Raw genomic sequence first — 144,179 nt, forward strand, 5'->3', positions numbered from 1 at the left:
TCAGACTCAGTTGTTTGGGCTTTAAAAAAAATCTCAGTCTTCCCTTGTGGCTCAGGTGGTAAAGAATCCACCTGCAAAGCAGGAGATCTGGGTTCGATCCCTGAGTTGGGAGGATCCCCTGGAGGAGGGAAAGACTACCCACTCTAGTATTCTGGCCTGGGGAATTCTGTGGATTTCATAGTCCATGGGGTCGCAAAGAGTGGACATGACTGAGTCACTTTCACTGGGCACTGAAAATATCTGTGCCCCAAAGGAAATTTATGGGTCCCCGAGTTATATTTTGGCTTTTCCTTCTATTAAATTAACTAAACAGGGAGGACATTAGACCGGGATGGGGTTAAGACCTTAGCAGTCTTTGTAAGCAAAGCAAAACTTAGACCTACAAATGCCTCAAGGTTAGGAAATAAAAACCTGAGGACAATCCATTAATAAACAGTCAACTAGGCTTCCCCAAACAAGGCAGATGCTTAAGCTATAGCCATTCAAACAATTTCCTTGCTTTTCTTCAGCCTTTTCTCTGTAAGTCTTTCCCCTTAGCTGCTGTCGGCGGAGCATGCCTCACTACTTCCAGAGGGGAGCTGCCCCAGTGGAATCGATTTTGCTTAAATAAACTCTTAAAATTTTTAATATGCCTCAGTTCATCTTCTAGCAGTTCTTGATTTGAATCTATGTATTTTGCAGGTGGAAGAATTTGTGCATTCATTCATTAAACAAATATCTATTAAATGCTGCCATATGCCAGGCTCTGTGCCAAATACTGAATATATTAATATAGCGATGATCAAAAAAATAAATTTCCTGCTCTCACACACCATTGTTGGGTGGGGAAGGCCAACATTACAAAACAGATAAACAAATCCATTATGGTTACAAATTGTGGTAAGATATAAGGTAAGGAACAGGATGCTTTGAGAGAGACAATACAAGGTACCTCTTTGAAACTGAAAAAAGTCTTTGAGAAGCTGAATATATAGGAACATCGTGTACTGGTGGTTTGCACAACTTCAAAGATATGAAAAATGCCCATTGGAACTGGGCAACGTGACAAAATCACGTTAAAACCTGAAGGAAAGGAGCCAGCCTTGGGAGAATCCAGTGGGAAAAAATTCTATGTAGAGGGAGGAACATGATAGCCCTAAATGGGAACAAATTTGGAGTCCTGAAAATATGAAAGAAGGCCAGTGAGTGTGGTAGGGGACAGAGGATGTCAGTGGGAAGGGAGCGAAGGCCTGACCTTTCTGGGCCTTGTAGATCATGGTAAAGTTCTGATTTTATTTCAAATATAAGGGGAAATGATGGGAGAGTTTTGTTGTTGCTTTAAAGAGTGATAAGGTCTTAGATTTTTAAAAGCCCTCTCAGTTGTAGTGGGGATGACAGTTAGACAGTAGAGGTTTATGGACCTAGCCTACACAAAAGATGATGAAGCACTGGACTTACGTGGTGAGTTAAAGAAATATTTTTGTTAGAAGAATTGGAGAATTTACTTACAGGTTATATACTATGGGTAAGGGAGATTAAAGTGTCATGATATAACTTAGCTATTAACATTTTAAATGTAAATGTTAATAAACCAAAGTTTTGATAACTAGCATTCCAAATAATTTTACATTCAGCTCAGTTCAGTCGCTCAGTCGTGTCCAACTCTTTGCGACCCCATGGACTGCAGCACGCCAGGCCTCCTTGTCCATCACCAACTCGCGGAGCTTGCTCAAACTCACGTCCAAAATTTGGCGCTTAGTCTTGGATGAAAGGGCAAAATTATTTTCAAAGTTACACTGTGCATGATATGGGCTAGTCCTCAGTAAGGGCTCAGGGTTTAAATGATTAAAATGATTCAATAAAATAGGTAGTGTTTCTACTATTCTAATAATTTATAAAAATAAATTAACAAATGTTTTAAAATGCTTCCTCAATTCTCAAATAGTAACAGAATGATAAAAATTATAATTGCAAAGATTTACATGAAATGCCTAGGCAAGTCAGTCACTGTCGAATCCGGGGCATTTGTTGCTATTGGAATAGAGGAACATTTCCCACTAGGCTGGGCTGCTGCTGGTCATCTCTGCCATGACATGGGGAAGACAGATAATTTTTAATGAAATCTGTGAAGCCCCAGATCCAGTTCCATGAACTCTGCAAATTCCCAAAGACATGAGGTGGTTTCCTTCTCATAATTTTATGAACTTTGATAGGACTTCTGTCATTTTTTCACAGGACATATTTGGAACAAACAGGAATCTTAACCTGGAGGCGGTAACTTAAAGAGAAAATTAAAAACTTGTCTATCACCTCTAAGAAAGTAGAATATCTATATCTATCTATCTATCTAAGACGGAAGACACAGAACACTTGAGGCCTAGTTTTGACTCCTAATCTTAGCTCTTCTGACTACAGTTTCCCTACCTGGAAATCTAGTGCCCATTCTAGTTCTGAAATTCTACATACCCATTTTATGCCCATCTTTCAGTATCCAGCTTAAATTATCCATTTTATTTTATTTTTTTAGGCTAGATATAACAGATGTAGGCATGTTTCTTAGATGGCTATATTGAATAAGGAACGTTTAGCCTGATGTACTAAATTTGTCAGAGAAATCCAATTAAAAAAAAATTGTCAGAGCAAGATATGGCCATTAGACAGATTTACTGTAGAAAGTTAATGGACCATACACATATGTCAATTTGTTTTCAGAGCCATTGTGCTGATATGCAGCTTGAATTTGTGCTGTCAGACCTACCTTCAGAGGCTGTGGAGAACACCAAGTTCTCTGGAGCATACAAACCAAATTGTGCTGCATATTTCCTTCAGGTAAGTTATTTCTTGAAGTACACTATTCTCGGGGCTTCAATCCAGAGCTGATACTGAACGGTCATTTTCTCTGCAGACTGCAGATACCTGCTTCATTTTCACACAAGCATCCCTTTTCTCCTTGCTGTTGCTTTCCCATATTGTAAAACTGCTCCTGTCTTAAGTCAGCTGACGCTCTCCATGTGGTCAGTACGGGCTGGCAATGTGTCCAGCTGCTTTTGATTTACACATAGTTTCTCCACGGTCTTGCCTGAAAATGGTCCCATCAGTGCAGGATAGCACAGGCTACTTCCTAAATATAAGGATGTGTATTTTCTTCTAGAAAACACCGATTTAAATTTCCACCTACTCCTCCTAGATTTATAATTTTTACTAAAGGGGTTCTGCATCTGTCCTGCCCACTCTTCACTATTCCGCTTGACTTATTTTAGTTGGCTTTAAGCAACAAAGGATGACTTTTATATAAATTAAAGAAGACAGAAATGATTCATTTCTAGGTGCCATGAGAAAATGTGAGGGCACAATGTTCGTCTCTTACACTGAAGGTGCTGCCTTAATAGTAATTTTTCCCATTTGATCATTCCATCCTGAAAATAGGCTTCAGGAAATATCAGCTTGGCAGATGTATTTATGTTTTTAAGACAATTAAGAGCAGTTTTAGGCTTCCAACAAAACTGAGAGGGAGTCCCAGAGATTTTCCATGCCCCACGCATGCAGAGTCTCCCCCATCATCGACATCCCTCGGCAGAACAGCACATTTTTCATCAAGGATGAACCTACATTAACACATCATAATCTCTCCAAGTCCACGGTTTACCTTAGCGTTCACGCTTGGCGTTATATTGCATGGGTTTACACAGATGTATAATGACATATGTCCGTCGGCAGAATATTCCTAGAGAGTCACTGACCTAAAAACCCTCTGAGCTGGGCCTGTTCATCTCTCCCCCCACCACCCCTGGCAAACACCAATCTTTTTATTGCCTTCATAATTTTGCTTTTTCCAGAATGTCATATAGTTGGAATCATTCAGGATGTTGTCCCTTTATATTGGCTTATGTCACTTAATAATATGCATTTAAGATAGCCCATGGGGTCGCAAAGGGCTTCCCTTGTAGCTCAGTTGGTAAAGAATCTGCCTGCCATGCAGGAGACCTGGGGTTCAATTCCTGCGTTGGGAAGATCCCCTGGAGAAGGAAATGGCAACCTGCTCCAGTATTTCTGCCTGGAGAATCCCATGAATAGAGGAGCCTGGCGGGCTACAGTCCATGGGGTCACAAGAGTTGGACATGACTTAGTGACTAAACCACCACCATGGGGTCGCAGAGTTGGACTCGACCGAGCGACTTTCACTTTCACTTTTCAAGTTTCCTCCACGTCTTTTCATGGCTTAGAGTTGACTAACACTCCTTCTGGATGACCACTGTTTATCTGTTTACTACTGAAGGACATCTTGATTGCTTCCAAGTCTGGGCAGTTATGAATAAAGCCGCTACAAGCATCTGTGTATAGGTTTTTGTGTGGACATAAATTTCCAACTCCTTTGGCAAAATACTGAACGGGGAGGTGATTGTTGGTTAGTTTTGTAAGAAACCACTAAACTGTCTTCCAGAGTGGCCATACCATCTTGCATCCCCACTAGCAACGAATTTTGCTCCAATCCCACCCTGCCACCCCACCACCACCACCGCCGCCAGCATTTGGTATGTGAATCCTGGACTTTGGCCATTCTAATAGGTGTGTAGTAGTATCTTATTGTTGCTTTAATTTGCATTTCCCTAATGATCTATGATGTGGAGCATCTTCCCATAAGCTTATTTGCCATTTATGCATCTTCCTTGGTGAAATTCCTCTTTTTTTTTTGAAATTCCTCTTGAGGTCTTTTTTTTAACTCGGTTGTTTATTTTCTTAGTGTGGAGTTTTAAGAGTTCTTTGTACATTTGCATAACAGTGCTTTATCTGATATGTCTTTGCCAATATTTTATCCTAGTCTATAGTTTGCCTTGTTATTCTCTTGATACTGTTTTTTGTAGATTTAAGTGAATGTGTAGTGTCTATTATTCTTAGGGAAGGTGTCCATCATGTTCATCAGATTCTTTAAGGATTCAGTCAGTTCAGTCGCTCAGTCGTGTCTGACTCTTTGCGACCCCATGAATCACAGCACTCCAGGCCTCCCTGTCCATCACCAACTCCCGGAGTTCACTGAGACTCACGTCCATCGAGTCAGTGATGCCATCCAGCCATCTCATCCTCTGTCGTCCCCTTCTCCTCCTGCCCCCAATCCCTCCCAGCATCAGGGTCTTTTCCAATGAGTCAACTCTTTGCATGAGGTGGCCAAAGTACTGGAATTTCAGCTTTAGCATCATTCCTTCCAAAGAAATCCCAGGGCCGATCTCCTTCAGAATGGACTGGTTGGATCTCCTTGCAGTCCAAGGGACTCTCAAGAGTCTTCTCCAACACCACACTTCAAAAGCATCAATTCTTCAGTGCTCAGCTTTCTTCACAGTCCAACTCTCACACCCATACATGACCACTGGAAAAACCATAGCCTTGACTAGATGGACCTTTGTTGGCAAAGTAATGTCTCTGCTTTTGAATATGCTATCTAGGTTGGTTGTAACTTTCCTTCCAAGGATAAGCGTTTTTTAATTTCATGGCTGCAGTCACCATCTGCAGTGATTTTGGAGCCCAGAAAAATAAGTCTGATACTGTTTCCCCATCTATTTCCCATGAAGTGATGGGACCAGATGCCATGATCTTAGTTTTCTGAATGTTGAGCTTTAAGCCAACTTTTTCACTCTGCTCTTTCACTTTCATCAAGAGGCTCTTTAGTTCCTCTTCACTTTCTGCCATAACGGTGGTGTCATCTGCATATCTGAGGTTATTGATATTTCTCCCGGCAATCTTGATTCCAGCTTGTGCTTCTTCTAGCCCAGCGTTTCTTGTGATGTACTCTGCGTGTAAGTTAAATAAGCAGGGTGACAATAAACAGCCTTGACATACTCCTTTTCCTATTTGGAACCAGTCTGTTTTTCCATGTCCAGTTCTAACATATAATAATCTTAAAGGATTATTTTAATTCAAATGATTAGAGCATGGTTAATGACTCATGTTAAAGTTGGTGGCTCAGGTAATACTGGTATTTCACAGAATTACCTCCAGCACAGGGAACAGTTGAACTATGAACTGATAATTCCCTATGATATGGTTTATGTTTATTTATTTGCACGTGTGGTTCTTGCATAACTTTCTTCCAGTCTTTCTACTGAAAGCCTTTCGGGTTCTGAAAGATTTGTTCAATACAAACCTCTCATCACAGCACCAAGGTGAATCCTTGCACACAACCATGTGATCTGGACACCCAGAGCTAGAATTGATGGTCACCCAAGCTTCCATATTTCCACATATCTTAAGAAATAGATTGAGTTAAAATATATCTAATCATGATCACTAAGGGGCTTCCCTGATAGCTCAGACAGTAAAGAATCTGTCTACAATGTAGGAGACCTGGGTTCAACTTCTGGGTTGGGAAGATTCCCTGGAGAAGGGCATGGCAAAGCATGCCACTATTCTTGCCTGGAGAATCCCGTGGACAGAAGAGCCTGGTAGGCCACAGCCCATGGGGTGGCAAAGAGTCAGACATGACTGAGCAACTAACGGAACCACAGCAACCAACAATCACAATCACTAAAATCTTACCTATAGATTTCCTTTCAATTTTCACTTACATTTTGGAAAAAAAGAAGTCAGCCTCATAGAAACAGAGAGTAGAAAAGTGACTAACAGGGGCAGGGAGTGGTACAAATAGGGAGAAGTTGGTAGAAAGGTCCAAACCTTTGGTTATAAGATGAATACAGTCTTATTAATAGAATCGAGCGTGTTACTTGATGACTATAGTTGGTAACACTGTACTGCATATTTGAAATTTGCTAAAGAGTAGAACTTAAATATTCTCTCCCATACAAGAATAAAGGTGTTACCGTGATGGGAGGACTCCCTTCACAGTGTCTGTGCCCATGCCTATCAAATCATATTGTGCACTAAAGTATCTTACAATTTTGTCAATTATTCTTCAAAAACCTGAAAAAATGAAAATATGTTAATTTTAAAAATTCCTGATATTGCAGAAATGAACTGTAATATATTAGCATTTCACTCATTTTTTTAAAAAGCAGAAAATTAAAAATAAAACACTAAATCAAACCAAAAATTTAAAAACAGTGAACATCTTATCCAACAAAATATGTATCTCATCAGCATGAAGAGCTGAATACAGAATGAACTGCTTTAATTTTTCAAAACTTACAAAAGAAGAATCTGAAAATGTTTAGTTTAAAATCTAAAATTGCTGTTTGTTCAAAAAATGACAAAGATAATAATGACTATCACCTCTGAAGAGTGAGACTCAGGGTCAGCGAGGCTGGTGCTGCCAGACCTTACTGGAAAGCAAGATGCCACCCTATCCCCTGGAGTTGCTCGCTCCTATCTGGCCTTGGGCGTGACATTTCTGTCTTCAAACGGCACAGAAGTAGTCCCTCCGGGTCAGAGTCAAGACTCATTTGCAGGTGATATACGTAGAAAACCATACCTACCCCAACCACCTGCAAAGACGATTGGAGAGTGGATGGCTTCGGCAGGCCTAAGAAAGGACTTCAGAGTGGCCACAGACACTGTGGGACCTATCAGTGGATGACTGCTGAGTGCCACTGTTCCATTTGTACTACTGCAAAGAAGTACCCTCGATTTAGCGGTTCAAAGCAGCAACTCTTTATTAAGCTCAAGGATACTGCACGTCAGTAATTTAGGACAGGACTTGTCTAGGTAGCTCTCGCCTGGGATCTCTCATGCAGTTGTGGTCAGGTGTTGGGTTGAGCTTTAGTATCTGAAGACTAGCCTGGGCTAGACATGGCAGTCTAGACGTGATACTGTTGGTTGGGGCTCAACTGGGATTGTCATATTTGAATATACCTTGCTTCTCCATGTTGTCTGAGTGTCTAACCTTGGCTGCTGTATGTGGCTTGGCTTCCTCACAGTATGGGAGGCTCAGGGAAGCTGGACTACTTACATGGTAGCTCAGGACTTAAAATTCAGTAAGCAAAGGGAACTAAATAACCTTGGAAGGCATACAGCACTGCATTTCTGGATTTTGCTGGTTATGAGTAAGTCACTAAAGATAGCTTATGTACAAGGAGAAGGGACAAAGAGCCCCATTTCTAGGTGGAGGAGTTTTAAAGAATGTGAAGACATATGCAACCTTGCAGTAAAACCACTGCAACCAGTCTTAATGAGAGCCTGCTCTATTGATAGGGAGTCTGGTACTTGCTTCCTGAAATGGAGATCTAATAATTTCTTATGTATTTATCCATAAAACTTGCTTCCAACTTTGTCAAAAAGAGATCCACACTAAGTGGAATGTTGGAAACATTCTTACAGATATCAGAAGTCTGCATAGAGCTACCAATGTACTTTTATAGCTTGTCAATGATCCCAGTCTTTAAATGACATTTTGTGGATCTGAACAGAATGATAATTTTCTGGGGACAATTTCCAGTATATTGATTGACACTTGTTTCTATGTGCATCTTCTTCATGTATTCTCTTTCCTTTTCAAAGAGAACCCCAACTTGCCTTCCCTTGGAAAAGCAGCCAGCTGTTCTCATTGAGCAGTGCTCTGATCAATCATATTTCACTTAGTGATCAAGTTGGTTGTTGAAGCTGGAAATTGCAGCAGAAAGTGACTGAGGAGAAAGTGGGAAAGTGATTGATGGGAGGCCAGACAGAGTAATGAAGATGTAAAAGAGGAAAATGAGCATAGGAAATTGCTCAGGGCAGGTGGTTTGGCCCTTACGATAGTTTCTGCAGCCTATTCTCTTATTTATAAAGTTCCTACATTTTGTAACTATGCAGCCATCCAAACTAACATAAAAACTCCCAGTATCAGGTCTCGCCGCAATGCGGGAGACGTGGGTTGGATCCATGGGTTGGGAAGATCCCTTGTGTTCTTGCCTGGAGAATTCCATGGACAGCAGAGCCTGGTGGGCTACAGTCCATAGGATCGCAAAGAATCGGACATGACTGAATGACTAACACTTTCACTTTCATGTATATCTTCATCTTACCTGTGAGATCTGACATTACCAGCATGTTTCAAGTGGTAGGTTAAAAGTTATTACTGATGAAACCTCTCAAATCTGATAACCAAGTCTTTCTTCACTCTACAAAGTTTTATTTATCTTTCTTAATGTCTTATTAAGTTTCTGCCATGCTGCGGGGAAGGGTTAATTCAACTTGTCCAATATTCAGCAAGACAGCCTTAGGCGAAATTCACCCAGATTCAGAATGGTCCTTTTTATTTGCTGTCAGCATTCCAAAAGCATTGCAACAAATAAAAGGACTGCAATTTTTTTTCCTGCCTCAGATATTCTCCAAATTTCCTGAGAACTGCAATTGCTGATTTTGAATCCCCAAGCACCGCAAATTCTCCTGACTGAAAAACTTTCTTATAGATTTAACAGGTCCCTGCCCACAGACAGACTGATAAATGACTTTGGAACCTTCGAGAAGGGGGTGGGAATGAAGGGGTGGGAATGAAGGGGTGGGGGTGGCCGGAAGTCTGCCTGTGGCGCGGGCTGGACCGGGTGCAGACTGAGCAATTCTGGGTGTAGAATCCACTGGAGTACCGTGTGCCAAGACCAAAGTCAGCCGATTATAGAGGTGGAAATCTGAGACTGATGGAATACTGCTGGGAGGTGGGTGCTAAAGGGATAACAAAGAGCCTCAGCTTCCACCACTTAGGAAACGAAATGCATTTTTGCCTCGTGGTTTTTTGTGTTGCTTTCTGTACCTGATTTGCTGGCCTCGTTTCCAAAGGGTCCCTGAGGTAGGACAGAGAAATCGGATCCCAGCCACACTTAAAGGCTGTAACTTCGAAGCCAAGTTTTCCCAACAGCAGAGGGTGCACCCCGTCTCTAACAGGGCACAACCTGCAGCGTGCGCCGCATGAGGTGACAGGAAATTCCTTTCTCTTCTGTCCACACGATGGTTAGACTTGGTGGCTAGGGTGGGGTTGCGGGGGCTGGAGGCTTCATTACTCGCATGGAGGTGATGAGAGCGGTAACGGCAGCCTGCAGCCCTGGGGCACGTGAAGGGCCCACACGGGTCATGGAGAGGCGGGTGGGAAGGGCTTGGTCTGAGAAAGCACCACTTTCTCTAAGGGGCCGCTGTGCAACCAGCATCTTTGCCCTCGACCCTTACGGACGCCCAGTCTTACCAGTCTCCCCCGCTGCAGACTGCAGAAATGTAGTTTACGGGCATCTCCTGGCCTCCAGGCTTCGGAGGGGAAGACGGCAGCCGCAGGTAGGGGCAGGGGCGAGGCGGGGAGGATGCTTTCCACGGCAGAGGCTGCCCCTGGAGCAGCTCCTGGTTCTGGCTGCTGAATCCGCGCTGGAGCCTTTACAGCACGGTCTCCACGTGGGCACACGGCCCGGGCCCCTGCACAGCTGAGCAGCAAGGCACCTGCCTGCCTTCTGACTCTCTGAGCCACTGTTTTTCCTCCTGCTTAAAAAATTCCTATCACTGAAATTAGGAAATATTTTATAAGTTTAATTCCCAACCGCCCCCCCCCGCCCCCACCAAATGGATTTACTTCTTGGTCTTTGTACTTAATTCAGTATAGGTATACTCTGTATTCCTGGACTTCCCTGGTGGCTCAGACAGTAAAGCGTCTGCCTACAGTGCGGGAGACCGCGTTCGATCCCTGGGTGGGGAAGATCCAATCCCCTGGAGAAGGAAGTGGCAACCCACTCCAGGGCTCTTGCCTGGAAAATCCCATGGACGGAGGAGCCTGGTGGGCTACAGTCCAAGGGGTTGCAAAGAGTCGGGCACCACTGAGTGACTTCACTTTTCTATACTCTGTAAATACTCTTACTTGAAGAACTTTCAAATATAAATATATGTTTACCTTTTAAATATAGCAAAAAACCCAGATTTTTCTATTTAGGAATTTTTTATTACTTTTAAAGAAAGCACTGCAGCAGTGTTGATTTTTCTTTCTCTGGTAAACTGGAGTTTTATAGAGAATCCATATCCTATGAACCTATGATTTACGTTTCTTAATGAATAAAATATAACAACTTTTTCTTCTCAAAGTATTAATATGGAGAAACTGTAAGAAAGAGAGGTATACCTTTTGTTTAATGAAAGTTGTGAGAAAATAAGTCATAGTCGGCAGCCTTAATAAGAAGTTTAACACTCGTGCCCCTGTGGGACATGATTTGGAACTCTGGAGCTTTCCCAAGCCTACCAGATCAACGTGCATTAGAAGAAAGTACAGTCTTTTCCACCGTGTGTGTGCTCCTTGATGCCTATGTACTACTCTGGATTTTTGTGGACATGGATAAGGAATGGACAGTTAACGAGTAAAGGAGACACTCAGCTTGTGGAGAAACATGGAAAAGCAAAACACTTCTTAATAGATTTGATTTTATAAGAAGAAAATGAGAATAGGGAAAGCACCACAGGTTAATTAAAATTAATGTCTAAGGCCCAGTGAAGAATGAGACGTAACAAGATTTAAGGCTCCTGGCAAAAGATATGCTTTGTTTCAGGGTTGCTTTGCTGTGTTTCCAGTGGGTGTACAATTCATGAAGTGCAACGTCTCTTACTTTTGTGTGATCTAGATAGTACAACACAACTCTTTTATTTCCCTCATAACTTCCTCTTAATGTTTATGATTTTCTGCATTTGAGAGCCCCTCACTGGGTTATAAGATTGGAATGTAACTGTTAATTTTAGTTCGTTGTCTCTGTGAAATGCATTCGGCTATCCACACGATATTTCTCATTTCTTGTTCCTTCAGCTTGGTGTATGCATAAAACACACCATAGTGGAATTGCCTGTTAAATGCCAGCACGTTCATCTGTACCTGAGGAAGGGAAAAAAAAAAAAAATGGACCATCAACTTATATGGAACATACTACATTAATGAAATAATATGAAGCTACAGACCAGCTAGTGCTTGTTTAGTGCTTATATGTATTTAAATAGACAATTTCCAAATTGGGTCAAAGAAAGGGAAACAGCAGGAAATTCAGCAAGTCTGAAAGGAGAGTGTCACTTTGCAGAGAAAGGCAGACAACCTGCAGTTTACGAAGTAAGTTTGGAAAATTACAAGACAAGCTCCAAATCTCAGTAGCACTGTGAGCACTGATTCACCTTGGGAGGACTTCGTCTGTGTGTGTGTGTGTGTGTGTGTGTGTGTGTGTGTGAGTAACTTGGTAGAGATATTGATTTGGCTTCTCTCATTTAGATAAGATATTTTTCCTTGGTGCACAATGGTTTACAATTTTCAAGTCATTTTTAGGCTATTGGACTCCTTTTCAGGGCAATGTCATACAGGACTCTGGAATCTGGACCAGGTTACGCTATGAGTTTCCTTAGAAACTTGACATATAGTTAAACTGTTAAAAGAAAATTAAAAAAAAAATTTTTTTTAAACTAGGGTACAGTCTGAAATGGAACAATCCCTTTATTCTTTTCCATTTAGGAAAAAGAAGAGGTACCAAGTCCCTTACTCTGTTCTGAAAACCTCCAGCAAAGCTGTCAGGAAGGGGAAGCTCCCCGCTGTCAGGAGCAGGCAGGCATTTTTCCCGCCAAGGGGGGCCCTTTAACAGTGGTTTTTGCAGAAGCGCAAAGAGTGTGGGCTTTTAAAGCATCCCTAATATATGAAACAACTTGCATTGTGTTCACTTCCTTCTAGAGAGCTGTTAGAAAATGTCTAGAGTAGGGCTTACAGGAAGACTCTCATACTGCTTTCTGGAGCCAGTCTGACCCTAAAGTGTGGGTAAATTTCAGGCTTCTCTCTAAAACCAGTGGTTTTAGGGAAATGAATAAAACACATCATAAAATATTGTCCGGATGTGGGGGGCCCGCCATCGGGCTAGCTGCCCGAAGTCCTCTCGTTGCACATTTTAGTAGCCCATGAACTGGCTATAAGATTAAAGTACTCTTCTGCCTTTTCAGGAAAACAGAATAATCTAGACTGGATGGATTTCCACGCAAATAATTCCTAAGTGTTGTAACTGCACAGGAGTGATAAACCCTCCTTGAAGAAGGGATGGGTTAGAGGGTGTGCCCTTAACAGAGTGTGCTCCATGACGGCTGTCAACACGTGATCATGAGGGCATCCTAGCTTTGTTTCTCTGGGTAATTATGGACGAGGTACCTCACTTCCATATTCTTGCCTGGAGAATCCCCTGGAGAGAGGCGGCTGGTGGGCTACAGCCCACGGGGCCGCACAGAATCGGGCATGACTGAAGTGACTTAGGCACAGCGCAGCTGCCTCACTCCCGGAACTTCACTATGAGCACATCTGTCTGGATGGGACAATCCCACAAGAAGCCATCATTTGTGAACCTCAGGGCCTTGACGCTCCAAGGCAGAGATACTGACTAATACCTGTCCAAGCTACGGACGTGCCTAGTCAGTTGGCCTGGTCAACTGTAAAGAAAACCCAAGGTGTTAAAAAAATACAAAAACTAAAACCCAGAGTATGAGAAAAAGGGTGTAAATGCTAGGAGCATTTCCATTTCCACCATACCTCACGCTCATAAAACACATCCTCCAAAGTCTTTCCCCCACTGCTGTCACTTACGGCCTCAAACAAAGGCTTGTATACCTGAAAAACAAAGGCAAGACATTCTTTTTTAAACAAGTCTTCATGTTTTATAAGCATAAAAATCATATCTTTCCAGCAACATAAGAATTGTGCATCTGTTTTAGAAAATCTATCCAGAAGGCCTGAATGTTTTTTGTAGGCTCTTTGGTCTCTTGAGGAAATAACAAAAAAATCCAAACAAGGAGAGGAGGGATGGAATTCCGTTCTGTGGGCTTATTCAGGCCTACAAGGCGGGAGGCAAAAGCAGTTCCGCTCTCTGTGCATGTGGTATGAGCTAATTTCCACGTTTGTCTCTTAGGGCTGGTTAGACACATTATAGAGGCTAAATGAGTGCTCGTGGGTTACTCAGTGTGGCTTCACGGTTCTTTGAGATGACAACTGATAAAATCCGTATGGAATTTTAAGTGAGGAAGGGGTGAAAACCGGGGAGAAGCTCAAATTTTAAGATTGTGCTCAAGAGCCTCTTGCAGTGACGCAAGAGACGTTACAAAGATTCATGCATTGTTGGTTGGCTTATCTTTCCCTGGGGGCAAAAATCCACAGGCAAAGATGAGAAGGGTGTCATTCTAGTTCTGGAAAAGCTCCCTGGAGGGTGTGTGTTACTGTCTGCAAGTCAGAAGGGAGGGTGCCAGTGGATGAGGTTATACCCTTGAGCTGAGAAGCTTCAGGCTGTCCAAGAGCAGCCGGGTGCCGCAGTAAGAGAGGAGGCGGCAGCCCTCCTTCCCGAATGCTGGCCACCGAGCAAAGGGTGTGGTAAACAGTATGACCATCTCTCCCGTGTCCTTCTTGGAGACACTCTGTACCTAGCACTGTCTGTCCAGTGGGCACTTGAAAGGGCAGCTGGGGCAGGCTCTTACACATAACTCTGACATGAGCTCACATTTCCACTGCACCAGTCCCTTGGGGAATTTGCTCTATCAAGCACTTTATAAAAAAAAAAAAAAAGGTTCAAATGACCATCCCCTGGAGATTTAAACAAGTACTTGCTTGGCAGGAATCTTAAAAAACACACTAGCTTGGGTTAGAAACTCGATGTATTTCTTTGGGAGAAACATCATAGCAAGAAATACTGCCTTCTAGCCTATAAACATTATAACCACGTTAGATAAAGTGTAAATGTGATGTGTGGACTTCTAAAGCATGCGAGAGGAAATCATGCGAGACATTCCAGGATAAGCACGCACTCCATAACTGTCCGCTACCCTCTTCATCTGCTCGAAGTCCTCGGCCTGGGCCAGCAGGCGCAGCCCCTCGGGGTGGAGCTTGCCGCAGGTCGGGTAGAGGGTCTCCCGGTCCTCTTTGCTCAACTCGGTGCCAAAGGAGTTCAGAGTGATGATAAAAGCACGCCGGTCAGCCTCAAACTGAATTTGCAAGACATGAGAGTCAATGAAATTGAACCACCTACTAAATGCTCTAGACAAATTCATTTTCAAAATGATCTGCTTTCTTTCCAATCTACGGCTAATTATAATACAGACGTGTTATTAATATCCCCACAGTCTCTTCCTGTCACAGAGCAACTCTGCTGGCCAGAGAAGGAGCTCACAGCCCAGGAGGCCAGGGCATCCCACTGCAGTTCCCAGGCTCTCTGTTATCAGTTACTCAAGTGTTTCTCTCGTGTAGCCCCCTAGAGTCCCAAATGCCCCTTCCATAAATATCAGAATAAGACCAACTTGCTGGGATCGATTCAGAGATAGGATGAGATAATGTACATAGAAGGTCCTGGCAAAGTGTTTGGAACAAAAAAGTGCATGTCATACCAGTTAACATCCCTTTCTGAACGCTGAGATCAGTTCAGTTCAGTCACTCAGTCATGTCTGACTCTTTGCGACCCCATGGACTGCAGCATGCCAGGCCTCCCTGTCCATCACCAACTCCCAGAGTTTACCCAAACCCATGTCCACTCAGTCAGTGACGCCAACCAACCATTTCATCCTCTGTCGTCCCCTTCTCCTCCTGCCCTCAATCTTTCCCAGCATCAGGGTCTTTTCCAATGAGTCAGCTCTTCACATCAGGTGGCCAAAGTATTGGAGTTTCAGCTTCATCATCAGTCCTTCCAATGAACACCCAGGGCTGATTTCCTTTAGGATGGACTGGTTGGATCTCCTTGTAGTCCAGGGACTCTCAAGAGTCTTCTCCAATACCACAGTTCAAAAGCATCAATTCTTCTGCGCTCAGCTTTCTTTAGAGTTCAACTCTCACATCCATAAGTGACTACTGGAAAAACCATAGCCTTGACTAGCTGGACCTTTGTTGGCAAAGTAATGTCTCTGCTTTTTAATATGCTGTCTAGGTTGGTCATAACTTAAACTGGGCTACTTACCATTTGTTTGTGCTTTGCTGGTATTGGTTTTCTTCTTTCAAGTCCTAGGGTAGATATTGATAAATCTAAGCCTGTCTCTAAGGATCATGGGACTTGGGACAAGTGACTTTGCTCTCCGGACCTGTTTCCTTATTTGTAAATGGTGAGGTCTGATCACATGCTCTCTCAGGAGGGGTCAGTCTACTCCCCACCTGTCTCCTCTGTGCTGAGCCCTACTAGACACTGAGCTCCCAGCCCCACGTCCCACCTCTCTGTTTCATCTGACCAGCAAATCCTTCTTGAAATCGCCCTCTATTTCTTCACACTCCTGTTGGTTCTGCTTCTACCCACGCTGACCATTCCATCTCGGTCCGTCCCCCACAGGTACCTCCTCTGCCTGCCAGGGGAATCTGCCATGATGACCTTGGGCTAAGAAGACCGTCTCCACCTACCCAAAGCAACCTGTGCTTACCGCATTATTTTAAAATCTCTGCATGTTCCTTTTATCCCACTGCACTCTAAAATCTTTGAGGGGTCGTGTCTGTCTTATTTATTTTTTGAATATCTAGTGCCTGACACAGGAAGATCTTAAACGTTTACCAACTCCAACAGAATAGTCCACAGTTCTACCACTCTAAAATTCTCTAATATTCTCTACCATGTTGCTATCCAAGGTGTGTTTCAAGGATTTGTAGCTTTGACCTCACTGGGAAGCTTGTTAGAAGTTCAGAATCTTAGACTGTAGTCCAGACCTAGTGAATTAGAATCTGCATTTGAAATAAGATCCCAAGCTTGCTCATATGCACATCAGAACTGAAATGAATTGCTCTACAGTATTATTTTTTTTTTTAACTAATTAACCAATAGCAAATCCAGACTTACAACAGATCTTACTGGAACTGTTTTGTTAGAACAGGTGTTTCCTATCAGTAGAGCGAGAGTTGGTTTCTCTGATTCTTTTGATTGCTCTCATGGAAATTATGGGTGCGTCAGAGGCAAGGAGAAGCCTTATATGGAAGCAAAGGCAGCTGCCTCTGGCTACTGAATATAATCAAACTTGTCAGTAATCTTAGACCTTCCGGGATAAGAAAAGAAATGCAATAGGGAGATTTCATGGCAAAAAGAAACCCTGAAAATAACCAACAGGGCAGGCGGAGCAACAATGGAGTTCATCGCCCCAGATGCTCTTCAGCGTCCTTTCTAGCGCCAAAATGTTAGAATCTCAAGGAGAGAAACGGGGTGGGGTGGGGAGCACTGCAGGCACCAAGGCGGAGGAAGAAGTCGCGCGGGCAGAGCGTGACATCGTGGGGCAGTGCCCGAAGCTCCAAGTCCCGGGATGCAGCTGCAGAGGCGGCAGGGACAGGTAGCTGGGAGGGAACGGGAGAGGCTTCCCAAAGCCTCGCCAGAAGAGAGGACTTTGACGGACGCGGCTGCTTATCTGCACACGCCGCTCACTTTCCAACTTCTGGTCCTTCCCCTTTGCCTACAGAGCACACACACCATCCCATAACTCTACAGGTTGAAATTCTACCTGCCTTTGAGGATCTCCTGAAATACAATGTTTTTCATCTGAAGCCCTTCTCTCTTCTAATCGGATATGATTTCCTTTGGCGGAGCTGGTGATGGACAGGGAGGCCTGGCGTGGTGCGATTCATGGGGTCGCAAAGAGTCGGACACGACTGAGCGACTGATCTGATCTGATCTACTGCTTTCTTCTAGCCTAGAGGCTATGTGCGTGTTTGTGTGTGTATTCTCTTCATGAAAAGAGCTATAATTTTTGAATTGTAAAGAGGCCATCCTGTCTTTGACCGTCCCTAAGCAGACACTTTGCCATGACACCTGATTACAGAGGCGAGTAGCTGGGGTGGTACTGGTTTCCTGTAAGCCCTGTATCGCTTGCAGAAGGCAACCAGCCTGTGTAGCACAGTGTACCTTAAACATCCTGTCTTTCCTTTCCCTGCAGATACTCAGGCATTGTAAAACCATAACATTTTGTGTTGCTATTGCAAAAGATAGCTATGCATTTTGACAGATTCAAAACCCTTATCCGTTGCTTATGACAGAGTTGGGCTGATTAGTTTGAAAATTCTTGCCAGTTCCTTACAGGAGGAAGGGTCTCCCTGGTGGGAGCAGTGGATAGAGGGTTGACGGCAGAGGAAGAGCGTGAAGTGAACCAGCCCCTCCTTATCAGCATGTGTCCTGGCCCAGGGAGGTAAAACAAGCATACTCTGTGCTTATTATTTTCACGGCTTCATTAACCATGCAGATCATCGGAAAAGCAGGAAAGAGGCAAACAGTCCCCTGCAGCACATTTGCCTGGGACGTAAGTCAATTTCTTTTTTTAAATATGAAGCCACAATCTCGTAATTAGGTCACATTTTCACCTGAAAGCCTAGGTTTATTCCCTCTTCTACTATATTCAATCTTTTGAAGTCTCTTATCAAATAAGATCAAATGAGAATATATACGGAAGAACTTCGAAATTCTAAGTGCTCTATGGTTGTGCAAACAAAAGGGGAAGTAATTACATGACCTGGGACATTGACATAAAACTGACACACCTCTTCTGATCATATCATTAGACATGTAATAACTGCACACCATGTGTAACTGATATTTTTACTTAAGCATATAAAGATAGTTAAATGGATTTTTAACATTGCTTGAAAAAAAATCTAACAAGGTAGTATCTTGGGTATCGGGAAAGGACAAAGAGAACACAGGGCATATAGTATTTTGACCAAATCCTCCTGGCGACAAGTATTCTTCTAATACTGTGCTGTCCTTTTCACATTACCAAGGATGACAAAGACATAATTCTTATTTGCTCCTGGTTTTTAAAGCATGTGGAGTATGATCTTGCTTAAGAATTAGCACTTGGCGTCATACAGAAGAGCTGCAGGTGAATTTGACGTGGAGGTGACCTAGCACAGTAGATAAACACATAAGAACCAGAGCCAGATAACCCAAATCCTGACAGCTGTTTGACGTCAGGCAACTTGCTAGCCTTCTCTGTGCCTCAGTGTCCCCTCTGAAAAAGAGGTCCTAAGCTACACATCTCAATGTGCTATTTTGAAGTCCAAGTGAATTTATATATATAAAGCACCTAGGACAGTATCTGGTATACAATAAATGTTAGCTATTAATACTGCCGTTGTATACCTCTGTAGGGTTATTATCTTTTTTCTTTTTTATTAAATGAAAGATTATTCTATAGCACTTTACGATTTTCACATTTCATAAAATCCCATAATAACCCTTCCTTTCCCTCATCCTGCCCCTCCCCCTTCACTCTCTCCACTGGTAACCATTAATTTGTTCTCTTTATCCACCAGTCTACTTCTTTTTTGTTTTATTCACTGGTATTATTTTTTAGATTCCACATATAAGATAACATACAGTACTTTGTCTTATTTCACTTAACATGCTGCTGCTGCTGCTAAGTCGCTTCAGTCATGTCCGACTCTGTGTGACCCCATAGACGGCAGCCCACCAGGCTCCCCCGTCCCTGGGATTCTCCAGGCAAGAACACTGGAGTGGGTTGCCATTTCCTTCTCCATCACTTAACATAATGCCCTCCAAATCCATCCAAATTGCTGCAAATGGCGAGATTTCATCCTTTTTCATGGCTGAGTAGTATTCCGTTGTATATATGTACTACATCTTCTTTACCTTTTCATCTGTTGATGGACATTTAGGTTGCGTCCATTCCTTGGAAATTGTAAATAATGCTACTATGCACACTGGCGTGTATGTATCTTTCCAAATGAGTATCTTTGCTTTTTTTCAGATGTGTATCCAGGAGTGCAATTGCTGGGTCATGTGGTAGTTCTAGTTTCATTTTTTTTTTGAGAAACCCCACACCAGCTTCCACAGCGGCTGCACCAATTTATGTTCCTAACTACAGTGGCGACGATTTCCTTTTCTCCACATCCTTGCCAACATTTGTTGTTTATATTCGTTTGGTGATAGTCATTTTGACAGATGTGAAGGTTATTAATCGTAACATAACTCTTTCCCACATATTTGGTAGGTACAAAGTAGGTGAATCGTTGCTAAGCCACAGGAATTATGCCATGTAGAATCTATACTTTGAGCCATAGATAATGTGGCTTTTTGTAGAGTGGCTAGTAGTTAAATTCTTGCCTGGAGAATCCCAGGGACAGGGAGCCTGGTGGGCTGCCGTCTATGGGATCGCACAGAGTCGGACACGACTGAAGCAACTTAGCAGCAGCAGCAGCAGTAGTTAAATTTATGAAAAGAAAGTGAGGTGCTTCAGAGGGTCACTAGGCTGCTTGTATTATGTGCTCAGCATGTCTGGAACTCACTTTCTGACAACTGGCATGTCTTAAAAAAATATGTTTTGATGCCCACCACCTATGTAATACAGATAGAGATAAAAAATATTTTTGGAATCCTCCAAAGAGTTCTTACTTCAAGGACTGCTTTGACTTTAAATTTTCAACAGTATCTTTAACTGTAAAAGTTTAATAATTAGATATTTGAGGGGAATTACTTTTATCAGGGGGCTTCCCAGGTGGCTCTAGTGGTAAAGAACCTAGACTGCTAATACAGGAGATGTAAGAGATGTGGTTTGATTCCTCGGTCAGGAAGATCCCCTGGAGGAGGGCACGATAACCCACTCCAGTATCCTTGCCTGGAGAATCGCATGCACAGAGAAGCCTGGTGGGCTACTGTCCACGGGGTCGCAGAGTTGGACATGACTGAAGCAAGTCTGCATACACACACTTTTATCAAATGCAGTATCAGAACATTAAGTTAAAATATGTGCAGATGAAGCTATTTCAGCTTTTTCTCTTCTTCTTCAATGAGTAGTTCTTATCAGGCTTTTCTTGAAATTAGAAATCATTCAAATATGTAAATATTAATATCTACCCAGTCCTGAGTGTTCATTGGAAGGACTGATGCTGAAGCTGAAACTCCAATATTTTGGCCACCTGATGCGAAGAACTGACTTATTTGAAAAGACTCTGATGGTGGGAAAGGTTGAAGGCAGGAGGAGAAGGGGATGACAGAGGATGAGATGGTTGGATGGCATCACCAACTCAATGGACATGAGTTTGAGTAAACTCCGGGAGTTGGTGATGGACAGAGACGCCTGGCGTGCTGGTTACAAAGAGTCAGACACTACTGAGAGACTGAACTAAACCCATCAATGAAGCCAGTATAACTGATAATCTAATGATTAAGGATATTCTTTAGACAAAACTTCTTTCCATAGAGCAAAGCAAGAGCTTTCTAAGCCCAGTAAGTTTTTTTGTTTGTTTGTTTGTTTTTTGGCTGTGCCACGTGGCTTCAAGGATTCTTAGTTCCCCAATCAGGGACTGAACCTGTGCTCCTGGCAGTGAAAGCGAAGAGTCCTCGCACTGGACCACCGGGGAATGCTTTTTTTTTTAAGATCCAAGTGAAATAGTAAGTCAGCAAGAGAGATCCAGGTAAAACACTCAGAGCAAACTACTCCCAGAATTCCCCTCCGATCCCTTGATCTCTGGCCTGAGTCTCCCGTGCGTGTGCAGATTGACATTTGCAAGCAAGAGGGCCTCTGGGCACAGATGAAAGCTGTGATGATGAAGAGGAATTAAAGGGAGTATAACATCTGTTAGAGAGGTGGGTGCCGAAGGTGGCCTCTGCCACGCTGTGAGGAGTAAGCGGGCACGCCAACTGTGAATCACCACCCCTGGTCTTTCTGCAGTGGTGCTCAAGGGTTGCTCGTGGAGGCCTTTATTTTAGGACTTAATGAGAAGTGCCACCCGCAGTGGGTTGTGCTGACAAGTTGTGGGGGTTCCCAACAGGCCCGATGTTGGGAGGGAACTTGGTGATTGTTATGGGTACCTATAGTGCACCAGTTGTCCAAACCATAATAAATTTTTAACGAATTGTAATCTGCTTCCTTCATACTATATCCAAGTAAATCATGATCAAACTTCTATAAGCATTATTCTTTTTTAATTTCCAAATAGCTCTTCTCTGTAGAAAACTGGGAAAATACCACTCTTACTGAAGACATCAAATGATACACATGATAAAATATATTGCTATTTTATTTCCAGATAAAAGAACTTCTAAGAATAAAAAAATGGTAGGATTATATAAATAAAAAGCATGTGAGCCCATTATTTGGCATAAAAAAGTCGAGGTCTCTTTCTTACCTCCAGAATGGGACACATGACTTCCGCTGTGACGTCACCATGATTCTTACAGAATTTATAGAATGCCTCGATGTAGGACTTAAAAAAGAAGAAAGATCACAAAACAAGAAAATGAACATATTTTCCTTTTGAAAATTTCTACATCAGCTTTTCACAACTTATTAAACTCTTTAATGAAAATTGAATTACTTCTCCCATAGGGAGATATTTTATAATATATTTGATGCAAACTTTCACCTTGCAGCACATTGCACAGCCTAAAAAGCAGAACTCTGTAAAAGAACAAAATTGAACTTACCATAGCTTGAAATAACGTACCAAACACTTTTTTGCGTGGCTCTTGGATTATTTCATAGTTAATTCTCACTATTCTGACAAGACCATGAAACTGTCTTGTGAGCTCAGCAAATAGGTCCAGAATGGGTCCTATGAAAAGTGAAAGTCCTAGCGCTCAGGAGACACTTTTGGAATGGTGCTGAGCGTGGGCAGTACACGGGGAAGGCAGAGTCTAGGCTGTAGAGTCAGGTAGTCTGCGTGTGAGTCTCAGCTCTATTACCTACTAGCTTGCTGACTTCTACCAACTACATTTACCTCTCCATGTTTCAGTTTTCTCATCTGGGGAGCAGGGATGGCACGTAGTTTTGCTGAGTGGATTAAATGAACTAATGCCTAGAAATGCTTAAAACAGTGGCTTCTCTTAGCTGTATCTCAGGGATGCCTCCTCGAAGCCCATAAGTCTCTCTATAAAACGGAAACTGCTGCAATGCAGTGCCTTGGAGAGGTTTCATATGTTTCAGCATAAGAAGCTAGATAGAGGGCATATCCATTCAGTTGCTCTGTGAGCGTGTCTAAAGATGCTGCGGTTGCATGGGTGGAAATGGACAGCCCCTTTGACTCAGCCCCTATCACACAGGGCATCTCAGAGGGCGGCAGCACGGCCCAGAGAGATGGCCACACTGCACAAGGTGGTGCCTGTGGTGTGGTGTCCACAGGCTGGCCAACCTGGAATGCTGCACACTGTCAGTCCATTAAAACTGTGTGGGCAGGTTCACAGGGCTGAGGACATGGAAACTACGTAACACAGGGGTCGCTGTGCGTGCCGCTGCTTTGGAAATGGATTGGCGTTGTTCACCCCACTCATCTATCGACCTATCCATCCATCCAGTTGACACCTTTTATGTGCCAGGTGTCATGTAAGAGCTAAGGATACAGAGAAGAATGGGATCATCTCAAGAATCTTGCTGGATGGGAGAACTTGCTGCTGCTGCTGTTGCTGCTGCTAAGTCTCGTCAGTCGTGTCTGACTCTGTGCAACCCCATAGACGGCAGCCCACCAGGCCCCCTCGTCCCTGGGATTCTCCAGGCAAGAATACTGCAGTGGGTTGCCATTTCCTTCTCCAATGCATGAAAGTGAAAAGTGAAAGTGAAGTTGCTCAGTCGTGTCCGACTCTTAGCGACCCCATGGTCTGCAGCCTACCAGGCTCCTCCATCCATGGGATTTTCATGAACTTGACATACGTGTATTTAACTAGAAGACAGGTCAGGACTAAAAAGAGATTTGTTTCCATTATGTCTAACCTCATAATTCAGAAGTTGGCTAGCGAGAGCTAGTGCTGGTGCTAAGTTGCTTTCAGTCGTGTCTGACTCTGTGCGACCCAATAGACTGCAGCCCGCCAGGCTCCTCTGTTCATGGGATTCTCCAGGCAAGAGCACCAGAGTGGGGTGCCATTGCCCTCTCCAGGGGATCTTCTCGACCCAGGGACTGAACCCACGTCTCTTATGTCTACTGCATCGGCAGGCGGGTTAGCACCACCTTGGAAGCCCAGTACCACACAGCTGAGCCGATCATTGGTCAATAGAGTGAAAGTATTGGTCATCCGGTCATGTCCTACTCTTTGCAACCCAGCAAGAATAATGGAGTGGGTTGCCAGTTACTTCTCCACGGGATCTTCCCGACCTAGGGAGGCGAATTCTCTACCAGCTGAGCTGCTAGCGAGTAAGTAATATCTAATGAAGAACTCTGGTTACAATGTATTATGTAACAAAGAAGAACATCATATTTGGGAAGACAGTTACCTTGTATAGTTTATTCCGCAGGATTTCAATATTCAGTTCATCTAGAGCATTTTCAGAAGTACAGTCTTGAAAGAACGGAGCTGAAAGCAGAAATTATCATACAAAATAAATCAAAATAGGATTTTACATTGTAGAAAATGTTCTGTGAATGTGCCACCCTCTGCTCACCCCTGACTAGGACACTGTAGAGTGAGGGCGATTGACAGCCTCATTGAAGCTGACAATGACGGTGACGGGGAGTGATTACCGAGGAAGCATTTGCTCCGTGCGAGCCGCCAGTAAACACTGGATACACTTGAACATATTCAGTCCTCACAACCTTGAACTACTCACTTTATGGTTTCCGTTTTTGAAGTCCCTCCCCACATCAGCCATATTCACCATTTGCGACCTTACTATGTGACAAGTATGGAGCTGTATTAAAACTGTCCTAGTGTTTAAAACTCTTTGATAGGGAGAGAGTATTGTTTTCAGAATGAGGAAACTGGGGTGAAATGAATTGTCCCAAGTCCCTTGGTTGGGGGCGACAGGGCCTGGTTTCATGCCTGTGGACCTGGGTTTTCAGACTCACCGTCTTTCTGCCGTGCTATGCTCCTGGAGCAACCGACACTTAATAATGATGTGATTACTTTTCTTTTTAAAGTTTGTTTTAAATGGCAACTATTATGATGAATGATCAACAGTGAACTGCTGTTATCTAGGTTTCCTGACAATGGAGATATAAAATGATTCCTTCAGCATTTTAAATGCTGCAACTCTTGTCAGTGCCAAACTATGATGACATTAACATTTATTTTATCACGGCTTCAGGTTGTTTGACGGACACTCCTGAGCATCTCAGAAAAAAAATGGCATTCCCAAACTTCTTAAAACAAAGTGTTTCCCAGACACAGCCTTATACAGACAGAAATTTAAAATGAAAAGGTAAGGATTAATCAAAAAAGGAAAATTTTTTGAAAAATTACAAGTTTTATTATTTATTTGCTGTGATCAGGAGTGAAGCCCATGGGTTTGGAGGTTGGAAGATGAGGCCTGGCCTGTCTCGGCTACCAGTGGTCTGTGTGGGATCTGGGGTGGTATCACATCACTTGTCTTGATCTGAAAAAGGAGGGAGCTGGACCAGAGGATTCTGCATGTCCCCTCCCCTTCGAGGAATCTGTACAGTGTGACACTGTGTTCATGGAGACAACTGCGACGTGCAACTGCATTTTCTAATAGTGTGGTAACACACGCAAGCAGCTGCACAATTACTTATGCACTCGTACCTAGGGGTGTCTCGACCAGAATGGCATTGAAGAGGTCAGAAGGTGTCTCTGCAATGTTGACTGCCTCCATCTCCGTGAAGTGGCCCAGGGGGTGGCACTTCACCAGAACGTCCTTCACAGGCTTGTTCTGCAGCGCGCCGTTCATCAGGAGAATCACATTGTCGATCATGTAACTGCAGCTGGTGTGGAAGGAGCACTCGATCGTTAGGACTCAATCATTAGGAAAATGACTGCATGAGGATAAGGAGCATCCCTCGGGTTAAATGAAAGCCACACACACACCGTTCAGGCACATACCCGTTCACAAAGGAAATTACATCTCCTTTTATTTTAAGCTCCAGTGTATGAGAGATGTGGCTGCGGTAAAATACTTGACTCTCAGAGGGAACTATAGTTTGAAAAACCATATTCATAATAACTGACCGGCGGAACCACGTAGAAGATGACCCTACACACTAATTGTCGTATGTGGGGCATGGGGCTGGGGGCAGAGAGCCGCAAGGGTGTAAAATGGTTTGATTTCTCATGATGGACTATGGACTGACAAAGTTGAGAAACAGAACTGAAGGTTTCTTTCTACTTTAAAAACTGACTTTTGAAATCTGTGACGAAGCCCCATCACTGAGGATTCAAAGTTTTAAGTATTTAAAATATGACCCAGCAATCCCACTGCTGGGCATACACACTGAGGAAACCGGAAGGGAAAGAGACACGTGTACCCCAATGTTCATCACAGCACTGTTTATAATAGCCAGGACATGGAAGCAACCTAGATGCCCATCAGCAGATGAATGGATGAGAAAGCTGTGGTACATATACACAATGGAGTATTACTCGGCCATTAAAAAGAATACATTTGAATCAGTTCTAATGAGGTGGATGAAACTGGAGCCTATTATACAGAGTGAAGTAAGCCAGAAAGGAAAACACCAATACAGTATACTAACGCATATATATGGAATTTAGAAAGATGGTAATGATAACCCTGTATACGAGACAGCAAAAGAGACACTGATGTATAGAACAGTCTTTTGGACTCTGTGGGAAAGGGAGAGGGTGGGATGATTTGGGAGAATGGCATTGAAACATGTATAATATCATATATGAAATAGATGACCAGTCCAGGTTCGATGCATGATACTGGATGCTTGGGGCTGGTGCACTGGGACGACCCAGAGGGATGGTACAGGGAGGGAGGAGGGAGGAGGGTTCAGGATGGGGAACACGTGTATACCTGTGGTGGATTCATGTTGATATATGGCTAAACCGATACAATATTGTAAAGTTAAAAATTAAAATAAAATAAAATAAAAAGGAATAAAATTAAAATATTCATTTTAAAATTAAAATGCTTTATTTATTAAAAATTAGACTGTTCTGGTCTTTTTCTCTTATGAGAGAGTGAGCTTTCTAGCCTCATCCCCCTCCCAGAACCCCAAGCGTCCGTAGATTCATACTTTATGTGATTTCTTCCTTCAATACAAAGCCCTATATTCCAAGGATGTTCCAAACAATGAGGTGGAGAAGTAAGAGAGACACAGTCGCCTCCTTTGTCAAAACATAGCTAAGGGAAGTACTGGACAAGGATCCACTGGGGTGCCCTGCAGTGCAGCACACAGGCTGCGTAGATTGCGGGGTGGTGCGCGGCTTCAGAGCCGGGAGTTTAAACCTGTCTGGGATCACGCTGATGAGATGGCTGGATGGGATCACTGACTCCATGGACATGAGTTTGGGTAGACTCCGGGAGTTGGTGATGGACAGGGAGGCCTGGCGTGCTGCAGTCCATGGGGTTGCAGAGTCGGACACGACTGAGCGACTTGAACTGAACTGAACTGAACTGGGATCAGACTTCCTAGGGAGTGACTTCAGGCTGCAACTTGCAGAATGAGTAAGAGCTGTCTAAGCAAAAGAGGCTGGGAATGGGGCGAAAGAATGCTTCCAGGCAGAAGGGAGAACACATGGAAAGCCCCAGAGGCAGAGAGCCAGGAACAAGGACATCCTTTTGCCTGAGGCTGAGTGCTGGAGGTGGGGCCCAGACTGAACAGGCGGGGTCCTGAAGGACAAGATGAGGAAATTAGATCGAAGGCCCTGGGAGACACTGAGTGCCTTTTAAGGACAGGGGAGAATTATGATCTACATAGACAAAATAGGCATTAAAACAGAAGAGGGAAGCACACTTTAGTAAAATGCTTTTCAAAAGTTATACTGCATTTTTATTTAATTATGATAATCACACTGTGATGATAATAGGTACTATTATTAATGAAATTTTACAGACGAGCATCTAGAGGCCCAGACAGGTAAAAAATCTCAGCCATGATGACACAGCTAACAGATGAGAGAGCCGTGTGTCAAACTCGGTCTGATCCTGGAAGCTTTCTCTGAACGCTCAGGTTATGTTGTATTTAGTTGTCAAGGATGACACATCGGTTTCTGGTTTTAACAGTTAGAAGCTGGAGCCATTTGTTGAGATGCGAGTGTTGGAGGAAGAGCAGGTTATAATAGGAGCAGGTTTTGGGCAGAGTGAGCTCAGATGCCCAGGAGGAGACCCCAGGCAGGCTCCAGACATCTGAGTCCTGAAGACAGTGGTGGGGCAGAGACGGTCAGGGGACCGGGTGCAGCATGGGGTGGGCGGGGGCGGTTTAAAGGTAGAAGCAGGTGTTTGGGAGTGCTTGAGGTCACACCTTCAAGTGCACCTCAAGAGTTCCGTCCTGAGAACTCTGGGGAACCCCAACATTCAAAGCCCTGGATGGAACCTTAGCAGGAATGACCAGACGGGAGGAAGAAAGCCACAGGAGGGAGTTCTAGGACGTTTCAGAAAGAAGTCAAAGGCCACAGGAAAATCAAGGTCAGGTGAAGTTGCTCAGTAGTGTCCGACTGTTTGCGACCCCATGGACTATAGCTCCTCAGGCTCCTCTGTCCATGGGATTTTCCAAGCAAGAGTACCAGAGTGGGTTGCCAGTTCCTTCTCCAGGAGATCTTCCCAACCCAAGGGTTGAACCCAGGTCTCCCACATTGTAGGCAGACGCTTTACCCTCTGAACCACCGGGGAAAATCAAGGGGGACGCTAAAGCCAAGTGTTTTCAGGATGCAGCCACTAAGAGGCCCTCTAACGCCAGAGTGAACACACGTTCAGGGGGATTTGCTTGTGGAAGAGAAAGGGCAGAAGGCAGAAACCTGGCCACTGTGTGTCTAAAACGAGTGGGAAGTAAAGGGGTTTTGTTCGTTTTGTTTGTTAAAAGAGTTCACACTACAGGGCAGCGGAAGGTAACTATATGGAGACCTAGGGGCTGAAGAAACTTTGGACTTCCAGTTTTGGTGTTTTTTTCCTAAAGATGGGAGCGAAGAGAATGTGATTAAGAGTGGAAGGGAAAGAGGCAGCGAGAGGCTGAGGTGGAAGAGACGGAAAGGGACAGCTAAGCGATGAGACACAGTCTCGGGTTTGACAGCGATGGGACTCAACCGCTGCACAGTTTAAGCTTGAAAACAGAACACCTTTCAGGACTTCCCCTGGTGGTCCAGTGGTTAGGAATCTGCCTTGCAATGCACAGGACGCGAGCTTCATCCCTGGTCAGAGAACCCGGATCCCACATGCGACAGGGCAACGAAGCTCCCGTGCCTCAACCAGAGTCCGTGTGCTGGAAACTAGAGTCCACGCACAGCGGGTCCCGCCACAGCCAGAGAGGCCCACGCACCTCAACAGAAGATCCCGCAGGCCGCGACTAAGACCAGACACAGCCAAAACGGGATAGATAAATGTGAAAAAAACCAAACCCACCTTTCACAGGATGAAAATAAACCTGTCCACTCAGAAGCACAGTCGCTGGAGTCTGGCTGCCTGGGTCACGGACTTCCTGGGCAAGAATGCATTTCCAGCAGGAAAATAGTCTCCTACATGGCACCTGAGCTTCTAAAAGTTATCCCAAGAAAAACTTTACCTAAAGAACTTTAGAAGGAGGCACGTATCCCTTCATGAAATTGTGTAACTATGAAGTTTCTTCACCCCTCCAAACAGCAGTGCCAAATTTAGACAGTATAGAATTGGAGAATCCTTTTTATCTCCTGAAAAGGATATTAAAATGGAAGTGCTTATTTAACTGTCCCTTTATGGCTCAGAAGCTATTACCTGAGAGGGGAATTGCCAGCACTTAATAATCTTAGCAGACTCCAGATATTTAATTGTTCCCCATGGCACACCTGTGATGCAGGGGAGCTGCCAACATTCCCGATTTGCGGAGGGCTATTAGACCGATGCTGACGGGGGCGTACAGTCAGTGAGAAGTCAGCCCACAGGTAACAAAACTCAAGCCCACGCCTGTACAGTGCATGTGGGCATGTGCACACGTGTGTGTGTGTGTGCACATGTGTGTATCGGGTGCTTTTTTTTTAAAGTTAACAGAAAGGCTAGGTCCTACATTGCAAAGAGAAAGGCATGCGGAGATTGAATTGCTTTATTTCAACTCATTTAAGTTGGCCTTGTTTTTAAGACAGGATAATAATGGCAGTTCTCATAGTTTTGTTCGGAAAACGAAGTGAGAACTCAAGATTGGACCACGGCAGGGGAGAGGTGTCTCCTTCCTCACCTCCAGCGCACAGGCACCGGCTGCATAATGAGTGGCGGTTTGGGGTGGACGGGGATGATATGCCCGGAAGACAGCTTGTTCTCTCCAGACTATGATCCTGATAACCTTCAGGGCCATGCCTCCAGCGGTTAGGAATGAAATCTCTAACGGGTCACTTGAGTCATGTTTGAGTTTAAAGTCACCTGGGTGCTCACCTAGTTCAAACTCCTCATGTTTCAAATACTTGTGCTTATAAGTAGTAACAGAGCCGAGACCCGTGTCCCCTCAGTTGGGTCAATGTTTCTCCCACTCATGGTCTAGACAAACTTTCTCACTGAGCCCCTTCCAAATGTTTTCTTCTATAACTCTGACATCGGTACCTGTGAAAATCATGAAGTGAAGTGAAGTAAAAGTCACTCAGTCGTGTCCGACTCTTTGCGACCCCGTGGACTATGCAGTCCATGGAATTCTCCAGGCCAGAATACTGGAGTGGGTAGCCTTTCCCTTCTCCAGGGGATCTTCCCAACCTAGGATCAAACCCAGGTCTCCTGCATTGCAGGCAGATTCTTTACCAGCTGAGCCACAAGGAAAGCACATGAATGAACCTAAAATTGTGGGAGTAAATGACACGATTTCAAAAAGTTTAGGTTTTAGAAAGACTAATTTTTAAGAATGCCAACCTTTCTTGAGGTTGTCAACATGTGTCAGGCATTACATCCAATACACACATGGTTCTACTCAAGACTCCCCACCAGTCAGTGCTTAAGGGCCACTCCACACAGAGCAATCAGGCTGTGGGGGTTCCACGCCTTGTCCAAGGTCACATTGCTGGAGAGGGGCAGGGCTGGGACCCCCCACCAGAGCCCGGCTCCATGCTGGATTCAGACAAAGCAGCTTCGCCCAGAAGATAGTTTAATATTTCCTTTTGGACTTAGTGCTGTTCTTTTTCCTTCTGCCCCCCAACTTACTTAAGGATCTCGAAGCTAACTAAATTAACTTTCCTGTGATATAACTATCAAATTCTGGGCTAATATAACAGTTGCTAAATGGTCAGACACTAGAGAGAGCCATAATTTGGTGTTAGTGGAACTGTTCTATGAATAAAAGTTTTAAGTACTTAAGTGTCATTAGCAGCAGCTGAGAAATGACCATCATTCCCTAAGCACTCTGGCGTGAGATAGGTAGAGAGAGAGAGCTCTTTTAAGAATATAGTTAGGAGAGGTTCAGAAGAAAGTGGTCACGTCCTTTCTGAAGACACATCTACTGACATGGCTGCTGCTGCTGCTAAGTCACTTCAGTCGTGTCCGACTCTGTGCGACCCCATAGACGGCAGCCCACCAGGCTCCCCCATCCCTGAGGTTCTCCGGGCACAGGGCAAAGCCAGAGGATTTGACAAACCCTTTAGGCTTCTCTGGTCGGATTTTGTCTGAGCACGTCATGCGCCACTTGACCCCCTGCCCGAAGCACATTAATATTCAAGGTGTATGAAAAGGAAAACACTCATCAATAGAGTGAAATGAGGGGAAAAGAGATTTCAATAAATTTCTAGAAGCTCTCAAACAAGTAGAATTTTATTGATGGCTTTAGAGCAACGGAAGTCCCTGATCAGAAGGCACATGTGATAGAGCAGCGGCAGAGTTGGGAAACTGCCATGAAAGGTGTCAGGCCTGAACTGGTTCAGCAACAGCGACAATTGGTTCAAGGCTGTAAGGCAAGGGGTCAGGGCAATTGACTACAATAATTTTCCAGGGGCGTGATCTCCCAGGTGGGGTAGGGCAGCAAGTCTTAAGAGTGTTGCCATGGAACCACATGAAACAATTGCTGAAAACGATGCACCAGCTCATTTACTTTAAGTTGATACGTAAAAACTTTTATTGCAAGCTTAAATACTGCAAAGATATTTCTGGTATATCACAGATGTCAGTATTTAAAATGAAACTGTTAAATCAGTCAAATTAAATTATTCAGTGAAGTGTCTGGATACTCACTTGCTATAGGCTGATTTTTGTCCTCCTAAAATTCATGTTGAATGAAATTCCAGCAGAACTATTCAAATCCTTAAAGGATGATGTCATCAAGGTTTTGCTTTCATTACGTCAGCAAATCTGGAAGACCCGGCAGTGGTCATGGACTGGAAAAGGTCAATCCTTATCCCAATTCCCAAGAAGGGTGGTACTAACCAATGTGCTGACCACCGGACAATTGCACTCATCTTCCAGGCTAGTAAGATCATGCTTAAAATCTTGCATGCTAGGCTTCGGCATTATTTGAACCAAGAACTTCCAAATATTCAGGCTGGGTTTAGAAAAGGAAGAGGAACTAGAGATCAAACTGCCAACATTCGCTGGATCACAGAAAAAGCAAGGGCATTTCAGAAAAACATATATCTCTGTATCATAGACTACACTAAAGCCTTTGACTGTGTGGATCATGACCAACTTGGAAAGCTCTCAACAAGATGAGAATACCTGTATGCGGGTCAAGAAGCAACAGTTAGAACCCTGTATGGAACAACCGATTGGTTCAAGACTGAGAAAGGAGTATGGCAGGGCTGTCTGCTGTCACCCTGTTTAACCTATACACTGAGCACATCATGAGAAATGCCAGGCTGGATGAGTCACAAGCTGGAATCAAGATAGGCGGGGGAAACATCAACCATCTCAGATATGCAGATGATACCACTCTAATGGCAGAAAGTGAAGAGGAACTAAAGAGCCTCTTGACGAGGGTGAAGGAGGAGAGTGGAAGAGCTGGCTTAAGACTAAATATTAAAAAAACTAACATCCTGGCATCTGACCCCATTTCGGCATGGCAAATAGAGGGGGAAAAGGTGGAAGTAGTGACTGATTTCCTCTCCTTGGGCTCCAAAATCACTATGCACAGTGACTGCAGCTGTGAAATCAGAAGATGACTGCTTCTTGGCAGAAAAGCAATGACAAGCCTAGACAGTATGTTGAAAAGCAGAGACATCACTCTGCCGGCAAAGGTCCATATAGTCAAGGCTATGGTCTTCCCAGGGGTCAGGTATGGTTGTGAGAGCTGGACTACAGCTAAAGAAGGCAGAGCACCAAAGAACTGATGCCTTTGAACTGTGGTGCTGGAGAAGACTCCTGAGAGTCCCTTGGACTGCAAGGAGATCCAACCAGTCAACCTCAAGGAAGGTCAACCCTGAATATTCACTGGCAAGATTGATGCTGAAGCTGAAGCTGAAGCTCCGGAAGTTTGGTCATCTGATGCAAACAGATTACTCATTGGAAAAGTCCTTGATGCTGGGAAAGATTGAGGGGAGAAGGAGAAGAGGGCATCAGAGGATGAGATGGCTGGACTACATCACTGATGCAATAAGCATGAACTTGGGCAAACTGGGAGATGGTGAGGGACAGGGAGGCCAGGTGTGCTGCAGTCCATGGGGTTGCAAAGAGTCAGACACGACTGGGTGACTAATCAACAAAAAATTCATGTTGAAGCCCCAGCCCCAGTGTGATGGTATGTGGACTTGGGGCCACTGAGGCTGTTAATTAGGTTCAAGTGAAGTCCCGACGGTGCAGCCTGCATGATTGGGTCAGTGCTCTTCTAAGGACAGCCACCCGGCATCTTGCTCTCTCTCCTGCTGTGTGAGGACACAGTGAGGAAGAGAGCCTTCACCAGGGGACCAGATTGGATGGCACCTTAATTGTGGACTTCCGTGCCTCCACAACTGTAAGAAATTAAAGTCCAATTATTCAAGTCACCAAGTCTGTGCCATTTTGTTATAGAAACTCAAGCTCACTAAGACACCACCACTACTCAATTACAAATACATAAACAGAAAGAAATTATGTTGTTCTTTTTTTTCCTGGAAATGTTATATCTACTTCAATTCGCTGATGAAATTTTTACACTAATATAGTGTTTATGTCTTTATGTTGAAAGTCTTTTATGTCTCTCTATAACTCTCTACACATATAATTAAACACTAATTTTTCATTTCCTGTGATCATAGGCTTCAGATGTTAGAAGAGATTTTATGAGTTATTATTACTGTTACTACCATGTGGATACAACAATATGGGATAAATTTTTAATTGAAATTTATTTATTTTAATTGGAGGTTAATTACAATATTGTATTGGTTTTGCCATACTTCTTAAAGCTTTTTATCTTGAAATAATTATAGATTCCCTAGGAAGTTGCAAAAATCGTACAGAGAGGTCCTACGTCCTCTTCACCCAGGTTCCACCAGGGGTTACATCTTCATGGCTGTAATGTTAGCATTAGACAATTGACATCGATCCTCTGCACGTGTGTAGTTCTGTTACTTTATCCCATGCGTAGATTGGTGCAGGCACCACCACAATCACGGTACAGAGCTCCCTCGTCATCTGAAGACCTCCAGCGCACCACCCCTTCATTGTCCACCCTTTTCCCGTCAACCATCTCCTCGCTGTAAAGTTTAGCCACTCAGTCATGACTCCTTGTGATCCCGTGGACTGTAGCCTGCCAGGCTCCTCTGTCCATGGGGATTCTCCAGGTCAATAAGACTGCAGTGGTTTGCCATGCCCTCCTCCAGGGGATCTTCCCAACCCAGGGTTTGAACCCAAGTCTCTTGCATTGCAGGTGGATTCCTTATCATCTGAGCTACCTGGGAAGCCCATCTCTGAACCTCTGGCAAGTACTAATTTGTTCTCTCTATAGCTTTGCCATTTTTGTGAATAATATTTAACAAGAATGATATATCATGTGACATTTTGAGATTGGATATTTTACTTCAGCTTAATTTCCTTGAGACACATGTAATACATACAAGCTGCTGCCTGTAAATAATGTAAATATGGACACTTGTGTGTCAGTGTTTATGTAGAAATAAATTTCAGTTTATCTGGAATAATGCTTAGAAGTGCAGTTTGAGTTATATGGTAGCATATGTTTAGTTCCTTTAGAAACTGCATAAATCTTCTCTCTTAAAACTTCTCCTTACCTTCCCTACTTATAATAGAACTGTCTTAACTATTTCCTCCATATACAGTAAAGACCACATCAGAAAAATATTAATTTTTGCTTCAACTGTCAACTATAATATAGAAAATCAAGAGGAGGAAGTCTGTTGTATTTACTCACGTTTTCCTCCTATTTTATTGTTCTTTTCCTGTTGTTTCCAGATTCCTTCTTTTATCATTTCCTTTCTGTTTCAATAATTTTGTTTAGCCATTCTTTAAGGTAGGTCAATGGACCACAAATTCTTAGTTTTCATTCTTCTGAGGCTGTTTTGAGTCACCCTTCATTCTTGAAAGATGCCTTCACTGTATACAGAATTCTGGGTTAAGATTTCTTTCCCTTTAGCATTAAACAATGTTACAACCCTTCCTTCTGAACACCATGGTTTATAATGAGAAACTTACCATTGTTCACATCACTTTTCCCCCACGAATATCACAGCTTTCAGGCATTTTTGTGTTTGTCTTTTGGAAGTTTGACTATGATGTATCTTGGCTTGGGTTTCATTGGGTTCCTCTTATTTGGGGTTTGTTTAGTTCTTGAATCAGTAGGTTTGTGTCTTTTGCCAAATTCTGAGGGTTTTCAGTCATTGTTTCCTGGAACAGTTTTTCACCCTTTCCTCTCTCCTCCTCTCCTTTGGGACTCACTGCTGCTTTGCCTTGAGTCCCTGGTGTGATGGACGGTGGAGCCGGGGGAGTCTTAAAGGGTGAGGAGGGAAAAGTTGGAAGCTTGAAATCCAGAAGCTTGGAGAAGGGCTCTGCCCCCACACCCCCCAGTCACCCCTGCAGACGAGTTCTGCACCTCCTCCTGCAAAGCAGAAGCCGGAGGAGCCACTTCCATCGCATTCTATCAACGGAGCCTCCTGGCAGCATAGTTCACGACCGCCTGTGCCAGCACGGGCACCCGGCTGAGGTGGTGTCTGCCAGACCCCTCCACCGAAAAGGCCCTGCCTCCTCTTTCCACACTGTCCTCTTTGGAAGTCAAGCATACGAGGTGGGAAATATGGCACCAGCCTTGAGGATGCAGCGTCTACACAAATCATTCTGCAAGGGAGACTTGTCTTTTCTCCTGCCGGGGTCCTGCCCCGGCTGATCCAGGGTATTCGAAGCGGGGACAGCGTCGGCGACCTATTTATTTAAATATTTTATCAAAGATATAAAGAGTAATAGGATGAGGATAGCTCAGTAGGAAAATCTAGTGGAGAAAAGAGGCCGAGTAGCTTGGTTTACGCGGGAGACCAATAAAACTTCAAGGCAAGAAGTGTGCACCACTTACGTAGGCCGCAGGCGTCCTTCCGTTCTCCCGAAGGAGAGGAGACACTGAGGCCTCCCCGGTCGGATCTTAGAAGCCCAGGCATAATTAGCAAGCATGGCGGGTTCCGTGCTCCAGATGGAGACTCAGCCAGAATTTGAGAGAGAGAGCGACATGGGGAGACCAAGTTTCAGTGAACAAGGCCCGCACTTTATTTTCCAAAGTAGTTTTTATACCTTAATTACGCATAGAGGATAATGGGGGAAGGGGTGGAGTCATGCAAGGACAGCAGTTCCTGGTTCTAATCGAAGCCAGGCTTTCAATCTTATCATATGCAAAAGTTCAGGTGAATTACATCATCTTCTGGCCAGGAGGCCTGTTAACATTTTAAGACACTTATTTTTCTCTAAAGGTGATTATTCTAAAGTCAGGCATCAGCCTCCAAAAAGCACTGGACAAAGCTGCATTCCTACAGGGCAAAGGTGAGGTGGGCTCAATCAAAAAAAGACTTAACTCAAGGATCCAAGTTTACAAACATTGAGGCTACTACTTACATTTCTATACACCCATTATATCAATCAATACACTGCCAAGGACACAGTAGGTAAGGAGTATGGAGACTTAGCAGGAAACATTGGCCCAATAAGTGAAAAACCCTTCACCAATACAATTTCTAATCAATCTTTTAACTACTCAAAGGAATCTGTGTTTAGACAGTTTAGAACATCTCCTGCCTCTCACAGTTGGGAGGCTCTGAACAATCACATGTGGCCGGAAAAACCTATTCAGGCAGGCTAGAGGATTTCCAAAGGAGTTTGTAGGTTGAAACACTGTCACACCCAGGAATTATTAACTGGAGCTGTAAGCTAACTCTTTTTTCAGAGAGAGGTAGTGGGGACAGCCCCCCGTAAAGTCAGAGGTGTAGGTGAAGGCACAAAGCAGAAAGTAGGCAGACTCTTTTTGGGGGTAGATGCTCGAGAATTTCCAGGGGAACTCCTGAGGCTCGATCCTGCCTTTGCGTATGCCAAGCCTCCTTCCTCATGACCTTTGCCACGGGCGGAGCTCACTCCCAGCATTCTCCCTCATTTATTAAGGTAGCCAATCATTTACTTAGACCAGGATGGTCTTAAAAAATATTTGTTTTATATTTTGGATGATAATTCAGTATAACTTCCCTTAATTCGCTGCTCGGATTGCTCCAGCTTTGGCCCCTGGAGCTCCTGCAGTCTGTTCCTGTGAGCTCCTTTAACACACCCCAAAGCACTTCGGGTTCTTTTGTTTCATTTTTCACATCCTCATATTCTGGTCTTACAAGATAGTTCAAGTTCATCTTGTATATTTCTCGCTCCAGTCCTAGAATAGCTGTTTCTGCAAGGAACGTCGGTTCCCTTTACGGGGGAATGGTTTTAGAAACCAAGATCTAACAAAAAAGCTGAAAATATACCCATTAGACTTAGCAACTAGAGTGGTTTTGAGGGCATGGTGGGGTCGGAACTAAGACTGAAGTGAGTTGAGAAAATAAGTGAGAAGATAGGAGTAGAGACCACCCTTTTTTAAGAAGCTTGGCATCAAGGGGTGGGAAAGGGCAGAATATCATTGTCTTCACATGATTGCTGTGCAAATTAAATCAAATCACACATATGAAAATAGTTTGTAAATAATCAATTATAACAGTAAAAGGAGGCCAAGCTTCGAAACAGATAAGCCTAATTCTAAGCCCAGTTCTGTTACTTAAAAACCATTTTAAAAAGAGCTCCATTTCCTCAGTCTCAAATGGAAATATTTATTCAACTTGAACTGCTGGCACCAGGATTAGTCATACATATGAAAACTCTCCTCCAGTAAAGGAGAGTCACATACCCTTAGAGGAAGCTAATTCTCTGTAAACTGGACCTTGGAGGAAGAGGAGGGAAAAATTAGAAGCTGTATATATAATATTTAGTGTAAAAATTTTGCATTGTTTATACTCTTTCATCAAGCCTGAGATTTCTATATCTCTATACTTTCACACTTGCTGCTGCTGCTGCTGCTGAGTCGCTTCAGTCATGTCTGACTCTGTGTGACCCCATAGACGGCAGCCACCAGGCTCCCCCATCCCTGGGATTCTCCAGGCAAGAACACTGGAGTGGGTTGCCATTGCCTTCTCCAATGCATGAAAGTGAAAAGTGAAAGTGAAGTCGCTCAGTCGTGTCCGACTCTTAGCAACCCCATGGACTGCAGCCTACCAGGCTCCTCCGTCCATGGGATTTTCCAGGCAAGAGTACTGGAGTGGGGTACCATTGCCTTCTCCGACTTTCACACTTAGTTCTAGTTAATAGAATCCTTTTAAAATTTACCTATTGCTCTTAGAAGACAAGGGATTAACCCCTGGTATGGCATGGAGATATGAGGCTGAAGGCCTCAGTCATCTGGGAGACAGACCATCCACAGGGCATAAACCACGACACCTGTTGGGATATTGGCCCTCAGGTCTGATTTACACCTTTTACAAAATCTGTCACCAACCTGTTCTGCATCTTATTAGAATTATGCTTGTGTGGTCATCGTTTCATATGAAGTCTCTGTTAAGATATCTAAACTTCAAAATGTTTAATGTTTTCTCTTTGGAAATGTAATCACTAATTTCAGAACATGCTGGTTAACTCATCATAAATGATAGCTGCTTTTATGTATAAAAAAGCCTGAACCCCTTAGTGTAGATGGAAGCTCTTCATGACTCAGACTGAACTCCCCCTCCAGGCGCGGCTGGATAGGAAATAACTTGGTGAACTTGGAGATGGGCAATAGATTCATCATCTCAAAGCACTGTGACTAAGGTCTGGCTTCATCACGGGAGGCACACCCTGATATCAAGACTGGTTCCTTCTGCCTAAGCGGCCGGGTCAGCATCCTTTCATCTGCAACACGTCACATGGTGCTCTCAGCGTCAACGTTCTGTTCTGGGTGAGGAGGAGTGTGATATGTTTCCGGGTCATGCTTGTACATATGGAAAACACAGGAAGAGGGACATAAAATGCACAATTCATGGAAGGTGTGGGGGGAGGACGTGTGAAATACATTCATTTCAGTTCAGTTCATTCGCTCAGTCATGTCCGACTCTTTGCAACCCCACGAATCACAGCATGCCAGGCCTCCCTGTCCATCACCAATTTTCGGAATTCACTGAGACTCACGTCCATCGAGTCAGTGATGCCATCCAGCCATCTCATCCTCTGTCGTCCCCTTCTCCTCCTGCCCCCAATCCCTCCCAGCATCAGAGTCTTTTCCAATGAGTCAACTCTTCGCATGAGGTGGCCAAAGGACTGGAGTTTCAGCTTTAGCATCATTCCTTCCAAAGAAATCCCAGGGCTGATCTCCTTCAGAATGGACTGGTTGGATCTCCTTGCAGTCCAAGGGACTCTCAAGAGTCTTCTCCAACACCACACTTCAAAAGCATCAATTCTTCGGCGCTCAGCCTTCTTCACAGTCCAACTCTCACATCCATACATGACCACAGGAAAAACCATAGCCTTGACTAGACAGACCTTTGTTGGCAAAGTAATGTCTCTGCTTTTGAATATGCTATCTATGTTGGTCATAACTTTCCTTCCAAGGAGTAAGCGTCTTTTAATTTCATGGCTGCAGTCACCATCTGCAGTGATTTTGGAGCCCCCCAAAAAAGTCTGACACTGTTTCCACTGCTTCCCCATCTATTTCCCATGAAGATCCGGATGCCATGATCTTCGTTTTCTGAATGTTGAGCTTTAAGCCAACTTTTTCACTCTCCACTTTCACTTTCATCAAGAGGCTTTTGAGTTCCTCTTCACTTTCTGCCATAAGGGTGGTGTCATCTGCATATCTGAGGTTATTGATATTTCTCCCAGCAATCTTGATTCCAGCTTGTGTTTCTTCCAGCCCAGCGTTTCTCATGATGTACTCTGCATAGAAGTTAAATAAGCAGGGTGACAATATACAGTGTTGACATACTCCCTTTCCTATTTGGAACTAGTCTGTTGTTCCATGCCCAGTTCTAACTGTTGCTTCCTGACCTGCATACAAATTTCTCAAGAGGCAGGTCAGGTGGTCTGGTATTCCCATCTCTTTCAGAATTTTCCACAGTTTATTGTGATCCACACAGTCAAAGGCTTTGGCATAGTCAATAAAGCAGAAATAGATGTTTTTCTGGAACTCTCTGCTTTTTCCATGATCTAGCAGATGTTGGCAATTTGATGTCTGGTTCCTCTGCCTTTTCTAAAAGCAGCTTGAATATCAGCAAGTTCACAGTTCACATATTGCTGAAGCCTGGCTTGGAGAATTTTGAGCATTACTTTACTAGCATGTGAGATGAGTGCAATTGTGTGGTAGTTTGAGCATTTTTGGCATTGCCTTTCTTTGGGATTGGAATGAAATTTGACCTTTTCCAGTCCTGTGGCCACTGCTGAGTTTTCCAAATTTGCTGGCATATTGAGTGCAGCACTTTCACAGCATCATCTTTCAGGATTTGAAATAGCTCAACCAGAATGCCATCACCTCCACTAGCTTTGTTCGTAGTGATGCTTTCTAAGGCCCACTTGACTTCACATTCCAGGATGTCTGGCTCTAGGTCAGTGATCACACCATTGTGATTATCTGGGTCGTGAAGATCTTTTTTGTACAGTTCTTCTGTGTATTCTTGCCACCTCTTCTTGATATCTTCTACTTCTGTTAGGTCCATACCATTTCTGTCCTTTATCAAGCCCATCTTTGCATGAAATGTTCCCTTGGTATCTCTAATTTTCTTGAAGAGATCTCTAGTCTTTCCCATTCTGTTGTTTTTCTCTCTTTCTTTGCATTGATCGCTGCACTTATTTCATTCCTCAGCAACAGCTGATCCGCCTTAACAAGGCTGCCAGTTCTTTGCTGTCACACAGACAATGGGGCTGGGCTTGTCAGGCGGAAGAATCTGGCTGCCAGTGGAGGAGACGTAAGAGATGCGAGTTGGATCCCCTGGAGGAGGGCATGGCGACCCACTCCACTATTCTTGCCTGGAGAATCCTGTGGTCAGGAGCCTGGCGGACTACAGTCCATGGGGTCACAAAGAGTCGTACACGACTGAAGTGACTGAGCACAAAAGCAGATGATAGGGCCACGTAGGAAGTATTTTCCAATGTGTCAATTTTCAAATGAAAGCTTTTCTTGACTGCACTGATAAACATTTCTGTGTTACCCCAGATGTACTCAGTCCAATGCTAATCCTATATATTCAGGTGGGGCAGCCCTGCGTTTAGTCTGATTTGCTGAACAGGCGGCTGAGATTTGGAATCTCCCCATTAATATTCTGTTCCTTCTTGAAACTGGACATTTGGGGTCACATTTCTTACTCCCCTGAAGTTTCCTACTTTTTAAAAAGAGGAAGTGAAAATTAAAGCCATTTTTAAAAGCAATTCATTTTGCTGTCACGTGCATTTTTTTTCCTCCTAGGAAAATAAAATATTGAAAAACTATTCTGAAGTCAGCATTGCTGGAACAGCACATTTCAAACAAGGACGCTGGTCACTATGCATTTCTCAAACCCGCGGGAGCTCTGGAATCTCTAGCACTCTTCCCTAGTACTTAAGATTCTCGCCAGTCTTGGCCTAACCCATTTGTGTGGATTAAAAATTCTTCAAACTCATTTGTCCTTTTCTATATCAGTGTCTTTGTTCCTACTCCTCTTTAGATGGAAAAAGCATCCGTCCCCCACCAGTTGCTAAATGCTGAAATCCTTCCCATCTTTTAAGGCCAATATTCAAATATTTATTTTAAGCTTTTAAAATATCTCTAGCTAGAAGTGATATCTTTCTTCTGTCTCTGAAGCTCTGTATTTATATTTATCTTGGTGCAAAATTAATTTTCAGTATACATTGGCAGTAGCCATGGCGAACATGGGGAGGAGTTAGCTCATTCATTCACAAATATTTATTATATATCTAAGGAGCTGAGACCTGGATTCAGCATTAATTCTGTCACTATTCAACTGTGTAATCTTGGGTAAGTGATTTCACATGTTCATTTCAAATGTAATTATTTACAGATAATTCCTACTTGTTTTTATTCCTTACAATACCCTTAGAGACTGTTCATTTTTTGTGGCCTCCAAGAGGCCTGAACCATACTTGCCCAGGACAAAAGCACAGTGATGATGTTTTTCAATTGATGAGTACATTTCCTGTAACCCTAACTCTGACAGTCCCTGGGTAAAAAGGATGAAGGAGATTCCTGGTACTTTTTCTAGGGATCGTAGCTGCTTATTCCTTGCTCTTTCTACACTTTTCTATTGAGAAGAATAACATTAGCAAGATGGCTTCAATGCTGCCTCTTCCATAGCAGTGTATGTAAATATTACAGAAATTGATAGGAATACTCCAATGGGGTGATGACTCTTCTTGTCCATTAGATAGTTAAACATGCTGTGAGTGTATATTACAGGGTGTTCTCCATCTGGTCAAGAATAGTGACTGGTGAATTTCATGTTTATTATATTCAAAACACCAGTCACAACAGGTTTTGGAGAATCTTATTTCTTTCAATGAGGAAAGAAGAAAAAGAAACAGCTGAGAAGATAGGGAAAGGAATAAAACATTTCTGCTGATAACTGTCAAAATCTAGAACCTGCACAGTTATGGACAAAGCAATTTCACTTCTGGAAATCCCTCATAAAGAAATGCCGGCAAGAGACAGCAAACATAAGAGGTACAATGATTTCCATTGTAGTATTACTCGAAATAGCAAAGAGATAAACTATATGGACAAACGAGGGAACAGTACACAACATATGCTTTAAAATAAGGTAGATCCATGTGCACTCATGGCTTTCCAGGTGGCTCAGGGGTAAGGAATCTGCCTGCAAAGCAGGAGACACGGGCTCGATCTCTGGGTCAAGAAGATCCCCTGGAGAAGGAAATGGCAACCCACTAAAGTATTCTTGACTGGTAAGTCCCACGGACAGAGAGCCTGGTGGGTTACAGTCCGTGGGGTCACAAAAGAGTCAGATATGACTTAGCCCCTAAACAACAACATTATGCACTTCTGTAGAAAATTCTTAATACCAATAGATTACACTAAAAAAAAAGACAAATTGTAAACAATACATCATATAACTTAACTGTTCTAAAAAAATTAAAACCAGCTATGTATATTTTACATGTTGGTTTAGATATAAATATATGCATACATATAAACTTTTTTCATGTTGAAAAAAATTTGAAAAGGCATACATAAAATTTATGAGTGCTTCCTTCTGGGCTTGGGAAATAGGTACTGAAGTAAAGACCTAACTTATGAAACCTGTTCTGTGTTTCTGAAAAGCCACCTCATAGGATTGTGGTGAGAATTAAATTTCATGCATGAATAGTGACTGTAGGGCTTCCCAGGGGTTCAGTGGTAAAGAATCCGCCTGCCAATGCAGGAAACTTGGGTTCGACTCTTGGGTGGGGAAGATGCCCTGGAGAAGGAAATGGCCAACACGCTCCAGTCTTCTTGCCGGAAAATCGCGTGGACAGGAGCCTGGCAGGCTATTCCATGGGCTTTCAGAGTCAGATGTGACTTAGCAACTAAACATCGACAAAGTGACTGTAAAACTGTTGGTCTGCAGAAAGCACTAAATACATTTTTTAATAAAAACTATTTAAAAAAAAAAGGTGCTTCATTTTAAATTTTAAAAATAAAACAAACAAGATAAAATACAACTAGGGCAGTGGTTATATGAATTAGTACCAGGGTTATGGGACAGTCTCAAATCTTACTAAACAATAGCTGCGAAAGGAGCAGAGATGTGGAGAAAGGGTTACGGGGATCAATCGCGCCCCCTGGTGGTTGACTGCCGCCTAGCCAGAATGTGGATAAAACAAAGAAAACGATGCATCTACCTTGATTTCTCACTCTGGGGAGAACTGTTGTAGCATCCTAAGGTCTTTTACGCCCATGACCTTAGCGTCCTTAATCTTCAGACGCTACTTTTGCTTTTATCAGTTAAGTGGCATGGGCAATCCAGCAGCAGTACTGGTTAAGCCTATGTTTCTGCTCTCTCCGCTAGATTTTTCCCTCCTGGGCGTGTACAAACAGGGTCCCCTCCTTCCAACCTCAGTCTCAGCATTACCTCCTTTATGCAATCTTTTCTCACTTTCACAGATGATAAGACCCTAATGAGAAAAATTAGCTGTATTGAGCAAATGTATGTAGATATACTGTGTGTGTGGATTTATTTACATATTATATTCGTGTATATTTTTCAGTAAGCTTCCCTGATGGTGCTAATGGTAAAGAATCCACCTGTTAATGCAGGAGACGCAAGAGGCACGGGTTCCATCCTTGGGTTGGGGAGATCCCCTGGAGGAGGCCACAGCAACCGACTCCAGTATTCTTGCCTGGAGAATCCCATGGACAGAGGAGCCTAGCAGGCTACAGTTCATGGGGTCGCAAGAGCTGGGCACAACTTAGCTACTAAACCATCACCATGCTTGGTTTAATTCTCTGCTGTTGGTCTCTTGAAATTACTGTTCTTTACCAAGGGCCATGTATTTTCATTTCACTGGGCCTCATGCAACATAGAACTTTCAATTAACACTTATGACTCTATATTGTATATGTGTTTTCAGGTAAACTTGCAATTCTATTGTATATAATTATTATTCTAGATGAGGAAAAGGCTTTGATTGACTAAGGAACTTTTTCAGGGCCCCACAGCTGGTGTACTGTAGACTCAGAGCCTGCCTACTGGTTGTAAGAATTTCTCATGTACATCAGGATCCCTGTAGGGCCTACTGAAAGTATAGATTCCTAAACTGCAGTCCAGGATTTACTAAAACCTGATTTTTAGAGGCATGGTCTTGGAATCTGCGCCTTAAGTAACTCTTCCACTGGCTTAGAGAAGAAAGTCTGTATTCAATTCATCTCCAGTCTTAGAACCTAGCATAGGCCTTCACTCACAGCAGTCACTTAATAAAGGTCATGCTGATTAATTAGGCTTCTGTTGTGACACAGCTGGTAAAGAATCCGCCTGCAATGCGGGAGACCTGGGTTCAGTCCCTGGGTTGGGAAGATCCCCTGGAGGAGGGAAAGGCTACCCACTCCAGGATTCTGGCCTGGAGGATTCTCAAAGAGTTGGACACCATGGAGTGACTTATTCACTCACTTATGCTGATTAAGTATCGTTCAGTTACAGAAAGACCAAGTATTGCTTTTGTAGAAGAGCACCAGTGTTTTCAATTCCAGAGCCTGGAGAATTTTACACAAAGAAGGTCTCATCAGCAGCTGGACTACGGACATTTTTGCTTCCCATTGAACATTCGCATAGAATCTCTGGATATAAAACCTTTAAGATGGTGCAATTTGTAAGGTTTCAGAAGATCTTTTCTGGCCAAAGAATCAAAATCACAAATACACAGTGTTGTCAACGGGATATTATTCAACCTGATATTTTGTATTGGGAATTTGATTCTTGAGCTCAGAATTTAACAAATTAAATACTTTGCAGACTTGGAAGTCAGGAAGAAACAAAACACATCTAGAATGTTCATGACCAGACAGAAGCCTATACAGTCATTTAAAAATACTAGAAAAAACTTTTAACATGAAAAAATCCTGATAATAGATATCAAAGATTAAATTATTTTACAGAGTGATCTTAATTCTTTTAAAATGTATGAGTATAAAAATATATCAAATCATGGTGCGACTAAGGATAATTTATTAATTTAATGTAACTTAAATAGGCTTCTTATTCTTTTTGATTAGAAATAAAACAAAACTCTTTATCTTATTTGCAAATGCTTTGCTCCCTTAGCTTAGGATTCCAGGAATCATTGATTGCTTTCTCTCACTCATTGCATCATAAGTCAAGATGCTAAATTCTGTCAGGTCTGCCTAGCAACTGCATCTAACCACTGTCTTCTTCTTCCTATCAATATTTTAAGTGTAAACGTTTAAAATAGCTTCCTCTATAGTTTCTCTGCTTCATGTCTCATTTCTTCAAGCATCTTTCACAATACCAGCAGAATCAACTTCCTAAAATATGTAGCAGATCATTCCCCCTCACTTTTCAAGACAATGAGAGCTGAAAAGTAAAAACAAACAAGAAAAAGCAGCATCTTTGAAACACTATTTGGAAAACCCAATGTCACATTGCAGAAGGAAATGGCAACTCTTGCCTGGAAAATCCCATGGAAGGAGGAGCCTGGTAGGCTACAATCCATGGGGTCGCAAAGAATCAGACATGACTGAGAGACTTCACTTTCTTTCTTTCTACAGTTCCTTTTGGAGAGGGAAATGGAAACCCAGTCCAGTGTTCTTGCCTGGAGAATCCCATGGAATGGGGGTGGTGGAGTGGTGGTGGTGCCTGGTGGGCTGCAGTCTATGGGGTTGCAAAGAGACGGATATGACTAAGCAACTAACACACACATACACAATGTCACATCTTAGGGTCTCTATTACTTACTAACAAAAAGGACGTGGGTGTTTGAAGCAGGGAGCGGTAGCACCCTTCCTGAAAAGCTTCCCTCAACTGGCTGTTGCTGATGGAGACAGGTGAAGCCTTGCGTCAGGCCTGCCTCTCATCTCATTCCCCAGTCACACGCCTGCTCTTGCCTGGGCTCCAGCCACGCCTGAGATGACCCATCACCCCCAGGTAGACAATCTTCTCGTGTCTCACTTACACAGTGTATTCTTTCAATCTGATGCCCACTTGAAATCCTGGTTCAAATTCTACCTTCTCTGCAAACTCTTTCAACATCAGGATTAGTCATCTCACCCTCCAGCTCCCTCCAGCTGAATGTTCACGTCCATTGCAGCTGTTGCGTAATTCTGTCAGCTTTTCACCCTTTGCGGATGCATCTACCTGCTCCACTGGAATGTGAGTTCTCACTGACTCAGAGGTATGCTATTTATGTTTTGCCTAACAAGTGATGGGGTGACCAAGTTTGTGATCCAGTTTGTGGAGGAGTCTGGTAAAGAATCTTCCTGCAATGCAGGAGACCCCAGTTCCATTCCTGGATCTGGAAGATCCACTGGAGAAGGGATAGGCTACCTACTCCAGTATTCTTGCCTGGAGTATTCCATGGACTGTATGGTTCATGGGGTCACAAAGAGTCAGACACGACTGAACAACTTTCACTTCCTCATTTTAGCACCAGAAGACCTGATTCAGAGAAACTTTTTAGGGCAAACCAAGCTGTACAACACAATGCAAAACCTGTAGAGGGTTATAAAGTGTCACTGAGATACTCAAGAACTTTTGACTAGCTTTTCTAAATGAATCTCTAAAGCTTTCTTCACTGTGTGGATCTTAGCCTATGATTCTTGGTTGATGTTACTGTGAAGTATTGAAGAGTATATTTCCTTGGTTATCCTACATTGAGAAAATTTATTTTTAAAGATTAATAAAACTTAAAGCTTAAAAAGTTAAATTAGTATTTTGAATATTAAAATATTTTAATCAGAGAGCTAATCTCAAAAGATAGAAGTTGAAATGCTGCTGGAAAGGGCTGAGTAGGAGGGAAGAAAAACAAAAGAATCCAAGCCTATATTATACAGTCTCTTCATTAAAATGCTATAGGATTCACTCCTTTGTTTCACAGCACTGTGTATAATTATAGTACACAAAACCTCCAGATCTTCCTGCGATTAGGCACTTAAAAATATCCATCCAGATTTTCAAAGCAAGTTTCACATATACGGTAATTATATCACACGAATGTACAGTTCTTGTACATTCATACTGTATCTATCATACCACTTTAAATATAGACCGTTTCTATTAGGGTTGGCTTAATCATTTTCATAATGATACCCTGGGAATTTCCTCATAGGGCGGGAAGTAAGCCTACCTGATGGCAGTTCAAGGTGCTAGATAGACACTTGACTTTGCAATATGTTTTAAAAGAGAAGTAAGAAAAACAGATTCAGAACTACTGGACACCTGTCCTACACACATACACCTTTGTTTTGGTAATGTATTTCCAGGCACTAAAAGAAATCAGTCCTGGGTGTTCATTGGAAGGGCTGATACTGAAGCTGAAACTCCAATATTTTGGCCACCTGATGCGAAGAGCTGACTCATTGGAAAAGACCCTAATGCTGAGAAAGATTGAGGGCAGGAGGAGAAGGGGACAACAGAGGATGAGATGGTTGGATGGCATCATAGACTCAGTGGACATGGGTTTGGGTGGACTCTGGGAGTTGGTGATGGACAGGGAGGACTGGTGGGCTGCAGTTCATGGGGTCGCAAAGAGTCAGACACGACTGAGCGACTGAACTGAACTCCAGGCACTGCTGGATGCTGGCACGTCACATGAATGGTGGGACAAACCATGGACTGAGATTCAGAAGACCTAGGCTTTGGTGTGATTCCTTTGGTCTCCAACAAGGGGATAACACATTTCATTGTAATTAACTGTGGCTAAAGACTCACGGGAATAATTGTGAAAGTGACTTCCAAGTCATAACGTTAGGGCACCATAATGGGACATTTTCAGTTAAGGGTGCCCATCTGAATAACCCGGGTGCTTTCCAAAATACAGGTGGGCCCCACTCCCAGGTCAATTAGGTCAGAATCTCCTGGGATAGGGATCAGGAATATACTTCTGTTCTAAAGGCCCACAGATACTTCTGATTTACTTGCCTTTTGACAAACTGTGGAGTGAGTGCAAGACCATCAGCTTTCTAGAATGATGGACCCACACCAAATGCTTTCCAAATCTCTTAATAATGCTCTCGCTTTGAAATACACATTGATTCATTGAGCCTCCGTTTCTCTAATTTGAAAACTGGAGATATAAATACTTCTTTGCATGGTTCTGGTGCAAAGATGTAGGTAAAACATCTAGGTCTGATGCCTGATAAGAAACCTACGCATCTGGGGTCTGATAAGTAAGTTAAATACATGCAGATCATAAGACAGAAGGGAGCATTGGAGACCGTAGCTAATTGGGGAATGCAAGCCTTAATGAAACATATTTTTTAATATTACTGTAAAGACTACCCTGGCCACATAAAACACATCTATAGGAATGACATCTGGTTTTTAGCCCTGACATACCGTTCAATAAATAACCAATCCTCAAGTACCACACATGAATTAAATATAAGACATAAAATCCTGAATTGTCTGAAAGTATGTTTCTATATGCAGGTGTAGGATGTATATATAATATATACAGGATTATATATTGATTCAACAAATATTCAGTGTTCATTATTTGCTAATGAGTCCAGATAGAGATACTTAAAAGAACTAGTTCAAAGAGTTTACCGTCAAGAGAGAGAGAGGAAGAAGATGAATTAAAACACGCCCATTACTAACAATGCGAATACTACCAAAACGAGGCTTCCGTGTCCATTTTTGCATTAACATTCTACCCAGGTATCTGTGACTATCTATACATACTTATACACAGTTTTTAAATATCACTAATGACTAGAAATATTTTAAATTTTAAGTATTTATTTTTAGAAACAGTATATTTTAACTAGATCAATATGATATGATATTTAACTAGATCAATATGATATAAAATATGATAGTTTGTTGTGAAATAAGAAGTCTTGCTGGATTAATCTAAGGTTCCTTCCAGGTTTAAGATTCTATAGTCAGAAAACAATCAATCATGGAATCATCACATAAGAGAAACCACTGACCAAATGCCTCAGCATCATTCTTAGAGTATTTCTTAACATATTGGGGAAAATTTCCATCATGTGAGATCGTCTCTCAACCTAAAAAGTACAAAACCTGGCAGCTTTTAGATTTAATTAAAATTGGACTTGCCCTCTGTCTTCACCACAGGTCAGCTTTTCTGCACTCACCTAAGTCTGAGCAAAATAATTCTGCACAGCCTACTGCTAACATTTATTTCAAATCACTTTTTAGTGGTTTGGGCAAGTTCTTGCTCTTAAGTTTTCATTTCCTCTTCCTTAAAACGGTGATGACCAGAACTGAGTAAGACTTGTCTCTGAAGACTCCATAATCTGACTGGAATTTTCTTCCGTAGCCTCCCTTCCCCATCCCGCTCCTCTTTCTGCACAGCCTGCTCCAGCCAAAACTGACCGGTTATTACTCACTCAGCGTCCTTCCCATCGGCATGCTTCAAACCCAGCCTTCTCCGGAATCTCCAACTTCTACTCCATTTCCAGCCTTGCCAACAATGTCGGCCCTTCTGGGAAACCTTTCCAGAATCTTTCTCAAAGAAAATGCTTGGGCTTTGGACTGAGTCAGACCCAGGTTCATATCTGATCTTCATTCAAACTAGTTGTTTATCGGTGGATTCTTTCAAAACGTCAGCATCTATATCTTGTCTATAAACAAAATCCCAGACTACAGCGCTGTTAGGAGGCTAGATTGCACAAACAGGGAACACAGGCGCTAACAACACGTCTCAGGTTCATCAGTGATTGCTTCCTGCCTTGAACTACGATCATTCCTTCTAAGTACTTACTGGATCGTTATTTGGGAAAGACAATTTGAGCTGGATCCCTACTCTCATTCTTTACACCAAAATACATTTTACATGAATCAAAATTTTAAATGTAAACAGCAACAAAAGAATGGAAGAAAAGACAGGTGAATTTACTGATGCTCTGGAGTGAAGGCCTTTCTAAGCAGGACACAATAATAAAAAGATTGTACAATAAAAAAACTGATGATAACTACATAAAAAATGTCAATATACCTACAGCAAAAAAATTAAAATAAAAGTTAAGTTATATCAAATGGATGAAGGGCTAACTTTCTTAATTTATAGAGTCCTTGTATATCAAGGAAAAATGCTGCATACTCTAATAGGAAAAATACACAAAGAATTTGGTCAGGTAGCAAATATACATGACTAGTAAGTGTGAAAAGATATTCCTTTTTGCTAATAAAGAAATATGGAAAGTGAAAGTCAGTAGTGTCCGACTCTTTGCCACCCCATGGACTGTAACCTGCCAGGCTCCTCTGTCCAAAGAATTCTCCAGGAAAGAATACTGGAGCGGGTAGCTGTTCCCTTCATTCCCCCTCTCCAGTGGATCTTCCCAAGCCAGGGATTGAACCCAGGTCTCCCACATTGCAGGTGGAGTCTTTAGCTCCTGAGCTACCAGGGAAACCCAAGAATACTGGAGTGGGTAGCCTATCCCTTCTCCACGGGATCTTCCTGACCCAGGAATTGAACCGGGGTCTCCTGCATTATAGGCAGATTTTTTTTACCAGCTAAGCTACCAGGGAAGCCCATAAAGAAATATAAATTAAAGCAAAGAGATAGTTTTTAACCTATTGTTAGGGTAAAAATTAAAAAGATAATATCTGATGTTGGTAATGGTGTAGGGGCACAGGCTTTCTCATGCACTGTTTTGGGGGTACAGATTGGTGCTACTTCCGTTGCGTTCAACTTAGCAAATTTTCTAAAATAAACAAAGGGACATTCCTTTGACTCACTCCTTGCACTGCTAGAAATTTAGCTTAGAAATAAATTCAAGACCTACACTATAATGAGTTAGAGCTAGTTGCAAACTTTTTGTAATAGAAAAAAAAAGTTATTTGTTAATCAGTTCAGTTCAGTCGCTCAGTCATGTCCGACTCTCTGCGACCCCATGGACGCCAGCACGCCAGGCCTCCCTATCCATCACCAACTCCCGGAGTCCACTCAGACTCATAATAATGCCTGATAAACTGAGTTATAATGTCTACCAAACATGGACCTCCACACAGTTATTAAAAATGCATGACGTGGATGAGGATATTTCTAACAAATATTAATGGAGGAAAACTGATGTCATCTGTATGAATTGAAATGTGGGAGTAGGGTGGGTTGAGTTTGTATCAATATACATACACACAGTGCAATTTTTTTTTAGAAAAATAATAAGTAACTGAGAAGTGCTTACTTTTAGGAAGAACTGTGTGGGGAGGAAGGGGATAGGTGGAATAGAGGGATATTTTTATTATAAGCCTTTCTCAACCAGTCTATGGCCTGGATGTAGTAATCATAGCTGTATATTAATCTAAATTATATGTACATGATAGACAGCTCATCCTTTGTGGGCATTCATTCTCAGCTTATCAGCTAAGACAACTGAAGGGGCCCAAAGTTTTGAGCACTGGATATAGTTTGTTAACTAGATTAAGAAATACAATTTACTATTGTGTAGAAATTTAAACACTTTTTAGAAAGAAGGGCCTTCACACCGAAAGACTGGAACCACTGGTGACAGAGAGGGATAAAAATAAGACACGTCTAACTATGATGGGAGCTCCTTATTCTGTTGAAGGGGTAGGTGTGACTTTAAGAAAGATCTGTGATATTTCAACCCCACCTTGACAAGCGATCTGAAAATGTGGCGTAGTACCTACCTTCAGTTCCAACATCTGGAAAGTTTCAAACATCAGCAGCACTTATCACTGCTTAGAATGAATGACCTAATCATGTTTATAAGTAAATGAAATAAATAAATGAAATCTATTTTCTAACAGTGAAAATGTGGCTCTATGCTCTTCCCTGGTCACTTAGACGGTAAAGAATCTGCCAGCAATATGGGAGACCCAGGTTTGATCCCTGGGTTGGGAAGATCCCCTGGAGAAGGGGATGGCCACCCACTCCAGTATTCTTACCTGGAGAATCCCATGGCGGAGGAGCCTGGTGGGCTACAGTCCAGGAGGTCGCAAAGAGTCTGGGGACAGAGTGACTAACACTAAGATAAGACACGCTCTTATCAGTTCTCAGATCTGAATGCATTCAAACTTACAAACAGAAGTGGTCTTGAACTTCAGGCCAGCCTAACCCCACCTGGAACTCTTAGGGGTCGCTCGCACAGTCACCCTGGGGAGGAGCAGGGCCCCTGCTGCCACTTACGTCATGTATGTGAAAAAGGTGCTTAGCGGCTCCAGGGAGTGATTCCGGAAATACTCAAACTCTCTGCAGAGCTTTTTCCTCATCTCCGTGTCAATAACAGAAACAGTAAGAGGAGTGGCTTGATTAGCCAAGAAGTTCCCATAATCCGTGGTCTGGAGATGAATTTTCAGATCTGAAATTAAACAAAGCACCAGATCACGTTAAATTTGGAACACGCATGAAAAAGCTTTACAACACTGACTGAATTTGCAGTAACTTTATGATAAATGCATATTTATTTACTGTTTATTATTTATTTGATTGCACTGGGTCTTTGTTGCTGCGGTGATGTTTCCTGCTGCAGAGCACAGGCTCTGGCACGTGGGCTTCAGTAGCTCCAGCCCCTGGGCTCAGTTGTGGCTCGCAGGGCCTGTGGCACTCAGGCTTCAGTAGCTCCAGCCCGCGGGCTCAGGAGGGGTGGCTCGCAGGGCCCGGGGCGCTCAGGCTTCGGTAGCTCCAGCCCGTGGGCTCAGGAGGGGTGGCTCGCAGGGCCCGGGGCGCTCAGGCTTCGGTAGCTCCAGCCCGCGGGCTCAGGAGGGGTGGCTCGCAGGGCCCGGGGCGCTCAGGCTTCGGTAGCTCCAGCCCGTGGGCTCAGGAGGGGTGGCTCGCAGGGCCCGGGGCACTCAGGCTTCAGTAGCTCCAGCCCGCGGGCTCAGGAGGGGTGGCTCGCAGGGCCCGGGGCGCTCAGGCTTCGGTAGCTCCAGCCCGCGGGCTCAGGAGGGGTGACTCGCAGGGCCCGGGGCGCTCAGGCTTCGGTAGTTGTGACTCAGGGGCTCAGCTGCTCTGCAGCGTGTGGAATCTTCCCGGATTAGGGATGGAACTCCGATTTCCTGCACTGGCAGGTAAATTCTTATCCACTCTTCCACCAGGGAAGTCTGATAAATGCATATTTAATTATTACTACTTTATTCAGTTCAGTTCAGTCACTCAGTCATGTCCGACTCTTTGCGACCCCATGAATCGCAGCACGCCAGGCCTCCTTGTCCGTCACCAACTCCCGGAGTTCACTCAGACTCATGTCCATCGAGTCAGTGATGCCATCCAGCCATCTCATCCTCTGTCATCCCCTTCTCCTCCTGCCCCCAATCCCTCCCAGCATCAGAGTCTTTTCCAATGAGTCAACTCTTCGCACGAGGTGGCCAAAGTACTGGAGTTTCAGCTTTAGCATCATTCCTTCCAAAGAACACCCAGGGCTGATCTCCTTTAGAATGGACTGGTTGGATCTCCTTGTAGTCCAAGGGACTCTCAAGAGTCTTCTCCAACACCACAGTTCCCTTAATATAAGGTCTACATAAGATTTAGACTTGCATGTTAATCTCTAAAGCAATAAAAGATTCAATGTTAATGCAGGTAATCAAAAACAACTTTTAATTACATATGAACTCTAGAATCATTGAGCACAGTTGAAAAGAACATTAGAAATCACCTAGTCCAGAGATTGCAAATTGGTTTTAACTGAGCCACTATTTGGAAATAGTGCTAGGAAAACTGTTTGAGGATACTAAGCCTCCATCCCTGCTTGATGGCAAAGAAAAGTTTATTACTAATATTTACCCTACAGGTGAAGACATTGAGTCTCAGTGGGTCTAAATGGGTTTTAACCTTTAAAAAACAAAGATCCGGTCCCATCACTTCATTAAGATCATGTTGTGAAATTGATTCAAAGCCAGTATCATACCTTTAAAAAAATCTGTATTTTATTACCAATCAATTAAATCAGATCATCAATTATTCTGTTACTTAATTCTGTCTGGTGGAATTATTTAACCTCACTCATCTGAATTTCAAAACACCTGGATAATGCTTCTGGCACATCTCCTGTTCCAGGATATCACAAAGTCTTAATATGTTAACTCCAAAGAGACAGTTCCAATTTCTTAATAATATCTTTTATCTTTTGGTTCCTGTGTGGTACCCAACACATAAGTGTCTCAAATATCTGAACATCAGAAATGTCTTTGGCACCATCTAGCACATGACTGGAGGCAATAGAGCATCCTAGACTTTATTGTAATTTTCACTGAAACATTTATTGACTATCTATTATGTGCTGTTACCACAGGAGACAAAACATATTCCTCATCTTCAAGGAAACTCATAATCTGGTGGAAGAAGAGGCACGAAAAAACAGATGATGCAACCAGCTGAGTTCAGGGATACAGATAAGAACCTTGATTTATGGGAACATAGAAAACGACTCAACAGATATAAGTTTGGGTAAACTCCAGGAGTTGGTGATGGACAGGGAGGCCTGGCGTGCTGCAGTCCATGGGGTCGCAAAGAGTCGGACACGACTGAGCCACAGAATGGAACTGAACTGAGAAAATGAGAGCAAGACTCAGAGGGATGAAAGCAAAACAAGCCTAGGAAAGTTTCCGGAAGAAGGTTAAGCCAGAGATGAGCCTTCAAGTGCTACGCAAGAGTGCAAGGAAGGCATTCCATGAATTTGTACAGGTGGGGAGGGGCAAGAAATTCAAAGCAGTTCAGTGCTGTTGAAGAGCTGAGTGGGAGAGAAGGAGGGGTAAGAAATGAAGCCAGGTAAATACGCAGGGGCTGTCCCCAGGAAGATTTGGTGTGACATTCTTGATCCTGAGGATAACAGGGAGCCCTGTGGGTGATGAGCTAATCACTCTGGTAGCTGATGCAGGAGGGGGCATTTGCAGTCAAGTGGTTCTTGAGTCTCAGCAGACAGGCATTCTTCAGGGTCTGGAGTAGATCATGCATCAGAAATGCTCTTCATCTGACTGACCGTAGAATTTATTTGCTCAATTATCTATTTAATTAGCTTAACTAAAAAAAAAAAAAAACACACTCTTTTGCCATGTCTTTTATTTTGACAGTTCAGATTTTTTACAATTTGACAGTGTGCAGTCTCAGCATGGAGAAATATTTGCCACCAGGAATGACACAAATGGTATTTCTTCCAAAACCATGATATATGGCTCACGGGACATATGTTTCTCTTTCAGCTGCCAGTGAGATGCTGAAATTAAATGTCTCAGGTATTTCAGACTCTGCTTAAGCAATCTTGTAAAACTGTGGTTGGTGGACAGTTAAGATGGGGACCCTGGAAATCAGAACCGAAGAAAATCTTAGCTTGACATATCTGCTCTGAGTTAATATCATTATCTTTCAATGATAACGATCATGCTGATAGTTTTGGGGTCACATGTTTTTCCTTGCATTTGCCCAAGTGCTTATGTAAACGTGTGTGCCTACATGCTCAGTCGTGTCCAGCTCTTTGCGATCCCACGGACTGCAGTCCAATAGGCTTCTCTGTCCATGGGACTTTCCCAGGCAAGAATTCTAGACTGGGTTGCCATTTCCTGCTCCAGGGGATCTTGCCAACCCAGGGGTAGAACTTGTGTCTCCTGCGTCACCTACATGGGCAGGGTGATTCTTGCTGAGCCACTGGGAAGCCATGCTTATCTTAGTAGGTATGTGATGAATAGAGCTTTGTGGTCAGATACATTTGGAATAAATAAGCTTTCTAACTGCAGGAACTGAAAGCCTTTAATACATTAATTTGAATGATTTCTTTGGAAAGAGTTTGGTACAGAACTTCCCAAGCCACTGGAAAACAATGCAGCCTCCCACAGAGCACACTTTGGAAAATTACTCTTTTTTTATCCAGAGTCGTGTTGCAAGTGACACTTTTTCTTTTTTATTCAAATGAGGAACTATGAGATCACTGCCAACTAAATCCATTTTATACGTCCGAACACAATAGCACAACGGGAACAGATTCAGCTATTATAGCAAATATCTGAGTATATCACACAGAGTATAATAGCATATATGTGTATGTGCCTGCATGTGTGTACAAAGAGTCATAATGTAAAAATGCTTCTTCTGTGGGTTGCAGTCACTGGGTTCAGGGAATTAGCTGAGATCTCTTGACTCGTGAGGCAAGAAAACTCTCTGGTTGCTATCTTTTCTCTGTTGGTTTGTTGGGTAGTTCATTTTTCTTTCCTGTGCAGCTTCCTGTTGGAACTCTTTAAAAATGAATGTCCAGACTGTTCACACTCCAGGTAGGTTTATGCCAAGGCAGCACCTGTACTTGTGAAGGATGCTATCTTTGAGCAGCCCCCTACCTCTTCCCCACATTCTGCTTGATGCTGAACTTATGGAAATTACCTGACCCTTCCAAACTCAATTTTCTCACCTTCAAAATGGGTTAGAATGTATGCTTTTTGGGTTACTGTGCAGTTTTAAAAAAGATAATGTAGATGAAGACCTTTTTTGCCCCCTTACTTATACCTATCTCCTTCCAAAATAATTTGATTCGATTGGCTGACTTTGATTTTTATTCCCTAAATCAGAATTTTCTTAAATAATATATTACCATCATACTTTACAGTTACTTAATTTGAATAAATCTATCACTATTTTTAAAGCCAGATGCTTCTTCCTCCATTTTTGCTACGGTACTGCCATTCTCATGGTGATGAAACTTTGAAGAGTTTTCTTCAAGTCCTCTTTGAAGATTTATTAACTCCAAATCCCCTGCATCGTTTCTGGATATCTTCCCAGATTTCCTCTCCTTATACCCCAATTTGGAATTACAATGTCATAAACCTAGATCACTGTGGCAATCTCTTAATAGATTCTTGTCATAAACCTAGATCACTGTGGCAATCTCTTAATAGATTCTCCCAAGTTTGTTTCCTTTCTGTACTCCATGCCTCAAACTTTCATCTTTCCTAAGAAACGCTTGGATCTTAGAATGACCCTCTAAGTAGCATGGAGCTACTGAAGTTTAGGCAGATTAAAAGCAACTTGCAAATTATTTGTATATTACCACTGACAGACGATTTTAACATACAATATAAGCCTTAACAATAATCCCCATTCCACAGATGAAGAAGCCGAGGCTCAGAGAAATAACCTGTACATCTTTCCATGCATACAGGTATTTGACTGAAGATTTGGACGTGACTCTCTCCTCACTCAATATTCTGAAGTTCCATAATCAGACCTTTGGTGGCCCTCGAAAATTTTCCCAGCACAAACTCCTGTGTTATTGGAATACTCTAGTACTGCAGGCAACTGCTTTACCCCTCACCAGTATGCCTTTATGTTTTTCTACTTATAGTCCATTAATTCTCCCCAAGAGCCTAGAACAGCTTATCAGCTCAACTCCCCTGGCCCCACCTCCAGTTCCCCATTTCACTGACATTTTCCCAACCCACTACCCTTCAAGATTCAGTTTACTTTCGAATATATCCTCTAGCTATAAACTCTTCTTAAATTTTAATAGTTTTTATTTATTTATAGAATGATTGTTTCCAAAACAAACCAGTGCTCTTTGAAGGAAAGCAGAATCAACAACATAAGAGTCATACACCAAACACTATTAACCACAACCAGGAAAAGGGAAGGATTATTTTAGGGATTTAAAAGTCTAGCAGAAGAGGGTAAATTGTGTTGTATATACACGGCAATTCAGGCTGTGTTCTTATGACTTCCAGGGAATTCTCATGATTTACAGTTTACAAAACATTTTCAGAAATGTCTGATTCCCTTAGAAACTGGGAGTTAGGCCAGGGAGATACCATCTATCAGAAAGGAAAGCACCATGGCTAAAAGTTAAGCAGCTGGCTTATACCCCAGGCCCAGGAAGCAGAGTCAGGACAGGCAGACATGTCTATTGCGTATTTTCAAATTTTTACCACGTGCAAAACACAGCCTTAGGCTAGGGAAGATAGGAGACGAAAAAGGATATGCTGTGGTTTCTATCCTTTAAAAAAGGTCTTTTTTTTTTTTTTAAAGTTCAGTTTTACTGGGGTATAACAAACAAATAAAATTCTAAGGCACTTAAAGTATACGTCGTGGTGATCTGATATACTCTAACACTGTGAAAGGATTCTCCCACCTCGTTAACTAACCCCTCTATAAGCAAACCTGTTTATAGTTTCTGCCCTTGAGAAGCTTACAATTTAGGAGGGGATAGATTCATTTATTTATTTAGGAGTTAAGCCCTTAACTGTGATATCTCAGGGGACTAGATAGATAAACGAGACAAACGTCCTGTCCCAGAATGACATACTTATGCAAATATCACAGATGCTGTACAGAATTAAGTTCATTACACGGCACAATAAAGCACAAAATTGAGACTTGTCAATTCTATCCGAATAGGAATGAGTACAAAAGGGTTTATAGAGAAAATGACTTCGAGTGGAGATTTTAAAGAGGAATGGGCATTCTCCAGGCAACAAGATGCAGAATGGAATTTGTGGCTGAAGGAATAACTGTAGAGAAAGGCAGAAGAGCTCTGAGGAAATGCTTACCAGGTAGAGATGGGATGGTAACTGGCCAGTCAGCTCAGCTGGTTAGCTGCTGCTGCTCAGCCGCTTCAGTCGTGTCCAACTATGTGCGACCCTATGGACTATAGCCCGCCAGACTCCTTTGTCCACGGGATTCTCCAGGCCAGAATACTGGAGTGGGTTGTCATGCTCTCCTCCAGGGGATCTTCCTGACCCAGGGATCAAACTCAGGTCTCCTGCATTGCAGGCAGATTCTTTACCATCTGAGCCACCAGGGAAGCCCCATTGGTTAGAGTGTGGTGCTAACATCACCAGGGTCACTGGTTTAATCCTCATAGGCCAAGCTGTCTAGCTTTTAAATTGAGTTAAATTTATCCTGCCTGATGGAAGTATTTTTGAACACTGACAATACTGTATATGCATTTTTTATACAAAGCAGAGAAAATAAGTACTATAATTAGGGCTTCCTGGGTAGCTCAAATAGTAAAGAATCTGCCTGCAATGCAGGAGACCTGGGTTACATCCCTGGGTCAGGACAATCCCTTGGAGGAGGGCATGGCAACCCACTCCAGTATCCTTGCCTGGAGAAAACATGGACAGAGGAGCCTGGTGGGCCCCAGTCCATGGGGTCCCAAAGAGTGGGACACGCCTGAGTGACTAACACTTTCATTTTCACATAATTAGAGGTACAAATAGTGTGTAAAGGAGAATGATGAAATTCCTTTGAAATAAGAGTCTTCCTTCTATAAGAGTTTTTTAAATTTTAGACTACCTTTTAATAGATAGTAGGTATTTTCCCTTCCATGCATTGGAGAAGGAAATGGCAACCCACTCCACTGTTCTTGCCTGGAGAATCCCAGGGACGGGGGAGGCTGGTGGGCTGCCGTCTATGGGGTCGCACAGAGTCAGACATGACTGAAGAGACTTAGCATAGCATAAGGTCTCCTACTTGTCAACTACGTATCCACACCACTGCCACTCATTACTAGTCCCAGTAACTACTATTTTTAATTCCACATGAATCCTTTCACAGTTTATTATGCCTTTTCTTTTTTTCTGTAGTTATAGGATATTACATTATATAACTGTTCCATAATTTATTTAACCAGCTCCCTTACAGTGGACATTTAATTTGTTTTTCATATTCTGCCAGTCCCAACAACGCTACATGAAGTCCCCGGCCAAGCGTGCATGCATTTAGAATTGTGAGGCCCAACCGCTCTCATTAAGGGGTTCTTACTCTTTCAATGTTTTTATTCTTTAGAGTGGGAGCCCTTTTAGGGCAGGGTATTATCTTTTTCATCTTTCCTTCCCTGGCCCTAACTAGAAAGTGCTGAGTACACGCATTAATTCCCACATGAAGGCACAGTTGGAAAGGAATGGAGGTCATGTCCCTTGAAAAGGAAGCATTAATGATTGTTCATAAGCTGTAATCAGCTCCTCTCATCCGCTTCCCAGAAACGACAGCAGAGATGACAAGGGAAAGGCTGGGTCCAGACCTCTCACCATACCCAAGAGCCGGGGTCACGTTCAGCACGTGTTTCAGAGAAAGCTTGCTGTTTGTTGTTCAGCTGCAGCCCCGGGGACTGCAGCCCACCACGCTCCTCCGTCCATGGAATTCCCCAGGCAGGAATACTGCAGTCTGCGGCCATTGCCTTCTCCAGGGGATCTTCACCATCCAGGGATCCAACCGTGTCTCCAGCATTGCAGGTGGATTCTTTACCTCTGAGCCACCAGGGAAGGCTATTTCTTACTAAATTTTTGAGCTCTGAACTGTTCATCTTACCACTTTGTCTTTTTTTGAACATGAAAGAATACTTACAACGGTCTGGTTTGTAATTTAAAAATCTAATGAAAATAGCAGTGTTGCCATGAAAAGACATGAAGGAGCCTCAAATGTGTGTTATTAAGTGAAAGAAACCCATCTGGAAAGGTTACATACTTAATGATCCCAACTGTGTGACATTCTGGAGAAGGCCAAACTAGGGAAACAGCACAATGACCAGTGGTTCCCGCAGGGGGTCACGGATATGGAGAATAGTCAGAGCACAGAATAATTTCAGGGCAGTGAAAATACTCTGTATAATGTAACAGTGGTGGATACGTGTTGTACATTTGTCCGTTCCCACAGAATATGAAAGAGGAGAGTGAAAAATCTGGCTTAAAACTCAATAGTCAAAAAACTAAGATCATGGTGTCTGTTCCATCACTTCATGGCAAATAGACGGGGAAACAATGGAAACAGTGACAGACTTTATTTTCTTGGGCTCCAAAATCACTGCAGATGGTGACTGTAGCCCTGAAATTAGAAGACACTTGCTCCTTAGGAGAAAAGCTATGATTAACCTAGACAGTATATAAAAAGCAGAGACATTACTTTCTCAACAAAAGTCCATATAATCAAAGCTATGGTATTACCGATAGTCATGTATGGATGTGAGAATTGGACCATAAAGAAGGCTGAGCACTGAAGAATTGATGCTTCTGAACTGTGGTGTTGGAGAAGACTCTTGAGAGTCCCTGGGACTATAAGGAGATCAAACCAGTCAATCCTAAAGAAAATCAGTCCTGAATATTCATTGGAAGGACGGATGCTGAAGCTGAAGCTCCAATATTTTGGCCACCTGATTTGCAGCGCTGACTCATTAGAAAAGACCCTGATGCTTGGAAAGATTGAAGGCGGGAGGAGAAGGGGACGACAGAGGGCAAGATGGTTGGATGGCATCACCGACTCAATGGACATGAATTTGAGTAAGCTCTGGGAGGTGGTGAAGGACAGGGAGGCCTGGCGTGCTGCAGTCCAAGGGGTCGAAAAGAGTTGGACGTGACTGAGTGAATGAACAACAATATAGAATGTATAAGTCCAATGTAAACTCTGGACTGGATTATGATGTATCGAGCATAGGCTCACAGATTACAAAATTGCACCTTTCTAGTGGAGGACACTGATAACGGGGAAGCTATGCATGTGTGGAAGCAGAGGTTATATAAAAAAATCTCTGTACTTTCTCCTAAATTTTGCTGTGAACCTATATTTGCTCTAAAAAAAAACATTAATTAAAAATTAGCAGTGTTAATTCTTCTGAAGACGATTTTATGGCCCTTTCACATTATTATTTTGGTTCAAGTTACTGTAAATAACTTTTTTAAAAAGTCACTTTTTAGGAATTTTCTGTGTGCAGTACCAGTGATACAGGCTATGTGAACTGGCTTCCTCTTCTATTCCCGGGAAGGACTGAGTCATGGAGCGGCCTAAAACAGAGGGTCCTAGTGACTGGTTCAGCTGACTGTTAGTCAGGGTGAGATCTTGGAGCAGGTGAGTATTTCTGACCACACTCACTTGCACAATCATAAATGCCAGGATTTTTCAAAGCTTTTTGGACAATCTTCATATTTGTCTCTTCCAAAATGACCTGAAACCTCCTGTGTTCCTGGTAAGTGCTTCCAAAACAATTCATTGGTGTCAGGATACTTTTCTTTTAAAGACTAGAAAAATTTAAAAGACTAAAGGTGAATTTAATCTTTGCCAAATTAGCTTTCCTTTACCGAAAGTGCCTGCTTCCACACGGTACTATCCCGACACTGCTTTCCCTGCCCTTCTTGACCTGTCATGTGTATGGTGTATATTACGCTCAAAAGTAACAGAAATCTAAAGTCCTTAACTTCTGTCCCGAGAGTGTCCATGATTTCTCTCCGCGTGTTTTAAACCAGCTGGGAAAGTGGCTGGGTTTCTCTCAGTAAACTCACAGATGCAACAGCTGAGCTGCTTTTCACAAGTGCCTTATTTCCCAACATCCTATAAGTGAGAGAGTCATTTCCTAGGCAGGTTGATAAGGAGTCTAGGGGTCCCCAAGGAGAGAGGGCTCTGGAATTCTCAAGGAGGAAGAAAAGACAAATTTTTTCCTTCTCTACATTCCTTAGGATTATGTAACAATAATGTATCCTGCCTAAGGACAGTCTTTGGATTAAACCTTCTGTTATCTTAAAATGTAAATTATGGGAGTAGGTCTGATGAGGTCTTTACAACCTCCAGACATTCTTTGGATTCATTGGAAAGTATGTAACTTCATTGTTAACACTAGCAAGCGTGTTCTTTCTGCCCCCTTCTGATGCCTATGTCAGAAGCTTTCTCTATCTCCTTTATACTTTAATAAAACTTTATTACACAAAAACTCTGAGCGATCAAGCCTCGTCTCTGGCCCCAGATTGAATTCTTCTCCTCCGGGGGCCAAGAATCCCGGTGTCTTCGCATGAATCAACAACAACCTTTCATAAGGTAAACAGGCAAGGCAGACTTTATTATTTTCTACATCAAAATGGAGCTGAGAGCAGCATCGACCTATTCATGGATCTTCCATTCATGCTCAGGAGGCAGACATTTTAGTGGAAAAAGTATAATAGCTGCAGACGTCTGCATACCTCACCCTTGGTGAGGTGGTTAGATTGGTCATAGCCACGCCAAGCCTCAGAGTCCTCAACTGAAGACATGAAACCTTTATTTAGATTGATTTTCTCAGCAGTCATTATAACCTGCAGTTTGAGGGCATATTTGATATTCACAAGAGTCTCCAAAAAGATTGGAAACAGATTCAAACACAGTTGTGAAATGAATGGCTGAAAAAGAAATATAACTGGGAGAAAGGAAAGGTAGAAACCATGAGATATCATGAAAATAAAGAACGGTGTACGTAGGAAGGTTTCTTATTCGGGGCTCAGGATGACTTCAGCTGGTCCATGACTCCTTGATATTACATGGAAAATTCCATATGTGTGCACCTGTGTGTATTTTTCTAAGAAATTCACTCTTCAGGGCTTCAAGAGTCTGAAACCTTTCCTTCTCCCCCAAATTGAAGCTGAGGGTGATTTCTCTCTGAATTCTTTAGTGAGCAGGCTTAAACCTTGCTTTGTATCATGAAGACATTTATGTATGGTTTGTGTTTAAATTTGCATTCCTCAACTCATTTAAAAGCCTGCTGCAAACTACTGAATTCATTCAAATGGTTTCTCTCGGAAGCATTCATTCTGCCTTGTGCTCATTAATTTTTTCTACCTCAATTTATGCTTATTTTCTATATGTGATTAACATTCTCCAGGCACCAAACTCCAAACTAGATATGCTGAAATGATTTAGGATTTGGAATTAAATTGCAATTATTTGTAGCCAACAGAATTAGTTATCATCTACAAGATTTGTCTAGCCATTTCCATCTCTAATGAAAAGAGAGGAGCTCCCTTAACTTAGGCAGTTCTGCCTTAATCCTGTTTGGCTTTACCCTCAGCCCTACCTGAGAAGCGTACAAAGTCACCTTGTTTTTTTGTCTTGTTTTCACTTTCTAATACTCTTCCTGGCAATTTATTACTTTCTTGTTTTTTCTAGAATGATCTGGACATTTTAAAGCACCCTATTATTAACATGATAATGATTTTATAAACATGTTTCAAAGTTATAAATGTAGCCGTATTTAATAATAAAGTGAAAGTGAAGTCGCTCAGTCGTGTCCGACTCTTTGAGACCCCATCCATGGACTATCGCCCATCAGGCTCCTCCATCCATGGAATTTTCCAGGCAAGAGCACTGGAGTGGGTTGCCATTTCCTTCTCCAGGGGATCTTCCTGACCCAGGGATTGAACCCGGGTCTCCAACATTGCAGGCAGACGCTCTACTGTCAGAGCCACCAGGGAAGCCCCTTTAATAATAAAAATACTATATTATAGATGTGAGATCTTTGGTAAGGCTTTGAAAACATTGTAGCTTAATTTCCAGAGAGGAAGGGGAAGTCGGGAGGTACTGGTCAAAGGGTATGCAGTGTTGATTACACAAGACAAATAAGTCCTAGAGATCTGCTGTAGAGCACAGAGCCATAGTCCTCACACACACATGCACACACAACAACAGAGGGCAGGAGAAGACTTTTAGAGGTGCCAGATGGGCTTATGGCACAGACTGTGGTGATTTCCCAGGTGTACACTTATCCCTAAACTCATCCAGTTGTATACATTAAATATGTACAGCTTTTGTATGTCAATCATATCTCAGTAAAATGGTTAAAAAAAAAAAAAAGATAATTGGTTTTGTAGAGTCCTAAAGGAAATCAACCTTGAATGCTCACTGGAAGGACTGATGCTGAAGCTGAAGCTCCGATACTTTGACCACTTCATGTGAAGAGCTGATTAACTGGAAGAAAAAGACCCTGATGCTGGGAAAGATTGAAGGCAGGAGAAGGGGATGACAGATGGCTGGATGGCATCACTGACTCAATGGACATGAGTTCGAGCGAACTCTGGGAAGTGGTGAAGAACAGGGAAGCCTGGAGTGCTGCAGTCCATGGGGTCGCAAAGAGTCGGACACATCTTAGCGACTAGAGAACAAGAGTGCTTCATAGCTCTTCACACATTCTCCTGTGCGTTGCCTTATTTATTTCTCCAAACCACTCAGCAGAGCAGGCAGCATTGCCACCCAGTTTTACAAAGAAGGAATCAGGCTCGGAGGTTTTGAGCCTCAGGTCTGACCCTCTGTAGAGGTCAAAGTCAGGGCTTTTGAATCCAGGGTGGCCTCACCACAGGCCTGTCTCTTGATTTTTTTTCTTAAGCTCCAATGAAGACAAATCTCAAATACACATGCCCTCATATTGATAGACACAGAGAAAGCAGATAGAATAAAATTCTCTATACCAAGGTTTGGGGGTGGGGGAAGGAGGGGGGAATTAAGGCTGTAGATCCCTGGACAGTTTGGTGACACCCTTCTCCAAATATTTATAAATACGTAGAATGAAAATATATAGAATTACCAAGAAAAAAAATATATATCAAAATATAGTTACGAAGATATTGTAAAATGTGACAACGTGCTTCTTTATTAAGACAGTAAATATTAAGGCTGAGTCCAGTATCCAGCATACTTTGAAACAGTGAAAGCATAAAAGGTATTTCAAGGCATCTGGATTACTATTCAAAGTGCTAACCAGCTGTGATTTGTTGCCTGTCTTCATAATGAAAGGAAACGCTAAATTTCACTTAGAGACTATCGAAAATAGACATGCAATTTTTTCCTCCCTGGTCAAAATTCAGGAGCCCTGATGTCTGCATCTTGGGCTGAAGACACCGCCCTGGACTCTAGGCCAGGGGGACGCAGCCCCTGGCCGCGCTTCCTTCCAGCGGGCGGCGTCAGCCCCTTTTCCCCCCACTCCAGTATTCTTGCCTGGAGAATCCCATGGACAGAGGAGCCTGGCGGGCTATAGTCTATGGGGTCGCAGAGAGTCGGACACGACTGAAGCGACTTACACAAGAGCGGCGCTTACCTTCCAGGTTCTCACACTGGACCAGGTTGACGTAGTCCCGCCGGGTCAGGAGGCCGGCCTTGCAGCCGCGCACCAGGCCCTCCAGGTAGCCATGGTCGGCGTTGAAGTTCAGCTCTGCGCTCTCGAGCATCGCGGGAAAGACCGCCCGAGGCTGCAGGGGCGCTCGGGTCCGCAGGGGCGCTCGGGTCCCGAGGGGCGCGCGGGTCCGGAGGGGCGCGCGGGTCCGGAAGGGCGCGCAGGTCTGCAGGGGCGCTCCAGTCTGGAGGGGCGCGCGGGTCTGCAGGGGCACGCGGTTCTCCCGAGTGGTCAGGCGGCGATCTCTCAGCTGATAGTCACGCTGCGGTGACCGGTTTCCTCCGCTTTCAAAGGCTTTCCATACAGCCGGCCCAGCCCTGTTTTTCCATCCACAATGGATCAGCCAGATAACCCGAGGGGGACCCGGGAGCAAAGCCCTGCAGGGGGAGCGGGGTCGTGGGAGGGACGGAGGGTCAGAGGCCGGGTCCCCGCCCCGCTCTGCTATTGCAGCCTTGCTACACCTGAATGTTGTGCAAACAGTGCTTCCCCATCCGAGCTTCTGTGCTTTCAGTTGTAAATTACATTCCTCTTAAACGTATTGAGGGCTACTAAGAAGAGAGGGGTTTAACACACACACACCCCACACACCTTATGTGAATAGATCCAATGTGAGCAGGCGGTTTGGAGAACCCCGAGAAGCTCATTTGGCAGCACGGTGTTTGTAAAACAAAACTCTAGTAATGCCTTGGGCTTAGCCGCTCAAGTCGTGTCCGACTCTGCGACCCATGGACTGTAGCCCGCCAGGCTCCTCTGTCCTTGGGATTCTCCAGGCAAGAACATTGGAGCGGGTTGCCATGCCCTCCTCCAGGGGCTCTTCCCGACCCAGGATTCGAACCCAGGTGTCCCGCATTGCGGGCTGATTCTTTACCGTCTGAGCCCTCCGCAGGGAAGCCCCAGTAATGGCTTAGCCTACTCCAAGTCTCCTAGCTGCTTCCCTCTCGGCCAGGTCCTGGGGCAGAGACCAGAAGGCAGTCCAGGGAGCAGGCACACAGCGCTGTGATTCTATAATAATAAGCCACTGTCTTTGCAAACTCTGAGTCTTTAGGAGGTGCTCTTCATTCTTTTTCCCTTTTAGATCTCAGGATTTACTCAGAGGAGTATCTGGACTGACTCTATTCCTGAGGTCAGGCCTGTCCTGCTCTTTACTGTAGCCCCTCCAGGCTCCTCTGTCCAGGGAATTTTCCAGGCAAGAATGCTGGGCTGGGTTGCCATTTCCCACTCCAGGGGATGTGGCCCTACTCCTGGGGCTTCCCTGGCACCTCAGTCAGTAAAGAATCCGCCTGCAATGCAGGAGACCCAGGTTCAATCCCTGGGTGTGGAAGCTCCCCTGGAGAAGGGAATGGCTACCCACTCCAGGATTCTTGCCTGGAGAAGCCCATGGACAGAGGAGCCTGGGGGGCTACAGTCCATGGGGTCACAAGAATTGGACCTGACTTAGCAACTTCACCACCACCGCCTCTCCAGGGGATGTTACTCACCCAGGGCTCCAACCCGGTAACTTACATCTCCCGCATTGGCAGGAGGATTCCTTACCACTGCGCTGCCTGGGAAGCCATAGTGTTGGTGTGGTGGTGCTGGTTTAGTGGCTAAGTTCTCTTGAACTCTTTGTGACCCCAGGGATCAAACACACATAAGCCATAGTATTATTACCAAATCACAAATAAGGGACCAACTCTCAGAAGTTGGGAGGCAGCTCAGAATGCACAGCATAATTAAGCCAGGGTGTAACTGTTGTTTCCTGCTCCCAAAAGGAACGCTGGTTCTCCCTTATACCTAGCTCAAACATTGTGCCAAGTATCCTGAACATGATTTCACACATGTTGCATTTCACTGTCATATATATTATGTCAAATTCTTAACTGAAGTTAAAGTGTCAGAAAATCTCCAGTATTTCTAAGTCTTTCTCAGTATTTCTAAGACTGCGTGCCATGGAGCAGGGCAGCTGTCTTGGGTTCCCTTCCCCTGATGCCCTCTGGCCTCTTCCCAATCAAAGTCTTTTGCTTTGTCAGTACGTGTGTTTCCTTGGACAGTGTATTTCTCAGTGTCACACAAGAGCCCACTCTTGGGCTCTGAGAGGGGTCCCCCTTCCGGTAACAGTTACATTGTGAATTGGAAAAAATTTGAAGAAATAGTCTTTCAGTATTCAAAACCATTGACAACTTCTTTTTTTCAACAGAGAAGCCAGTCACGTTACATATGACTTCACTGTTTCATTTTTGTCCTGCTCGTTAATGTAAATAAAAATACCAGCCAACCACCCTGAAACTACACTCATTTGTCAGTTGCAACCAAATGCTGGCAACAGAAACTAGAGCTGAACAAAAACCAATGAAAGCATACTGTGAAAATCAATAGGCTAAATGGAATTTATATGAAAAAACATTATTGCTATTTGTAATTTGGGTGATACACATCCATTATATCATAAAATTTAGGATAAACATATGTACCTATTTTGGAGGGAGAGCCAGTTTTTAAGCATGTACAGCACAACACAAAATCTTCATAGTTTTGCTGCTAACTAGCCCTTAATGGAAGAAGGCAATGGCACCCATTCCAGTACTCTTGCCTGGAAAATCCCATGGACGGAGGAGCCTGGTGGGCTGCAGTCCATGGGGTCGCTAAGAGTCGGACACGACTGAGCAACTTCACTTTCACTTTTCACTTTCATGCATTGGAGAAGGAAATGGCAACCCACTCCAGTGTTCTTGCCTGGAGAATCCCAGGGACGGGGAGCCTGGTGGGCTGCTGTCTATGGGGTCTCAGAGTCGGACACAACTGAAGTGACTTAGCAGCAGCCCTTAATGTCTTGCTCCCAAAAGGAATGCTGGTTCGGACACAACTGAGCGACTGAACTGAACTGAACTGAGCCCTTAATGTCAACACACTCAAAAAAGAATGGATTTTGTGTGTGTGAAAACTTGTTTCTTATATTTTATATTCATAAGCAGATGAGTTCCAATGTTTCTTTAAAATTATATACATCTACTTTCTCTACTTTTATGAAATTGGCGGATGAGGTAAGCAAAGTATTTCCCTTTTTCTTGAATGAGCAAACATGTCTTATTCTTGCTAAAGATGCTTGTAAAAAAAATGAGATCAAACTCATAAGATATGAGAGGAAACCCAGAACAGTGACAATAATCTAGAGCTTCTTCTTAAATGGGTCCTTCTGGCGGAAACATAATAAAAATGTTCACTTCAGTGTTTAAACTACCAATGATGTTTAGGAGAGCGGGCTTTGGCGTGTGACAGAGCCTGAGTTTCAGTGCCTTCTCCAAGTGCCGTGCTTTCACGTGTAAAATGAGGATAATAGCACCTCGGTTTGTTGTAAATATTAAGTGAGATACAATCCTACATATACTTAGCAAGTGTGGGTACATGTGCTAAGAAGCAATTGCAGCGGCTTCTCCTCTTCCTCTCGTCACTGTAAAACACTGTGATTTCAGTTCACCAACTAGACTGCATTCCTGGAAGCCAGGATCAGTATCTTATTCATCTTTCTGTCTCTCAAGTGCCTAGTCGCATGCCTTGAGGAAAGCAGATACTCGATAGCTGTCTACTGGATAAAATTATGCTTAACAGAATCTTTAGCTCCATGTGTTTCTAGGAAACCTTATACTTGGCAATTGTATTTGAAGAATGAAGGTATTTTGTGGTTTTCTAGCATGCTATACATCTGTGTATATGTGTATGTATGCCTATCTATATAGAATATATAGGACTTCTTACAACTTTCTGATAATTTTAAGAGCTCCCAAGAGTCATTAGTTTTGCAGCCATTAGAAGGTCAACTTATTCTATAAAGAATGGAGTTATTTTTTAGAGAGATGCAATGTCTATTCTCCAAAGCATAACATGGTTGTCTTTTTTTTAGATGTAGCAGGATCTCAAGAGGACAGGGAGGAAGCAAAGAAGATCTAGACGCCTTCCCACAGGCCTGGATATTGCCATTCAGTTGACCAAAGCAAGCCAAGGCTAAACTCTGAGGTAGCTGTGGACAGCCACACCCGCCCCCAGACAGTCCCTCAGAGTGTCTTCAAAGTGTTGTGTAGGATTCACCCTGGGGTGGGCCCGGGGTGCCATCCTTAATGACAAAGTCAAAGGCCAAGTCAAAGCTATCAGCACTTAAAACAAACAGTCTCCGTTGCAACTGTTCACCTCTGCCTTTGCAGCATTCCTAGATCACACAAACAAATGAACTTGACTGTTTTCCAGTAAAACTTCACCAAACACATGTGGTGAGCCAGATTTGGCCTCTGGATCACTGTTGCTGGGTCTGCTCTATAGCATCACCCATCTCCTCCCTTCCCTGACTGACTGTCAAGGAAACCCAAGATACCCTATGTCTTGTCCATAAATATGTCAGTATCTCTAAAAGACAAAATCCTTTAGTGATAATATAATATTATGTGAATGTTTGTGTTAGTCACTCAGCTGTGTCCAACTTTTTGTGATACCATGAACTGTATGTAGCCCATCAAGCTCCTCTGTCCATGGAATTTTTCAGACAAGAAGACTGGAGTGGGTAACCATTTGCTTCTCCTTGGGATCTTCCCAAACAAGGGATCAAACCTGGGTCTCCTGCATTGCAGTCAGAGTCTTTACCATCTGAGCCACCAGGGAAGTCCACTGATTTATATACTATATTATATCTTAATGACCTGGATAACCACAGTGGTGTGGTTACTCACCTAGAACTTAACATCCGGGAGTGTGAAGTCAAGTGGGGCTTAGGAGGAATTACTATAAAAAAAGCTAGTGGAGGTGATGGAATTTCAGCTGAGCTATTTCAAATCCTAAAAGATGATGCCATTAAAGTGCTACACTCAATATGCCAGCAAATTTGGAAAACTCAGCAATGGCCACAGGACTGGAAAAGGTCAGTTTTCATTCCAGTCCCAAAGAAAGGCACTTCCAAAGAATGTTGAAACTATTGCATAACAGCACTCATTTCACATGCCAGCAAGGTAATGCTCAAAATCCTTCAAGCTAGACTTCAATAGTATGTGAACCAAGAACTTCCAGATGTACAACTTGGATTTAGAAAAGGCAGAGGAATCAGAGATCAAATGGCCAACATCAGTTGGATCATAAAAAAGCAAGGGAATTCCAGAGAAACATCTACTTCTGCTTCATTGACGATGCTAAGGCCTCTGAATTGTGTGGATCACAACAAACTGTTGAAAATGCTTAAAGAGATGGGAATACCAGACCACCTTACCTGTCTCTTGTATGCAGGTCAAGAAGCAACAGTTAGAACCGGACATGGAACCATGGACTGGTTCAAATTTGGAAAGAAGTACGTCAAGACCGTATATTGTCACCCTGCTAATTTAATTTCTATACAGAGTACATCATGAGAAATGCAAGGCTGGATGAAGCCCAAGCTGAAATCAAGATTGCCGGGAGAAATAGCAATAACCTCAGATACACAGATGATACCACTCTAACTGCAGAAAGTGAAGAGGAACTAAAGAGCCTCTAAATGAAGGTGAAAGAGGAGAGTGAAAAAGCTGGCTTTAAAACTCAACATTCAAAAAGCTAAGATCATGGCATCTGGTCCCGTCACTTCATGGCAAATAGATGGGGCAACAATGGAAACAGTGACAAACTTTATTTTCTTGGGCTCCAAAGTCACTGTGGAAGGTGACTGCAGCCATGAAATTAAAAAATGCTTGCTCTGAAAAGAAAAGCTATGACCAACCTAGATGGCATACTAAGAAGCATATACAACTCTCAGCCGACAAAATTTTGTATAATCGAAGCCATGATTTTTCCAGTAGTCATGTATGGATGTGAGAGTTGGACCATAAAGAAGGCTGAGTGCCAAAGAATTGATGTTTTTGAATTGTGTTACTGCAGAACACTCTTGAGAGTCCTTTGGACAGCAAGGAGATTCAACCAGTCAATCCTAAAGAAAATCAGTCCTGAATATTCATTGGAAGGATTAATGGTGAAGTTGAAGCTCCAGTTCTTTGGCCACCTGATGTGAAGAACTGACTCATTTGAAAAGACCCTGATGGTGGGAAAGATTGAGGGCAAGAGGAGAAGGGAACAACAGAGGATGAGATGGTTGGATGGCATCACTGACTCAATGCACCTCAGTTTAAGCAAACTCTGGGAGATGGTAAAGGACAGGGAAGCCTGGAGTGCTGCAGTCCATGGGGTTGCAAAGAGTTGGACATGGCTTAGTGATTGAACAACAAATATTATATATTATAATATAATCATAATTATATTACACTTTAAGTTATTCCTTAGTATTAAATATCCAGTCAATGTCCAAATTTTCTCAAGGTAATGATTTTTTACACTTGGTTTGCTTTAATGAGGAGACATTACAGTTGGATTTTATGTATCTTAATTTCCTTTTAGGTACACCTTCCTTCCATTAGCTTTGCATTTTGTTTAAAAAACCTGGTCACAGAATCTAGAGAGTTTCCCACAGTTAGGAATTTGCTGATTACATCCTGATGTGTCATTGAACTTGTTGCTCTATCTCCTGTTATTCCTATAAATTGGTAGTTAAATCTGGTGGCTTGATCACTTTCATGTTACAGTTTTTGTAAGAGCACTTCATAGTGGTATTGACCACTTCTATCAGGATGCCTGTAACATTTTTTTTTTTAATTTCACCTGCCATTTTTGATTACTACTTAGATCCACTGTTTCATTGTCACAAAATGATTATATTTTAGACTATCATTCCTTCTTCATTTATTAGCTGGAGAACTTACATAGAAAGAGACTTTTCAACATCAACTGTTGGTTACCTTACCTTACATTTCATTCAAGAAAGATAGTATAGAGGACTTCACTGGTGGGTCAAGAATCTGCCTTCCAGTGGAAGGGACGTGAGTTCGATCCCTGGTTGGAGAACTCAGCCCCACATGTGCACGAGAGCTAAACCCGTGTGCTCCAATGAGAGAAACCTGCCTGCTGCAGCTTACCAAGCCCGCACACTCCAGAGCCTGTGCTCGGATAAGCCTGTGAGCCGCAACTAGGGAAAGCCAGTGTGTTACAGCGAAGATCCAGCACCGCCCCCCCCCGCCCCCCCCGCCAAAAAAAAAAGGCTGGATAAATGTTTAACTCATTCCATTTACCAGCTTTCCAAATAATGTGTTGGTTCCCTAGAATCCTCCAAAAGTGACCAATAAAGGTTTTTCTTTTTATTTAATGTATTTATTTTAATCAGAGGCTAATTACTTTACAATATTATAGTGGTTTTTGCCATACATTGACATGAATCCTCCACGGGTGTACATGTGTTCACCATCCTGAACCCCCCTCCCACCTCTCTCCCCATCCCATCCTCTGGGTCATCCCAGTGCACCAGCCTGAAGCACCCTGTCTCATGCCTCGAACCTGGACTGGTCATCTATTTCATATATTGTAATATACATGTTTAAATGCTATTCTCTCAAATTATCCCACTCTCTCCCTCTCCCACAGAGTCCAAAAGTCTGTTCTTTACATCTGTTTCTCTTTTGCTGTCTCGCATACAGGGTTATCGTTACCATCTTTCTAAATTCCATATATATGTGTTAGTATACTGTATTGGTGTTTTTCTTTCTGGCTTACTTCACTCTGTATTATAGGCTCCAGTTTCATCCACCTCATTAGAACTGATTCAAATGTATTCTTTTTAATGAATGAGTAATTCTCCATTGTGTATATGTACCACAGCTTTCTTATCCATTCATCTGCTGATGGACATCTAGGTTGCTTCCATGTCCTGGCTATTATAAACAGTGCTGTGATGAACATTGGGGTACATGTGTCTCTTTCAATTCTGGTTTCCTTGGTGTGTGTGCCCAGCAGTGGGGTTGCTGGGTCATAAGGCAGTTCTATTTCCAGTTTTTTAAGGAATCTCCACACTGTTCTCCATAGTGGCTGTACTAGTTTGCATTCCCACCAACAGTGTAAGAGGGTTCCCTTTTCTCCACACCCTCTCCAGCATTTATTGCTTGTAGACTTTTGGATAGCAGCCATTCTGACTGGCGTGAAATGATACCTCATTGTGGTTTTGATTTGCATTTCTCTGATAATGAGTGATGTTGAGCATCTTTTCATGTGTTTTGTTAGCCATCTGTATGTCTTCTTTGGAGAAATATCTGTTTAGTTCTTTGGCCCATTTTCTAATTGGGTCATTTATTTTTCTGGAATTGAGCTTCATGAGCTATTTGTATGTTTTTGAGATTAATTCTTTGTCAGTTGCTTCATTTGCTATTATTTTCTCCCATTCTGAAGGCTGTCTCTTCACCTTGCTTATAGTTTCCTTTGTTGTGCAAAAGCTTTTAAGTTTAATCAGGTCCCATTTGTTTATTTTTGCTTTTATTTCCATTACTTTGGGAGGTGGGTCATAGAGGATCCTGCTGTGATTTATGTCAGAGAGTGTTTTGCCTATGTTTTCAAATCTCTAGGAGTTTTATAGTTTCTGGTTTTACATTTAGATCTTTAATCCATTTTGAGTTTATTTTTGTGCATGGTGTTACCAAGTGTTCTAATTTCATCCTTTCACAGGTGGTTGACCAGTTTTCCCAGCACCACTTGTCAAAGAGATTGTCTTTTCTCCTTTGTGTATTCTTGACTCCTTTGTTAAAGATAAGGTGTCCCTAGGTGCGTGGATTTATCTCTGGGAATTTTCTTTTTGATAAAAATATTATTATTATTAACACATGGATTTAAGCATAGTCGTCTTCTCCTTTTTACATGTTTACTTCCTTGTTTGGCTGTACCAGTGGCTGGCTGCAGCACGTGGGGTCTGTTTCCCTGACCCGGGATGGAGCCCAGGCCTCTGCGTTGACAGCCCAGTCTTTGCCACTGGATCACCAGGGAAGTCCCCATCGTGTTCTTCTGATTTAACCCCAGTAGTCTTTGACACGCAGAAGGCAATGGTGCCCCACTCCAGTACTCTTGCCTGGAAAATCCATGGACGGAGGAGCCTGGTGGGCTGCAGTCCATGGGGTCGCACAGAGTTGGACACGACTGAAGCGACTTAGCAGCAGCAGCAGCAGTCTTTGACAACTTCCTTGCTTTCTGTAACGACAGCCTGGTCTGTGCTTCTTTTGTTCCATTTTCACCCAGACCTAGAATCAGCTATTTCTCCAAGGAGCTCTGCTTTAACACTTCAGTTCAGAAAAAAGTGTTCAGAAAAAAAGCAGATTCTCTGCAGTGGGGTGGACAGTGTGCTCAGGGATGTGAGAGCCCCACATTGCCTGCTGGAAGCTAAGGTTAGTCCATGCAGGTGGGGGGTTTCTAAGAGCACATGGGCCCAGCAGAGGCAATGCTTGTGTCGACGGGTTTGCGGTTACCTCTGCTTAACTGTTTTCTCCAGTACTCAAGCTTTCCAATTAGAACATGTGAACATAAACGCAGACTTCCCATATCAGTCCAGAAAATCCCATCATGATGAAAAACTGAGTTTTGAAGCCACATGAACTTCCGTGTATGTTCTTCAAGAATCCCAGCTGGATTAAAGGGGGTTACAGTGAGAAACCCCAGAGAGCATGTGACCGAATTCAGTACGAGGACTCCGCAGGCAAAGCAGGATGCTCCCTTGACACTGATTCAGAACGGCTATCACGGTGCTCAGCCCAGCTGTGCTCCTGGTTTTACTCTCTTAGAAGCAGGAGGGTTTGCCATCAGCATCATTGCCTTTCTGGGCCACGTCGGTCAGGAGAATCTCTTGTTTAAGGTTAAAAGTGGGCCTATTTTTGCTTTGTTGGCTTTGGCTAATTTAAAGTTTTAAGGATGTTTTAATATTTTTCTTCTTGCCGAAGAGAAGACGAAAAGCACTTCATGTGTTGGCTGGTGATGAAATCTGTTTTGTCAGGGGTTTGTAAGGTGCTATCTGCCCTAATATTTATCTTTTATACTTTATCAAAATGATATTCTTTAAACCTTAATTAAGGCTGGACCTGATATAATATGTGTCTTCCTTCATGATATCTTACTGTTCTTCAGAGACCCTGTTTAATGTCTTAGTACTAAATCTGTTCTAGGGAAAAAATTTTAATCTGATTAGAAAAGTACAAAAAACGAATCATCACTCATAATATTTAGATAAAATACTTATATAACTTTAAAGCAAAGGTAAAAGGGCCCAAATCCTGTTTATTTAGAAAGGCTAAGAGCATTAATGTACTTTAATCCAGATTCTATCTTTGGGCTTGCAGAGAAATGAACATCTACCGAGAAGGGTGATCGTTTCCTTTGTATTTTGTTTAGCCTTCATTGTGTTTTGCTCTGATCACCAGAGCAATGCATGCTTTTTGCAAAACTTTTGACTATTACAGAAATACATGAGATGAAAGTCCCTCTAATACCACTCCGAAGAGATAACCACTGACAATAGTGTGGGGAAACATGGAAAGGAGTTACTTAAACTCTAAGATACTTGCTGCTCATGGTGCCAGGATTAACTTTTCAAAGGATCATTTTGACTTTGAACTACAAGGGGTCATCATAACATTATAGCAAGCATCTTTTCATTTGATTTACCAGTCAAAAATCAATTCAACTGAGTATCTCTGAAAGTGTAATTAGCTTTATTAGACAATTCATGAACCAGGAAGCATTCCATCTGGTACTAGAAGGGCACTCCAGAGGCCAGGAGCAGCTCAAGGCAGAAGGCTTTTATAGAAACCGGGGTGGGGTGAGGAAGTCATTAGTAAAAGAAAACAAAGGATTATTGGGGGCCAGGATAACTGCTTTTTGGAAGGAAGAGACCCAGGGGTTTTATCATGTGATTCCCTCGTCTTCTTCTGGTGTGGTGTCAGGGAGAAGGCCCATGTGCTGCCTCAGTGCAGTCAGTTCAGTCGCTCAGTCGTGTCTGACTCTTTGTGACCCCATGGACTGCAGCACGCCAGGCCTCCTTGTCCATCACCAACTCCCGGAGCTTACTCAAACTCATGTCCATTGAGTCGGTGATGCCATCCAACCATCTCATCCTTTGTTGCCCCCTTCTCCTCCCGACTTCAGCCTTTCCCAGCATCAGGGTCTTTTCAAATGAGTCAGTTCTTTGCATCAGGTGGCCAAAGTATTGGAGTTTCAACTTCAACATCAGTTCTTCCAATGAATATTCAGGACTGATTTCCTTTAGGATGGACTGGTTGGATCTCCTTGCAGTCCAAGGGACTCTCAAGAGTCTTCTCCAACACCACAGTTCAAAAGCATCAATTCTTCAGTGTTAAGCTTTCTTTATGGTCCAGCTCTCACATCCATACATGACTACTGGGAAAACCATAGCTTTCACTACACTTTGTTGAGAAAGTAATGTCTCTGCTTTTTAGTATGCTGTCTAGGTTGGTCATAGCTTTTCTTCCAAGGAGTAAGCATCTTTTAATTTCATAACTGCAGTCACCATCTTACAGTGCTTTTGGAACCCAAAAAGATAAAATCTGTCACTGTTTCCATTGTTTCCCCATCTATTTGCCATGACATGATGAAACCAGATGCCATGATCTTAGTTTTTTTAATGTTGAGTTTAAGCCAGCTTTTTCACTCTCCTCTTTCACTTTCACTTTCAACAAGAGGCTCTTTAGCTCTTCTTCACTTTCTCCTATAAGAGTGGTGTCATCTGCATATCTGAGGTTATTGATATTTCTCCCTGCAATCTTGATTCTAGCTTGTGCTTCATCCAGGCCAGCATTTCTTATGATGCATAACGTATATGCATATAAGTTGCATATAAGTTAAATAAGCAGAATGACAATATACAGCCTTGACATACTCCTTTCCCAATTTGGAAGCAGTCTGTTGTTCTATGTCCAGTTCTAACTATTACTTCTTGACCTACATACGGATTTCTCAAGCGGAAGGTAAGGTGGTCTGGTATTCCCATCTCTTCTAAGAATTCTCCACAATTTGTTGTGATCCACACAGTCAAAGGCTTTGGCATAGTCAATAAAGCAGAAGTAGGCATTTTTTTTTAAAACTCTCTGGGTTTTTTGATGATCAGCGGATGTTGGCAATTTGATCTATCGTTCCTCTGCCTTTTCTAAAACTAGCTTGAACATCTGGAAGTTCACGGTTCACATACTGTTGAAGCCTGGCTTGGAGTATTTTGAGCACTACTTTGCTAGCGTGTGAGATGAGTGCAATATGCGGTAGTTTGAACATTCTTTGGTACTGCCTTTCTTTGGGATTGGAATGAAATCTGACCTTTTCCAGTCCTGTGGTCACTGCTGAGTTTTCCAAATTTGCTGGCATATTGAGTGTAGCACTTTCATAGCATCATCTTTTAGGATTTGAAATAGCTCAACTGGATTTCCATCACCTCCACCAGCTTTGTTTGTAGTGATGCTTCCTAAGGCCCACTTGACTTCACATTCCAGGATGTCTGGCTCTAGGTCAGTGATCACACCATCGTGATTATCTTGGTCATGAAGATCTTTTTTGTACAGTTCTTCTGTGTATTCTTGCCACCTCTTCTTAATATCTTCTGCTTCTGTTAAGTCCATACCATTTCTGTCTTTCATTGTGTTCATCTTTGCATGAAGTGTTCCCTTGGTATCTCTAATTTTCTTGAAGAGATCTTTAGTCTTTCCCATTCTATTGTTTTCCTCTATTTCTTTGCACTGATCACTGAGGAAGGCTTTCTTATCTCTCTTTGCTATTCTTTGGAACTCTGCATTCAAGTGGGTTTATCTTTCCTTTTCTCCTTTGCCTTTGGCTTCTCTTCTTTACTCAGCTATTTGTAAGGCCTCCTCAGACAACTATTTTGCCTTTTTGCATTTCTTTTTCTTGGGGATGGTCTTGATCACTTCCTCCTGTACAATGTCACAAACCTCCATCCATAGTTCTTCAGGCACTCTATCAGATCTAATCCCTTGAATCTATTTCTCACTTCCACTGTATAATCATAAGGGATTTGATTTAGGTCATACCTGAATAGTCTAGTGGTTTTCCCTACTTTCTTCAATTTCAGTCTGAATTTGGCAATAAGGAGTTCATGATCTGAGCCACAGTCAGCTCCCGGTCTTGTTTTTGCTGACTGTATATAGCTCCTCCATCTTTGGCTGCAAAGAATATAATCAATCTGATTTTGGTGTTGACCATCTGGTGATGTCCATGTATAGAGTCTTCTCTTGTGCTGTTGGAAGAGGGTGTTTGTTATGACCAGTGCATTTTCTTGGCAAAACTCTATTAGTCTTTGCCCTGCTTCATTCTGTATTCCAAGGCCAAATTTGCCTGTTACTCCAGGTGTTTCTTGACTTCCTACTTTTGCATTCCAGTCCCCTATAATGAAAAGGACATCTTTTTTGGGTGTTAGTTCTAAAAGGTCGTGTAGGTCTTCATAGAACCGTTCAACTTCAGCTTCTTCAGCGTTACTGGTTGGGGCATAGACTTGGATTACTGTGATATTGAATGGTTTGCCTTGGAAAAGAACAGAGATCATTCTGTCGTTTTTGAGATTGCATCCAAGTACTGCATTTTGGACTCTTTTGTTGACCATGATGGCTACTCCATTTCTTGAGGGATTTCTGCCCGCAGTAGTAGATATAATGGTCATCTGAGTTAAATTCACCCATTCCAGTCCATTTGAGTTCGCTGATTCTTAGAATGTTGACATTCACTCTTGCCATCTCCTGTTTGACCACTTCCAATTTGCCTTGATTCATGAACCTAACATTCCAGGTTCCTATGCAATATTGTTCTTTACAGCATCGGACCTTGCTTCCATCACCAGTCACATCCACAACTGGGCATTGTTTTTGCTTTGGCTCCTTCTCTTCATTCTTTCTGGAGTTATTTCCCCACTGATCTCCAGTAGCATATTGGGCACCTACCGACCTGGGGAGTTCATCTTTTAGTGTCCTATCTTTGGCTTTTCAGTATAAAAAGGGGTTCCCAAGGCAAGAATACTGAAGTGGTTTGCCATTCCCTTCTCCAGTGGACCACGTTTTGTCAGAACTTTCCACCTTGACCCATCCGTCTTGGGTGGCCCTACAGGGCATGGCTCATAGTTTCATTGAGTTAGACAAGGCTGTGGTCCATGTGATCAGATTGTTAGTTTTCTATGATTGTGGTTTTCAGTCACTCTGCCCTCTGATGGAGAAGGATAAGAGGTTTATGGAAGCTTCCTGATGGGAGAGACTGACTGAGGGGGAAACTGGGTCTTGTTCTGATGGATGGTGCTATGCTCAGTAAATCTTTAATCCAATTTTCTGTTGATGGATGGGGCTGTGTTCTCACCCTGCTATTTGCCTGGGGCCAAACTATGGTGGAGGTAATGAAGGTAAAAGGGGCTTCCCTGGTGGCTCAGAGGTAAAACCTCTGCCTGCAATGCTGGAAACCTGGGTTTGATCCCTGGGTTGGGACCCTGGAGAAGGAAATGGCAACCCACTCCAGTATGCTTGCCTGGAAAATCCCACCGATGGAGGAACCTGGTAGGCTATGGTCCATGGGGTTGCAAAGAGTGGGACATGCATAAGCGACTTCACCGTATACTGTATATAACAAAGATAATGGCGACCTCCTTCAAAAGGTCTGTGCACGCACTGTCGCACCGAGTGCTCCCGACCCTGCAGCAGGCCTCCGCCGACCCTCGCCTCCTCCAGAGACTCCTGGACCCTCCTGGGCAAATCTGGGTCAGGGTCCCGGTACACAAGGTTCTGCTTGTGCCATCCCCGAGTCTGTTTCCCAGTCCTGTGTAAGTTCTGGCGGCTCTATGGTGGGGTTAATGGCGACCTCCTCCAAGAGGACATATGCCCAGAAAATTCCAACTGCTTGATTAAGGTTGCATTTCTGAGGAAGGTTGAAACTACAATTAGATTAAATCCAGGTGGAATCATGGGCTTTGGCACAAGTGGCATTACATGTGGCCTGTGGTTTTTCTCTTTAACATACGTTAACAAACATCAAGGAGTTCTCCTACTTCCTGTCCCTTACTCTGCTGACCAAACTGTTAGGGGAAACAGTGACTGAAGCCGTCCACCCTGGCCAGGCACCTCAGTGACCATTTGCATGAGTTATTTTATAGTTATTTTATGACAGGAGGCCTGGTAAGGAGCAAGGAGCTGACATGCTACCACCAACCAGAAGAATTTGGGAAAGGTCAAAAGGAAACACCAGTCCGTGTGACCTACCAACCTCCCAGAATCCTCTTCGCTGGAATCCATCTTGGCTGAGCAATGCGCATACCACCAAGAAAGACCCTGAGCCAGGATGACAGGCCATAGACAACCTGGAAACGAATCCCCTCACCATGACCCTGGAGACTGAGAGCCTTGTGGCGGAGCTGGGTTCCCTTATGCTCCTGCTCTCCGTCCGGGTGCCCCTTCCCAAAGAAGCCTCTGGTTTTGTCAGCATGGTGTCTCCTCAGATGACCTATTTCCTGGTGTTACCCAAGAGCCCACTCTGGGACCCTGGTAGGCATCCCCGTCCCTGCAAAAAAGCCATCACTGGTTTCCCCCATAATGCAAGCCCTTCTCTTCATCCTAAATAGCATTAAAAAAAAAAATGTTTTCATCTGTTATTTCACAATCTGGTTGCATTCACCCTACATATTCACTGCAACTTACCTTGTTTTAAGGATCTGTAAACAGAAAAGAACGGAATGTTGCTCATCATCCAGTTATACAAAGGGTTAAGTCGCAACCGACTGACAGCCTCCAACAGTGAGTCCTGAACTCAGGGAACTCAGGATGGAAAAAATAGGATGAGCATTCTGTGTTTTGGATTTTGGTCCAAGGTAGTTAAGACGCATATCTAAGGAAGAATGTTGGTGACTCCAGATTCTCGCACCTTCCCATAAACAGAAAAGCACTAAAATCATTGACTTCATATATCTGGTTTTTGTGTGTGTGTGTGATTAGCAATAATCTTTTATCAAGATGTATGCTTGACTACACATATTTTCCAGCCCGAATTCACATATATATTGGCGGCTCTTTCTCAACCTCTTCAGAGCCATTCTTCAGACCTATCTGAGAGACTGTCTCCTGGCTACAGTCCTCAGTAATGTTCCCAAGTAAAACTGAATCTCACTGCTTTTAAATTGTGATTTTGGTTTTCTATCTTTTATTATCAGTCGATATTTCCTTGAGATATGTTCTATGGTGGAAGGAAAAGCTTTGTGAACAAACAACCAACTTGGACAATCAAAATGCATGCTAACATACTGAAGTCTCTGGGAAGTCCTTTGGTGATTAGAGCCTTTGAACTTTAAGATAGCATTTTCCAAACAATAGATTGGACAATGGCTCCCTTTGTTTGGGCAACTAGTGTCTTTAGTGACTTGAAGAAGTAGCATTGTTTTGAATAGTATTTGAGAAATTCTGATTTATAACATTAATTATTTTAAAAAGTTATAAAATTCATATATCACACAATTGTATAAATATTCTTGTTTTTACTTGAAGAAATTATCTACTTTTGAATTCATGCACATTTTAAAATGTAATTGGAGAAGGAAATGGCAACCCACTCCAGTGTTCTTGCCTGGAGAATCCCAGGGATGGGGGAGCGTGGTGGGCTGCCGTCTATGGGGTTGCACAGAGTTGGACACAAGTGAAGCGACTTAGCAGCAGTAGCAGCAGCAGCAAAGATGGAAAATTCACCAGTGGGAATAATAAATGGCATTGTTATGCTGAGAACATTATTTCTATGAAAAAATATGAACTAAGAAAAAATGAATTATTAGGTAGAAAGGTCATTATTTTACATTATTATAGAAGTCATTATTATACATTATATTTACATTTTTAAAAATGTTACCCAAGAAAGATTTATAATCAGAAATAGTTTTATACATACAAAGCTTATAATCTTAGCATAGGAAGGGATGTTATCAGAGAAAATTTGATAGGATGTCATACCAACTGAAGAAATATGGAGACACTCACGGCTTTTTGTGGCTAATTCTTTAAAGAATCTGGAAAAGAAATTTCTTGATTTGAGTTATCCCAGTGCCACATTTCATAAGACTATAAAATGTACTGGAAATTATAAAGAACTTAGGAACATCAAAAACAGTCTTCTTGGGCTTCCCTGGTGGTCCAGTGGTTAAGAATCCGCCTCCTAATGCAGGGGACTCTGGTTGGATCTCCGGGCCAGGAAGCTCCCACATGTCACGGGACAACTTGGCCCAAGGACCCCAACTACTGAGCCTGCACGGTGGAGGCCCTCGCTGCAGCTGCTGAGCCCACGCCCACGTCCTAGGGCCTGCGCTCCACAGCAGGAGAAGCTGCCGCAGTGAGAAGCCTGCGCTCGGCTGCGGGAGAGCGGTCCCCACTCTCTGCGAGTAGTGAAAGGGAGAGTGAAGTCGCTCAGTCGTGTCCGGCTCTTTGCGACCCAACGCTCTTCAGTCAATGGGATTTTTCAGGTGAGAATGCTGGAGTGGGCTCCCATTTCCTTCTCCAGGGGATCTTCCCGACCCAGGGATCGAACCCAGGTCTCCCGCATTGCTGGCAGACACTTTACCGTCTGAGCCACCACGGGAGCCGTCTACAGCTAGAGAACTAGAGAAAGCCTGTGCACAACCACCAAGACCCAGGGTCGCCAAAAACAAATAAAATATTAAAAACAAAACACACAGAAAAACCCGACCTTCTTGCCTCAAAGAAAGGGAGGCCCAACTTCAAAAAGTTAAGGATTAAAAAAAAAAGCAGATATTACAAATCAATAATTGCAAATCTGGAGATAAAGATATTCTGACTGTAGGTTTATGATTCATTCTACTATTTAAAAAGTGATTCATAAACTATTCACATTGTTGTTTGTTGTTTAGTCGCTGTCATGGGGTCTTTGGGACCCCATGGATTATAGTCAGACTCCTCCGTCCACGGGATTCTCCAGGCAAGAGTACTGGAGTGGGTTGCCATTTCCTTCTCCAGGGGATCTTCCTGACCCAGAAATTGAACCTGCGTCTCCTGCATTGGCAGGCGGATTCTTTACACAGAGCCACCAGGGAAGCCCCCGTAAACTGTTCATGAGTGCGTACGTGCTCAGCTGCTTCAGCCGTACGCTACTGTTTGCCACCCTATGGACGGTAGCCCACCAGGCTCCTCTGGCCACAGGATTCTCCAGGCAAGAATACTGGAGGCAGTCTTCCCCACCCAGGGACTGAACCCAAATCTCCTGTGTCTCCTGCATTGTAGGCAGATTCTTTACCACTGAGCCACTAGGGAAGCCTAAACTATTCACAATTTTATACAAATATTAAGTTATTACTGGAGTGAGTGACCTTAGAGCTGTATTGTAAAATCGGATTATTCTCTAAGGGGGGAAAAACCGTCACTTTCCATTTCCACCACTAGATGGCAGGCTACTGAATAATACACAATACAGGATTTCACAGGTCTAGAGTGCAATGGCGGAGAAGACAATGTCACCCCACTCCAGTACTCTTGCCTGGAAAATCCCATGGATGGAGGAGCCTGGTAGGCTGCAGTCCATGGGGTCGCTAAGAGTCGGATACGACTGAGCGACTTCACTCTCACTTTTCACTTTCCTACATTGAAGAAGGAAATGGCAACCCACTCCAGTGTTCGTGCCTGCAAAATCCCAGGGACGGCGGAGCCTGGTGGGCTGCCCTCTATGGGTTGCACAAAGTCGGACACGACTGAAGTGACTTAGCAGCAGCAGCAGCAGCAGCAGAGTGCAATGGCACCCCACTCCAGTACTCTTGCCTGGAAAATCCCACGGATGGAGGAGCCTGGTGGGCTGCAATCCATGGGTTCGCTAAGAGTCGGGCACGACTGAAGCGACTTAGCAGCAGCAGCAGCAGCAGAGTGGTAAATAGGGTCGGTGAGGACAATGGCAAGTTGCAAAGTCACAAGAGATAGGACGTTATAAACAGTCTGGTGAATCGGGATTTACCCGAGGAGAATGAGGCCGTAACTTTCCCGTACTTTACCTCTACAGCAGTGAGAGCCAGGTCTAACAGCTCCTGAACCCTGAGATATAATTTGCTTTGGTGATCGCCAATCTGTGTGATGGGTAGAAAATAAGAAACTGATTAAAAATTCAAAGGCTGATTGCACAGTGCATTTCTACATCACAGTGTATCCAATTTGGGAGTCCTTTCTGAGTACAATGCAAAAAGCAGAAGCAATAAAGGAAAAAGCTTAAGAAGACTTCAACAGGAATATTTAAAATATCTGCGTGCTGGGATTTCACTGGTGGTACAGTGGTTAAGAATTTGCTTTGGCATGCAGGGGACACAGGTTGGATCCCTGATCGGGGAACTAAGATCCAGCAGCAGCTAAGCTCCACACCACAGCTAGAGAGTTCATGCATCAAAACAAAAGATCCACATGATGTAGCGAAGACCCTGCATGCTGCAACTGAGACGATGCAGTCAAATCAATCAATATTAAAAATAAAGTGAAACATCTATGTTGAAAGACATCCCATGTCCACCTCACAGTGGGACTAAATATTCAGTGGCAAAGGAATATTTAAATTGCGGAATAGCTACATGATGGAATGCTGGTTAGTCATTTAAAATAATCGTTTAGATAATTTTTTACATAGGAAGTAAAGATACTGGTAAATGGAAAAAATGTTACATTATATCAATATATACCATAATATGTTTAGGGAATAATGAAAAATAAAAATGAAAAATAATGACATTTATTTACATCCATAAATCAAAGTTCTTTTTAAAGGTCAGCTTTCTTTTCGTGTTTTCACAAGTTGTACTAAGCATGTATTATCTCTGAAATTGGAAGACAACGAAACTAAACATTTAAGAGAAAGGTTGGTAAAGCAGCTCCTTTACCCACTGCGCTCCTGCTGTCCAAGCCATCGAGAGCTTGCCCTGCTCTCTCTCTCTTTTTCTCTCTCCTTCTCCTGGTAGAGGTGGTGACTACCTAATATCTGATTTCCCTGGAGGTGATGGCACTTGGGTGGTGTCTATGAGTCCGCTGTTTAGGTGGTCAGTGTTGCCATTCATGAGTGATAGTACTGAATATAGTTACGATTCTTTGGTTTAAATTTTAATGACTTGTAGTTTTCAATGTCTAAAACAATATTTTCAAACCGGGGTTTATAGACCACCTTGCATTGATTTGTTAAAAATGCAGATTTTGGGGCTTTTTCCCAGGCTCAATGAATCTGCAGTTTTGGAAAAAGTGTTCTGAATTTTCATTTTTAACTAGCTCCTTGAGTTATTTTTATGCATACTGAAATTTGAGAACTGTTGGTAGTGGTTGGGATCAAGTGTGAGAAGAACAAGAATGAAAATATCAAACTAGGGAACACTTTCAAAGTCTGAATATTTATCAGACGTCTCATCTCAGCTATTTTTTCCAACAGATACTTATATATTCAATATTTTTAAAGGCACAAACATATAGTGACCAACTAATGATAATACCTTTAATAACTTAAGCACTTCCCCATCAGTCATATCAAAAATTTGCTACTTCATAAAAGCACCCAGCATATATGTGGAAATTGAAGTAAATAAACCAAGAAGTAATGTCTTAAAAAGGACAAAATGAAACAAAATAACATTTCAGAAATAAACTTCTCATAGAGGAGGAATAAGTCTGGATTTAGACATTCTCTGTTTTTCCTGAAGTCAATTGGCACCAGACAAATTTGGATGCCAGAGGCATTGATGACAGGGTGAAGAGCTCAGGTCTTGAAAGCTTTCACAGGTGGTTTCAGCATGACCATGGGCTCCTCTCGGAGGTAAGGCTGTGTCCTGATTCTGAGACTGACGTTTGCAAGGAAACGGTGACCTCCGATTTCAGTCCACAGCAGGTTTCCACAAAATGCTGGAGAGAGAAAATTAGTCACAGACTAACAGTTGGAGAGAAAAGCATTGCCAAGGATACAGGTGACAGTGTCCAAGGATGAGAAAGCTATTTCCCTGGTGAGAGAGGCTTATGTGGGAATAACAGATATTAGAGAAGTATCACGTTGTGGAAATGCCTTGAAAGCACAGGCCAATAAAAAACCAAGGTTCTCATCCCTGTTGACTTTTTTGTAGAGTCTTGTTTGAATTAAATATTGCAGCGGGGAAATCCAGAGCATGTTTCAGTAAATAGTTAAGAAATTTGGATTTATTCAAGTTAGGAATCAGTCTCTAGGTCACTGGCTTTTGAAATGTTTATGAAAACTGCGCAAACTTTCTTGGAATAAACATTTTGATTTGCGGGGCTTCAGTGGTGGAGAATCTGCCCACCAATGAGGGAGACATAGGTTCGATCCCTAATGCGGGAAGATCCCACATGCTGCTGGCAGTCAAGCCCGAGGGCTACAACTACTGAGCCTGTGCTCTAAGAGCCCAGGAGCCGCAATGACTGAGCCCATGTGCCCCGAAGATCGTGCTCCCCAAAAGAAGACACTGCAAAAACAAGCTTGTACCCCACAACCAGAGAGGAGCCTCCTCTTGCCGAAACTAGAGACAAGCCCGCTCAGCAAACAAGACACAGCAGTTCAGTTCAGTTCAGTTCAGTCGCTCAGTCATGTCCGACTCTTTGCGACCCCATGAACTGCAGCAAGCCAGGCCTCCCTGTCCATTACCAACTCACGGAGTTCACCCAGACTCACGTCCATCGAGTCAGTGATGCCATCTAGCCATCTCGTCCTCTGCCGTCCCCTTCTCCTCCTGCCCCCAATCCCTCCCAGCATCAGAGTCTTTTCCAATGAGTCAACTCTTCACATGAGGTGGCCAAAGTACTGGAGTTTCAGCTTCAGCATCATTTCTTCCAAAGAAATCCCAGGGCTGATCTCCTTCAGAATGGACTGGTTGGATCTCCTTGCAGTCCAAGGGACTCTTAAGAGTCTTCTCCAACACCACAGTTCAAAAGCATCAATTCTTCGGCACTCAGCCTTCTTCACAGTCCAACTCTCACATCCATACACGACTACTGGAAAAACCATAGCCTTGACTAGACGGACCTTTGTTGGCAAAGTAATGTCTCTGCTTTTGAATATGCTATCTAGGTTGGACATAACTTTCCTTCCAAGGAGCAAGCGTCTTTTAATTTCATGGCTGCATTCACCATCTGCAGTGATTTTGGAGCCCCCCAAAATAAAGCCTGACACTGTTTCCACAGTTTCCCCATCTATTTCCCATGAAGTGATGGGACCCAATGCCATGATCTTCGTTTTCTGGCCAAAGCTAAATAAATGCACATTAAAAAAAACAACAACAAGTTTTGAGTTTTGTTTGTTAAAAAGCTCATTTCAAAGTAGTTTAGCTGTTGAAATATGGCTTTCTTTTCATAATAACTGTCTTGATACTTGATTACCTGTGGCAGCCATGAGAACTACACCTTGAGAACTTCCTGCTGCTGCTACTAAGTCACTTCAGTCGTGTCCGACTCTGTGCGACCCCATAGACGGCAGCCCACCAGGCTCCCCGTCCCTGGGATTCTCCAGGCAAGAACACTGGAGTGGGTTGCCATTTCCTTCTCCAACGCGTGAAAGTGAAAAGTGAAAGTGAAGTCGCTCAGTCGTGTCCGACTCTTAGTGACCCCATGGACTGCAGCCTACCAGGCTCCTCTGTCCATGGGATTTTCCAGGCAAGAGTACTGGAGTGGGGTGCCATTGCCTTCTCCGTGAGAACTTCCTACTGCAGGGAATTGACTGCCGGAGGAGCCGACGAATCGTGCGTGTTCAGACAGGCATTCTCTGATGCCTGTGGTAGGCATATTCGGAGAGCCTTAGTCCTGAGAGTCAGTGGATGCTTCTCCCCTGACTTTGTTGTTTGAGAGCAGCTAAATTTGGAGATGTGTTATGAAACAAGAGATAACTAACACAATCCCTTAAAGCCATTTATTTAGGCTAGTTTTTAGTAAACTATGTAATTATTATGGGGCTTCACTTGTGGCTCAGATGGTGAAGAGTCTGCCTGTTTTGATCCCTAGGTCAAGAAGATCCCCTGGAGAAGGAAATGGCAACCCACTCCAGTACTCTTGCCTGGAAAATCCCATGGATGGAGGAGCCTTGCAGGCTACAGTCCATGGGGTCGCGAAGAGTTGGACAGAACTGAGCAACTTCACTTAGCCAAAAGCGGCTAAATTTGGAGGTACACAATCCCTTAAAGCCATTTATTTAGGCTAGTTTTTAGTAAACTGTGTAATTATTGTATATAATACATTACAATAATGATAGTTATTGAGCATTTATCAAGTTCTAGGTAGTTGTTCTAAGTGCTTTACATGAATGAAGTTATTCACAGCAACCTTATGACGTTTGTGACGCTATCATTTCAAATTCATGGATAAGGTGGGAGAACAGACAGGCTAGGTAACTTTGCTAAGGTCCTAGTGCTGGGGAGTGGTGTTAACAGGACTTGAACTTGGAAATCTACTTTCAGAGCCAAGCTTTCCCGAAGTGGCATCAAGCTGTCATCTGGGGCCGTAGTCATCTCAAGGCTCAGCTGGGGATGTGGAATCTGTTCCTGGCTTGTCATATAGCTGTCAACAGGCCTTGGTTCCTTGCTGCTTGATTTTTGGCTGAAGGCTTCCTTCCACACCACAGGAACTTATCTCATTAGTGAGTTTACAAATGAGATCACACAATATAGGGTTTCTTTTTTATCTTTTTTCCCACCCAGAAATATTAATGTATTGTAAATTTTTTTGCCATGTAACTAAACCTATTTCTAATCATCATTTTTTTATAAAGGCTTTGGATACAATTTGTCAAGTTAAAAATGCAGAATTCTTTTGGGCAAATCATTTAAAATATTATGGAAAAACTCACTTTATCTTCTTTGATTTATGCACTAAAACTTCACTCACAGTTGGCTGTTGGCTTCTTTGATTCATTACTATTAAAAAAGGGAAAGATTTGTGTTTTTATTTGACAGCAGAGATCTTACTGGCAATTTAGTGCTGTATTTTAACATTTATCTTCTTTTTGTAATTATCGAAATTCTACAAAAATGAAATACTTTTTTTCAGTGCTAAATGTAGAGCTATGCAAATTAACAGGAATGACTCACTACTATAGTGGAGGCAAAATATTTAAAGTAATTAAAAATTTCTTGCTGACTTGTCTGGATTATTATAATTTTTTTTTAATGTGTGTATGTGTTGTGATAATGAAAAATAGTCTTCCAGGGGTAGCAGGAACATTCTTCTCATCTTTAAATTTCACACAAAGGCATCCTACTTAATGGTTCTTCATTATTGGTTTTATGGAAAGAAAGCTCAAAGAGGAGTTTTGCACTGTTGGCTCCACACTTGACTGTGTATGTGAAATTGACTTAAAAGAGCCCCGTTCTAGTCCTCATTAGAAACACAGCCCCTGCACCTTGGCAAATTGGAAGTCAAGAAGATGAACACCTTCAAACTGATGTTTCAGGCATGAGTTCATTCGAGAGAAAATTAACCCCAATGAAAGTTAAGTCGCTCAGTCGCATCCAACTCTTTGCAACCCCGTGGACTGTAGCCCACCAGGCTCCTCCGTCCATGGGATTCTCCAGGCAAGAATACTGGAATGGGTTGCCATTTCCTTCTCCAGGGGATCTTCCCGACCCAGGGATTGAACCCAGCTCTCCCACATTGCAGGCAGACGCTTTAACCTCTGAGCCACCAGGGGAAGCCCCAAGGGGGCTCTAAAAAGAAGGAAAAGTTGAAAAACAACAAGATTGCAGCTATTCAAACAAACAAACAAACAAACAAACCCATCCCAAATGCAGCAAATTCCTCCTTTTTATCTGTTAAATACGTCCTTTGGTTTTATCTTTTTATTCTTAATCTAGGCAGGTCATAGAATTGTAGGGCTTCCCAGCGCGTCACTTTTTGTGACACCCCTAATTTCTTGTGTTGCTCTCCTTCCTTTAGTGATGAATACTAAAGACTGACAATAGAGAGAATAGAAAAATTTGTATTATTTTTCTGTGTTGTTCGCCAATATCATTTATGTAAGAGAGAAATGAATTTTCCCTAAACGATCTTTACTGAGCTTTTGATTTGGCTTAATTCCTTATATCATTTCATTGGCTTCCCAGGTGACTCAGTGGCAAAGAATCTGCCTGCCAATGCAGGAGATGCAGGAAGCACACATTCGATCCCTGGGTAGGGAAGATCCCCTGGAGAAGGATGGCAACCCATTCCAGTATTCTTGCCTGGAGGATACTGTAGACAGCAGAGCCTGGCGGGCTGCAGCCCCTGGCGTCTCAGAGTCGGACACGACTGAGCACAGCACAGCAGCAGCAATAACAAAGGCTCTGTGTGGAAGGTAAGGGTATCATAACTTCCTCACAGGGACAGAGGAGCCTGATGGGCTACAGTCCACTGGGTTGCAAAGAGTCAGACAAGCACGTGCTCTTAAAACCTTTCAGTGCAATATTCCTTAGGACTGGATTACAATTTGTTGAGTATGTCTTTCACACATCAAGTTGCTTAGTTGAGAGTCTCTGTTGCCTAGGATTCCCTGTGCCCTGCTGACTCTACTTTTTGAAAGCTGGGTATAGGAGGCAACCCGGCCCTAACTGATTGGTGCAATGTATTACATATTGCTCTGAATGTTATCACCAACTATTAATGAGAATTTGTGACTTGTGGGTAATGAGTGGGAGTTGAGGATGAGGTTGGATTTTTTTTCTTTAGAAACTGGAGGTTCAATGTATTTCATCCTCTTCAGAAAACACTGCTGGAGTAAACTTTAGCACCAGAACCAGATGTTAGTTAAACACCATCATCCTTCTTCAGCTGCTGTGAGTCTCACAGGAAGCCGTTCATAAGCACTAAATACATGAACATAAAAATAAAAGTTCATTTAAAATGAGCCTAATGTCTAAAACTTACTTCAACAGTTGTATTACTTCAATTAGGATAAAATACATAATTTAAATAGCTATAAATAGTTAATTAATGTGTAAACAGCATGTGATCCCCAACAACGTTTGCATGGTTTCGAAAACAATGGAGCAATTATGACAACAAAGACAAATACACACAGGGGACTGCGGGAGGATGCTACTCTACGCAACACAGGTTCTTTCCAAGGGGTTAGATTGCCGGGAAAATCCCACAGACGGAGGAGCCTGGTGGGCTCCAGTCCATGGGGTCGCTAACAGTCGGGCACAACTGAGCGACTTTGCTTTCACTTCTCACTTTCATGCATTGGAGAACAAAATGGCAACCCACTCCAGCATTCTTGCCTGGAGAATCCCAGGGACGGGAGAGCCTGGTGGGCTGCTGTCTATGGGGTCGCACAGAGTCGGACGCGACTGAAGCAACTTAGCAGCAGCAGCAGCAGATAGGCCACAAGAACACACTGATGATGTGTGCTTAACATTTTGATTTCAAAGCTTGGTGAAAACCCATAAAAGTTTTGACTACGTTAAGTCATTAAATTTTGTCTCCTGCCATGGAATTTATATTTTCAACAACACTTGCAGTTATTAACAATGGTTGGTGCTTTCCAAAAGAGACCTAATCAGTGGTTTCTAATTTACTGTTTTCATTTTTAAAGGCCTTAAAAGCCAGAGATTGTATTAGCCAATTTTCAAGCAAAGTTCAGGCTGAGCAGTAGGCTCTTGATGAAGCTCTCACCGCAGGGCACCAGCTCTATGGACTGACCGCCTCTGGGAGCTGCAGGAGGCTGTCCTCGTGGCCCAGGGCCCGGATTTAGGAGCACGCTTCCTGTGCCCTGGGCAGCCGCCCGCATCCTCAGCTCACAGCTCTGGGCTCCCGAGCAGCGAGCTGGCTCCTTGAGCAGCCTCTAAATGTCTTATTTCTCTCCATCAGCGTCCCTTTCTTTCCTTTCCCATTCCACGTCTTTCGGTCTTTTGCCTATTCTGCCAATTCATTCAAAAGCCTGAAACGCAAAAGCACAGATTCTTTACTGGCTTACCGTCAACCTTCTCTCTTTGTCCCCCAGTATCTGGAGAATCCTGCAGGTTCTTTTTTGTGAAAAGTCTGTTTGTCTGGCGCTTAAGCTCCCTCTGCAGAATGGGCTCATTTTCTCTAAGCTACACCCAAGTCATATTTTAAAATTTCCTTCAAAATACAATTAGTTCTTTCGGGCAAATCCAGGACTAATTGACCCATCACAGATGTTCCCTGTTAAAACAGACTAAACGCTGTCTGAGAGTGCTCAGTCCTGTCTGACTCTTTTGTGATCCCACGGACAGCAGCCTGCCAGGCTCCTCTGTCCATGGGTTTTCCAGGCAAGAATACTGGAGTGTGTTGCCATCTCCTTCTTCAGGACCGTCGCGACCCAGGGACTGAACCCACCTCTCCTGCTTGGCAGGCAGATTCTTTACCACTGAACCGCCTGGGAGGCCCCGGGTTATCTGAAATTATAAACGAAGTGACCACTAAGAGGGCTCTAAACGGGGAGACTTGGCCTCCAGTTTTGGCTCCATAACCTGTGAGGGTGTCTGATCGTCACCGAATTTCACTTCCTGTGTGTCATTTATATAAACTTTATCAATATAAATCACGTAAAATCAATATATTGATATATAACCCAAACTTAAAATATCATTTATTAAAATACTTATAATGCATGCAAACACATAAAAACACTTATGAAGGTAAGAATGAAATAGACAAAACAGAAGATTATATATTATAGAATAATTATCAATTATAGCACAATTATATTATTAATTAATATTCATGTAACTATTAATATCTGAGACTCGTAGCTCAGTCAGTAAAGAATCCGTCTGCAATGCAGGAGACCCTGGTTCCATCCCTGGGTCAGGAAGATCTCCTGGAGAAGGAAATGGCAACCCACTGCAGTATTCTTGCCTGGGAAATCCCATGGACACAGGAGCCTGGCTGGCTACAGTCCATGAAGTTGCAAGAGTCAGATGCGACTTAGCGACTAAACCACCACATAATTATTAATACAATTTCCCCCCACAGGTTTTATCCTGGTGTTTGCATAGTGTATTGTGCTTAGTTCTAGACACCCGGTTTTGCCCAGAGTTTTTGCGTCTCAGATGCATCACTGGGAGAGTGTAGCTCATGTCTCTTCTGGCTGTAGGAGCTGGCAGAGAGCCAGACGTGGACTAGTGTGCACAGCTAACGCAAAGGAGTACAGTGACGTTTCATACTTTAAATATTACAAGCTCTTAGAGCTTAAAAATAATGTATTTAAAGTTCATATTGTCATTCCAAATCATGACGAGACGAAGAATTGAGGAACATACACTCGCGTGACAGTATCAATTTAATATGAGTGAGCTCTGCTTTGGAGACAGGAAAAGTCCTTTAGAGGGAAGCTATACTTTATAGATATAACTTCGTATGTTCACATCCCCATTTCACAGACCAGAAAACTGAGGCTCCTGCCTTCTCCTCCACTTTGCTTTTACCACCTCTAAATCTACTAGGGTAAGTGGTCAGTGTGGATCAAGGCAGTCTGACGTCGGCAAGGCCTTCTTCCCAGCAAGGACTCCTGGGCCGGGTGCTCCTTCCCACCTCCCTTGCGGTTCCGGTGATAAGTGGGTGGCTACCCCCCGTGGAGCGGGCCCCTGCTCCCTGCCTTGGCCCTGGGTTGCAGCAGAGGGTCAAGGCCAAGGCCACTCTGGAGGACCCTGACCCACGGCCACGCACAGGATGCAAGCTGCCTGCTTCTGCACCAAGTTCAAGCCCCGGGGCCTCACCAGGTAAAGTGCAGTGCAGCGCTGGGGGAGCGGGAGGGCTGGAGTGGAGCTGAGAAAGGTGACCGGCGACCCAAGGTCTTGCCATTCCCCTAGACTTGCCAGAGACCTCGTGAAGTCACTCAGTCATGTCCAACTCTCTGTGACCCCATGGACTATACAGTCTGTGGAATTCTCTAGGCCAGAATACTGGGGTGGGTAGCCTTTCCCTTCTCCAGGGGGTCTTTCCAACCCAGGGATGGAACCCAGGTCTCCCACACTGCAGGTGGATTGCCTACCAGCTGAGCCACAAGGGAAGCCAGGAGCCCAAGGTCTTCTGATAAAAGGCCCCTGACCTCCCTAAAATCTCGGCCCCTTTGAGATGTAAATGTTCCACAACCCAGGAATGTCTTTCTCCAGGACTTGGGCCATCCTTTCTTTTGAAATACTATCATCAAGAAAATAGCATTGAAACGTGTATATTATACGTGAAGTGGATCGCAGGTCCAGGTTCGATGCATGAGACAGGGCACTCAAAGCCGGTGCACTGGGAAGACCCAGAGGGATGGGACGGGGAAGGAGGTGGAGGGGGTTCAGGATGGGGGACACATGTACACCCGTGGCTGATTCATGTCTTTGTGTGGCAAAAACCACCACAATATTGTAAAGTAATTAGCCTCTAATTAAAATAAGTAAATAAAAAGTAGATCCTGGAAACAAAAAAAAGAAAGAAAGAAAGATCCTGGCCTTATGAACCAGTCTCTACAGGAGTCTGGAATCTAACTCCCGGTTTCCCTCTCCCGTGGCCTCTGCGGTTGATAGTGTCCTACAAGCTCGCTCCAGCCTCACACTCTCCTGCCATGTATTTCCACAGCTGTTCTTTCCCAGTACAGTAATTTTGACCCCTATTGCAGTAGTCTGGAATAAAACCTTCTTTGCTCTTTTAGCCAGTGTCTCTTTGAAAAGAGTAGGGAGGGCAGAGGATAGGGAAAGTTCTAGACTAAAAGGAAGGAGGAACCACAAGGAGGAAAGGGAGGGAATCCCTGATCTCAGAGTCCAGGGGCAGGAGGAAGGTCTCCCATCCACACAGCGCCAGATAGGGGTGGGGTGCAGGGGGATTTGGTAGAGGGGGTGTTGTTGTTCAGTGGCACAGCCGTGTCTGACTCTTTGTGTCCCCATGGACTGCAGCATGCCAGGGTTCCCTGTCCTTCACCACCTCCTGGAGCTTGCTCAAACTCATGTCTGTCGAGTTGAGTCAGTGACGCCATCCAACCATCTCATCCTCTGTCATCCCCTTCTCCTCCTGCCTTCAGTCTTTCCCAGCATTGGGGTCTTTTCTAATGAGTCAGGTGGTCAAAGTATTGGAGCTTCAGCTTCAGCATCAATGAATGAATAGTCCTTCTAATGAATATTCAGGACTGATTTCCTTTAGGATTGATTGGTTTGATCTCCTTACAGTCCAAGGGACTCTCAAGAGTCTTCTCCAACACCACAGTTCAAAAGCATCCATTGTTCAGCACTCAGCTTTCTTTATAGTCAAACTCTCACATCCATACATGACTACTGGAAAAACCATAGCTTTGACTAGATGGACCTTTGTTGGCAAAGTAATGTCTCTGCTTTTTAATATGCTGTCTAGGTTGGGCATAGCTTTTCTTCCAAGGAGCAAGCGTCTTTTAATTTCGTGGCTGCATCACCATCTGCAGTGGCAGCGAGGAGGACCATGCTTTGGATACACTGGGGCTGGGGTGTGTGAAGGATCCTTGAACAGCAAAGACATCAAACCAGTCAATCTTAATGGAAATCAGCTCTGAATACTTGTTTGAAGGACTGATTCTAAAGCTGAAGCTCCAGTATTTTGGTCATCTGATTGAACAGCTGACTTATTGGAGAAGTCCCTGATGCTGGGAAAGATTGAGGGCAGAAGAAGGGGGCATCAGAGGATGAGATGGCTGGATGGCATCACTGATGCAATGGACATGAACTTGGGCAAGATCCGGGAGATGGTGAGGGACAGGGAGGCCTGGTGCGCTGGAGCCCATGGGGACACAAAGAGTCAGACATGACTGGGTCACTGAACAACAACAACATTAGAATGTTGTGAGGTCTATTAGGTAATATATGTAAATGATGGTGCACATCTTCGTGTGATATTATTGTCTTCTTAAGGTGAAGGAAATCAGTCCTGAGTGTTCATTGGCAAGACTGATGTTGAAGCTGAAACTCCAATACTTTGGCCACCTAATGCAAAGAGCTGACTCATTGGAAAGGACCCTGATGCTGGGAAAGATTGAGGGCGGAAGGAGAAGGCGATGCCAGAGACAGAGGATGAGATGGCTGGATGGCATCATTGACTCAATGGGCATGAGTTTGAGTAAGCTCCAGGAGTTGGTGATGGATAGGGAGGCCTGGCGTGCTGCATTCCATGGGGTCACAAAGAGTTGGACTTGACTGAGCGACTGAACTGAACTGAAGGTAGACATAAGATCTAACTGATATGTAAGTAATGAGCAAGGAAGGCCAGCCAGTTGGTTGGCCTGAGAAGGAATTTGGTCAGAGTGCCCCGTGTTGGCCGAGCGGAAGACAGTCATCACGGAATCCTCTCCATTCTGCAGCATTTGGAGGAACACAGATGTGGACGGCCCAGCTGGAGTCTAGCCCGGGGGTTATTTGCTTGCTTCTTCACAGTGTTCTGACCAGATTCTATGCAGAGCCTTTTCCTGCTCTCCATGAGAAGTTCTGGCACAAAGATGACTTGATGATTAGTCTAGTATCCGCTAAGCTTAGAGAGGAACAAAGTTGGCGGATGCAGCTGAACTTGAATTAGAAGGGACGTGGGATCTTGTCAAGCCTGAAATGGTTGGGTGGCATCTCTGGTCATCTGTAGCCAGGAGGCTCTGGTCTAGTCTTTATCTACCCTTGTAACTCAGCTCCTTGCAGTATGAAAGTGTCGTAGAAGGTGAGGATCTGAATACTCAAAGGACTTTAGAGACTAAGTCAAGGCTCTTCTTTAACCAGCGAGGAGTTGAGCCCCAGAAGATTAAGTCCAAGTTGGTGGCAGAATTAGGTCTAGAAAACAATTGTCTTTCCTCTCTCTTGTGAGCCTACAGGGAGAGATAGATGATAGAATTTAAGTCTGACTATATTCACTTTCTTCTTGGGAATTCATTACAATTGTTTCTGTCAAATAGGTATTATTGTCTTTTCCATTTTTTTTTAAATCATGTTCAGAAAATTCCCAGTTTGTGGCAGCTGAGGTCAAAGTAATAATTTGTTTCCTGTAATCTCTGAGATGATGACCCACAAAACTACCTTTGGGGCTGTTTTGTGGGAGGCTGGGGATGGAGGGTGGGAGTGGAGCAGATGGGCTGGCCTTGTAGATGGATTCTCCCACGCCTGATTCCATTCTCAATGTTTTCAAATTACAAGTGATAATTGGAAATAAGCATTCAGTGACTGGGTCTCTTCATTCAACATTTATGCTGTCCCTTCTGTGCCAGGCGCTACACAAGATACAGCTACACGAGTCATAAAAATAGTCACCATCCATGGCCATCAGCAGCTCACGAGCAAGGCCACCATCCATGGCCATCAGCGGCTCACGAGCAAGGCCACCATCCATGGCCATCAGCGGCTCACAAGCAAGGCCACAGCTTCCAGCTTGTTATAGGACGTTTGTTTTCTAAAACCATTTATTTCCACAACTCTAAATTTTGGCTTAAAGCTTGCTGTTTCTTCCAGTGCCAAATTGCTAGCATTTTTTTTTCTTTCTCAAATTGTTGATATATAAAAGCCTGTAACAGTGCTGAGTAAAGCTTCTTTTATTTGAGTAAGAGTGTGGTTCCTCAGAAATGGTAATTTCTGATAGCTGATGATTAATCCCATGAGCAAATGAATTTTCCTGCAGTTTTGAGGGCAGAGTGATAAATTAGTATTTGCAAAATGCTTTCATCCACTTTAGAGGTAATGTGTTCATCTGCAAACCAACAGAATTTGAAATGCCTGTGATTATCTTCAAAATCACACTGGGAATGCATGCAAATAAAAATAACAGAGTTGGCAAGAGAAGAAGAGGCAGAATCCATTTAAGATTGCTAAATTGCTATCTGTTTTGATAAGGTAATTGGCCAGAAAATTAAATGCACTGTATAGAAGAAAGCTATTTCCTGTACGCTGGTACAGCCAAAGGCCATTTTTATTCAGCAAGCATAGGAATACAAGGAATAAGTAAGTGGATCAAACCAAAAAGAAATTAGAGGAAGAATAAATTCAACAAAAAGAAATAAGATTATTTAAAGTACAGGTTGATATCTGCATTTGAATCTTTGGCATTGAGTATGTATCTAAAAAAATTATCTTTTCCCTGCACCCTCCTTGAGTACATTTCGTTTGTTGAAATCCTTACTTGGGAGAAATTGCAATAAAGTGGGGAAAGCAGCGAATTATGATGCAGGTACAGACACCTGGGTTCTAGTCCTCACTCCACAGCTTAACCAATCAGCTAGCCCGATCTTCAAATGGCCTCATTGCTAAAATGAGAGATTGGATGAAATCGTTCTCTAGTATTCTCTCCAGCTGTAAAATCATGATTCTAAGTCAAGCGCTTCCTCAACATTTCTTAAATAAAGACAGAAGATTAAATTCTGATAGGATTCTTAAATTTACATAGACATCAACAAAGATAACTCAAGGTGAAGAGCCCTAGCCTTTGAAATCCACTTGACTTCCTGGTCTTTCTGAGAGATGATTACTTTACGCATTACTGACACACATCCCAGGTTAAGATTCTCTTGGCTCCTTAAATATTGCAAGTGCAGGGGAGTCGTCGGGGAAACGATGAGAGCTGCTGGCCACAGGGTGGTCCTGATACCACCCCACCCATCTTCTGAAAGCTGCCCTTTCAATAGCACAGCTACGTTGACTTTCTCAGTGGTCATCTGTGAAGGAGCATCTCTGGGCGAGAACTTGAGTGAAATACGAGACGTTGCTGGGACGGAGAGCTCGCAGTCAAGCAACCTGAGGAAGCCTACTGCTTGCGCCCTGCCTCCTGATACCGTTTCCTCCCTCTTTGGAGAAGTTATAACTAGGACTAAGTTTCTTTTTTATTTTCTCCACCTGGTTTAGGTGGTTGCTGTTGCAGAATGATAAACATAAAGAGTTGTAGGGAGGAGAGAAAATGCTAGATGGAGGTCCCAAAATTCTTCAAGGAAAATTTGGAGCAATACATTTGAAGGAATTAGATTTAAGTTCCATCTATTGCAACTGTATAGCCTTGGGAAATCACTTAACTTTTTAATATCACCCAGCAGGAATTTTATTGGATACAATTTAAAAAAAGATCCTAGCACATAATAAATGCATAATTAATGGTAGTTATTGTTATTAAGATTGTTTGTCTTTCTACCAACTAATTACTTTTTATCCCTTGCCTCCATTTCAAAAGAGGATTTGGGGGGATTTTTAAAAATAATGAACACAAGTAAGGAAACTGGATGCAGGAATGTAAAGCTAGAAAAACTGATGTAAAACATCGAATTAAATCATTTTGAAAATCATCACTTGAGAGGATAGCAGATTTATTTGACTTTTCTTCCAACAGATATGATATCAAGACTTTTACTGGGACCAACAATTTCAGGAGGTGGTCAGGGTGGAGCTGAAGACCACCAAGAAACCTTTTGCAATACAAGTGATGGAAACCAGAATGAGAGAAGGCAGAGACATGTGTAGTCTGAGCCGCCCGTCCTATGGGGGGTTAGCCACTGTTCCATCATCCAGCTCCTGGAGATCTTTGGGGCCCGAGATCGAGTTTACATGGTGGTGGGGTTGGGTCCAGAAAGGGAGTTCTTTGATCAACTCATCTCTCAGGGATCCTTTACAGAGCAAGATGCTGTCAGAATGCCCCACGCGGTTGCTGATGGCAGGAGGTATGTGCATGTGTTGAGAATAACTCAACAGGGACCTAAAGCCTGAAAAACTTACGCGATCACCCAGGAGTAGACTCAAACATTTTAATCACAGACTTTGATTTGGCACACTCTAGGAACAAAGTGGGTGACTGGACAGTGAGGATGCTCTGTGGGACCCCAGAGGACATAGCTCCCAAAGTTTTGCTGAGAAAATCCTATACCAGCACAGTTGACACGTGGACTAATCGAATATGTGTTACTTGGCAGATCCCTGTCTTTTGACGATGAAAGCCATGTGAGACTTTACAGGAAGATTCTGAAAGGCAAAGATAGTTACACAGGAGAGGTAAGAGCTCAGTTTCCTCCTATTGACTTGGTCTTGAATAGATGTTCTTTTTAAATAAATGAATATGTTTTATTTGGCGTTGTCCGGGGTCTTTGTTGCTGCATGCGGGCTTTCTCTGGTTGCCGTGCGCAGGCTTCTTACTGAGGTGGCTGCTCGTGTTGCAGAGCACAGGCTCTGGTGCGTGGGTTTCAGTGGCTGCGGCGTGCGGGCTCAGCCGTCGTGACTTGTGGGCTCCAGAGCTCGGGCTCAGTGGCTGTGCTGCGTAGGCTTCGCTACCCCGCGGCGTGCGGGATCTTCCCGAGGCAGGGTTTGAACCGGTGTCCCCTGCACTGGCAGGCAGTTGAACAGAGTTTCTCAATTTCAACACTATTGGTGTTTTCAGGGGGATGGTTCTTTACTGGAGCGGGTGGGGAGAGGTGTGGGGTATGGCTGTCCTGGGTGCAGTAGGATGCTAAGACTACCAACCAGGTACCAGGAGACACACCACTAGCAGAGCCTGCCAGATACTGGCGTCTAGTAGCTAGACTAGATACACACCTTCCCAGAGTTGTGACAATTAAAATTGTCCTCAGACATTCTTAAATGGCCCCTCTGGGGCAAAAATCACCCCTGATTGAGAGCCATGTCTCAAGGTAGCAGAGGGCCTCAACGACTGAGCTGTCTGTGGCTAGCACATAACGTTGACAATTAAGTAGGTAAGTGAGTTTGCCACGTCTTCAGTCTTCATGCAGAGCCTGAGCCCCTGTGTAGATGAATGTGTACCCAGAGGCTCACAGTGATGCTTGGGTGTTTGGGGAGACATTTTCTGCCTTGATTCTAGAGGATCCAGGCCCTCTGTGAGATGCAGTGTTTTCTCAAATGTTTAACCTTATAGTTTGTGTAAAATATTTATCCATTGTTTAAACTTGGAACTCCCAGTGCTTAGGAATGTGTTAACTTTTTGTTGTTTTGTTTAGGGAAGGAAGGTTGCCAATGCCCCATGTGGGAAGCCTGACAAAACAGGAAATTTACTTCTTATTGAGCAAGTGACCAAATTTATTTGATTTTTAATGATGAAAGGGATTTTTTTTTCCTCTTACGGAAAAGTATTGATAGCTTGATCGTACGTACTTAAAGTGTAACATCTATATGTATAACATCTTAAGCACAATTAAAAGTTAAATAACAAATTGAAAAATAATATTTTCTATCCTCTTGCAGATTTAATGTCTCATTGTACATATATTTGTTTGAATACAAATTGGTAATTGAGAACTGAGATTTACACAGGGAGGTAGGAAAGGATGGGAAGAATTCACAGACAACACAAATCATGAGAAGCTTTAAAAAAACGTCTAGCTTCACTAATGCCCAAAGAAATGCAAATGAAGACAACCGTATCTTTTCTTTGTCTTTCAAATTGATAAAAAATTTTAAAAAATGCTCAATTTTACTCATTGTTGCTAAGAGTACTAAGAGAATAGCCCTCTTATCCACTGTTGGTAGGGGAAGAATAGTTACAGATTTCTTGAAAAGTAGTTTGAAAGATACATCTAGAACAGAGACTGCAGCCATGAAATTAAAAGACACTTGCTCCTTAGAAGGAAAGCTATGGCAAACCTAGACATTGTATTAAAAATCAGAGACATCATTTTGCTGACAAACGTCCATGTAGTCAAATCTATGGCTTTTCCAGTAGTCATGTATGGATGTGAAAGTTGCACCATAAAGAAGGCTGAGAGCCAAAGAATTGTTGCTTTTGAACTGTGATACTGAAGAGGACTCTTGAGAATCCCTTTGATTACTTTACATATATTGAAGAATCCCTTTGATTACTTTACATATATTGAAGAATCCCTTTGATTACTTTACATATATTGAAGAATCCTTGCATTCTTGTGGTAAATTCCACTTGATCACATTGTATGACCCTTTAAATATGTTCTTGGATTTTGTTTGCTAGTATCTTCTTGAGGATTTTTGTGTTTATGTTCATCGGTGATACTGGCCTGTAATTTTCATTTTTTGTGGCATCTTTATCTGGATTTGGTATCAGGGTGATGATTGCCTCATAGAAAAAATTTGAGAGTGTTCTTCCTTCTGCAATTTTTGGAAGATTTTGAGCATGGTAGGTATTATCTCTTCTCCAAATGTTTGATAGAATTCACCCGTGAAGCCATCTGGTCCTGGACTTTTTTGTTGGAAGATTTTAAATGACAGTTTCAATTTCAGTGCTTGTGATCTATGTGTCTATATTTTCTAATTCTTTCTGGTTCAGTCTTAGAAGACTGTACCTTTCCAAGAACTTGTCCGTTTCTTTCAGGTTGTCAGCTTTATTGGCGTGTAGTTGCTATAGCAGTCGCTGGTGGTCCTTCGTATTTCCATGGTGTCGGTTATCATTTCTCCTTTCTCATTTCTCATTTTATTGAGTTCTCTCCCTTTCTTCTTGAAGAGTCTGGCTAAAGTTTATCAATTTTGTTTATCATCTCAAAAAACTAACTTTTACCGATCTTTGATATTGCTGTCTTCATTTCCATTTCATTTATTTCTGCTCTGACCTTTATGATTTCGTTCTTTCCACTGACTTTGGGTTTTCTTTGTTCTTCTTTCTCTGGTTGCTTTAGATGTAAGTTTGGATTGTTTACTTGAGATTTTTCTTGTTTCTTGAGGTGAGATTGAATTGATCTAAACTTCCCTCTTAGAACTGCTTTTGCATCCCATAGGTTTTGGGTCATCATGTTTTCATTGGCATTTGTTTCTAGATATTTCTGTTTCTTTAGTTCTTTAATTTCTGCAGGAATCACCTGGTTATTTAGCTACACAGTGTCTAGTTTCCATGTATTTGTGTTTTTTAAAGATTGCTTTACTGTAATTGATTTCTAATTTCATAGCATTGTGGTCAGGAAAGATGCTTGATACAACTTCAATTTTCTTAGATTTTCCAAGGCTTGATTTGTGACCCAAAACGTGGTCTATCCTGAAGAATTGAGACAAAAGTTTATTCTGTTGCTTGTGGGTGGAATGTCCTATAAATATCAATCAAACCTATCCGGTCTATTATGTTATTTAAAGATTGTGTCTCCTTGTTTATCTTCTGTCTAGATGACCCTTCAGTTGGCGTCAGCCTGCTATCAGAGTCGAACACTACTGTTGTGTTACTGCCAATTTCTTCTTTTACGGTTCTTAGCATTTGCTTTATGTATTCAGGGGTTCCTATGTTGGGTGCATAAATGTGTATAATTGTTATATCTTCTTGGATTGATCCTTTTTCAAAAATAATTTAATTTTTACATTTATTTTTTGGCTGTGCTGAGTCTCTGCTGCTGCACAGGCTTTTCTCTACTTGCAGCACATGGGCTCCTCACTTCAGCAGCTTCTCTCATTGCAGAGTACAGGCTTCAGGGCGCTTGGGTTTCAGGACCAACAGTGCATGAGCTCAGTAGCTGCAGCTCCCGGGCTCTAGAGCGCAGGCTCAGCGGTTGTGACCTACAGGCCTAGTTGCTCCATGGCACGTGGGCTCTTCCCAGATTCGGAATCTGTATCTCCTGCATAGGCAGGCAGATCCTTTACCACTGAGCCATCAGGGAAGCCCTGCCCAACCCTTTTAGCTTCAGTGCTTTCTATATAAGTGAAGAGCTGAAAGCATCCTTCCTCTAATGTCAAGAGCCTCTTCAGTTCAGTCCAGTCGCTCAGTCGTGTCTGACTCTTTGTGACCCCATGGACTGCAGCTCGCCAGGCCTCCCTGTTCTTCACCGGTTCCCGGAGTTTGCTGAAACTCCCGTCTATTGAGTCGGTGATGCCATCCAACCATCTCATCCTCTGTCGCCCCCTTCTTCTCCTGCCCTCAATCTTTCCCAGGAATCTTTCCCATTGCTCTCAATTTCTTTTATTTCTCCAAAGCTAATAGTGCGATTTCTAATACTGAGTTTCAGTTTTCTGCCTTCTTTGTTGTTGTTTTGTACAGTTTAGCTAGTTTCTATCACAGAGGACAGAGAAATAGGCACAGATGAGGAAAGGGACAAGAAAGGAGGAAAAGGCCCACACTGTTCATGAATATTACAATGTGCTTGTAACTAACTGGATGCCTTGGATGAAAGCAAAGGGCTGTCTTTGTCTTCACATGGTTCGTTGCCTCTTCACACAGGATGGTGTTTTTATTTTTAGTTTTGATGGCATATATTTGTCACAGTAATAGTAAGTGGAATAGGTCTGAGAACTTTTGGACGATTTTCATCTTCTAGTCCTCTAAATGTTGTTGGTGAAATGTATCTATAAAAGAGTCACATGGTGATTCAATAGTAACCAGAACAAGAGCAACAGCAATCTAGGTAATATTTTGTACTTCAAAAATCATTTTTCACATACTTTGTTACTTTGGTCCTAACAGAAAATCTTTTCTTTGATTTATATTATATATTTTCTTTTTCGATGTTTCTTATGCATTTGCCTGCGTCGGGTCTCAGTTGTGGCAAGCGAGATCTTCCGTGTATCACATGAGATCTTTCTCTGCAATGCACAGACTCTCTCGTGGGGGCACACGGGCTCCAGAGCTCTCAGGCTCAGTAGTTGTGGTGTGTGGGCTTAGTTGCTCTGTGGCAGGTGGGATCTTAGTTCCCAGACCAGGGATCGAACCTGCATCTCCTGCATTGCAAGGTGGATTCTTAACCACTGGACCCCCAGGTTGCTGCTGCTGCTGCTAAGTCGCTTCAGTCGTGCCCGACTCTGTGCGACCTCATAGACGGCTCCCCCGTCCCTGGGATTCTCCAGGCAAGAACACTGGAGTGGGTTGCCATTTCCTTCTCCAATGCAGGAAAGTGAAAAGTGAAAATGAAGTCGCTCAGTCGTGTCCGACTCTTCGCAACCCCACGGACTACAGCCTACCAGGCTCCTCCATCCATGGAATTTCCTAGGCAAGAATACTGGAGTGGGGTGCCTCCCCTCAAGGCAATCTTATGAAAGAGAGTTAGTGATCCCCACTTTTCTGGCGCAGAAACTGAGACCTTGCAGTTCAGAGTTGAGTGTAGCCGCTCAGCCTCTCTCATCCAGACCCACTGACCTCAGTCCCCAGCTCTCTCCGTGTTATAGCGGGTTGCCAGGCCAGTTGATGGCACTGTCTTCCTGAGGCTGAGGAGAAACGCCAGATGGGAATTTTCAGTCCGAAGAGTGGACATGGCCAACTCTCGGAAGAGAAATGATGCAGTCAGCCTCAGTGGCCGTCACGTGGGTGTGAAAGCTGCTCATGGGGCTGAATGACCTCACCAGGTGACAGCGGTCCAGAGGAGGAATCTTATTAAACCTGTGATCCCATGAACTGATCATTTTGTGTCACATTATACTATTCAAGAAGTTTGAGCATGCATGCTGTTTTTATGCATTTCTAGAATATATACATGTATGTATATTAATCTGTTTTGTTCTTTATGAAACATAGGCAAAAATAAAATTTAGATTAAGAAGATAAAAATATAGTAGACATTCTGACATTTTTTTCGTTTTACTTGTTGTTTTCTAATATGCAACATGAAATCGTCTTCTATATACTCTCCAGCTGTTCTTTATGGCTCAGGGATTCTGTAATTTGTAACCTGCGTTTGAATAATGAGGTTTGTCTGAAGAATTTTTGTCCAGGACACCAGTTACCTTATTTTCTGCATTTTCAATGTATATTCATTTGGTCATCTTAATGAGCTCTCCATAAATCTCATTGCACATATTTTGTATTCTTTCCAGCTTTCAGTGGCATGTCTTATTATAATGTTCCACTGAAGACAAATGGTTTAACTTTAAGTAGCCTTGAACCCAGATAAATATGTATGGATCCAGGACCAAATAAATGTCTAGTCAGAATTGGAAGACGTGGCATCATGAGTCAGCCACTGACACGCTTGGTCTAGACTTGCAAGGTTTGTGTTTGATTTTCCCTGTGTTTGAGTATTTGGCAAACACATTCATTTATTTTGAGAATTTTATTTTGGGGAAAAATGTTTCTCATAGGTCATCTATCTAAATAAACTGAGGGGGGAAAAAAGAAAAATAATTCCTTTACTGGTTTCTTTGATCCAAATCTTAAGAATGCTAAGAGATTGGAGGATGTAATGTTTATGTATGGAATTTGATTTTTTTTCCCCCCCACAAGAACAAAGACAATAGTTTGTAGGGATTCCCTTATTTATCTTGAGATTTAAAATTTTTTAAAAATACACACCAACTAGAAATTGTTGTTTGATATAGCAAATATACGGGCAGTTTTCTCAATCTCTCTGCTTTGTAGATGAGGAGGGATACAAAATCGCAGTGTTTTTTTTTTTTCCTAGATACATGCTCATTGGTAGGTAACACAGAAAAGGAGTTTGAGAAAAAACAACTGCCCTTTTGTCCCTGTTCTCAGAAAAGTCACTGTGGTTTTCTGCCATTGCACTGAAGTGCAAAAGCTGTAGACTTTGCCAGAATATGTCCCTGAAACCTTAAATAGCTGAATGCACATGTCATATCTCTGCTACAGGCGGAATTGCACTTGCAGGCAGCCAACTGGTGCAGTGAGGCCTTCTGGGCTCAGAGGAAATGCACCGTGGTGGGTTCTCCCCTGAAGCCCCCTTCTCTCTCCATATTGGAGATGTAGGCGTAGTAAGTCCAGAGCAAGCTCTCTTCTTGTTGCTGTTGTTGCTTTGTTTTAAATTTTTTAATTTATTTTTTAATTGGAGGAGAATTGCTTGATAATGGTGTGTTGGTTTCTGCCATGTTAACAGTGCAAATCAGCCGCAATTAGACATATATCACCTCCCCCTTGCACTTTCCTCCACTCCCACCACCCCCCGGGTCCTCAGAGAGCGCCAGGCTGGGCTCCCTGTGTTGCACAGCACTTCCCACCGGCTGTCCGTTCTCCGCATGGTTGTGTCTACGTGTCGATGCTGCTTTCTTCCTTTTTGAATTCTCCCACTCTCTCCCTCTCCCAGTGTCCACAAGTCCGTTCCTTACATCTTCATCTCCATTCCTTCCCTGCAAGTAAATAGTTTTATCAACACCATATTTCTAGATTCCATATGTATGCGTGTGTGTGTGCTTAGTTGCTTCAGTTGCGTCCAATTCTCTGCAACCCTAGGGACCATGGCCCGCCAGGCTCCTCTGTCCATAGGATTCTCCAGGCAAGAATACTGGAGTGGGTTGCCATTTCCTGTTCCACCATATATATGCATTAATGTACAATAATTTTCTTTTTCTGGCTTAACTTCACTCTGTGTAATAGGCTCTAGGTTCATCCACCTCACTGGAACGGACTCAAGTTCATTCTCTTTTCATGGCTGGGTAATATTTCAGGGTATAGATGCACCATATCTTCTTTATCCATTCATCTGTAGATGGATATCTAGGTTGCTTCCATGTCCTGGCTATGGTAAACAGTGCTGCCGTAAACACTGGGGAGCGTGTGTCTTTTAGAATTGTGGCTGTCTCAGGGTACATACCTAGCAGTGGGATTGCAGGATCGTATGGTAGATTTATTCCTAGTTTTTGAAGGAATCTCCTTTCTGCTCTCCACATTGGCTCTATCAGTTTTCATTCCCAACAACAATTTCGGAGGGCTCCCTTTTCTCCACACAGTGAGCTTTCAAAATTCGATGATGTTCATTCCACTTTCCACTCTAACTCATTCTTGGAGTCACAGGGACTCTGGGACAGGACCACAATGGGATAAATGCTCACCTAACATTTGCTGGTGGAGTTCACCAGCGACGGCTGCTTCACCTTGTCCTGCTCGTGTGAAAGGGTGTGGGAGCTTTCACTGCTGATGGCAGCACACTGGACAGGTTGGAAAAGAACTTTCATTCGTTAGAGAGTTGAAAGAGAATTGCTATGTTTATCTTTCACTAAAAAGAGTGTTTTTTGTTTCTTTTTCAAAAGTGGAGTTTTAGGCTCACTATATATTTGATGACATGATCTTTGAGTGGCTTATTTGAAGAAGTCATTTGGATTTGATAAGCTTTGATCTTTATAGTTAAGAATGTAATTCTATATATGTGTTTGTGTATATGTGTGTTTGTTTTATTATTTTATTCTATTTTAATTGCTTACTTTTCTTCTCAGCCTCGGCCAGCTTTTTTACACTGGGTGAAGAACTTTATACGCAAGCTAGTGATTTGGGGGGTAATCATCACTTGTCAGCTAGGCAGGCTTGGAACCGTTCCTGGTCATCACCATGGCTGTAGGGTCTTCCATGAAGACTCTTCAAGGGTCATTTCCTGGAATCTCATCAGAGTGCATCTCCCCATCCACAGAGTCCTGGATCTGCACAGTCTTCAAAGGCATATTCTTATCATAAATCAAGGCATATGTGGAGCAAGAGAAGCTTAAGGGCAGAAGAATCACCGCTATCTGTACTTGAGTGAGTAGATGCCCTTTAACTCACTTTATCCATTTTAAGCCAGATACATTGACTTCATAAGTAGCATTAGATCAATAGGGATCATTTCATCATGGTTAAGGTACCTAAAGTTCCAGAGATCTGAGGGCATGTGGTTATTATTGGATAATGGTGACCTTCATTTTTAACATTTTTATCTGCAATTGTTCCATATAAAAATATATAATTCTCCAAAATATACTACTGTAAAAGATGACTCATACCTTCATATAATAGGAAATAGTAGATAAATCTGTTAATAATGATGGATTAAATAAAATATGAGATTATAGGCAAAAGGGATAAATAAGTGAAGGGATGCTGAATCAGAGATGCAGCAGGCATGGTTAGATATGGGGAATAAATGCACTTGTTCTGAAATTATTGCTTTATAGTTAAGACCAGTATATGGGTAACACTCAGGATAGTCACAAGTGTCTGTCAATTTCATATTTAGCCCGCAACTATTCATTGAAGTTGTTAATTATGGGGAATATAAGGAAACTTAGCAGGCAATAGAATAAAAATAAATAGTGATAATACTTCAAACTAAAAAGCTTCTGCACAGCAAACTACAAAACAAAGCACAGCCCACAAGATAGGAGAGAGTATTTTCAAACCATATATCTGATAAAAGGTCCATCTCCAATATAAAAGAGACTTCTATAGGTCAATATTAAAAAACAAACAAAATAAAAAAACTAGCACAGTTGTAAAAATGGGTTAAGGACTTGAATAGACATCTCTCTACAGATGGCTATTAAGTACATGAAAAGGAGCTCAACATCACTGATCATCAGTGAAATGAAAATCAAAACCACAACATCACCTCACATCTGTTACTAACGAAGCAAAAGACAAGTGTTTGTGAGGGTGTGGAGAAAAGGGAATTCTTGTACAGTGGTGGTGGAAACGTGCATTGGTGCAGCTACCGTGGCAAGCAGGGTGCTGGCTTTTGGGTTAGGAGAGGTAGGGCTGGCTGGAAGATGGGTTGAGTCCCAGAGAAGACCAACAGAAGGGAGCGTGGAATCCAGGGAGGTGGTCTGGGTCAGTGGGGACCAGACCAGAAGGATCGGGCACCCAGATAGAGGGGGACAGTAAGGGCTCAGTGCCCAGGAGAGGGGAGAAGGCGATGGCACCCCACTCCAGTACTCTTGCCTGGAAAATTCCATGGACGGAGGAGCCTGGTGGGCTGCAGTCCATGAGGTCGCTAAGAGTCGGACATGACTGAGCGACTTCACTTTCACTTTTCCCTTTCATGCATTGGAGAAGGAAATGGCAACCCACTCCAGTGTTCTTGCCTGGAGAATCCCAGGGACGGAGGAGCCCGGTGGGAGGCTGTCTATGGGGTCACACAGAGTCGGACACGACTGAAGTGACTTAGCAGCAGCAGCAGCAGCAGCCCAGGAGAGGAGCTTGACACCAGGCCCGCGGTTCCCCAGGGGCAGAGCGTTTGTTTCCACGGTGACTGGGGACCATTGATGAGAGAACCCACAGAATAGAAGGGCCCAGAGGGATCGTGGCTTGTGTGATTCACGTCTCCTACATTTTCGAATTCTGAAGAGCAGGCACCAGACCTTATTTGCTTTGGAAACCCCAGAGCCTGGTAGTCTGCATTTACCAGGCATGCGCTGTTTGAAAGTGAAGCTGGACTGGTCTCCCCCTGCCCTTGTCCCAAGGGTTTCCCTGCTGAAAAAACAAGTCCCCACTGACCTAAATCTCTTAATCATCTGTAGACACTGGGTGGATGTGACAGGAAGGGCTCGAGCTGTCTAGCAGGGTGGATACCAGGGGTTTTCACAAGCAGAAGAAACACCCTGCTCTCTCCTGCTGGCTACTCGTGGACCTCGCTCACTGTCCCTGACCTGATAAAGGATTTTGAATGGAGGGCTGTGATTTGGGTAAGTCCCCTTCTTTCCAGCTTCTGTAAAGTTCCTACAAATCAACTTACTTTGTTTTTGATTGTCTCCCTGAAACAGTCCATGGGGTGGCAAAGAGTTGGACACGACTGAGAGACTGACACTTTCACTGAGAAATTCACGGTTCTTTCACAGGCTGCCTTCCTTGTTCCGTTGGTTTGTGTGAGCAGGAGCTTGTAGGTCGTATTCTAATGTCCATCTCCTCTCTCCACCATGGAGAAACAGACTGATGAGCCAACCCACCAAAACCCCGGCAGTATCATCTTCCGAAATGCTAGCTTTGAAAAAAAGACATGTATTTATTCATTTACGGCAGCGCCGGGCCTTCACTGAGGCACTGGGGCCAGCTTAGCTGTCTCATGGCATATGGGGTCTTCCCGGACCAGGGATCAAACCCACGTCCCTGGCATGCCAGGCATGTTATTAATACCATGGAACCACCAGGGAAGCCCTGAATAAAACGACTTCGACAGGTTTACAAATCACGGAACTTTGTTGTGAGCTCCTGAGAGAAAACCACAAATTAGCTGTTTTTCATATGTTTTAACCCTCTCCTGCCATCCTCTGGTGAAATAAGGTATTGTCAACCAGTTTCTAAACAGTTGAATCTTTACTTGAACATGGTTAACATGAATTGAGTGAAAAGAACACAACTCATTTTATAAAAGATACGTTGTCTCATATTTCCTTTTACATTTCCTCTTTTATTACTTTTATGAAATTGTTTCTATTTTTCTAATAGAGAAAAAAGATTTATCCTGAATAACGATATCAATTTCCTCCTTCATCATTGTCTAATATCCATTTAGATTGTCTTGTATTATTATTTGTCCTGAGTTTTTTATCTAAATATTTTCTCTCTTACCCTTTCTCCCTGTCTCCTGGTGGTTATGTGACTGTTTACTATTATCTTTGCTTGCATATTTTAAAAAGGGTTGTCAAAAAAGATTTACTTTGCATGATATAAGGTTGATAACTATATTTCAAGGAGTTTAATATTTGATTGATATAATCTGAATAATAGAAATCATGCACATGTGAGCTATATTTTTTCATTCTATTGCATATCATAACATTATTTATTAAAATACATCATATAACAATGTAATGGTGAATAGCCTTTAAGTGCACAAGCTTCTGGAAAGTTAAAACACTTAAGCTACAGTAAAAACATCTTCAACTGGATATGTGGAATAATTACTGATTTGTGTTTGAAATTTTTTTTTTATTGAAGTGAAGAAGTTTCACTTTCAAAAAAGCACTTTAACCAAGAGTTAAATTCATAGAGAAAGGCTCTGAAACCTGAAACATGGATTGATCTGAATCTGGAGATGACGCATCAATTCCCCAGGGCTCCACAAACTGAGAGGCTCAAAGCAACAGAAATGTGCTCTGGAGACCAGAGTCCGAAGTCCGGGTCCCGCGGGTTTGATTCCTCGTGGAGGTTCTCCGGAGAATCGGCTCCGCGCCGCTTTCCTGGCTGCCGGTGGCTGCTGGCGACGCTTGGCGCTCCTTGGCCTGGGGCCGCCCTCCGGCTTCTGCCTCCATCCTCACACGGCTTCTCTCTCTGTGTGTCTCTCTCTCGTTCTCTGTCTTTTATAAGGACACACATCACCAGATTTACCGCCTTAATTTAGGATGATCTCATCTCTGGATCTTTACCTTGATTATATTTTAAAAGACTCTTAATCCAAACAAGATCATGTTCTGAAGTTCTGCTTGGCCTCGTGTTTTAGGGTCACCATTCAACCCACTACAGATGGAAATCAGCACCTGTGTCTGTGGCCCTGAGGTCACACGTGGGGTCCTCCGTTAGATCTGCCTTCCTAAAGCATCTTCCTCTTTCTGTTGCCAGTGGCCCTGGCCTTGGGGCCCCACTTCCAGTCTTTCAGGAAATGGTGCTCTGAGTATTATTAACTAGTGGGTTTGTTTGAAGCAATGTTCTATGGACTTGTCCCAATTCTATAAAATTGCATAATTCCATTCTATTTCCTAGAGTATCAATTCAGGGAAAGGGAACAGTTAAATGTAAAATTATAACATAAAATTTATAAGTAAAAATATTAAAAACCATAGGTTGTAGAAGGTGATTTGCTAAAGATAAACTTCAAATTTGACTCTCAGCTTTCTAGGAGTCAGTTCAAAGAAGAAAACAGGTACATGCTTCACAGTCCCTGTAAAATTAAAGCAAATTAATTTTAATTAGTTGCTTGGAAAGAGCACATTCATTCCTGACTCTGGGACTCAAAAGAAACTTTCTTGTGGGATCTCCGCAGAGGATGTGCCGTGTAATTAGCAAGTGCAATACGATTGGCAGCATCTTTAGAGTAAACGCAGTGAGAAGTTTCAACAAGTTTCTTGTTCACGATGGCCCTTAATATAAACCAGTGGGTGATTTGGTGAAGATAGTTCCTGGGAGCTCCAAAGCTCCAGGTACCGAGCTCAAATGTTTGTCTGGGTTGCTGGAGAGAGGGATTGTGAGACAATCAAAAGGAAGGGATATCTCACATGTCTTCCAAGTGATACTGCAAATATATTGCTTCTCAGTGTGATTTTGGCTTGTGCTGTACGGCAGTGACAGCAGGCTGCTACAGAGCCTGGAGGATGGCGTCCCACAGGGTCAGCTGTGTGTGCTCCAGCTGGCTGTCAGAGGGGCAGGCCGACAGCCAGTCTGGCACCTGCCCCAGGGAAGGAGGGTGAGGGCACCACCTTGGGGGCCGCACAATTTCCTCCAGGAGCCGGTGTCTGCTGCAGGGCCTGAAGGGGCTTCCCAGGCGGCTCAGTGGTAAAGCATCTGCCTGAAAATGCAAGAGACGCAGGAAGATCCCCTGGAGGAGGGCATGGCCACCCACTCCAGTACTCTGGCCTGGGGAATCCCATGGACAGAGGAGCCTGGTGGGCTACAGTCCATGGGGTCGCAAAGAGTCGGACTCCACTTAGCGACTGAGCATGCACCCAGTCCCCCAAGGAAAGGGCATCCAGAACCACTGAAGCTCCACAGCAAAACGATAGTGGTGATTTTATATTTGAAAACTCTTTAGATGTTTATGGCGAAATACTTACTGCAGATGTGAAAACATTTCAGCAAAGTTTCACAGAACCTTTACTATTAAATAATGTTTTTTTTTTTCTTGGTGTAACTTCTGAATATTCATTGGAAGGACTGATGCTGAAGCTGAAGCTCCAATACTTTGGCCACCTGATGTGAAGAACTGATTCATTGGAAAATATCCTGATGCTTGGGAAAGATTGAAGGCGGGAGAAGGGGCGACAGAGAATGAGATGGTTGGATGGCATCACCGACTCAATGGTCATGAGTTTGAGTAAACTCCTGGAGCTAGTGATGGACAGGGAAGCCTGGTGTGCTGTGATTCATGGGGTTGCAAAGAGTCGGACATGACTGAGTTAGTGAACTGAATTGAATTGAACTTCTAAAATAAATGAGCATAAAAAAACTATTTCTAGGGATTCCCCTGGTGGTCCAGTGGTTAAGAATCTGCCTTCCAAGGCAGGGATCTCAGATTCGATCCCTGGTCAGGGAAGTAAGATCCCATATGCTATGGGGCAAGTAAGCCCACAAACAGGAACTCGAGAAACCCCAAAGAGCTACTGAGCCCTCGGACTGTAGAGCCTGTGAGCCTCAGTCAGGAGTCCAGGGGCTGCAACACAGACCCTCAGGGTGAAAACTTAAAATATATATCTCTGTATATCTAAACAAATAGAATACATCATTAATTCTGCCTTATGGCATTTATTCAAGAAATATTTAAGAAGTTATTTCTAGAGTAATAGTAAATTAACATACCATGTAGACAAATAACTTTATGCTAGTTAAAAGCTGGGAATCATCTGACCAAAACAACGACTTTGATTCTAAAAGATCACTAGCCCTTCTTTCCAATAGATACCAGACAGCAGTCTCATCTGTTTATCGAAATCATACCTAGCTAGTGGCAACAGAACATTTTATTCTGCATTTTTAAAAAGTGACAGCCTATGGCTTTATTTTATATAGGATTCCATGCTAGGTATTAACATGTTTTCTTGATAAAATAAATGATCTAGCGACAGATAGAAGGTAAACTCCTCTCAGTGGCAAGGAAAAAAAATCTTTGTTTTAGCAAAAGAGCAAGCACATTTTTGTTTTGGCCACCTCATGCCATAGCAGGACCAGAGAAAAGCCAGTTTCACTTGCTTGCCATCACTGCAAAGGTTTGAGATGCGTGAGAGGGGTTGTCATTTTTAGGCTGGGTACTTGACCACATGCATCTTTGTGTGTGCATGCCAACTCTTTGTGACCCTATGGACTGTAGTCCGCCAGGCTCCTCTGTCCATGGGATTCTCCAGGCAAGAATACTGGAGTGGGTTGCCATGGCTCCTCCAGGGGATCTTCTTGACCCAGGGATTGAAGCCTTGATTCTTATGTCTCCTGTGTTGGCAGGCGGGTTCTTTGCCACTAGCACCATCTAGGAAGCCCACGCCTCTGGTCCCCTTGAACGCCAGCACCTCCAGCATTTGAAAACTGGGCGAGAGCCTGGAGCAGGGGGCACTGCTCAGGGTCTGAGGGGCCATCCAGGGAGTCGGCTTGCGGGGTTCCGTTGGATGGTTCTCCTGTGAATCCAGAGGCAGAATTCTGCTTGTTCTTCAGTTCAGTTCAGTTCAGTTGCTCAGTCTTGTCCGGCTCTTTGGGACCCCATGGACTGCAGCACGCCAGGCCTTCCTGTCCATCACCAACTCCTGGAGCTTGCTCAAACTCCTGTCTATTGAGTCGGTAATGCCATCCAACCATCTCATCCTCTGCCGTCCCCTTCTCCTCCTGCCTTCACAGCCTCAGGGTCTTTTCTAAGGAGCCAGTTCTTTGCATCAGGTCCATCTGAAGTTAGATTCATGCCTCCAGCAGTGCTTCTGGTGCTAACTCGGTGTGGCAGCTCTGGCCACAGTTTAGAGCAACTTCAGAAGAGCCCTGTGCCAGGGCTGGCTTTGGATTGAGAGTGATCAGTGCTGTGCAGTCCTAGGTGCTGTGCATTTGCAGGACTTCTGTGCTAAGGACATTTATGCCACAGTAAGTGCCTCCTACTCAGTGTGGGTTAGGGACAAGCCGGATACTGACAAGGGGTGGGTGGTATGGGAGACAGCATTTTATGGCCTTTTTGGAAAGATCTGTGCTCAAAACAGAAACGCAAAGCCTAAGGGAAGGGAGTTAAGGACAGGTCACTTCTCCGCACACACCCCGCTGTCCCTGAGGAAACCAAAGGACTCTCTTTCCCCAGTCAGAATGAGTCTGAAGCAAAGCTGCGCTCTGCAGTGGGGAAGGCGCCCCAGGGTGAGTGGTGAATCCCAGCTGGGGTTGAGGTTTTCATTAGTCTAGGCTTCTGCCAAGACAGGGGCCCTGGACTGGTACTTTTCCAATGGCTGGCTGGTCTCCACTGGGGTCCCCGACAAAGCAGGAGACTCCACCAGCTGGGGGAGGCATGCTCACTACCACCCGGAGGGAAAGCCGGGGAGAAAGCTGGCTCTATGGAGGTGTGACTGTGTGCAGAAGCCGCTGTGACGTGCCCGTGAGCGGAAGTCTTCTGAGTGGACCCTGCTTGCCGCTGGTGGGAACTATTCTCCATGAAAGACCAGTATCACAGGAGCAACTGCTTTCTATGTCCAGATATGGGTGTTTCTGAAAATAGGCTTTCTTTAAAGTCTTAAATAAAGAAAAACAAACAGAAAACCAAAACTTTGTAGCTGCTGGATGGAAATGAAAAAAAGAGGCAAAAATTAGTCCAGAAGGATCCTCAAAATTCCTATCTAGTTAAACCTTCAAGAAGGAAAAAAAACTTATGAACAAAACTTTATCAGAAGCCTTTATGTAATTGATTGAAATATGTTTCAGACCTTAGAAAACCAGCCTTTGATATATTACCTCTATTGGAATGCACACATCTACATGAGAGAACTTTCACAACTGTGATAGCCAATCCAAACAAGTAGGGGAATACATTTCATTTAGAAGCAAGCATCTATTTACAATGTTGTAAAGCTTAGACAAGGTTTTCAACAATAATAAAGCATAATTGACTAAATGATTTTGTTAATACATATTTAATAAAAGTAAAATTTAATTTTTTAACCAATGACATTTTACTGTTAATAAATAAAACTTAATTTCTTAAAAAATTTTATTTTATCTTTAGTATACCCTTTTGAAATCACTGTGCATTTTCCCTAAAGTATCTATCAATAGCATATTGGTTGGCCAAAAGTTCCTTTGAGTTTTTCTGTAATGTTACAAACTTTTGGGCCAACCCAATAGTATTTGCAAACAATTTTAAAGTATATAAAAACACAAATACATTTACTGATTAAAAACTAGATAAGAAAGTTTGGGGACCATTCATTTAAGCTATCAAATGAGTATTTCTAACTATTAGCACACTCAGATTTAACTTTTCAATATTCTTGAATGTTCTGAGTTCTGCTTTAAATTCAGGAATGCAAACTTACAGAGTCAAATTCAGAAGAAAGGCCAATAAAATCCACAAATAATTTCGCTATTCCTGACAAATTTTCCCCTGAAAGACTGAAAGTATATAATTGTGGTCAATAGCCTAATCTAGAATTAATTCGTCAAGAAGAAAAACGGGGGACTTCCCCGAACACAGGTTCGATCCCTGGTCAGGGAAGATCCCACGTGCCGTGGAGCAGCTACCGAGCCGCGGGCCCCAGAATAAGACAAGCCCCTGCAGAGAGAAGCTCTCAAACAGCAAGGGAGACCCAGCACAGCCATCAGTAAATGAAAGAAGGACAATGAGAAATGGCATTTCTTGGCAATGTTCAAGTTAATAGTTTAGACTTAGGAAGAGAATTGCTTCTTTTAAAATGGGAAAGACCACCACTGGCCTCAGGATAACATGGTAGATATTATAACCAAAGAGGCCAGAGTTGAAGCTCAAGATTCACAACAATTGTTACATAGTTTTGAAGGCAGAATATCACCTTGTTGGTTAATTAACATCATTTTCTTCCCAGCCTTCTCTCTCTATAAAACATTATTTAAAAACTTTTTCTTGAAAAAGCTGGGTCTTATGGTTTTTAGTTTTTGGGCCACTTCCATCCTATGCTCCATAGTGTCTGCAAGAATTTTCACTGCTACCAACAGTGCTGAAGGCTCCCTTTTCTCCTGTCTCCATCATTTTCTATTTGTAGACTTTTTGATAAGGACCATTTATTTTTACTTTCGAAATTCTGCACTACCGTAGTAGCTTCCACACTGGAAGCTCTGCCTGTGGTTTCTTTTCTTTCAATTCGTCTTCTGCATCACACACACACACACACACACTCCGTATTTCTGAAACACAGATCTTAATTGTGGCATCAGGGTGCTAAAAATGCTTGAAAAAAGGCCTCCAATGACCCACTGAACACGTCCAAGCTCCAAGTAGAGTCTTCGTGCCATCTTTCGAAGATCAAAGCCACCTTCCGGCCCTGTTCCCTGATGGCTCTGACTGGTCATACGGCCTCTCCCCGTTCTGAAACCCGCTGCCGGCTGCAGTGCCCTCGGCGCGCTGCGCAGCCTCGGGAGGGCCTCTTCCTCCTCGCCTGACTCGGCGTGAGTCTGCACAGGTGCGCTGCCCTGTCTAACCCTGCTGCGGGACACGCATCTGAGTTATCATGAAAACAAAAGCTGAAGGAGGTTCATGTCTCACCGCTTGGATCCTAAACAGCAGGGACTCTTGGCTGGCCCCCGTACGTCTGCGGAGCCCCCCTTACACAGTCACGAGTATCTCAGGAGAACAGTGGACGCTTCTGTATCTTCATTCAGCTCATGACTCGATCTGACACATGACGCTTCCTCCTTTTCCTTTTTTAAATGGAATTTTACTGTTTATTCTCCAGATTACAGTGGACATACACGCTCATTGTACAAATCTATAAACTCCAAAGAGAAAGCCAAATTGCTTATAGTAACAATAACCAGAGATATCTACAGTTCAAATTGCCATACTTCATAAGTATGTACACTCTGTTTTACAGTATTTTTTTTTCTATTTTTAGATTGTGAAAATTTTCTCTTTTGAAACATTCTTCCATACACTTTTTTAAATGACTACATGTTGCTTTATCAGGTAGATAAGATCATCAAGTGTTTAGCCATGATAGATTCTACTTTTGAGTGTATAGGTTGTTTCCAAAACTTTGTTATTATAAATAAAAATACAATGAAAATATTTGTAGCATCCTTCTTTCTACATTTGTCCTTGGGATGAATCTTCAGGATAGAATTGAGGGATCAAAGGGCATGCACTTTTTATTTTCTAGACATTCTCTATAAATTGATACCTCCTTGCCAAAATATTGGGTACTGGTAGTTTAAAAAGAATCTACTCAAATTGGTAAAAAAAAAAAAAAAAGGTGCATTGAACTGCTTTTTTACTTTTCAGCTGCAGATGATTCCAACGGTGAACTGGAGGGTAGAGAACAGAACTAAGCACACGCATGCAAGGATAGTGTGTTGCACTAGGAAGGGCTGCCTGACCTCCCCATCCGGGGTGAGCCCGTGCCAGCCTGCCCTGAAGGACCGCAGTCTGACCGTTCACGACCTTCCGCTTGAGACAGAGGCAGGGGCAGACTTCACTTGCGCCCACGTTTCCGTGAGCCGACGTACGGAGGACAGAATGACATCCACCTTTCTGTTCCTGTGAGTGGCTGCTCTCAGCGAATTCTGTGGCTCTGATTGCTCGTTCGTGCTTTCAAGGAGCCTGCAGTCAAGTGGCTTTGCTCAAACTTGGGAAGCTGTGGAGTCTCATAGGTACTTTCTTATGCAAAAAGGGCAAAATTTAAAGACTCTTTTACGACAGCTAATGGGCGGTGGGCGCACCAGGTGGGGATGGGTGTAGGGGTGGGGAGGGCATAATAGCTAACAACTTCTCACATTGCAATGAAAATACCAATTGTTTGCTTTTCTATTTTACCTTATTTTTTATTTAATTTTATTGACAATTGTTTCGGTCATCAATATTTTCTTTTTAAAACATAGTGTAATTCTGCCACTGTATTTCTATTCTCATCCATTCAATTTGCTTAGCTTACCTTGTTCCAGGTACTATGATCAGCATGGCAGCCACAGAGAGGACTCGCCCTGCTCTTTGCTGCGTTCCTACCTGTCCAGGAAGGAAATGGGCATGACTGGGGTAAAAATCACATGGATTCAGTGGGCAGTAGGTAGAGTGATTGCTAAGTCAATTCAATTGTGTCCGACTCTTTGTGACCCCATGGACTGTAGCTCGCCAAGCCTCCCTGTCCATCACCAACTCCTGGAGTTTACCCAAATGCATGTCCATTGAGTCGGTGATGCCATCCAACCACCTCATCCTCGGTCATCCTCTTCTCCTCCTGCCCTCAGTCTTTCTCAGGATCAGGGTCTTATTTCAATGAGTCAGCTCTTCACATCAGGTGGCCAAAGTATTAGACAGGGATACCTAGTCCTAGAAGAGCAGATTACAGTAATAACTCTGACCACTAGATGGCGCCATAAGACACTCATACGTTAATCTTTGGGAAGTCGAGTTCAAACTGAAGCTTGAGGTTGAAAAAATTGATTAAAGAAAAGGCGTGGTTTCTAAAGTCTACATTTTTTCACCTTTGTAAAAATCTTCATATATTCCTCAAAACTAATGGATTCTAGACATGAATTTCCCGAGTTAGGTAAGAAAGGCATCTGGTGTGGATATGAGACTTTATGCTTGCTGAGCGGGAAGAACAGAGAGGCATGCTCTGCAGAGGGCAGCTGACATTCAGAACAGCCAACTGTGATCACCGCTCTCTGTTGCTGGACTTACGATAGTGCCAAAATTTAGTGACAGGCTTGTGGGACAAGAGACAACTGAACAGATAGAGAAAATAAGAGCAATACCTGTGGAATTAATAGAAATACATGCTAGTACAGTGTGTGTGTGTGTGTGTGTGTGCACTCAGTCGTGTCCAATTCTGTAACTGCATGGTTTGTATTAAGAAGAGGTGGCAAGAATACACAGAAGAACTGTACAAAAAAGATCTTCATGACCCAGATAACCACGATGATGTGATCACTCACCTAGAGCCAGACAGCCTGGAATTCGAAGTCCAGTGGGCCTTAGGAAGCATCACTACCAACAAAGCTAGTGGAGGGGATGGAATTCCAGTTGAGCTATTTCAAATCCTAAAAGATGATGCTGTGAAAGTGCTGCACTCAATATGCTAGCATATCTGGAAAACTCAGCAGTGGCCACAGGACTGGAAAAGGTAAGATTTCATTCCAATCCCAAAGAAAGGCAATGCCAAAGAAGGTTCAAACTACTGCACAATTGCACTCATCTCACACACCAGTAAAGTAATGGTCAAAATTCTCCAAGCCAGGCTTCAATAGTACATGAACCGTGAACTTCCTCATGTTCAAGCTGGTTTTAGAAAAGGCAGAGGAACCAGAGATGAAATTGCCAACATCCACTGGATCATTGAAAAAGCAAGGGAGTTCCAGAAAAACATCTACTTCTGCTTTATTGACTATAAATCAATATAGTGACTATAAATCAATAGGATCACAATAAACAGTGGAAAATTCTAAAAGGATGGGAATACCAGACCACCTGACCTGCCTCCTGAGAAATCTGTATGCAGGTCAGGAAGCAACAGTTAGAACAGGACATGGAATAACAGACTGGTTCCAAATCGGGAAAGCAGTATGTCAAGGCTGTATATTGTTACTCTGCTTATTTAACTTATATGCAGAGTACATCATGCAAAATGCCAGGCTGGATGAAGCACAAGCTGGAATCAAGATTGCCAGGAGAAATATCAGTAACCTCAGAGACACAGATGATACCACTCTTATGTCAGAAAGCAAAAAAGAACTAAAGAGTCCCTTGATAAAGTGAAAGTGGAGAGTAGAAAAGTTGGCTTAAAGCTCAACATTCAGAAAACTAAGATCATGGTACCCTGTCCCATCACTTCATGGCAAATAGATGGGGAAACAATGGAAACAGTGAGAGACTATTTTTTTGGGCTCCAAAATCACTGCAGATGGTGACTGCAGCCATGAAATTAAAAGACGCTTGCTCCTTGGAAGAAAAGTTATGACCAACCTAGACAGCATATTAAAAAGCAGAGACATTACTTTACCAAGTTCTGTCTAGTCAAAACTATGGTTTTTCCAGTTGTCATGTATGGATGTGATAGTTGGACTATAAAGAAAGCTGAGCGCCAAAGAATTGATGCTTTTAAACTGTGGTGTTTGAGAAGACTCTTGAGAGTCCCTTGGGCTGCAAGGAGATCAAACCAGTCAATCCTAAAGGAAATCAGTCCTGATATTCATTGGAAGAACTGATGTTGAAGCTGAAACTCCAATATTTTGGCCACCTGATGCGAAGAGCTGACTCATTGGAAAAGACCCTGATGCTGGGAAAGATTGAAGGCAGGAGGAGAAGGGGACAACAGAGGATGAGATGGTTGGATGGCATCACTGACTCAATGGACATGAGTTTGGATAAACTCTGAGAGTTGGTGATGGACAGCGACGCCTGGCATGCTGCGATCCATGGGGTCACAAAGAGTCGGACAAGACTGAGCGACTGAAGTGAACTGAACTGATGGATTGTCGCCCATCAGGCTCCTCTGTCCATGGGATTTTCCAGGCAAGAATGCTGGAGTGAGTTGCCATTTCCTTCTCCAGGGGATCTTTCCAACCTGTGGATTGAACCTTCTTCTCTTGCATCTCTTGCATTGGCAGGTGGATTCTTTACCACTAGCACCAGCTGGGAAGCCCATGATAGTTCAAAGGATGGATTAATTCTGCCTTGGAGCTTCCGTAGGAAGGCTGCTCAGAGGAGGTGACCATAAGCGAAGTCCTGAAAGATGAGTAGGGGCTTGTCGTCACGCTTGTGTGCTGCTTAGTCACACAGTCCTTTCAGACATTTCCACCTCCACCCACTTTGGGCTGTAACCCGCCAGGCTCCTCTGTCCATGGATTCTCCAGGCAATAACACTGGAGTGGGTTGCCATTTCCTCCTCCAGTGCATCTTCCCGACTCAGGGATGGAACTCGCATCTCCTGCAATGCAAATGGATTCTTTACCCACTGAGCCATCAGGGAAGCTGAATAAGGGCTTGCAAGCTATCAAAAAGAAGAAAGGAGACTCCAGGAAGAAGAAATACATATGTAACAGCACTATGTGAGACAGCAGAGTGAGCCAGGGTGAAAATGGGGAGGAGACAGGCGGTGGGTCGCGAGGGGAGGTGGGCCCGGAGGCCAGGCTGCAGCTGGAATGTGAGGAACCGGACACCATGCTGAAAATTGCGTGAGGTAATTTTTGGCGTTGGCAATGGGAAAAAAGTTTACTTTGTCCATTTAAAAACAGCACAGCGATTAATGACTTCCTGGGGTGAACAGTTTTTGTCTGGCTTCTGGTGGAATCGGCCCTTCTGAGGTTCTCACATAGACACTACAGTCAGAGAATTCTTCGGAAGGGATGCTGCTGCCTCAATTACTGTGGCAGATAGGAGGGTTTCAAAGGCAGGAGCAGATTTCCTGACTGCTCAGTAGAGTTATTCTAGGAGACACACAGGCAGATAGTACAGCGGGTTCAGAGCAAAATTTTGGCTTCAGAGTGCTTGAGTTTGAATTCTGACTCCACCATAAGTAAGTTGGTAATCCCTTAAAAACTTCCAGTCTCTTCATCTGTGAAACAATATGAAAATAATACTAGTCACCTCATGGGGCTGTACAGCTACTGAGACCACGCTTATAAAGCATTTAACTCAGTACCTCCAGCACAGGGAAACACTGTTAATATTAGCTAACAAAAGGTCCAACTATTATCTAAGATCATGGAGCCTGAGTCTGTCATGGTTCCACTTGAGAGCTGCCTCATTAGAAATTCATTGAGGTTAAAAGCGAGTCTTGTTTCCTGGGACCCTATTAAATATTCCTTCCCAGGCTTTATATGACGGAAGCTCAGTGACGGATGAGCAACAGCTATCTGTGCGTCTGCCACTCTGAGACCCTGAAGTCATTAAGACCATAAATCTGAACACACGTGGTTTTCTCTCAATTATTTTTGTGACAGTTAAGATCTTTGAAACTCACATTTTTGGTTATTGTGAAGCAGAAAGATTGGAGGAACTTTGAAGAGGCCGTTACTCTTGTCATCATGAAAATGAAAGAATGAAACGAGCTAAAACGTGGACGTTAGTGGAGAGTCAAGTGTACATCCATGAGCAGCGTGGCTTAGAAGATGCAAAGAAGAGTTGTAGTCAGGGAAGTGGAAGGCGCTGGATGTAAAAGGCCCCAGGAGAAGAGCTTTGAAAGAAATGGCTGGTAAGAACAGCTATTAATCTCTGCTTCTCCTCTCTCAGCAGGACTGGAGGAAAAGATGGCGTGGGGAAGGACAGGCTGATTATCTAGTTTAGCAGACCCATGGCATTGACAACTTCTAGAGACCAGGCCTAGACACTGTGAAAGTTTAACAAAGGAAACACAACACAAAATGCAGAAAACATCTTTGTTAAAAGGGGTAAGAGGCACCTCTTCTCATTTTACCAAGAAGGGGAAGATCTTTTTCATTTAGCTCATCTCTGCTCACCGCAGAGTGACCACAGACAATGGGAGGGATGCAATTATGTGCAGAAGCCACAGAGAATTGAGAAATTTCATGAAAAAACAATGATGCTGACTTAGAAAATCACCTCACCCCAAACTGTTGATTTTACTCTGGGGACTGTGGAAATGAATTATTCTCATATGTGATGCTTCTATGGAGGACCTGGAAGGTTTGTACTTGTATTTCTTAGGTCTGCTGGGGATAGTGTTGGTACAATACACATTTTTTCTGTCTCTCTCTCAGTCCCTTTACTGTTTCAGTAGTATTTCAAGGAGAACAATGCAACATTAGAAACAAAACTAATGAATGACTAAATTAACACGCATGTATTTCAACTTTTATCTACTAGATTTTAAAGACCTTAAGGGCAAAAAATGTCATGGTGTTCCCACAACATCTTATAACTGCTCCTAATGGACAGAGAAGCCTGGCGTGCTGCAGTCCAGGGGGTTGCAGACAGTCAGACACGACCGAGCGACTGAGCTGAACTGAACTGAATGTGGCCTTGGGTAAGCCATGTAAGCTGTCAGTGCCATGCCTTTACTGACTGTAAATGTGAATAATAGTAGTTCCTGCCTCATCTGGTTACTGTAATAATGAAATAACACAAGGGAAGCCGCATCCCAGGGCCTGACACGTGTGCTCTGTCTGCTAACGCGGCGCGTCCCAGGCTTGTAAATGCACGCAAGGCATTTCACTTGGGGTGTTGCATCTTTCAAAACTTTTATCATCTTACTTCTGAGTCCCACAGACTGCGTGGCTCAAAACAACAGAGACCAGAAGTCCAAGACTAAGGTGCTGGCAGGACCACACTCCCCCAGAAATCTGTGGGAGGGTTCTCGCCTTTGCTTCCAGGGGTTTCCTGGCTGTCCCTTGCAGCTGCAGCCTTCAGTCTCCGCCTCCATCATCACATGCTGTTCTCCTTGTGAGACAGTCTCTCCTTTTTCTACAAGGACACAGTCGTCGTGGGTTAAGCGCCCATTGTACTCCAGGGTGACCTCAACTTAACTGATTACACCTCTAGCTAATTGCATCTTATTTATAAGGTCACCTTATGAAACACTGGAAGTTAGGACTCCAACGTATCTTTTGGGTGATACAATGCAAAACATAACATTATTAATACTTCATTTTATGCTCATTAAAACTATGACTATATATGATCATCAACCATTTAGTTCACAATCAAATCATTTGAGAAAGGGGAGGTCATTTAATTTGCCCATTATTATGGTAGACTAGAGTCAACCTCTCTGCTTCATAGCTCTTTCTTAATACAAAATCTTACCTGCAGGTATGGACTGCAGATCAATGAATAGCAAATGGAATATTCGTTTCTTTGGCTAATATATACTTACACATATTGTATTGATTTTAATCATGAATCAGCTATGATGGTGTTTTCATTCCAAGCTTTGTTGTAACATTACCAAGTGCAATCGCAAAGGAAACAGCCTAGAGACAGAGCAGATGGTATTATAGACACTCCCTGGTGCAGACGAGGGGACAAACATAAAGCTGAAGGCCTTTGCTGTCTCATTGTGGTTTTTGGTTCATCTGTTTGTTCAGTCAAAAGGGAAAGGTAGGAACTTTTCTGGCGGTCCAGTGGTTGAGACTCGGTCTTCCAATGCAGAGGGTGGAGGTTCAATCCCTAGTCTAGCAGCTAAGATCCCACCTGCCTCATGGCCAAAAAAACAGAAAATAAACAACAAAAAAAACCCAATAATGTAACAGATTCAATAAAGACTTTAAAAATGCCCCCCCCCCCCACACACACACACAAATCTAAAACAAAAGGGAAAGATATTTTTTCTAAGAAAAGGCTTACAGAAGAGATCCAACAAGAAGAGAAATTTTGAGAAATTCTTTTGGATACAGATGTAGATTTAAGAAGTTGGCTTATGCAATGCTGGGGACTGGCAAGCCCTGAATCTGTCGGGCAGGCCACGGGCAAGAGCTGATTGGCAGTCTTGAGAATGGAGTGTGTGGGCTGGCTGACAGGCTGCAAACATAGGGAGGAGTCCTCTGCCGCAGTCTTGAGGCAGAATTCCTTCTTCTCAGGGAAATCGCAGATTTTGCTCTAAAGCCTTCACGTGACGGGATGAGGGCGATTGCCTGTTAGCAAGGGCAATCTCTCCTCTCTTTTTCACTCTTTGTGACCTTGATGAAGTCAGAATTAAGTGGCACTGTTGACCAAACTTGCAAGAGCACACATTGAGAAGAGCAGTCAAAAAGTTTTATTTGCAAATGACTCAAGCGGTTCAAACGACTACAAGGGTGAGGAGACAGAAGTGCAGGAAGTGACTGTCGTGGGGTTACCGGGCAGGGCACCGCTAGAAAGCTCCAGACCCCTCGCCCAGCGTCTAGTCCGGCCCCGGGCAGCGCCTTCTGCTCCTGTACTTGACAAGTGTCTGCAGCATCTCGGTTTCAGGGCTATGTGCAGGCCTCTCAGATCCCACCTGCTCAGAGAGAATGGCATCCTTAACGATTCTTCTCATCACTTCACTCTTGCTTTATGTTGTCATTGAAGGATGTCTAATTTCGATAGATTATACTTTCTAGGAATAAGCCTGATTATTTGTAACTCAGTTCAAAAATCTATATAATAGCAAGAAAATCTATGGAACATCGGTTGAAAAATGTTTAGCTACGAGTCATCAACCTCACCTATCACTTTGACCCTGAGAACTCCCAGAAACAGAGGCGCTGTGACGTCCTGTTCAGAGGTTAGAAAACACGCTTGGCAAAGCTGGTGCTTGGTCCACAGCCTTTCAGGAGGAAACAAGTCCGTCTGAGGTGACCTTAGGATCATCTTGGTGTTTTTTTTTCTCCCCTTTCTTACTGAGGCATAGTTGATTTATGATATTATGGAAGTTTCAGGTATACAAGGGATCATCTTGGTTCTTAAATGTCTCTATTTCCTTCTGAAAGCTGGCTAGGACTAAGGCTCCTGTTAGTCATGTTTTTGTCTGCTGAAGTCTACCACGTGGCCATCACTCTGCAGTGCCCCTTAGCTGAAATATTCTAAAGCATGTCTCAGGGGCGCTGAAAGTGCTGGTGACTCTCAGAGTCACACCTTAGGGTGCTGGAGGCTGTTCTCGAGGAAGCTCCCATTTGCAGACGTCAGCTCTACTGTGGACCATGCTGGCTTGTCTGGATCTCCGCATTTTCTAGCTGCTTACATACAGAAACGTGCCAAGAAAATGTACACAGACTATTTGAGAAGAGCAAAAATTTATGGAAAAAACCTGATGCTTTTCAGTTTTTTTGTGTGTGCTTGACTGCTTTCTTTAGAAGATAATTCTTATACTGAGTGATGGTTAGCACAGAACATAAAAGGTCTCATGATCACAATTCACCCCTCAGTCAGCATTTCTGTTGAGTTCTAAATATTGCCTGCACATTCCCAAACCATTTTTGTCGTTCTGGCATTTGCTTGAAAGAGTAAGTTCCGTTGCTCTTTTCAATCATCTCTCTCTTTGACATATTATCATCCAGATCTTCCTTTACACAGGACGATGAGCAGTCCCTCCTGTGAGGAGCTGGTCACTGCTACTTCTGAGGTTGCAGGAAACTGATAGCATGCAGAGATGAAGTGTGTGAGCTCTCAGCTCTGCTTCTTACTCAAAATTGCTCAGCCTCTTTAGTCTCAGTATAACGATCAGTTAAATAAAGATCATAGCAATTGTACCTGTTCTTAGGGGTTTAGAGAAGATTATAGGTGAAAGGACACAAACAAAATCTAGAAAATATATTAGCTCAAATTATTTTCCCAATTATTCCTATCAATTCAGAAGCCAGAGGACGTGCACACTTACATATGTCTTGAGAAATCTCTTTATTTTAATTTTATTAGTTTTGGCTGTGCTGGGTTTTTGTTGCTTTTTTTTTTTTTTTTGGAGTGGGGGATACCTTCTCTAGTTGCCAGCGAGGCTGGGCCACTCTTCACTGAGGTGTGGGGCTTCCCGCTGCGGGGACTTTCTGTGCTGCTGAGCACAGGCTTTAGGCACGGGGCTCCCCAGTAGTTACCCTACTCGGATTCAGCGGTTGCGTCTTGTGGGCCCTGGAGCTCAGCAGTTGTGGTGCACAGTCTTAGCTGCTCCGGGGCAGGTGGAATCTTCCCAGACGGGGGATGGAACACTCGTCCCTTGCACTGGCATGCCAGCTAAGTCACTTCAGTTGTGTCTGACTCTTTGCTACCAAATGGACTGTAGCCAACCCCCTCGCCCTGCCCCTCCACCCCAAGGCTCCTCTGTCCATGTGGACTCTCCAGGCAAGAACACTGTAGTGGGTTACGATTTCCTCCTCTAGGGGATCTTCCCAGCCCAGGCTTCAGCGGGCATCTCTGACCTCTCCTACACTGGCAGGGATGGGTTCTTTACCACTAGTGCCACCCGGGGGCAGACTCTTATCCACTGTGCCACTGGGGAAGTCCTTGGGACATCTTAAATCAGTTTTACAATTTAATCTCTAATCAGTCAGTGAACCCTTGGATAGCAGGACGCTAGGCTGGGCGCTGAGAGTGCAGGGGGCAAAGCATGAACCCCTTTTGCAGGAAGCTCACAGCCCAAAGGGGAAGTCGTTCTGGAGACGCCGGGTTACACAATGCGCCTGTGATGACACCGGCGCAGGGGAGGCACAGGGGCGGCCCCAGCAGGGAGCCCTAGCGGAGGCCGCCCATGGTGAGGACGCCCAGGCAGCAGGCGGCTCTTCGTGCCCTCCCTCGTCCAGAGCGTCGTCAGTGCCTACAAAGTTACCCTAGCGACAGGTTCCTGCCGCTCCATACCACTGCAGATGCCCATCAGCTCTGGCCTGGATAGTTGCAGCGGTTCCGTGTGGTCTCCAGACTTGCTCCTGCCCTGTTGGAAAGGAAAAAAAAAATTTTGGGGGGGTGGGATTTTCTGTTGGAATCTGTTGGGGAAAAAAAACAAAAAACAACAACAGGTCCAGACTTTGTAAGGGAAGACTTTATTCCCAAGGATGATTGCGAAGAGATGCAGGAAGAGTGTGAGATGAACCGCGGCAACGGGGAGAATGCTCTGACCTCCAAGTCTGCAAGGGCTTCTCTGTGTGGAGGAGCAAACAAGGCTAGAAAGAAGCGGGTTGTGGACTTGGGTGGAATGGCCGTGGCCTATAGGACCCCGTCAGCAGAGAGTGTTCTCAGGAAATGGCTGGCTTTCAGGAGGGGCTGTTGAGGAGGGGCGGCTTGGTGGCTCAGACTGATGGGGCCAAAGTTCATCTCATCCCAAATCTGAAGAACAAACCCTTTGTTCTGACTGAGCAGTGGGGACAAAGCAGTTCTATTTATGAAGCAAAAATGGAGATCTGGCAGGTCCGTGTCTGGCTTGTCAGAGATAAACGTAAGGTGTCCTCAAGTCTTATCCGAGTCATATGGGAAGTTACTTCTTTGCGTAAAGGCTTCCAGAACACACAAGAGATTTCTGAAGCTTTACCTTTCTGTAGCCATAAAATTAATAGATGTTCCTTGGAAGGAAAGCTTTGACAAACCTAGGTAGTGTATTAAAAAGCAAAGATATCACTTTTCTGACAAAAGTCCATCTAGTCAAGGCTATGGTTTTTCCAGTAGTCAGGTATGGGTGTGAGAGTTGGACCATAAAGAAAGCTGAGCGCTGAAGAATTGATGCTTTTGAACTGTGGTGTTGGAGAAGACTCTTGAGAGTCCCTTGGACTGTAAGGAGATCCAACCAGTGCATCCTAAAGGAGGTCAGTCCTGGGTGTTCATTGGAAGGACTGATGCTGAAGCTGAAACTCCAGTACTTTGGCCACCTGATGTGAAGAGCTGACTCATTGGAAAAGATCCTGATGCTGGGAAAGATTGAAAGTGGGAGGAGAAGCGGGTAGCTGAGGCTAAAATGGTTAGATAGCATCACATACTCAATGGACTTCCCTGGTGGCTCAAACGGTAAAGCGTCTGCCTACAATGTGGGAGACCCAGGTTCAATTCCTGGGGCAGGAAGATCTCCTAGAGAAGGAAATGGCAACCCACTCCAGTATTCTTGTCTGGAGAATCTCATGGACGGAGAAGCCTCGTAGGCTACAGTCCATGGGGTTGCAAAGAGTCAGACAGGACTGAGCGACTTCATCTTCACTTTTCACTTTCACTCAATGGACATGAATCTGAGCGAACTCTGGGAGATGGTGAAGGTCAAGGAAGCCTGGTCTGTTGCAGTCCATGGGGATGCAAAGAGTCAGATATGACTCAGCAACTGAATAACAATGACAAAGGGTGGGGCCCTGATTCGACAGAATTAGTGGCCTTATAAGATGAGGAGGAGAGAGAGATGTCTGTCTTTCTGCGTGTGATGAGAGGAAGGGCCATATGCCACCATGGTGAGGAGGTGGCCAGTTGCAAATCAGGAAGAGAATTCCCACCAGAAACCAAACCCTGCCTCCTGGACCTCACTCTGGAACTTCCAGCCTCCAGAACCATGAAAAACAAATTTCTAAGTCACCCAGTCTGTGGTATTTTTATTATGGCAGCCTGAGGAGACTAATGCAGAAGAAAAGGGAGATGAAGGAAGGAAAAGTACACAGTTTTCTGTAGATTCAGATCCCATATAAAGACAAAATAAGAGATTAAGTGGGCTCAGTTTGACATGTGCAACTGAAAGCTTGCTTTTAAAATATCGCCTCATACATTGGAATACTCAGCAGTCAGAACAGAATTTGGGAAGGGGATGACTTTTTGTTATATTACCAAACCAGGCTCATTTTGCCCCATGAGCATCAAGCCAAAAGTCTGAGACGCTGACATTTGTGATACAGCGAGGGTTATTCGCAAGACATCCAAGAGAGGAAAGAACACGTCTTAGATCTGCTTCCAAAAGGCAAGGGGCTGAGGGTATTTATGGAGTGAAGAGTAAAGAATTGGGCAGTCTGAGAAATGAGGAGCCTGGGGAAAAAGTGAATGGAAAAAGGTCCAGTTCTGCCCAGAGGTAACTGAGCTACAGGCCAGTGCCTATTAAAAAATGGAGATGCGTAGCATGATCTGAGGGTGGAGTTTTTGCCTCTGATATTAAAAGGGCACCAAGCGGACCTTTGCTCATGTACAGTCAGAGGGTCAGTAGTCCTATCCAGTCTTCATAGCTCAGCTTGGACTAGACACCGCTGTCTCCAAGTTCCTGGAAAACAACTGTAGCAAACATCGTACTGTTGAGGTGCTACTTGGAGTAAGTCTGTCATCAGCAGCCTTGAGTAGTGAAGGCAGGTGCAGTGGATGTGACCGGTGACTCCTTGTTCCAGTTCTCTTATCTTTGATCCCTTCTCAGTCTTGGAGGAAGAGAGGCAACAACAGCTCTGGCCACTTCCTGCTGATAGAGGGCTCCGGGAATGAAAGGATTTAGCACTCCTTTGAAAATATTCTCTGGTTCTCAGTTGTCAGTTAACGTTTTGATCCCCATAAACAAATGCCACCATGTTCTGTCAGCTGTTAAGGCATTCATACGCTCAGGATAGGTAAACCACCGACCAAGATGCCCCCTGAAGGGACACACAGAAATGCCAGGTACATGGAGAAGATTTAGGCTCTTATTTTTAGGGATTCTGTCTAGGCCGCAGTCAAGTCTGTGGTCAGTGTCTTACCATTTAACGTATTGGAGGGTCTTCATCATTATTATCAGTTTGGAATAAGCAATGTCGGCGTCCTTTATCGCCTGCTGCTTCTAATCCTCATGCTGTGCATCTCATCAGAGAGCTGCCACTACATACCCTGCGTGCTTTCTCTCAAGCCAATAACCTCACCAAAGTTTGAGGGTATGGCCTGGAAAGGATCTTGTTCAGTTATCACTTTCTCTTCTAGAGGAAGCGAAAGCTGAAATGATCTCTGAAAAGAGGTCAAGAGTAAACTGGAGAAGAGTGCCCTCTTAGCAACACAAGTAGGTCTTGTGTACCCTGGTAGAAGGCAAACTTGGTTATTCCTAAGGGGATTTATGTGGCAAGAACCTGAGCCCACTGAGTCAACTCCGCAGTAATCCATTCAATCTACAGATCATTTTGATTGCCTTGTGTAGAAGAATACTCTGATTGCTCATTTTAAAAGCTTCCATTAAAATCTGTCTACCTTCATTTTCTTGCTTAGATGGCAGGATAGCTTTGGAAAATTTAGTATATATTTTAATGTACATGATTTTGGCTCTAGACTCCATGAAATCTCACTTCTTCCCTTACTCCAAATATTTAAAGAGCATTTTAATAAACAAGCTGGCAAGAGCTGAGCTTCTTATTTATATTCATGGTTGTTTCCAAGTATGTCTGTGTAATAATAGGCTTTGTAAACACATGGAAATACAGTGGCTGACCCAATCAGCAGGACCTTTTCCTGAGACTTGCCAGTGAAGAAGAGTTTATGCTGAGTCATTCATATTCATATATCCAGTTTCTATTTTGCACATTTTGCTAGAGACCTGGGCCAGCTGCCAGGGTAGTGAAGGGTGGGGAGATGGTGAGGGAGAGATTCCTCTTGAGAAAGGCCAAGTGATCTAAAATGGATAAAATTTCTACTTCAGTAGCTCCAGACTGTCATCAATAGAACTATCTAGGTTGGCCCTTGCCCTGCTGAACTGGCTTGTGTATGAAGAGTTAGTTCTGGCTCTGTTGAATGGGAAGCTTGATTGGCCACAATGTACCACTTTCTAAGTCATGAGGTGATGGCTCTTCTGTTTAAATTAAATCAAATTTTCACATGCTGTTATAGTTGCCTGTTTTTACCCTCTTGTAACGTTGAGTAGTCCCATGATCCCCTACTTAATATACTTTCCACTATGAACTGTGACTTTCAAGAAAGCAAAGACCCCCACGCTTGCATCACACTCCCAGCGTTCAGCACAAGCACTCAATAAAATTGTATGGAATTTAGTTAAATACATATTAATTTTTTTATAGAAATGGATTATTCACAATGATCAATAATAATAATTTAAATACTCTGAGCTTTTTCCACTATTGCATATTTATAAAAATTGGTTTAGGTCATCAGGATTTTAACTATTACACAGAAAATTAAGAGAAGAATGGTCTATGGAGTATTTTCAGAAACGAGCCTTTTATATAAATTCTTGATATAAAGGCAAATTATCTTTTGGATGGAGATGTGTTCTTATACAAAAAGAGGTCAGTTCCATTTTCAGAGGTAATTCGAGGACATATGTGCTGGTGGCCTCCTGTTTTCTATCAGCACTAGCTACAGAACACAAACTGCCTCGTGACAGTTTGTGACATTGATCATGCCCTTCAAGATGAAAAATCAAGAGTTTATGAGTCTCAAATGATTATCTTATTATTTCATATAAAGACTAAGTAGCAAGTGATAATTAGGCTTTCAGATTCAGATTTTCAGTGTCACACAGAGGGAAAACCATAATCTTTATTTCTGTGTTGAATTACCTATATACAAACCTGCATATTTACCCATTAATACATGGTCTGTAAAATATGAGAATATATGTAATATATTACTTTGGCTGCTTAATATCCATTTCCAAAATGGAAATGATTTAGCAACAAAAGAGACTGTGTGTTCTGAAGTACATGAACACCTTAAAGATTGTTCCAGAGAATTTTTCCTAAGGCCATTGACATTACATTAGCTTTTCACTTGCGCTCATTACTTCAGTAGTGATTAAAATGAGTCAAATATGTTCCAAGAGAGTTTTAACATAACTGTATTAATGCAATTGCCTGTAAGTTAATTAAAATTCTGAATGCTGTAGTCCTAGCTGCTAATGACAATTTTCATTTTGATGCTGGATTGTGTACACACAGCGTTACTTACATTCCTCGTCCATGGGGTTTACAATCTAAACGTGACACAGGCAAGGTGCAGAGAAGGGACAGGGATCACTCAAGGGGAAGGAGATCTTCATGCACCAGAAAGCAAGAACGCTCGGCATTGTTCAGTGGACCCTGGAAATCTTAAAGCGACTCAAGCTGGCTCCAAGGAAAGGTGGGGTTTGAGAAGGGATTAGTATGAAGGAAGAAAAGGAGACAAGCTAGTGAGCTCATTTATTTTGTTCATATGCATACAAAGAAGAAAAGAAAGTGCAGCTATGAGAAAAAATAAAGAAGCTATTTTGTTGTTGTTTAGTCCCTAAGTTATGTCTCTTTGTGACTCCATGGACTGCAACTTGCCAGACTTCCCCATCCTTCACTATCTCCCGGAGTGTACTGAAATTCATGTCCATTGAGTCAGTGATGCTATCTAACCATCTCATCCTCTGCCACCCCGTGCTCCTTTTGCCTTCAATCTTTCCCAGCATCAGGGTCTTTTCCAGTGAGTCGGCTCTTCACATCAGGTTGGCCAAGTTTTGGAGCTTCAGCTTCAGCATCAAATCCTTCCAATAAATATTCAAGGTTGATCTCCTTTAGGATTGACTGGTTTGCTCTCCTTGCTGTCCAAGGGACTTTCAAGAGTCTTCTCCAACACCACAGTTCAAAAGGATCAATTCCTTGGCACTCAGCCTTCTTTATAGTCCAGCTCTCACATCCATACATGACTACTGGAAAAACCATAGCTTTGACTCGATGGACCTTTGTTAACAAAGTGATGTATGAATATGCAGTAAGAAAAGGCAAAAATTGGAAAGAATCTATTAAGAAGTTACATTTATCCAGGTTAAAGAAAATGTATGGCGTTAAACAAACAAAGAAAGTAAGTGGGCCAGAGAAGAGGTGAATGGTCTTGAAAGCAGAAGGGCTGCTGATCTAAATGTAACAGGAGGATAAGCATGGCTCCTATCATAGTAATCATAGTAATGTGATCATAGACTGTGCAATTATGGACACATTTTTGTTGTAGATAAACGAGTCAGGAGAATTGTGTCCTAGTTATGCTTTTTGGGACAAATTATGCAACAGTGGCTGACTTTATTTTTGTGGGAGGGCTCTAAAATCACTGCAGATGATGATTGCAGCCATGAAATTAAAAGACGTTTACTCCTTGGAAGAAAAGTTATGACCAACCTAGACAGCATATTAAAAAGCAGAGATAAAGCTCCGCCTAGTCAAGGCTATGGTTTTTCCAGTAGTCACGTATAGATGTGAGAGTTGGACTATAAAGAAAGCTGTGGTGTTGGAGAAGACTCTAGAGAGACCCTTGGACTGCAAGGAGATCCAACCAGTCCATCCTAAGGGAGATAAGTCCTGGGTGTTCATTGGAAGGACTGATGTTGAAGCTGAAACTCCAATACTTTGGCCACCTGATGTGAAGAGCTGACTCATTTGAAAAGATCCTGATTCTGGGAAAGACTGAGGGCAGGAGGAGAAGGAGACAACAGAGGATGAGATGGTTGGATGGAATCACCAACTCAATGGACATGAATTTGGGAGGACCCTGGCAGTTGGTGATGGACAAGGAGGCCTGGCATGCTGAGGTTCAAGGGGTCGCAAAGAATTGGACATTACTGAGCAACTGAACTGAACTGAACTGATGCAACTTTTATTTCAGTTAAACAATCTTTTTGATCATCAACTATTTGGCTTGCCCTTTGCAGGTATCAGAAACTCAGAGGTGAATATCTATCTTAAAGGAACTGGGAGTGTTGGGGAGGGGAGAGGCTGTCTTGTATATGAATTAAATCTCAAATTTCCTCAGCTGTAAAATGAAGATAATATGTGTAATTGTGGTTCAAATGAGTTTTCTGGAAGGTTAAATATGTTTTGCTTCAGTAAAAATAATGGCTTAGTAAAATTAATATTTGAGATTAGTTTGAAGTGTATCTTATTTGTACAGTAATTCCAATTTACTGGTTTTGGTTTTGTTTATTGAAAGTCCCAAAAGAAAAGTCTGAGAATGCTCCCCAGATATCACCTAATCTTTTTTTTTTTTTTTTTACAATTAATACAATTAAAAATTGAAGTATAGCTGAGTTACCATATTGTGTTACTTTCAGGTAACCAGTCAATCCTAAAGGAAATCAACCCTGAATATTCATTGGAAGGACTGATGCTGAAGTTGAAACTGCAATACTTTGGCCACCTGATGTGAAGAGCCAACTCACTGAAAAAGACACTGATGCTGGGAAAGATGGAAGACAAAAGGAGAAGGGGGCAGCAGAGGATGAGATGGTTAGATCGCATCACTGACTCAACAGACATCAATCTCAGCAAACTCCAGGAGAGAGTGAAGGACAGGGAAGCCTGGCCTGCTGCAGTCCATGAGGTCGCAAAGAGTTGGACAAGTTAGTGACCGAACAACTACAGCAACAACCACAGGTGTGCAGGCAGTATTTTGCAGAGTATATTCCACTCTGGGCTTCCCAGGTGGCTCAGGGGCAAAGAATCTGTCTGCAGTGCAGGAGACGTGAGTCTGATCCCTGGGCTGGGAAGAAATGACAATCCACTCGTATTCTTGCCTGAGAAATCCCATGGACAGAGAAGCTTGGCAAGCTCCAGTCCATGGGGTCACAAAAGAGCCAGACACTACTGAGCAACTACACAACAGCTACATGAATCCCACTATAGGTTATTAAAGAATAATGGGTATAGTGCCCTGAGCCATATGGTGTTGTTATATATACGCTGTCCTCAGTCGCCTCAGGAGTGTCAGGCTCTTTTGTGACCCCATGGATTGTAGCTGTCTGGGGTCAAAAAGCATATCTTGGACAGGTAAATTTTACTGTCATATTGTAGGTATTTCTAAGATCCCTTGGAGAAAGAACTTTGTGTGCACCAGAACCCAGGAGAAAGGAGCAATGACCCCACAAGAGACTGACCCAGATTTGCCTGGGAGTATCCAGGAGTCTCCGGTGGAGGTGTGGGTCAGTGGTGGCCTACTGCAGGGCTGGGGGCACTGAGTGCAGCAGTACATTCATGGGATCCTTTGAAGGAGGTCAACATTATCTTCATTACCTCCACCATAGTTTCATTTCAGTTCAGTCGCTCAGTCATGTCCGACTCTTTGCAACCCCACGAATCGCAGCATGCCAGGCCTCGCTGTCCATCACCAACTCCCGGAGTTCACCCAGACACACGTCCATCAAGTCAGTGATGCCATCCAGCCATCTCATCCTCTGTTGTCCCCTTCTCCTCCTGCCCCCAATCCCTCCCAGCATCAGAGTCTTTTCCAATGAGTCAACTCTTTGCATGAGGTGGCCAAAGTACTGGAGTTTCAGCTTTAACATCATTCCTTCCAAAGAAATCCCAGGGCTGATCTCCTTCAGAATGGACTAGTTGGATCTCCTTGCAGTCCAAGGGACTCTCAAGAGTCTTCTCCAACACCACAGTTCAAAAGCATCAATTCTTCGGCACTCAGCCTTCTTCACAGTCCAACTCTCACATCCATACATGACCACAGGAAAAACCATAGCCTTGACTAGACAGACCTTTGTTGGCAAAGGAATGTCTCTGCTTTTGAATATGCTGTCTAGGTTGGTCATAACTTTCCTTCCAAGGAGTAAGCGTCATTTAATTTCATGGCTGCAGTCACCATCTGCAGTAATTTTGGAGCCCAAAAAAATAAAATCTGACACTGTTTCCACTCTTTCCCCATTTATTTCCCATGAAGAGATGGGACTGGATGCCATGATCTTCGTTTTCTGAATGTTGAGCTTTAAGCCAACTTTTTCACTCTCCTCTTTCACTTTCATCAAGAGGCTTTTGAGTTCCTCTTCACTTTCTGCCATAAGGGTGGTGTCATCTGAATATCTGAGGTTATTGATATTTCTCCCGGCAGTCTTGATTCCAGCTTGTGTTTCTTCTAGTCCAGCATTTCTCATGATGTACTCTGCATAGAAGTTAAATAAACAGGGTGACAATATACAGCCTTGACATACTCCTTTTCCTATTTGGAACCAGTCTGTTGTTCCATGTCCAGTTCTAACTGTTGCTTCCTGACCTGCATACAGATTTCTCAAGAGGCAGATCAGGTGGTCTGGTTTTCCCATCTCTTTCATAATTTCCCACAGTTTATTGTGATCCACACAAAGACTTTGACATAGTCACTAAAGCAGAAATAGATGTTTTTCTGGAACTCTCTTGCTTTTTCCATGATCCAGCAGATGTTGGCAATTTGATCTCTGGTTCCTCTGCCTTTTCGAAAACCAGCTTGAACATCAGGAAGTTCATGGTTCACATATTGCTGAAGCCTGGCTTGGAGAATTTTGAGCATTACTTTACTAGCGTGTGAGATGAGTGCAATTGTACAATAGTTTGAGCATTCTTTGGCATTGCCTTTGTTTGGGATTGGAATGAAAACTGGCCTTTTCCAGTCCTGGGGCCACTGCTGAGTTTTCCAGATTTGCTGGCAGATTGAGTGCAGCACTTTCACAGCATCATCTTTCACCTTAGTTTGGCCCCAGGTAAATAACAGGGAGGGAACACAGCTCTACCCATCAACAGAAAATTGGATTAAAGATTTACTGAGCATGCGCCCCCTCCACCCCCAATCAGAACAAGACCCAGTTTCCCCGTCAGTCAGTCTCTCCCATTAGCAAGCTTTCATAAACCTCTTATCCTTCTCCATCAGAGGGCAGACAGACTGAAAACCACAATCACAGAGAACTAACCAATCTAACCACATGCCTTGCCTAACTCAGTGAAACTATGAGCCATGCCATGTAGGGCCAACTAAGACAGACGGGTCATGGTGGAGAGTTCTGACAAAATGTGGTCCACTGGAGAAGGGAATGGCAAACCACTTCAGTATTCCTGCCTTGAGAACCCCATGAACAGCATGAAAAGGCAAAAAGATAGGACACTGAAAGATGAACTCCCCAAGTTAGTAGGTGCCCAATATGCTACTGGAGATCAGTGGAGAAATAACTCCAGAAAGAATGAAGAGAGGGAGCCAAAGCAAAAACAACACCCAGCTGTGGATGTGACTGGTGATGGAAGTAAAGCCCGATGCTATAAAGAGTAATATTGCATAGGCACCTGGAATATTAGCTCCATGAATCAAGGCAAATTGGAAGTGGTCAAACAGGAGATGGCAAGAGTGAACGTCGACATTTTAGAAATCTGTGAACTAAAATGGACTGTAAAGGGTGAATTTAACTCCGATGATCATTATATCTACTACTGTGGGCAAGAATCCCTTAGAAGAAATGGAGTAGCCATCATAGTCAACAAAAGAATCTGAAATGAAGTACTTCGATGGAATCTCAAAAATGACAGATGATCTCTGTTCATTTCCAAAGTAAACCATTCAATATCACTGTAATCCAATTCTATGCCCTGACCAGTAATGCTGAAGAAGCTGAAGTTGAACGGTGCTATGAAGACCTACAAGACCTTGTAGAACTAACACCCAAAAAAGATGCCCTTTTTATTACAGGGGACTGGAATGCAAAAGTAGGATGTCAAGAGATACCTAGAGTAACAGGCAAATTTGGCCTTGGAGTACAGAATGAAGCAGGGCAAAGGCTAACAGAGTTTTGTCAAGAGAACGTACTGGTCATAGCAAACACCCTCTTCCAACAACACAAGAGAACACTCTACACATGGACATCACCAGATGGTCAACACTGAAATCAGATTGATTATATTCTTTGCGGCCAAAGATGGAGAAACTCTATACAGTCAGCAAAAACAAGACTGGGAGCTGACTGTGGCTCAGATCATGAACTCTTTATTGCCAAATTCAGACTTAAATTGAAGACAGTAGGGAAAACCACTAGACCATTCAGGTATGACCTATGTCAAATCCCTTACAATTATACAGTGGAAGTGACAAATAGATTCAAGGGATTAGACCTGATAGAGTGCCTGATGAACTATGGAAGGAAGTTCGTGACATTGTACAGGAGACAGGGATCAAGACCATCCCCAAGGAAAAGAAATGCAAAAAGGCAAAATGGTTTTCTAAAGAGGCCTTACAAAGAGCTGAGAAAAGAAGAGAAGTGAAAGGCAAAGGAGAAAAGGAAAGATATACCCATTTGAATGCAGAGTTCCAAAGAATAGCAAGGAGAGATAAGAAAGCCTTCCTCAGTGATCAGTGCAAAAAAAAATAGAGGAAAACGATAGAATGGGAAAGACTAGAGATCTCTTCAAGAAAATTAGAGATACCAAGGGAAGACTTCATGCAAAGATGAGCACAATGAAGGACAGAAATGGTATGAACCTAATAGAAGCAGAAGATATTAGGAAGAGGTGGCAGAATACACAGAAGAACTGTACAAAAAAGATCTTCATGACCAAGATAATCACGATGGTGTGATCACTCACCTAGAGCCAGACATCCTGGAATGTGAAGTCAAGTAGGCCTTAGGAAGTATCACTATGAACAAAGCTAGTAGAGGTGATGGAATTCCAGTTGAGCTATTTCAAATCCTAAAAGATGATGCTGTGAAAGTGCTACACTCAATATGCCAGCAAATTTGGAAAACTCAGCAGTGGCCACAGGACTGGAAAATATAAGTTTTCATTGCAATCTGAAAGAGGGGCCATGCCAAAGAATGCTCAAACTACCACACAATTGCACTCATCTCACACACTAGCAAAGTAATGCTCAAAATTCTCCAAGCCAGGCTTCAACACTATGTGAACTGTGAACTTCCAGAGATTCAAGCTGGATTTAGAAAAGGCAAAGGAACCAGAGACCAAATTGCCAACATTCACTGGATCATCAAAAAAGCAAGAGAGTTCCAGAAAAACATCTACTTCTGCTTTATTGACTATGCCAAAGACTTTGACTGTGTGGATTACAACAAACTGTGGAAAATTCTTCAAGAGATGGGAATACTAGACTACCTGACCTGTCTCTTGAGAAATTTGTATGCAGGTCAGGAAGCAACAGTTAGAACAGGACATGGAACAACAGACTAGTTCCAAATTGGGAAAGGAGTGTGTCAAGGCTGCACATTGTCACCCTGCTTTTTTAACTTATATGCAGAGTACATCATGAGAAACGCTGGGCTGGGTGAAGCACAAGCTGGAATCAAGATTGCCGGGAGAAATATTAATCACCTCAGATATGCAGATGACACCACCCTTATGGCAGAAAAGTGAAGAACTAAAGAGGCTCCTGATGAAAGTGAAAGAGAGTGAAAAAGTTGGATTAAAACTCAACATTCAAGAAACTAAGATCATGACATTGGGTCTCATCACTTCATGCCAAACAGATTGGTAAACAGTGGAAACAGTGACAGACTTTATTTTTTTGGGCTCCAAAATCACTGCAGATGGTGACTGCAGCCATGAAATTAAAAGATACTTGCTCCTTGGAAAAAAAGCTATGAGCAACTTATACAGCATATTAAAAAACAGAGACATTACTTTGCCAACAAAGGTCTGTCTAGTCAAAGCTATGGTTTTTCCAGTAGTCATGCATGGATGTGAGAATTGGACTATAAAGAAAGCTGAGCACCGATGAATTGATGCTTTTGAACTGTGGTGTTGGAGAAGACACATGAGAGTCCCTTGGACTGCAAGGAGATCCAACCAGTCCATCCTAAAGGAAATCAATCCTGAATATTCATTGGAAGGACTCATGCTGAAGCTGAAACTCTAATACTTTGGCCATCATTGTAGAAGGTTTTTACAAGTTGATACTTAAATAAATAAATAAAAACTTTATTCTAAAACTCATGGAATTATTCACTATGAGGGACTCTGTCAGATTGAGTTTAGAGTAGTGTAAAGCATTTGCCGGGTCCAGGAGAGGTTTGAGTTAGGTGCAGGGTGTCTGCTTTTCAGGGCTGGTCCTGGGTCTGCTTTGTGTTTCAAACCAATGGCTCCCTCGTAGTCAAGGCTACAGTGACGCATTCAGAGGCCAGGGACAGATGCAATCCCAGCCCTGAAGTTGGAGGAAAGAATACAGACTGTTAGAGCTCAAGTTAGTCTCTCAGATGTTTTAGTGATAATCAGGTCATTTGTTTTTACAAATAGTTTTTAAGATACTGCAAGTATTAACCCAAAGAAAAATTACCCTATTGTTTTCAAGCCTAACAGTTTTCTTTCTTCATAGGTCACTTGTGTAAGAACAGGTCTCTAAATATTCACTCAGACTTTATGTTGTTTTGGGGGTAAAGTAAAAGGAAAAATTATGGTTTTGCGAATGTAAAAAGGTACTGATACACTCCTGCCATTATACATCTCGCCGTGAAGTTATTTCTTTAATGGGCTGCCAAGTGGGTAGAGACGAGACCAGGAGGAATAATAGCTGCTTGACCTTAAAGTATTTTGTTTCTATTGACTAAACAGTAGAATGGCAAGGGATATTCCTATAGGACTATTTAAGAGCTAGAAAATGCTCCTTTTAATTGGTTGAGAGATATCACCCTAATCTGATCTAGTGAACATTGCTTGTCTTCACATATCAGTTGGAAATTTACTGTACTTACAAAAAGGAGTATCATGTCTCTCAGAGAGATCCTTAGACCTATTCCAGACCATGTTATTCCTTTTTTTTTTTTTTTTTTTTATTAAACACACATAACCAAATGAAAAAAATATGTTGGCAGTGAATTGACCCTAGTCATCTTATTTGGGGTTCAGAGGAAGTGGAAGATGTTCAAACTGGAAGAAAATCAAGCAGCATGAATCTGAGGAAAGAGGAAGGACAAATGAGCACTGCTCATAAGGCATGGAAACCAATTAGCTAATTAGCTAGCAAATTTGCAGTTTCTACCCAAGAGAAAAGGACTTTGGCTACTAACACATGAGCAGGCTGAAGAGCTTCTGGAGACACAGATGTGAATACAAACTCCAAAGACCGTTCAGCTTTACCAGTAAACAATCTGATATGTGAAGATGATTAATCAGTTTCCGCTGACGGGGTGGGTGTTTGCCTATTTTGTAAGCGTCAAGTGCTTCAGGATAAAAAACAATATATCCCTTTAATAAAATCTTTTTAGCTGACAAGTGTCTACCTAGGAAGAGAAAGGTAAAGAAGGCTGGATGGGGGCTGGGAATAATGCTTAAAGGGTTCTGTTAATACTGGACAAGGCGGCTGTTGT

The 144,179-nt window shown here is 43.2% G+C and overlaps 2 protein-coding genes across 2 annotated transcripts; one reads left to right on the forward strand and one right to left on the reverse strand.

The window, feature by feature from the left end:
- Window positions 1-10,794: 10,794 nt before the first annotated feature.
- On the reverse strand, window positions 10,795-66,959 carry ATP6V0D2 (ATPase H+ transporting V0 subunit d2). The gene is made up of 8 exons (XM_061439452.1): window positions 66,506-66,959; window positions 52,900-53,071; window positions 25,296-25,474; window positions 24,031-24,110; window positions 21,956-22,033; window positions 14,668-14,844; window positions 13,406-13,483; window positions 10,795-11,731 (listed from the first exon to the last, which is right to left on the reverse strand). The coding sequence occupies exons 1-8, from the start codon at window positions 66,633-66,635 to the stop codon at window positions 11,570-11,572; spliced, it is 1,056 nt and encodes a 351-aa protein (XP_061295436.1). The 5' UTR covers window positions 66,636-66,959; the 3' UTR covers window positions 10,795-11,569.
- A 14,835-nt stretch (window positions 66,960-81,794) lies between these two features.
- On the forward strand, window positions 81,795-109,717 carry PSKH2 (protein serine kinase H2). The gene is given in 13 exon segments (XM_061438374.1): window positions 81,795-81,957; window positions 98,603-98,743; window positions 100,033-100,195; window positions 100,702-100,736; window positions 100,739-100,828; window positions 100,831-101,054; window positions 101,056-101,087; window positions 101,089-101,250; window positions 101,252-101,357; window positions 109,416-109,464; window positions 109,467-109,517; window positions 109,520-109,571; window positions 109,573-109,717. Coding segments are annotated over 13 exon segments (1,413 nt in total).
- The last annotated feature ends 34,462 nt before the right edge of the window (window positions 109,718-144,179 follow it).

Source organism: Bos javanicus, chromosome 14 (genome assembly GCF_032452875.1).
Source record: "Bos javanicus breed banteng chromosome 14, ARS-OSU_banteng_1.0, whole genome shotgun sequence".
NCBI lineage: Eukaryota > Metazoa > Chordata > Mammalia > Artiodactyla > Bovidae > Bos > Bos javanicus.

What these genes read in the sequence shown, in the direction of transcription:
- ATP6V0D2 (XM_061439452.1), bottom strand. Translation starts at nt 66,635, where the DNA reads ATGCTCGAGAGCGCAGAGCTGAACTTCAACGCCGACCATGGCTACCTG. An exon ending in CCAGTGTGAGAACCTGGAAG is followed by an intron (nt 53,072 to 66,505) that starts GTAAGCGCCGCT and finishes GTTTAATTTCAG; the next exon opens with ATCTGAAAATTCATCTCCAG. An exon ending in TCTGGTCGAGACACCCCTAG is followed by an intron (nt 24,111 to 25,295) that starts GTACGAGTGCAT and finishes TTCTGCTTTCAG; the next exon opens with CTCCGTTCTTTCAAGACTGT.